The sequence below is a fragment of the Pinus tabuliformis genome, chromosome 1_2 (assembly GCF_031772625.1).
Source record: "Pinus tabuliformis cultivar Carrire ecotype Pingquan chromosome 1_2, CPIR1, whole genome shotgun sequence".
Classification (NCBI taxonomy): domain Eukaryota; kingdom Viridiplantae; phylum Streptophyta; class Pinopsida; order Pinales; family Pinaceae; genus Pinus; species Pinus tabuliformis.
Genome location: NC_142298.1, coordinates 1180431995 through 1180576173, shown reverse-complemented (window position 1 = coordinate 1180576173; position 144179 = coordinate 1180431995). Strand labels below are relative to the sequence as shown.

General features: G+C 38.1%; 2 protein-coding genes and 2 pseudogenes across 2 annotated transcripts; 2 read left to right on the top strand and 2 right to left on the bottom strand.

Annotated features, from left to right (window-relative positions):
* The first annotated feature begins 34803 nt into the window (after positions 1 to 34803).
* LOC149210433 (uncharacterized) lies at positions 34804 to 138979 on the top strand. Its single transcript, XM_089398962.1, has 6 exons — positions 34804 to 34913; positions 34965 to 35856; positions 137164 to 137277; positions 137598 to 137911; positions 138107 to 138285; positions 138393 to 138979. Exons 1-6 carry the CDS (start codon positions 34903 to 34905, stop codon positions 138977 to 138979), a joined length of 2097 nt encoding a protein of 698 aa, XP_089255088.1. The 5' UTR covers positions 34804 to 34902.
* Positions 41582 to 46354, bottom strand: LOC149210435 (uncharacterized; annotated as a pseudogene).
* Positions 135350 to 136127, bottom strand: LOC149210434 (uncharacterized; annotated as a pseudogene).
* On the top strand, positions 138975 to 143856 carry LOC149210432 (uncharacterized). Its single transcript, XM_089396722.1, has 6 exons — positions 138975 to 139423; positions 139528 to 139800; positions 139924 to 141081; positions 141228 to 141848; positions 141960 to 142523; positions 142687 to 143856. The coding sequence occupies exons 1-6, from the start codon at positions 139253 to 139255 to the stop codon at positions 143533 to 143535; spliced, it is 3636 nt and encodes a 1211-aa protein (XP_089252848.1). The 5' UTR covers positions 138975 to 139252; the 3' UTR covers positions 143536 to 143856.
* The last annotated feature ends 323 nt before the right edge of the window (positions 143857 to 144179 follow it).

The window sequence follows — 144179 nt, the reverse complement described above, 5'->3', positions numbered from 1 at the left end:
AACGCTTACCTTTAAGTGTGATATCACCTAATATATAGAGATATTTGGGCAGCCGTATTGAAGAAATGGTCAACCACCTCGACGCATGGCATCACTTAGATGAGGGAATAATTTATGAATCGAGTAAGAATATCACTCGAAAGACTGGGTCATAAATGCTTAAAGATAAACAGGTGGGCCATGCTCATAGGCTCTCCACAGACGACGAAGGTCGGTGGCAGCCTTTCCCTTAAAATAAAATGACGCTTTCGGTGTAATAAAGAATTTCTTAGTGTAGTCAAATTTACGGTTTCATTAACAAAACAACATCACATACACGATGTGACATAAAGAATTTGGAAATAAAATTATAATTTATATTGTCATATAAAAAGAAGATAACTTTTTCTTGACATGAGTGAGTTTAATATGTTGTATTCAATGTAGGGTTGAAATTTCTAGGATTTTCTTTTAACACTTTTGACTTTAGTATTTAATGTGGGGTTAAGATTTTATATTTTTATGAAAGAAAATTGGTGATGTAATGTAAAGAATCTTATCAATGATGTAATATAAAAAAGTTTTAGTGTAGTTAAAATTTTAATTTAATTAATATAACAATTTTTCATGAATGATATAATATAAAGAATTTCTTAGTGTAGCAAATTTATGGTTTGATCAACAAAATAACATCACATAGACGATGTGACATAAAGAACCTTGCAATAAATTTTTAATTTAAATTGCCAGAAAAGAGATGTCATTGCATGAGTTTTTCAGCTTGGTTGAATATTAATGTGACATAAAGAACCTTGCACTAAATTTTTAATTTAAATTGCCAGAAAAGAGATGTCATTGCATGAGTTTTTCAGCTTGGTTGAATATTAATGTTAATAAAGGAAGATGTCCTTGCATACCTTTTCCTTGACATGAATGAGTTTAATACATTGTATTCAATGTGGGGTTGAAGTTTCCAGGATTTTCTTTAACAGTTTTGATTTTAGTATTTAGTATTTAATGTGGGTAAAGATTTTGATATTTTTTAGGAAAGAAAATTGGTGATGTAATGTAAAGAATTTCATCATTGATAAAAAAAAAAAAAATAATGTTAAATTTTAAATATAATAATTTCTCATGAATGATATAATATAAAGAATTTCTTAATGTAGTTAAATTTATAATTTGATTAACAAAACACCATCACATAGAATCTTGAAATAAAATTATAATTTAAATTGTATTCAATATCAAATTTTAACTAAAATGTAAATTATTGATGATGACCAAACTTTGGTCTATCGGACCTAAAGAAACAAATTATTTAGTTTGATTTAAGATTTTATTTCTATGCTCAAAAAGCTTGGAGAGAAGCCTCCCAAGCTCACTATAATTTTGACATAGTAAAAGGCTAGGAAGGTCAGTATTGCAACAAAGATTATGAAACTGAGATCTAATGTGGTTGTACGCGGGGCACTCTAAGAGGAAGTGGTTTTCATCCTCAATGTTCCTATTATCACAGAGATGGCAGATTCTTTCCATCCATGGTGTTTTAGGAACTGCCCAACGACCTGTTTCACTATGGAGCTCATGAGGGTTCATTCTAATCTTCGTTATATTAATTTTCTTCTTTGAGCTAGCTAAAACAGAGAGATACTTTTGATCTTCTAGGGTGGAGTTGATGACCTTCTTATAATAACTTAATTTTCTTTTAGCCACTAAATCTTTCTCACACCACATTTTTTCTTTGAACTTAGAAGTAACAATATTTTTAATGTTATTATATTGATTAAAAGTGCCTATATTTTAAATCCAATATATAAAAATTTTATATAATTGATTATATAATATTATTTCTGTAAAATTTATTATAATAATTATTTAATTAAAAAATAACTAAATTGAGTCACGTTAAAAAAAAAACAACAACAACAACAACAACAACAACTTAAATTTACTTCAGTTTGAACCAATACATAAATTATATTTATGTAATTTCTATAAAATTTACTTGAGTTTGAACCAATAAGTCATCAAAAACATGCATTATATTTGGGGTAAATCGATGTACTCTAATACGACAATGGATCTAATTTGAAAATCAACGTCACTTGTACATGTCTTCTCATGGTTTTAGTTGGTTTTCGTACTAATGGTCTGTGCATAATTTTAAGTATGTGAATTTTAATTATGATGATTAAAATAATAAACTTTTAAATCTATAAGGTTTTTGTATGTGAATTTATTAAGAGCTCATTCAATATCTCCCATTGTTAACTTAGGATTGTACAATGTTAACCCAATTATTATTGATGACAGTTGATTGAGGACATTTAGTGTGGAAGTCGGTTAGAGGATCACAGTTAACACTTCGCGAAAATGTGAATCAGGTGGCAACGCCATACTCCACACTAATCTCAAAAAAGTTTTCCTTTTGGAATCTAGAGTAATTAGTCTCATTGAACTACTACAATACCTATCCACCAAAAACATGTCTACATATGCAAAATCTATAGGAAAATTTCAATGGGAAAAAATTGTTACATAGCATGTCCACTTGCAAAATCTATAGGAAAAGTTCAAAGGAAAAAGAACCGTTACATAGCATGTCCACTTGACATAAATTTTATCAATATATTCTTCAAACCTACTGTTGTCACTCACTGCTAAATGTGTTTTCAGTTGCCCGAAGTGCAAAAGAAAAGTGAAGTATGAAGCCATATTCCAAGCCACAAAATATCTCAAAGATAAATCACACCCTCTCCATTGGATAGTGCTCGAAATAAGCTTTCCAACAGTATGTGGAGGCTCAAAAATGGACTTTTGGATCAGACGATATGGCCTATTGAAGTTCAGGGGTTTTGTTGCCTTTGAAATGAAGGAGAAGAGATATCAGAGGTCTGGGAGCATATCACAAATCACAATTAGAGTTTTCTAAAAGAAGCAGCATGGGAGGGCAGAGAAAACTAGTGATCAACGATCACTGATATCGGAGATCAGAGGTTCCAGCTATCCCACATATCGGTGATCACAAATGTCAGAGGTCCACCGTACAATGTATATCGGTGATCAGAGGTCCATGGCAATCACAAATCGCATATCGCAACATCAGGAAACATGGCATTCGACACTTCATGTAGCAGAGCTCTGATATCGACATATCAACAGTCGACGAGTCCAGGCCATATCGGCGATCGGAGGTCCATGGCACATAGTATATCGGTGATCGAAGGTCCAAGGTGAATCGACAATCGGCGATTGCAACAACGCAAGACATTTGCAAATCGACAATCAACGATCTTAAAGTAACCATTATAAAGGAATTGCAAGAAAAGAATGTCGGTGGTGTTAAAGCACTAGGAGGGATGAAAACAATTTAACAAAGGAAATGAGTCGCAAAACCAGAAGAGGGCGGGCCTTTTCTCTCTCCTCCAACTGGACACATGGCAGCACACTATTGGATTCGATAAAGACACGGGGTAGTTGACATCATCATGATGCAACAGTACGGAGGACACGTGGCATGCCGATCTAGCATTTTCAAGGTCCTATGGGGGCATATCGGGTGACACGTGTCACCACTCAGGAAGCGCCATGTGGCAGTGATGACGTCACATCGGTAATCGAAAATTAGAGGTTGAGGCTTATCGACACTTTGTAACGCAGTGCACACATGGGAAAGTGTGATAAAGGGGCTCTGATGTGGGGTCTGGCCTGCGGTCACAATGGCATAAGAAAACCAAAGGCGAAGCTGGAGGCCTAGCGCTAATTGGCTCTCGCAATCAGAGATCACAAACATGTTGCGACTCCAATATAAAATCTCGAACTGGAAACCTCTGATATAAAGGTTGAGCCCCAGGTCACAACCCTCACCCTATGATGAAGAAATACTGGAAGGGGCTAAACCAAAGGGGGCCGAAGGAGATCGGGAATCACTGTTTTGTAACGCCTTTTAGAGTAAAAGTCTCGATGTCGCGATGCCCCGATAGTATGGTGTAATGGTAAATCAGTATGGGGACTCAGGAAGACTTAATTCCTCAACGTGGAGCACCACTCAGTCATAAATGTAAAGGATTTCCTGGACAAACTCCGCTTCTGCTCTTTGACAAGCAAACAGATTCGATCGCTACCAACTCCAAAGAGTGGTGAAGCCAGATAGTTAAGGCAAAAGCAACAGGTGAATCGACTAAGCAGTAGAGAGGCACATCATGTCAGAGACGTGGGCTGATCAAGGGCCTTCATAGGAACAACAGAGGGATACTTCCTCCATCATCTTTCCATTTTCCTTTTTCTATTATTCTGTAATTTCTGTTTATTTTCAAGAACGGAATCAAATCCTTTGCAATCATTTTGGGCAGCAGAAATATCGCAAGCCAATACAGCTAGTCAATCAGACAGCTGGCCCTTAACTGAGATATTTTGGAAATGTTGATTCCAAGCTCTCCCTCTCCTTATAAATAAGGGGAAGAAACACTTAATAAAGGTTCCCAAATTATGCACCCAGAGTGGTTCAAATTCTATGGTTCCATTTTGGTTCTAATTGCTTTTTCATAAGGGACTTGATACAATGATGAATGTAATGGACTAGTAATTGGACTCATTTTGAAGGATGAATGAAACTCTTTGGTGATTCCAATCACAGCAATGTGCAGTATGTTTTCCCCTTTGTAAATCTCATTTCATATATGTTTTTCTTTCCACGAAATTGTGTAATGAAGTCATCGGTCTCATCCTCTCATGGTTATATGTATGCTGCTAAGTAGTAACAATACCTGTGTATAAGACAAATTTACTTGTGTTAGTCTATAACCTACAATACCTATGTATAAAACAGATTTACTTGTGTTATTCGAATAACCTGCAATACTTGTATGAGCAGATATTTACTTATGTTGTTTGGTGATAAATGTACCCATGAGGTATATGGCATGAAACCTTAATTTTCGCTCCACTCTTTCCTCTCTTTCATCTCCTCCCTCTTCCATACTTCTGCCATAATATTGTTGCTTAGGATTATGTCTTGTTTACAGCCTTATGCATCTATTTCCCTCCTTTCTCTCCTCCTCTTCATTTTACTACAACGTCAATATTAAAACTGCATGTTGTTGTGTGTCGGCCACCAAAACCAGACATTTCTCTTTGAGATTAGCCTGATTTACCCCCTTAGTATTTAGATCCATGTATTTTCTTGAGTCTACCTTGATGAAGGGCTATTGAACCAAGCCCCTTTTATTCTCTTTTTCAAATTTCGTGACAATTGGAGTGCAACAGAAAGCCCCCATTGATAATCTTCCATACACTCCTTTATTTAAGATGTCTTGGCAACTGGTCTACAATCAACCCAGAGACTATCTCTAAGAAACTTTCTATATCTCTAGAAGCACTTGTGCTACAGGTGCTAGAAAAAACAACAACACCTACCATATAAATTTTTATGGTGATTTTGATTGATATTTCAAAAAAAAAATCTTCTCCTCATTTATATAATTACATATCCATAAACAAATTTCTTCTACTCATTATTCATTTATAGAGTCCAATATACTTAAAATCAATTAAAAAAATAAAACAAATTTAAAAACGAAGATTTAAAAAACTTATATATAATTTACTAAATTTTCAAAACAATATTGAAAAAAATTATATCAATTAATGTAGGAAAAAATATAACTTTTACTTTTATGAATCATACAGAATATTCTGTATCAAAATAAATACAATAAATAAAATATTGTATTGAATAATAAGAAATTAATAAACCAAAATTGTTATAATAAAAAATTTAAAATTCTAATATATATATATATATATATAAAGTTGGAATATATTAAACATCATTTTTATCTTATTCCATCATTCTTGTTTTTTATATATATCATTTTTATGTTATTCCATATTTTTGTTAGTTTTATATATATAAATTTTTTTAATTAATAGTTTTTTATATTACAATTTTTTTATTTTTTTAATGGTTATAATAACTCTGAAAATTACTATTAATAAAAAAGATGAACAACAATATTTTATATATATAATTAGTATCAAAATAATAATAACTTAGTATTATAAACTATATAAATAAATTTAGTATTTTTTTATATTAATTAATTTATAAGTTGTTTAACGTTTATATTGATTATTTATAAATTGTAATGTTCATATTAAATATTTTATTATTTTTTTTAACGTTTAATTTTTTAAGAGCTTTGTATTTTTACAGTGTATAATTATATAGTTGGATTAATATATTCATCCAAGTCCCAATGATGAACCACACTTAGTGGTTCGAAACGGGTTGACCAGGAAAATTAAAATGTGATTTAGCCAAAAGATTCAGTAACATTATGAATCACAGGAATTTGCATTCTGACATCTTAAAAGACTTATAAAACAATTAATATTCTAAAATCATGAATTAATTGAATATGCTTCATTAATTCATATATATATATAGATGAAGATTTACTACTTAAATATTTATTTATTAATTTATAATATCAATATTGTATAATTATATATATATATATATATATATATATATTATGCATAATAAACAAAAAAAACTACATGATGATGATGTGCAAAAAAGTAACAATAGTGATATTACTACCATATGGCTCTTGTTATAATATTATTTAATTATTTTTTAAACAAAATTAAATCTAATTAAGAATCGACCCCAATTTTAAATAAAAACAATTTTCAATTAAAAAATTATATTCAATCTATTCAAAATTCAATTTGAACATGCAACCATAATTGACCCCGTATCTATTTATAAACATGACCTACATTTTCCTAACTTTTCATGGACTACATTTCGGCAACCTAAATGAAACAAACGTAACTTTGTTAGTCTTACATTTACAACCACCTAAATTAAACTTAAACTTACTTTGTGTGGCACATCAAATTCAACAAATGTACAACGCTCCCAACAAGCGTGCTCATAGACTCATTAAAGTTCATACACTCAAGGCATAATGTATTATTGATAATGAAGCTTACAAAGAGTTGGAATGATTTCCTTAGATGCCCAAACAAATTTAACAACTTGTAATAACAAAGGTTTTAAGAGCATCAAAGAAAAGGATAAAAAAGACTCTTGTGTTTTATTTTTTTTATATACATTGAAGCTCATAGACTTAAGGCACAAGCCACAACATATTATTGATAATGAAGTTGACAAAAAATAAGTCCTAATTTTAAAGAACACAACTAAAGCTAAAGTTAAAACCATTAGGGAAAACAAAGCAAAATCAAAACAAGAATCTAATCACAAAATAAGAGCTTCTATAAAAGCAGCATGAGTAGACCCCAAGAAAAAGAGCTCCACAATAACCTAAGTAAAGATACAAAATAATAGAAAAATAAAATAAAATAACAAGAGCCAAGGTATAGTGAGATTATTTCTTGAGCTTGGTTGAATATTAGGGGAGGGAGGCCAGTAGTTGTGTGGCCTCCCTACGTGGCCCAATTTAGACACCTTGCAGATCTAATTGGTTGTACGACACGCGTCACCCACCTGTCTCCACATGTTACCTTCCCGGACATGGATCCGAACTTCCGTTTTGGCATGAACTAGGGTTTTGTTGTTAGCGAATAGGGTGACCGTGTTTCATTCTCATTCATTTTTGTCCAGGCCTGAAAGTTGCTCGTTCTGCTCCACTAGTATTTGTCTATGAGCGACACCTGTAGTTGTGTGTGAGATGTTGGTTAATGGTGAGGTGAGGGAGGGTTTATCGGTTGTTATAGCGTCTTGTTCGGCTGTTGCGTTGTGTTGTTCAACTGGTACGGTGTGTTGTTCGGCTGTAGAGGTGGGGTGTGGGCGCAGTAAAGGGTTTTGACCCTTGGGTGGCATTGCGTTGTTGCAGGTTGTACATCGCCAAATGTGGTTGGGTTTTAGACGGACATTTGTTCATAGTCTCTCGTTCACTCGACCCTATTTGACCCGACATTGGACAACATAGTTGGCTCGCTGCAGCAAACGTTTGGAGCTTGGCGTCGTCATTCCCTGGCAGGATTCTTCATCTTGCCAACCATACCTGCAACCGTGTTTGTCAACACGTCTATTTTCTCGGTATTCACACCATTCATCTTCTTTGTGTTAATCTTTGGCTTTCTGTGCCTTCTATGGAGTATTTGTGGCTTAATTTGGAATTTATGTGGCTTAGTTTGAAAACCAAATTGGGGTTTATGCATTGGTTAGGTTTTTTGGTGGCTTGTGTTGCCTTCTGTGAATGTATGGAGTATGTGTGGCTTCTATTCATGGTTTCTATGACTTAATTGGTGGCTTTTGTGGCTTAGGTTAAAAAAAAAATTGGGGTTTTTGCATTGATTGGGTTTTTTGGTGGCTTGTTTCCCTTCTGTGATTGTTTGGAGTATATGTGGCTTCAGTTTGTGGCTTTTGTGGCTTAATTGGTGACTTTTGTGGCTTAGGTTGAAAAACAATTAGGTTTTTTGCAATGGTTGGGTTTTTCTGTGGCTTGCTTGCCTTCTATGAATGTACAAAGTATTTTTGGCTTCAATTCGTGGCTTCTGTGGCTTAGGTTGAAAAAAATGGGGTTTATGCACTGGTTGGCTTTTTTGGTTGCTTGTTTGCCTTCTGTGAATGTATGGAGTATCTGTGGCTTCAATTCATGTCTTTTGTGGCTTAGGTTGAAAAAACAATTGGGTTTTTGCACTAGTTGGGTTTTTCGGTGGCTTGTTTTCCTTCTGTGAATGTATGGAGTATATATGGCTTCAATTCGTGGCTTCTATGGTTTAGGTTGGAAAACAAATTGGGGCTTTTGCACTGGTTGGTTTTTTCGGTGGCTTGTTTTCCTTCTATGAATGTATGGAGTATCTATGGCTTAGGTTAATTTTTTTTGGGGGGTTTATACAATGGTTGGGTTTTTCGGTGGCTTGTTTGTCTTCTATGAATGTATGGAGTATTTGTGGCTTAATTGGTGGCTTATTTGGCTTAGGTTGAAAAGGAAAATGGGGTTTTTGCACTAGTTGGGTTTTTCAGTGGCTTGTTTTCCTTCTATGAATGTATGGAGTATTTGTGGCTTTAATTCATGGCTTTTGTGGTTTGGGTTAAGAAATAAGTTTGGGGTTTCTAACATGGGCAATCCAACTTCATTGTTGCTACTCCCTTAATGCATATCGACTCTCCTTAGATATCACACTTTTGAAATATACGCAATATGACCTTCAAATTACACTGCACGTTAATTAATCCAATCTAGCCTTCCTCCTTCAACGTTGTCGTATCATTCAAAACTGCTAAATTTATACAAATTCATTCAAAACTATTAATGTAGTCATAGATTCACCACGCCTTGACAATGTATGACATTATCTTTATAATAATATATGATCAGTATAAAAAATCACCTTGTTTAGTTTGAAAGTTTACCAATCATTTCAGCATGAATTCACATTGCTATAATGGCTACCTTCATCTCTCTTTAGACCTTGAGTATTTCTTATTCAGTCAGAACACGAGGGCATTATGTGGATACTTGATTTGCAACATTGTATTCTACAACTACAACTCTCATAATTGTAGTTTCTTTTGGGGTTATTGTAGCTTCTAGAGTTCTAATTTCGTTGTCTCATGGTGGAGTTGTAGCAATTGTGGCTTCTCCAAATGGGGTTGTAACACATTCTAGTTTATACAACTCCATCAACCATGGTATTTTTGTGTGGTGGATAATTCCAATCATAATGTTTCTGAGTGGTGGATAACGTTTGTTATCACTATATTGCCCCTAGGATCATTGAGATTAAAATTCGAGTGACAAAAGAGATGTCGGAATTGACTTGGAGTATTTAAAGCTATCTCAAGTTCTAAAAAAGAATTGGATATGAAGTCCTTTGTTAAACCACATTGAATTTTTACAGTTTATTCAATATATTCATGTTGAGTTAGATATTGCCCCTAAGATCATTTCATTGGCCCCTAGGATCATTAAGATTATAATTATAGTGACAAATGAGATATCAGAATTTTCTTGGAGTACTTAAAGCCATCTCAAGTTCTGAGAAAGGATTGGATATGATGTCCTTTGTTAAACCACATTGAATTTTTACAGTTTATTCAATATATTCATGTTGAGTCAGATATTTCCCCTAGGATCGTTGAGATTAGAATTCAAGTGACAAAATAGATCTTGGAATTGATTTGGAGTACTTAAAGCCATCTCAAGTTCTGAGAAAGTATTGGATATGAAGTCCTTTGTTAAATCACATTGAATTTTTATAGTTTATTCAATATATTCATGTTAAGTTGGATATTTCAGAGGTTTGTTTAACATCACATTTTATCTATGATATGATACATTGACATAAGTGGTGAGCTCCAGTATTGCAGCAATGATGCTACAACTCCTGGGACTCCCTACTTTACTTTTATCAACCCGGTAGTTCGTAACAAACTTGGAAGCGACAGTGCTATATGCACAAGTGCCAGCTCTTACTACAGGTTGTCACTTGATCAGCTCGCACAAGTTCGCTAGGAGCGTAAACCAACTTCTATGAGTTCTTAGAAGAATATTTTAACTGCGGTGGATGAAAGCTAACTCAAAAGAGGCTAGTCTACTTGCAGAAAGAAAATGAAAGTTGAAAGGAAATGCAAACCCTAGTTTTACCGACTAACCCTACTTGTGCAAGAAAAGAGATGTACAATTACTGAAATGGATGCCATGGACTATTGCAGAGGTAAAATACATGTGTTTAAGCTACTTCTGAAGGAAAATATGGAAAAATCATCTTTTTGTATTTTTGAGCAATTTTATACAGAAATATTATGCATGTGTTTTAACTATTTTTTACTGTGCAGAGGTTTATTGGTGAAAGGAAATGGAGTGGGGGTTTGCAGGAGGTTAGCAAGGTGTGGAGATGACCTAAGAGGTCCCTAGCACCCATCTGGAGATTCACACCATGCTGAGATCTCGAAAAATCGCTCACGTTATCTTCTACAGGAGGCTGTAGGGGATCTACAGGAAATTCTATAGGAAGTTCTACAGGAACAGACCGTAAAGTGGTTTTTAGAGGATTGATGGTAGGAAAACAGTGGGGGAGTGGAAATGAAGGATGGATAAGGATGTTAAGAGGTGTAGGACCTGGTAAATTAAGCTAAGGAGGGATGAAGATGGTTGGATTAGTTCAAGGAGGAAGAAAGCAATGTTGCACAAAAATGTAGAAATTAGGGCAAGTTGGGAAAATGTGGTGAATGAAGGGAAGAAATCTTGAGTGAGGGACTGGAGCAGGTTATATGATGGAGGAAGGGTAGGTAGGAATGTATTACAGGTTTTCTGCACACTACCTTCCAAAACTGATCCAAACAAAGACTAAAAAAACAGAGATCTATCTATTTTGACCTAATCTGCCCTCAAAAACCAGAAATATGATGAATAGAAGTTTATAGACAGAAAATCATGCAAGAGATCTATGGAAACTAAGAAAGAACAAATCTAAACATGGAAACACAATTGATATCAACTTTTCCAACTCAAAATCTAACACTAGCAATTGCATTGGAAGGTAAAAACCATGTTTTTGTGGCAACAAGTGTACCTTGGTCTCAATTCATGATCCCAAGGAGGGATAAATGAGATCAAGGACTGCTTGGTAGTATTTTTGTGGATATTTTCTGTTACCAAACTGTCAAATCAACCTGAAGCATGAACAACTATCTTAATCATCAAAAACAACCTAAGTGATAAAGCAAGATTTTAACCTAAATAATAGAAATTATTTTATGAATGAAAGAAAAACACATAAAAGTACACAAAGTAGGGACTAGCACTTGGGTTGGGCCCAACCCCAAGAGCTACAGCCTCCTAAGAAATATCAGAGTTGGTGCAAAGCTGGATTCATCTTCATTGATCAAAAAATAATAGTTACATCCCAAAAACTGTCTACAAGAAGAAGCTCAAAAATGTGCTGATATAGGGCTGCACTAAAGTGCGAAAATAGACTAACAAAATGACTAAACTACCAAGGCTTGAAGCCTTCCTACTTATGCAAACGAGGACCCCCAACAATCCTCCTTAACTTTAGGAGCTTGGCTGCCCAAAACTACAGTTAATCAGCCACTTCACTAGACTTGCTCGGCTACCCCTTGAAATCATCTTTGGTGGGCTGTAGAACTCCGAGCTGATGGTGGAGAACTTGAGGAAGGGGTCATTTAGTGCAATAGACACCCCTCCTACAAATCCTCAGCCTTGTTTCCTCATATTTGGCTGCCAATCTACTCATAAATGCCTGATCTTGGTCCAAAAATGTCCAAAAATATGCAATAAGCACGTATTAGACCTTGTGGTAAAGTGACTATTCCCATTCACACAATTAACATAAATATATTCAAAAGCATGCATAAAACTATGGAGAATGGTGGATTAAATGAGAATAATAGGAAAAATGAGCCCATATAGTTACCCATTTCCGGGGCTCATCATCACCCCCTGCTGAATGTGTTGCTCATCCTCTGAGCAACTAATCCAGTTCATCATCTTTGATTGCTTTGACTGCCTCTCTGACATCCCAGGCCTCTGAGGTGATGTCCTCTTCCCTATCATGAAATCCTGCCTTTCTGTCTACCTCCTCCCATTGTCTTTGCTCCTCTTCTTCCTTGACCCCTTCTAACAGCCCTAGCAGTAGTGGAGGGCTGAACTTAAGGCCAATCCAATTGGCTTTCAAGTTTTGCATTGATTGTTTGTATAGGGGTACTCTTCTCATAGCCTCCCTCATTCTAGTTGGGGAGTGGTATTCTCTTATTTTCAGACTATGGGACAAGGTGTTCCATCTCCTTGTGCAAGCATGAATGCAATTACCACCAAATAGTGTTTCCATGTCCTCAAAGTGAGCAATGGCTAAGCCTACCTTTCAACATAGTCATGTATGATGTGAGCGTTGTTTGAAAGGTACCGATGGGAATATATAAGGGTTGAGGGATCTTCTGGTTCTGCCCTGATCATAAGTGGCTCATTTAGTTCCCTGGCCATAATCTTCTGAATCTCTACTCCCCTCTTTTCCCCATGGCTTAACCAATAAGCCATGGCCATAAGTTGCAGATATCCTAATACAGTGTTTGGGTCCCATAGATTCATGTTAGGAAGCGCCAAGTTATGTTAATAGAATTCTGCTAACTTGGCCTTATCTTCAACTGAGCTACTATCACACAATTGCAGAAATTGATTGTAATTCTGAAATTGAGTGGTGCCCCTTTGGGCTAATGTGTTAATTTGAAATTGCAACCATTGTTCTTTAAGATATAATGCATAAGATTTAGCAGGTTGCCTACATTGTAAGGCTTCTATTGCCCAACTGGCCATGCAGGCCAATTGGGCTTCTTTTTCTTGCAACTGCTGTTTTAAAACTTGTATTTCTTTTGCTGCCTGAGATTCCTGTTCTTGCAGCAGTTTTGTTAGCATCTCCACATTGGCTTGTAGCTCTCCCTCTTTCTGTTGTTTCTCAATTGTTTCCTTGTCTGCTGGAGGTCCTTCTTGCTGTTGTTGCCCTCCCAAAATGGACAACCTATCTTCCTTGTGGACTTCCTGTAGCTGCAACTGCTTTTTCAGCAGCTCATTCTCCTCCTATAGCTGGGCTCTTTTGCAGCTTTCTACGTGCCTCACCATGGCCAATTCTCCCCTTAATTCTTTTAACTTATCCTCCATGTGGCCTATGTCCTCAACTCCCTTAGATTTGGCAATTTGCATCCATGTATGTGTTCTGATCCTCTCTTTCTCTAATTCGAAAAATAATGGTACAACAAATTTCTGTGGGATGATTTTCCCACCCTCTAACAGATTGTAATATGAGCCCAAATCATGTTGAGGGGTAGGCTCAGGTATTTCTTCAGCCTTGCTCTTTCCTTGTGACTGTTTAGCTGCCTTCTCCTCCAATTTCTCAGTCTCTTTTAACTTGGCTAGAGTTTCCTGTAGAGATGTTTCAGCGTCTTGTAGAACTGCCTTTGAGTCTATTAACTTAATTCTCTCTTTCCATGTGGAGGTTTTTGGGCTTCCTCTTTCATAGGTGATAGATATCCTAGAAGGAGACTCTTCCTTCTTTTTAGTGGGTGTGTCCTCAATGATAATTGGTTCCTTGGATGGTGGTTGAGGTTTGCCCACTTTGATCCTTGTGCTTTTTCTGGCTTTAAAGTACATGGAGGTCTGCCTTTTTCTTTTTCCTTTTTGTTTTGTAGGTGTGCTTAATGCAGCAAGCACAGCTACTGCCTCCCTTGCCAACATTTCAAGGGATTTCTCTTTCTGCTGTTCTTTTTCTTCACTTCTTGTAGAAATCTCTATGCCCCCTGTTTCTGCTTGTGTCCCTAATATCTCAGGGTGTGTCTCTTCTTTCTCTTGCTGGGTGCCTGCCTTGGCTGTGGCAGCCTTCTTTTGGGCTTTCTTGGCCTTTTTCTTTCCAATTTTTGTCCTTTTTCCCTTCTCTGTTTTTGTTGTTTTCTCCTTTTCTGTCTTAGTTTCAGCAGGCTTGCCAAATTCCTCTTTTTCCTTCTGTTCTTCCTTTGTTTTTCCCTCTGCTTAGGTGTCCTGTACTCCCTCATCAATGTTCTTCTCAATTTCTTCAGTTTGGTCCCCCTCATCACTGCTGGATGGGCTGTTGTTTTCAGCTAAAGTTCTGATGTTATCATCCCAAGACATATTTCTAAAGATTTCCCAAGCTATGGGGATAGTATAGGTGTGTAAAGCATCTTCCACCAATAGTTTGATGAGTCCATGGTGGGCTAACTAATCTGGGACTCCTGCATTTAGCTTGGTACCACATTTAATTAAAGACTGAAGGAGGAAATATGGAATGTTCAGTTTCTTAGCTAGTGGGAAGTCCATCCCATACCTCAATTCATGTAGTAGCCATAAATGATGCTAAACCTCCCTTCACATGTGATATACTTCATTATTTGATAACTGACTTCACTCCAGAGAGGAGGCAAGCTTGTCCTCCTGACCCCGTTTTTGTCTTCTACAAGATGCTCCTCAGGCAGAAAAAATGTTTTCTTAGCCACTTGTCCCAATGACTTCTCCTCTTTGCTCCAAGGGAGCCCCAATGGTAAACTGGTAATTCTACTGATGAAATCAGGGGTAAGTTCTAGGGTCAAACCCCTAAAACTAACTGTGTTATGTGTCTTCAAATGTGGTCTCAGGGATATCAAAAACTCTTCAGTCACCTCCTCATCATAACCCTGAATTCTGTCAAAGAAGGATATCCAATTTGCCCTGGTGAAAAGGTCCACCACCTTAGGGTGCTCATATAATTTGCTAGAGTTTAAGGGTTCTTTCCTCATGAATCCTCCTGGCATGGTGTTGAGTTTGTGTTTTAACCGGCAAAGAAAATGCTCAGGTGGGAAAAAATCAATCACTGAAACAGAGGATAGCTGAATTCGGTTTTTTTCTAATCCCAAGAAGGAATTTCTCGTGCTCCTTACAATATCAAATGGAAATAATTCCCCTGTTTTAAAACTGCTGTCACCCAGAATTTGACTATCTGTTTATGAAGAGATTTTTTTTTTACAGAACAGAGCATGAGGACACAGATTCTTTTCTCAGCACATAGATAGATATGTAAATTCAGTTTTTTCACACACACACAGGTTGGCCTCTACTACTGCATGTATCTTCCTTATAGGAGAAAAAATGATGAGGAGATCTCGGATGTAGAGGAAAAAACTGGGTAAACTCAGTGAAATATGCAGGCAGACTTTCACTTTTTTCTCAATGCACAGGTAGACTTTTACTCTTGTTTTTCAATCTCATGCCATGTTCAATTCACCACCTTACACAAACAAATCATGCACAGAGAAGTTTTCCCGAGCCTACCTCGTTTGGAGCTTGAAATTCGATGAAAGTTTCGAGTTTTCTTTCTGTAGAGCTGTTCTCTGCTTTTCCTATAGAACCCTTCCTGTAGAAGTCACCCGGCTCCTGTAGAATGACACTGTGCCTCCAGTAGAATCCGATAGGCGGGAAATTTTCAAAAAACAGGCAGAAATCTGGCAGAGGATGACTGGTTAGCTGCTCTGGGAGTGGTAGATGCGTACTCCAGTCAAAAATGTTGTGAGTGCAGAATGAACAAAGGGTGGTGAATTTCTTAACTGAGCTGTTTTTTATCTGCGGGCGTGATTTGTGGTGAGGTGATGAGGTGGCCAGACCAGACCGTTCATCCTACGTCACGGGCATAATGTATCTGCATGCCGTCTGACCACCATCACCTCCCTTACTCCCGTTATCCACCGCCACCACTACCAGTCCCGAATATTTCATCTTAAATGGACATTCCACATGTGCTGGCTACGTATCTTATTAGTAGTTTTGAATTTAACGGGGCTCGTTTGGATTCCACGAGGACGTGTAACTGACCGAGGGTGGCCAGTTAACCGGCCACTGATTCCATTCAAACCGAACCATTCCCATAGTCACGCAGCCTTGAAATATGATTCATGTAATTGCATAATAGGTTTAGGCACTTACCTGTGCAATCGCGGCTGTGTTATGCACATTTCGGATTCTGGAAGCCATTTCTTCATTGCTTTGGTTGCTTTCATTCTGCATGCTCGACCTCGGATTTTTGTTGATGTTTACACGTTCCAACATAGCTCATGCATGTTTCATAGGCTATACTTTGCTATCCCTGGCTCTGTAGTATGTTTTTCAGGGGGATCAGCTGCTACAGGAATCCTGTAGGATTTCCTGTAGTTGCTTCTCCTTTTGATATTCAAGCTAAAATGAGTAGGGCTACAACTGCTGATGAGGGTCTCGGCTAACAAGTAATCTCAGCTAGAGGGTATCAGGTATGGTGACTAAAAAATTGTTGTTCTGATTTGTCATTAAAATTTTGTTTGCAGCATGAAAAACAGGATTTTTGTGTGTGACTGTGCAGGGACATGAAAACGAGTGGAATGGAGGTGTACAGAGATGGAAAAAGGTGACATATGGTGAGGGATGAAGGCAGGGAGGTTCATAGGCATCATAGACAGATCTCAAACCCTCGGGTCCTCTTCTGAGATCGATTTTGGCTTGTCTGTAGTTTCTACAGGATCCTCCTGTAGAAGATATAGAGCTTCCTATAGGATATGGAATTTCGGACCAAATGAGACCAGATCTTGGGAAAGGGTAACGATGATGGAGAAATGTGTTGTGGGGGATGTATGCATCTTGGTCATGTCCTCAGTCTTTGTCTTGCGCGATCTTCCCAAAACCTGCAATGACCTTCCTGCAACCTGTAATTTATTCAACATAAACTAGGTTTATTTTTCTTTTTCTTTTTTTTCTTTTTTCTTTTTTCTCTTTTTTTTTGTCTGAGACAACTGGGGCCCCTCTAGGAGGTTTTCACCCTCACTGCCTACTCTGGGTTCTTCCAAGAGGTTTTCACCCAAGGATCTTTCATTCTTTATTCTTTTTTTTCTGTGTTTTTTTCGTTTTTTCCTTTTTCTTTTTTTTTTCTTTTTTTTTTCTTCTTCATGATATAGGTAGAGTGGAGACAGGGACCTGCTCCATTACCAATACTAATTTAATAAGAGTCTCAATGAACTCCTGCTTGGAAAGGGGCTTCTTGTAGATTTTTAATCTATGCCCATTGACGAGCATGGGGATGGCTTCTTCATCAATGGTCTGAATAAGAACTGAACCATTATCATTACATGTTTCCACTATATATGGTCCCAGCCATCTTGTCCTCAGCTTTCCCTTGAAATCCTTGTACCTTGAATCATATAATAGCGCCCAATCCCCTGGCTGAAATTGCTTTTCTTTGAGGTGTCGGTCATGCCATATCTTTCTCTGAAGTTGGATTACCTCTGAGTGGAGAAGGGCCTGCATTCTCTGTTCATCTAATCCATTCAGCTGAAGCAATCTTTCCTGTTGTGCATGGCTGAGATCTAGGTCCAGCTGGGCTGCCAACCTCAATGTGTTATATTCAAATTCTATGGACAGCAAAGCTTTCTTCCCATAGACCAACTTATAAGGTGTGAAACCTGTTGTAGTTTTCCAAGTAGTTTTATAGGCCCGGGTGGCCTCAACCAAGCGATCTGCCCAATTTTTTCTGATCCTGCTCACTACCTTAGTCAAAATCCCTTCCAAATCTCTGTTAGTAACTTCCACCTGTCCATTTGCTTGCGAAAGATAAGGGGTGGAAGTTATGTGCTTAATATTATGATAAATGAGCAGGTCTTCAATCAAGTTAGAGGTGAACTGACTTCCTTGATCTGTGACTAATTCACTTGGGTAGCCAAAATTGTAGAAGATATTTTCCCTCAAAAACTCAGCTACCTTTTCTTCTATTGCTGCTTTGATTTCCTTTTTTTCTACCCACTTTGTCAGGTAATCTGTGCACACAATGATGTAGGACCTCTGTTTTGAAGGAGGGTTGATAGGACCCACAAAGTCTATGCCCCACTTCTCAAATGGCTTGAAAGTCATCTGAGGCTGCAAGGGCATCTCATCCTTTGGAGTAGGTTTCCCCATCCTTTGACATTTGTCACATTGGCTGATGTATCTCCTGACATCTTGATGAAGAGTGGGCCAATAGTATCCTGCCTGTAGAATTTTGAAGGTGGTTCTCTTTGCTGCAAAGTGGCCTCCACAGGGCCCATCATGACAGGTTAGGAGGATGTCAAAAAATTTCTCCTCCTTGACACACCACCTCAAAATCTGATCTAGGCCAAGCTTAAAAAGATTGCCCCCAATCCAAGTGAATGGGGCACTTTTCCTCACGATCTTACTCTTCTCTTTTGAGGATAGGTATGGCGAAAACTGTGCTGAAACCAAATAATTTGCTATATCAGCAAACCATGGAGAGAGTAATGAAATAGCAAACAGGAGTCCATCTAGAATTTGATCATCCACCATCCCTCCTTCACCTACAGGCAAATCTAATCTAGACAGAAAATCAACAACAACATTTTCCTTACCTAGCTTATCAACAATGGTCAAATCAAATTGCTACAATAAAAGTAACCATCTAATGATTTGAGCATTTACATCAGGTTTGTTCATCAAATACCTAACTGCAGCATGATCATTATGCACAAATGTTTGATAGCCAGTGATGTAGTGTCTGAAATTGTTTAGGGAATGGACTACAGCCAGGAGCTTTTTCTCGGTTATAGTATAGTTTAACTCTGCCTTGGACAGGTTTTTACTAATAAAATATATGGCATACAGTAGCTTCTCCTCAACTTGTCCTAAGGCTGCTCCTATGGCTTTGTTTGAGGCATCTGTGTGAAAGTGGAAAGGTAGGGCCCAGTTTGGACCTCTCAAGATTGGGGTAGTTATCAGCTTACCTTTCAAAGCATCCAGAGCCTCTTGACAGTTGTCAGTCCATATGAGCTCAACATCTTTTCCAAAAAGGCCAAACAATGGAGAGGCTAGCTTACTGAAATATTTAATGAATCTTATATAATATCCTGCTAAGCCTAGAAAACTCTGAACATCTCTTACCTTTTGAGGAGGTGGGACCCTTTGGATGATAGCAATCTTGTTGGGATCCACCTGTAAATCTTGCTGAGAAATTGTATGACCTAGCATGGTCCCTTCAGTCATTAGGAATTCACATTTATCAGGATTGAGGGACAGGTTCATCTCAATACACTTGGCTAAAACTTTCCTCAGGTTAGTTAGAGCTTCTTGAAAGTTAGAACCATAAGGGGTAAATTCATCCATATAGATTTCCACTGAATCATGAACCAGCTCAGCGAATATACTCAGTACTTCTCTCTGGAAAGTGGCAGGAGCGTTGCATAACCCAAAGGGAAGGACCCAGTAGGCAAAGGTACCCCATGGACAAGTGAAAGTGGTCTTATCTTGGTCTTCCGGGCTGATTTGGATCTGATTGTACCTGCTAAACCCATCTAGGAAGGAAAATAACTTCTTCCCTGCCAGGCCATCTAACACTTGATCTATGAAAGGCAAAGGGTAATGGTCCTTCTTGGTGGCTTTGTTAAGTTCTTGATAATCTACACAGATTCTCCACTTCCCTTTTTTCTTGGGCACAAGCACCAAAGGAGAAACACACTCGTTGTCAGAGATAGGGTAGATGAATCCTGCATCCAGCAGCTTTTGCAGTTCTTCTTTGACAATGTCCTTGAGGGCTGGATTCATCCTCCTTTGAGGTTTCCTGACTGGTTTACAATCCTCTTTAATGTAGATGTGATGGGTACAGACTGAAGGATGGACTCCTTTCATCTCCTTATAGCTCCAAGCAAAAGCATCCAAATGGTTGTTCAACAAGCTACACAACTCTTTCTCCTGAGAGGTGGATAGGGATGAGTTGACCTTCAAGGTTCTTTCAGGGCCAAATTCCACATTCTTAACTCGGAGAGAGGTCGAATCAGCGACACAAAGATCAAATAAAGCACTGGCTTGGGTTTCTTCCACCAACTCTTCTAATGGCAGCACACTGGGGGTGGATTTTGAATCAAATACTCAATAAGATCATCCTCGGTTTGGGACCTCCCCTAGTGGCTTCCACTGTGCACAATGGGTCAGAGTAAACATCACCCTCATCTTCCTCCTCCAACCAGAGAGGTAAGTCATGTTTGAGTAGAGTTTGGGCAGGAGGATATAGGACTAGTTGTTTGGACATATGCCCATTCTTGATGGTCATGCTCCCAACTCGACAACTAATGTAAGCATCTGCAGTAGCTAACCAAGGCCTTCCCAAGATGAGGGGATACCCAGTGAGTTTTGCCTTTGGCTGAAGGACCAAGAAGTCAGCAGGGTACTCCCAGGAATTAATAGAGACCATGACATCTTCCACAATCCCCTCAGGAGTCATAGTGGAGTGGTCTGCCAACTGCAGTACTGTTGAGGTCTTTCCTAGGGAATTCTGAAGGTTGAGTTTGAGCATAGTGTCCCTGGTCATTACGTTAATGGTAGCCCCTAGATCAATCAAAGTGTGGGGGATTATGGTGCCATTTATGTGGACATCGACTACAAGACTCCCAGGGTCCAGATATTTTGGACAGATTATCTGTCCCAACATCAATTCAGACAGTGTCCTATGACATTGATAGTTGGGGCATCTCTCTTGCGCCTGCCTGGGTGCTTGAAACACTTCTCTTTGATCAACTTATTGTAGATTGGTACATCTTTTATGGCCTAGAGAAGTGGTATTTTCACACATAACTGTTTAAGTTCTCCCAGAAGTTCAGTTTCTTCTGGGTTTGGTTACATGGTTCCAATTAGTCTCTCAGGGAAGGGTGGAATGGCTTTGGGTTCACTTTCTTGTTTCTCTTCCTCGTCCTACTTAGGAGGAGGTTGGCTATCTAGGAGGACCTTCCCAGATCGTAGGTTGATCTCCTGAATCTCCACATCATAGGTAGGGCATGTGGCTTCTCCAGTATATACCTGCTAGGCCTGTCTGTTATTGGGGTTCAGGTTCGGTTGAGTAGGTATCTGGGGTTGTCTTGGAGGAGCAGAGGGTAATGGTTATGGTTGAGCAGGTGGTGGAGGCAAAAAAGGGGGAGGAGAATTGTATTGGGGCCTCCACCCCTGATGAGGTGCATTCCACTGAGGTTGTGGCTGAGTGTGAGAATGAAACGAGTGAGCAGCTGGTTGATTATGGTATTGAGGAGGATATGACCAAGGAGGGGGTGTGGACTAGGAAGGATGAGCAGGGGGACCCCAAGAAGGCATGGAAGTGGCTTGATTGGGGTTGTAATAAGTCTAGGATGTGCCTTGCATTCCCTGCTACTAAGGTCTGGGTCCATGTGGCCTCCTTTGGTTCATGAAGTAGAGTGGTTTAGTGGCTCCTTCAGCCCCTTGGTACATAGCTTTAAATCCAGGCAAGGAAGGGCACTGATTTGTAGGATGATCTTCTTCACAGACAAAACACACTTCTACAGAGTGTAATGGAAATTCGTTCCTAGGATGCTTTCTGGTGCACCTGGGACAAAAGATGGCCAAAGCCCTCCCGGCTTCCTCTTGCTTCTTTTGGACTCGCAAGGTATCCATTTGCATGGCAATGGCCCATCTCATCTCGCTCTTGAAATTTTCCATCTGATTTTCAAACTCGTTTTTAAGGAATGAACTAGATAAGGGGGTACTGGCTAAGAGTTGACTTCCCCTACCTCTCTTTCTGGTTGCCCTAGAATGGTTTCTAAATACAGTCTTTATGTCATCATAAGGTAGCTGGTAGATGTCTCCCCCGACCAGCAAATGGAGGGTATCTAGAAGGTCTTCAGGGACTCCTCTGAGTAGAACCAACTTCAGAGATTCGGGGTCAAGTGTGCACCTGACCCTTTTATAACTGAGTTGAAACCTCTCTTCATAGTCTTCTAAAGATTCATCACTTCCCATGGTCATTCGAAAGATTTCTTCTTTTGTATCCTTTGACCTACAGTAGTCCCGGTATTTGTTGTTAAAGGCTTGCTGCATTTGAGCCCAAGTTGTGATACTGTTTCCAGGTAGCCCCATGAACCAGCGAAGTGCTGCATCCTTGAGGGTAGAAGGAAAGAGTTTCAACTTTTGCTCATCTTCCACATAGTCATAAGTTCGACAAAGGACAACAAACTCAAACAAGAAGGTATCAGGGTCTTCAGTAGTCAATCCATGGAAGTGAGGTAAGACTGAGGCACTGATGTTTTTCACTTTTGTGTCCCCACTGGTCTCTCAGATGGGGAAGGTACCTTCTCCTCTCTCCCCATTTCCTCTACCGTTTTTGTTTTCAACCATGGTCTCAGGAGGAATGGTTTCTTGCTCTTCTTCTGTTATAGGTTCTTTGTATATCTCTGGGGGTTCACCTATAGGTTCTTCGGGATCAATGCCACCAAAGAAGAGAGAAGGGTGACTCAGTGATGTGGTGGGGGTGTTGGATAGGAATTTTCCTGAATTGTCTCTGTTCCTACGAGGTATGAAATGAAATCTCTTTTTTGGGTGATTTTTGCTTGTACCTACAAAAACTTAAATAGATTGAACTGCAACTAACTAAAATCTATCTTGCTGACATGAAAATGCAGAACTGAAATGAAAGAAGGAAAGGACTAATATATTTTGCTGAAATGAAGTTGCAGAACTAAAATGAAAGCAGGAAATGCTAATCTACGCTTGCTGAAATGAAATTGCGGAATTGAAATGAAAGCAGGAAAAGTCTAATCTACGCTTGCTGAAATGAACTTGTGGAATGGAAATGAAAGCAGGAAATGTCTAATCTACGCTTGCTGAATTGAAAGGAAACAACTACTCTACTCTTGCTGAAATAAACTACTTAGCAGAATGTTGGCAGTAGAAAACAGAAGAAAAACAATGATCACAAAATACTCTGACGCTTCCCCGGCAACAGTGCCAAAAAGATGGTGAGCTCCAATATTGCAACAATTATGCTGCAACTCCTGAGACTCCCTACTTTACTTTTATCAACCCGGTAGTTCGTAACAAACTTGGAAGCGACGGTGCTATATGCACAAGTACTAGCTCTTACTGTAGGCTGTCATGTGATCAGTTGGCACAAGTTCACTAGGAGCTTAAGCCAACTTCTATGAGTTCTTAGAAAAAGCTTTTAACTATGATGGATGAAATCTAACTCAAAAGAGGCTAGTCTACTTGCAGAAAGAAAATGAAAGCTGAAAGGAAATGCAAATCCTAGCAAACCCTAGTTTTACCGACTAACCCTACTTGTGCAAGAAAAGAGATGTACAACTACTGAAATGGATGCCATGGACTATTGCAGAGGTAAAATACATGTGTTTAAGCTACTTCTGAAGGAAAATATGGAAAAATCATCTTTTTGTATTTTTGATCAATTTTATACAGAATTATTATGCATGTGTTTTAACTATTTTTTACTGTGCAGAGGTTTATTGGCGAAAGGAAATGGAGTGGGGGTTTGCAGGAGGTTGGGAAGGTGTGGAGAGGACCTAAGGGGTCCATAGCACCCTTCTGGAGATTTCCACCATGCTCAGATCTCGAAAATCACTCACGTTATCTTCTACAGGAGGTTGCAGGGGATCTACAGGAAATTCTACAGGAAGTTCTACAGGAACAGGCCGAAAGTGGTTTTAGAGGATTGATGGTAGGAAAAAGGTGGGGAAGTGGAAATGAAGGATAGATAAGTATGTTAAGAGGTGTAGGAACTGGTAAATGAAGCTAAGGAGTGATGAAGATGGTTGGATTTGTTCAAGGAGGAAGAAAGCAATGTTGCACAAAAATGTAGAAATTAGGGCAAGTTGGGAAAATGTGGCGAATGAAGGGAAGAAATCTTGAGTGAGGGAATGGAGCAGGTTGTATGATGGAGGAAGGGTAGGTAGGAATGTATTACAGGTGTTCTGCACACTACTTTCCAAAACTGATCCAAACAAAGACTAAAAAAAATAGAGATCTATCTATTTTGACCTAATCTGCCCTTAAAAACCAGAAATATGATGAATAGAAGTTTATAGACAGAAAATCATGCAAGAGAGCTATGGAAACTAAGCAAGAACATATCTAAACATGGAAACACAATTGATATCAACTTTTCCAACTCAAAATCTAACACTAGCAATTGCATTGGAAAGCAAAAACAGTGTTTTTGTGGCAACAAGTGTACCTTGGTCTCAATTCATGATCCCAAGGAGGGAGAAATGAGATCAAGGACTGCTTGGTAGCCTTATTTGTGGATCGTTTCTGTTACCAAACTGTCAAATCACTCTAAAGCATGAACAACTATCTTAATCATAAAAAACAACTTAAGTGATAAAGCAAGATTTTAACCTAAATAACAGAAATTATTCTATGAATGCAAGAAAAACACATAAAAGTACACAAAGGAGGGATTGGCACTTAGGTTGGGCCCAAACCTAAGAGCTACAACCTCCTAAGAAAGATCAGAGCTGGTGCAAAGCTGGATTCATCTTCATTGATCAAAAAATAATAGTTACATCCCAAAAACTGTCTACAAGGAGAAGCTCGAAAATGTGCTGATACAGGGCTGCACTAAAGTGCGAAAATAGACTAACAAAATGACTAAACTACCAAGGCTTGAAGCCTTCCTACTTATGCAAATGAGGACCCCCAACAATGCTCCTTAACCTTAGGAGCTTGGCTACCCAAAACTGCAGTTAATCAGCCACTTCACTAGACCTGCTTGGCTGCCCCTTGAAATCATCTTTGGTGGGCCGTCGAACTCCAAGCTGATGGTGGAGAACTCGAGGAAGGGGTCATTTAGTGTAGTAGACACCCCTCCTACAAATCCTCAACCTTGTTTCCTCGTATTTGGCTGCCAATCTACTCATAAAAGCCTGATCTTGGTCCAAAAATGTCCAAAAATCTGCAATAAGCACGTATTAGACCTTGTGGTAAAGTGATTATTCCCATTCACATAATTAACATAAATATATTCAAAAGCATGCATAAAACTATGGAGAATGCTGGATTAAATGAGAATAATAGGCAAAATGAGCCCATATAGTTACCCATTTCCAGGGCTCATCAATAAGGATCACAGTATTTTGGGCATTATGTGTTACCTTCGATTAGTCTTAGTTTTATATGGAAGTTATTTTGGAGACTAAGACTAGAGGAATGATTTCATGTACCTTTGTCCACTTGTAAGACATTCATAACTATACTGAAAGCTGCAACATATGGTTATCTGAATCTCTTGAACAATTTTTTTAGCTTTTGCATGTTTTTGGTTTTTGTGAATGGTTATGCTTCATATAAGATCGATGTTTTATGCTTGAATGTTTATTTTCCATGTTTCCTTTGGGATCATGGAGATTAGAATTTGATCGATAAAAGAGATCTCTGAATTGATTTGGGTACATTAGGCAATCTCAATGTTAGTAGAAAAGATTGTATTTTGGCTCTTTTATTAAGCCATTTTGAATATTTACAATTTTTTCTACATTTTCATGTTAAGTTGATGTTTCAAAAATTTGATATCATATCACATTTAATGTTTGATATTATATATTGGCACAAAGATCATGGTATCTTAGGACTCATATGCTTCTTCTAATTAGTCTTAATTCATAAGAAGAATGACTTTGTGCACTTTATTCACTCTTAAGACATTCTCAAAGATACCAAAAATCTGATATGGTGATTTCTAATCTCTTGAACAAAGTTTTGATTTCTTCTTATTTTGGGTTTTAGTGAATTTCATAGTTATCCAAATACATGTTGGAACTTACATTGCAGCAGACCAAAAATGGATGGTAACTTCATCCACATTGAAATTTGGTTACAAACAAAAAATTCATGCCACCCCTATGCTTGATGGCCTCCATTTTCTGAATTTCCCAAACTTGTTGAAGTGCCCGCCTGAGCCACGTTTCTACCATATGTTGGAGTCTAGTTTACTCCTTGTAACCATGGAGGGATTGAATAGTCGTATTGTCCACTTGTGCTACTAACCCAAACACTAATTGGAGGTGGCCTATAATACATAGGATTTACCCCTGCACTGGTAGGTGTATAGGGGGTGGGTATAACCCCTGACTGATATGGGGGACTTGGATGTTAATTAGGTCTTGGTATGATGGTGTATGATCTGCAATGTGGTCCAAAGTGTTGGAAATCATCATGTTTGCCTCCAACTGATTTGCACCATACTCTTCCTTGTCTGTCACCCTTTCTTTTTCCAACACTTGTTGAGCCTTTCTTGCCTCCCTCTCTTGCCTTGCCAACTATTTTTTATGTTCCTTCTCTTCCCTTGTCTTTTATCTTTCAAGCCTTTCCTTTGCCTGAGTTACTGTTGCTGCAATCCTTGAATCTCTCTTTTCCTTGGCCAACTCCTTTCTCTATTTAGATTCTTGAATTTCAATTTTTCTATGCTCAGACTTGAACATTAGGTTCATATATTCTTCATAGTTGAGTAACTGTGAACTCCTCTCTAACCAAAGATAGTTTGTTGTTGAATGCGTTCATGAGTCCTTCACTCTCTCTACTGGTAGCTTTAGGAACCTACCAAGTGTTGTTTGGTTCATTGTCACATTCTCCTGATGGCTTGACACTTGCCTTTCAACCTCAGGGGAACCTGATTGAAATCCATTGTTGTCCTCATTTGGTACTTCATTCTGAATAGACTCTTCTTCCAGTGATCTATTGTCCACAAAGTAATGAGCAAGTTCAGTTCTCAACTCTGTTGGTTGAGAATGCTTTTCCATGCTTTCATCATTGGTGGATGGCACATTATGTTTGTTGTTATTCATCATGGCCTCTGCCAACCATGATGGTGGGGTTACTTGGGTTAGCATGCTCAATTTGTCATTTTTTATTCTTATTACATTCTCATTTTAAACCACATTTGCATTGTCATTTTCATGACCAACTGCCTCATTTGGAATATCACATGCATAATTAGTAGGTGTTTCAGTGGGTGTGGTAGCCTCCATGTTATTGAAAATTGTTTCATTACTGAATTGTGTCTCACATACATGTTCATCATCATAGAAGTTCCCTTAAGAAAGGGATATCATACCTTCAGCAGTAGCATCTTCTTGCCAATCCACATCTTCTTGAGCATCAACCTGGTCATGTAATTCCTCTTCTTCTTGACCTTCCACAACAAATGCATGGTTGCAACTAGTATCATTAATAAGAGAATCAACATGCAGTGGCCAAATTCCAATCCTCTTAAATCCAACCTTGATATTATAAGGAGTTAGAGCCCTTTTAAATGTTTTACTTGCAAGCTCAGCTAACTCAAATATTTTTACCTCGACCCCTGGATTCTTTGCCATCCATGAAGCTCGCTATGCCCTGAAATAGTTCTTGAAAGGCCTAAACACGTTGACATCAAGAGGTTGCAATCTGGGAGTGGTATGAGTTGGCAGTGTTAATAGGTCAATGCCCAAATGGTTGACCTCCTCGATTGTCGGCACAACCATGTGGCTTCCATGGCCATCTAAAATTAGTAGGTGTCTCTTTTAAGGTGAGACACCAACTATCATATATGTAGCAAAGTGAAAAAGCCAATTTAGGAAGAGTTCATTTGTCATCCATGCATGGGGATGTGCAACCATGCATGCACCTGGTTGACAACTATGTATATAGTTTTTAAGTTGTTTTTTTTCCTTTGAATAAATAAAACCCTGGGATTGAAGAACCATTCAAATTGAAACAAAAAAGTATAGTGATTGACTCCCTTATCATAGGCATAATTTTTGGCACATTTATGCTCCATCTCTTGGAAATTACCCGCATTCCACAATTCCTTCCAATCTGTAAGCCTCTTTTGTCACAGTTCCATATATGGTTTGGGGTGTTAGCTCTGCTATAATCCAACAATTCGAGGATCAAATACAGGCTTGATCGGGTCGTTTACGCTCAAAAGGGATGTGCATCAGCTGTTCTTCTCCTACTCCTTCACTCCGTTCGCATTTTCATAAACCCTGCTACCTCCATTTTTGCTCTATAACTCTGTGAAAATCCATGATCTTTCAGCCCCTAGGCGCTAAGTATCAAACCCATATAACCGCGATAACATGACCGCGTGCCTTCTCCAACTGTTTCTCACCGAATAACCCTCCGCCGTAATCGCAGCCGTCGATCGCATATTGCCCGATCCAACGGTCCCCTCCGCGAGTAGCCTGCACAGCTGCTTCCGCATCATCCGATCCACTCCGCCGTGATTGGACGGCGTTCACACCTCTAGATCCCGCGAGCTACCCACTCGTTAACCCGTGGGGAAAGTGGTTTTGGCCCCGTCGCATCCGCCACGTGTCGCGCAATGATTGTGATCGCGTAGCCGTGTATGTTTACCGCTTCCCTCCCATAAGTGGTGCCGGGAATACCGCCCACCGCTCAAACCATTTTCCCCAGCCGTTAAACCCCCGCGCAGCTTCCGCCCCCGATCACTGTTGGATCTTCCCTTGTTTAATCCAACGGCCCTCGTCCATCTCAATCCCATATCTCCCCGTACCTTCTACAAAACGATCCCTACCATCGATCACTGCGACCCAACAGTTGATGTTCGTCCTCCGCCCACTCGTACATCCTCCATGAAGTCAACACACCCTGGTCATGTCGTGCACCTGAAGGACGACAGTGATCATCTACCAAGTACCTGGTGCATTTCCTCTCCAACAACCGCATTCAAGAAACAGAGTGGTCGAAGAACGAGAAGGACCAGCCTCGAGCAGTTAAATGCATTCAATGGTTATGGAGTTTCATCCATATTTCACACTACCTGCTCAGAGAAGGACCACTGAGTAGCAGAAAGGGTCAATTGGTTCATTAAAACACGCAGATCATAGCAGAGGCCCATTTTAGATAGTTAATGTGGTTGGTGGTCCATTATGACCCCTCCACGCATAGAATAGCAAAGCATTTTTGTAATCAACCTCTATATATATCCAGAAAACAGATGTAGTCAGGGTTGATGGTTGTAGTTTTGATGTAAGGTTCAACTTCTAGAGACTGTAACTACTGTGATACTTGCAGCGTTTGGTCTTCATTTTCAGCTAATACAAGCTTCTTTTGTTGTTAATTGCTCACTTTCCATTTCTGCTCTATTCTAGGCTGTGCCTGTTATGCATTTGTTCATGTGCTCTTGATTCTTAGCATTAGAGGGGCTGTCATCCCACCTCTGTGTTGAAGTCTAGTGTGTATCATTGAATGTGTTATGCAGGTTTCTGTTTACTTAGTGCCAGAGAGTTGTCATCCTGTTTGTGCATTAAGAAATAGATTTGCAGACCTCTTTACTGGTTGCAGCTGGCCATCACATGGTCTTGTGCATTTGTTGGTGTGGTCAGTATTCTCCATGTTCACTTAATCCTCAAACTGTGAGTAATTGGTGGTCTAAAGCCTTGTAGTCTGGGGGTGTTCACCCCTGTTTGGAGTTAAGCATAGTAGAAGTGGTTATCTGGCTTGAACAAGCATCATTAATTCCATTCATCCATTTCCAACATTTTGTTGAGTTTGTAATGTTCCCGAGAATCTCTGAGATACAACCTAGGAGAGTTTCTTGGGGTAATAACATGGGGCATAAGAGTGTTTCTCATATGCACGGGAAAGGGTGTTGTAGAACTTAGACACAATTGCAGGGCATAAATTTAAAACCATGTCTCTGTCAAGAACCTTGGTTGTTCGTAAGACAAGGTATGGATGCCTTTTTTTAAACCCACTCCTCCAAGATTTTCCAGGAAACCCATCTTTGAAGGGGTTTGGCCTCTCTTGACATATTTGAGCTACTGCAGATTTGAGTTGTATCAACTCTAACCCATGTCCCATTTGGTCCATCTCCTTACACCACACAACCACCTTGGCCTCCTCCTCTTCAGTCATAACAGTAACAAACCCTCTATGCTTTGTATTAGTGAGCCCATTAATCCAATAATGTATGCTTGAGGCTGCAATTCCATGTTTTTTTGCAGATGCACATACTAAATATCCCTTGAACTCTATATCATCAATTTCACCTAGCTTGTCTCCCTTTGTCCACCCTCTTATGGAACTAATCTTCTTAGTTGATCTTGCACCTTGTATTATGGTTGAGGGTGGATCTATGGTATATGGCTAGACAGTAGGATCTACCACCACATGGGCATTCTCAACATCATTGCATGGAGCATTGGCAACATTGACATCATCAACTGTTTCCTCTTCCGATGAAGTGCATCAAAATTGGGCACCCTTGGTCCCTCGCCTCCTGATGTTCCTTATACAATATGAAATTGAAACTCGTGGCATGGATGCAACAACATGCATATTGTTAAAATTTATTTTTGTTAGTGGAAGTTGTTTCATCAATAGAAACTCAGTCTTATTTGAATAAGAAATTTAAATATGAAAAGGGTAATCAATAATTGCAACCTACATAATGAAACTCAGTCTTATTTATTTCCTAAAATTTAAATATGAACAGGTTAATCAATACTTGCAACCTGCATATATTTGAATAAGAAATTTATGTGTTTGCATTGACTTGAATCTCCATCCACAGATATCAGGACTTAATTTGATAGAAATATCAGGCCTATGTGTTTGATAGAAATATCATGACTATGTGTTTGATAGAAATATCAGGACTAAATTTAGCTTGAACATAATCATGTATCCTGAGCACGGCATCAAATCCATAACATCCCGATCAACCTCACAAAAAAAAGAAAAAAAAAAGGGAAGGATTTTGAAATTTGTCTCCTTACAAATGCCAGGAATAGGTGTTGGTTAATTGAAATAAGTTTTAAATTCATTTGTTGTTAAGGTAACTAAAAGTTGCAGTGTTTGACTGTATCTTAAAACACTCCAATTCTCTACATTGTCAGCTACAATTGCTTCCAATTATGTCATTCTTAGAGGCATGACAATTATTGCATACAAGTTGCCAAATTGTTGTGATTAAGGAATGATCAGGCCTATGTGTTTTGACTCAATTGTTATGATTAAGGAATGATAAGGCCTATGTGTTTTGACTTAGATGCTCTGGTATTTTTGTCTTTGTTGTCTTTGTTTCGCATGATTTTATTTTTTTGTCTCTGTTGACTCAAATGCTATGGTTTTTTCTCTGCAATTTCACACATAGAAGCCGAATTTCACACACAAAAGCCTAATGTTTGTCAAAACTACTTGAAAAATCTCTGCAACAAAAGAGAGACCGCACACTTGTGACTATGATACATTATCGTATTCTACTGACATTTTATTTTATTCTTTTATTAGGTTGGTTTACACAAGGCATTATAAAATTGGAGATAAGGATTTGTTTAAATTTGTGCTTCACAAGAATCTTGTTAGGTCTTTTTTAGTATCTATAGGCCTATATTATATTCATTGTCCTATTGATAAGAAAAAAGGGAATAGATAACATGTGTGAGGAGGTTGTGATTTCCTTTCTTAAAAGTTAAACATGGAGATTTAACTTGGCCATTTCCATTGTGTCTACCAATAATGTTTGTCAATTTAAGTATCATTGTAATCATCGAGTGAGATGTGAGAGAGTACTTATAGAAGTTGAGACTTGGTATATTTCTTCCATTGTGTTGTTTTAGGTTTTGAATAACTATTGATTGTGATATCGATGTTAAAAACTTCTTTGCATAATGCATCAAATTTCTAGTCCATCACATTCTGCTTTTACATTATGGATTAATGTTGACTACCTTTTTTCTCCACCACTTGAGCAACAAAGGTCTTGTTCAACCGATATAACTCAATAAGTTTAAAACTCTTGGTGTATTTGGCCCATTCATTAAACTAGTGTCTAGGGCCCATTCATTGAACTTTACCTTTAGATATTCCTTGGAGAGTTACTATGTTTTTCACTTGAAAACCTACTCGATGCTAGCCACCTCGTCTTTTCTTTCCATATAGAATCTATAGTGGAAATTGACAAATATTCTCATGACATTTGTCTAGTGATGTGTTGTGGCGCTTGTAGGGAAGGGTATAATTTGATAGAGGATGAAGTGCTTATGTTCAACCCACATTTTTTGCATAAAGAGAACGAACCTACATCTTTAGTGATAGTGTAGGTTTTAAAGAGAATGAACCCTGAATTTCCCATAATGGCACATGATCTCATCATCCTACTCAAATCATTTCTTAAACTATCACTTGGATGACCTAGCTTTGCATTGAAATCTCTTGTTCCCCTTCCTAATTAACATCGTTTAATTATGCTAACATGCACAAGATTATAGATTTGTCTCCTATAGGCATGCCAAGGATGTCCTAGTCTTGATGTCCTCCATTGTAACTACCTCGTTTTCATTTTACATTTGTGTCTCAACTAGCTGAAAACTAACATACTACAGTTTCCTTTTAAAATAGACCATAAACTTCCAAGTGATTTTGAAACTAATTTATTCATTTTTTCTTAGAGGCATGACAGTTATTGCATACAATTTGCCAAATTGTGGTGATTAAGGAATGATTAGGCCTATGTGTTTTGACTTAGTTGCTTGATTAAGGAATGATCAGGCCTATGTGTTTTGACTCAGATGCTCTGGTATTTTTGTCCATGTTTTGTTTGTTTGGCATGATTAATTTTTTGTCTTTGTTGACTCATAAGCTATGATTTTTCTATGCAATTTCACACACATAAGCCGAATTTCACACACATAAGCTAAATTGCACACACAATTTTTTCATATGGTAAATTAATTGAAGGTTTGGAAGATTAAAAATAACAGAAAGAAATAAAAAAAAATGAAGTTTATACTGTAAATTAATGGAATATTAAAAAAAACAGAAATAAAATACTTGAATTATTTAAACCTGATTACAATCTGCATAGTATCTGATAGAGTGAATTCAACTGTAGATGAGTAGAATGAAAGTTTATGAAGCAATTGTGAGGTGGTTTTATAAAAAAAAAATTGTTGAATTTGATTGGAAGGGAGGATTGACATGGATTTATTTTTTCCAAATTCAAATGTGTGTTGTGGATTGATTTGGATGTCATCCAATGGTTGAGAAACTCTTATGGTTGATCCTTGTGCTTTCTTGTGTTTAATTCATGAATCTTGTGTGTTGGTGTCATTTATTGCTTTGAGCACGTTGCATTGATGAACATATATGCAGTTATGGCTGACACATACAGTCTCTATTCTTGTGTAGGTAGAAATGAACTTTGGTCATAGATGCTCCAGTTTGTATATATTGGGGTCGGTCTAATGTGATATGTGTCATGTTGGATAGTATGAGATTGAAGTTTTTCTTGTTAATTTTGTCTTATTTTCTAAATCAGATCCGGAGGCACTTGAGACACGATGTCTTGTCAAATTGTGATAGTAAAGGCTAGTGTTGGTCATTGTAAGCCCAATCAATATATGGGCCCATTTTGGACCTATTTGAATAACTTATATAACTTAATATTATCTATTTATGTTTTAATTATGAATGAATTTTTGTCATGTTTTAGTGGTTGTGTGGGACCATGACTATAACAATTATTGGTCCATGTAGAACAATAGAAGTCTCTCCCCTAGTGGAATCATGTTGCAAGATATATTTTTACATAAAGGAAGACAAATGAGTTTAATATATTGTATTCGGTGTGGAATTAAATTTTTTTAACACTTTTGAGTTTAGTATTTAATGTAGAGTAAGATTTCAATAGCTTTATGAAAGAAAACGGTAATGTAATGTAAAGAATCTCATTAATAATGTAATATAAAAAAACTTTGAATAGTTATAATTTTAGATTAATTAACTTAATAATTTTACACGAATGACAAAACATAAAGAAATTGTTAGAATAGTTAAAACAATATAACATATAAAATTCTTTGAAAAAAATTATAACTTAATTGGTATTTAATATCATATTTTAACTCACATGTAAATTATGTCCATATACTATAACTCAGAGAGGTTATATTTTATATTTTTTAAGCATAATAATATTATTTATATTTAAAATTATTAAAATAAATATTTAATTAAAAGTTTAATTAAATTAAATGGAGTTAGATCAATTTTAATATTAAATTTTAAAACTTTTTAATTAAAAAAATTAGATATATTTAATATGAGTTTGCACTAATATGTAAATTAAACTAATACATCAAGAATTTATGTAATCTAAGGGAGGGTGTCTCTGTTTTAAATGAGTATATACAAATTATCATTTGTAAAAAATATAATAATATTATTTAATTAATTTTCTTTTCTAAACGAAACTGTTTTTAATGGGTAACCAACCGAATATTAAATAAAAACAGCCTTTTAATTAAAAAAATTACATCTGATTTGAAGATACAACCATAGTTGACCACTATAAACATAACCTACTTTTCCTAACTTTTCATATCCTACATTTATGGCAACCTAAATGAAACGTAAAGCCTTACATTTACGACCATTTACGACCACATACTTCCTGTGGGGCATCAAAAGGCAGGCAACGTACACTTTTCTGTCAATCGGATTAAGCTTATCTACAGCTGATAATATTCTTAGGTTCAAAATCTTACATTCTTGACGAATTGGAGCCAGTGACTGGAGTCATTTCTCATCCCTTATTTTTTCAGAGCTGCGCATCGTTGCATCTTTATCAAACATGTCTGCAAACAAATGTTGCTGCTGCGGTTTACTCTCATGCTTTCCATGCTTTTCTGATAAGAAATCCACCCTTTCTGCACAACCTGATTCATCTGAAATTGCCCCACCTCCTCTCACTGTGATTACCAACCCTTCTCCTGCAGCAACTCTTTCCTCTGCTCCTTCTCATCAATTATCTTCCTCTGCTCCTCCATCAGCGGCGGCTCCCTCTCAAGTCAATGCTTCTGCAGTAATGCAGAATGCCTCTCAACCTATTGCTCCATCAGATGCGGTGCCCTCCTCCTCTCGAGGTATTGTAACACCATCTGCCTTGATCCCCACGACTTCTCAAACCACTGCTTCTCCACCTACCCAGCCAGCATCCTCTTCGACCCCCTCCTCCTTGATCCCCGCGACTTCTCAAACCACTGCTTCTCCACCTACCCAGCCAGCATCCTCTTCGACCCCCTCCTCCTTGATCCCCGCGACTTCTCAAACCACTGCTTCTCCACCTACCCAGCCAGCATCCTCTTCGACCCCCTCCTCCTTGATCCCCGCGACTTCTCAAACCACTGCTTCTCCACCTACCCAGCCAGCATCCTCTTCGACCCCCTCCTCCTTGATCCCCCCGGCTTCCCAAACCACTGCTTCTCCACCTACCCAGCCAGCATCCTCTTCGACCCCCTCCTCCTTGATCCCCACGGCTTCCCAAACCACTGCTTCTCCACTTACCCAGCCAGCATCCTCTTCGACCCCCTCCTCCTCTGCCTTGATCCCCATGGCTTCCCAAACCACTGCTTCTCCACCTACCCAGCCACCATCCTCTTCGACCCCCTCCTCCTCCAGAGTTCCAAAGGAGTCGGATTATGCTGAGACTATAAAGGAAGCCGCTAAGGAACTTGATAAAGAAAATGTTGATGGCGATTTCAGTGCCCTTATCAACTACATATCGCAGCTTCTCGATTTCATCGAGGTTCATCTCTATCTTGATTCTCTTTGTTTTCTATTTGAAACAGATGAAACTGAGAAGATTTTCATTAAGGTAAATCTTTGTGTGTATATATTAATGAAAAAAATAAAGAAAATTCTCAGTTTACGCACTCCTCTTGGTTATCCACTAAATTTCAAAAGCTATTAAGCACAGGCTTAATGAATCATAGCAAACACCAAAAGAAGAGTCCTTCGACACTCGCCTAACAAGAGAAGAAATAGAATTCTATAGATTGATTGACTTTACTTTTTGAAATTCTTTCTGAATCTGGTCCTTAAATTTCAATTTTTATACCAAGAAACCATATACCCTCTGTGATTCATAGATCTCTGTGATCTGGAAATCCCCTAGACATGATTCTTGTTCGGAAGAAGCAAGTCATATTATGTAGATGGTTGGGTGACCATTCGAGGACACCCAGCTGATTTGCCTTTGGGCCTTCCCACCATTTGGAATCTCTCCAAATAGGGGGCTGCTATATCCGTAGGTAGAGAATTATAACCTAAAAGCCATACGGGAAGAAAGTGGGTACAGGAGAATCACAGGCATAATGAATCATGGCAAGAACAAACAATAGTCTTTAGACACTCGATTAAGAAGAAAGTGGGTACAGGAGAATCACAGGCATAATGAATCATGGCAAGAACAAACAATAGTCTTTAGACACTCGATTAAGAAGAGAGGAAATAGAATTTTATAGATCCACTGACAAAGTATTTAGGAAGTAGAGAGTCCGATCTTACGAGAGAGGAAATAGAATTTTATAGATTTATGACCGTGTTTAGGAGGTAGAGGGTCCTGAAATTGAAATTTTAATTTTCTAAATTCTATGTCACTCTGGTGATATTGTTATTGGAATTGTGGGTTTGAATTTTTTTTACAGTAGATATTTAATTATTCAATATAGATTTATTAAAGTTGGGATTTATTAAGTGTTTAGAGAGATTTTCCCAGACTTAATTTTTTTAGGTAAAATTTGAATAAAAATTTACATTTTATAAATATAATTTTTTTAAATAATTAATAAATAAAACATTAAGAAAAAACTATGTTGATTTTTAATTATTTATTCAGATTTATATAAATTTCACATTTTTATATATAAAAATATTTCTTATTTTTAATTATATATATATATTTATTTATTTTAATTACATATTTATTGATTAAATTTATTAATTGTTTTTTATATATTTATTAATTATATTTTGTTATAAATAATTAACTATTATTATTTAGATTTATTTTATTATACACCATTACACCACCACCTTCCCAAAAGGATAAAGAACCTCTCAAAACAATTATGCTATAACTATATTATTTTCTTTGCAACATTTTCTGACACTGCATGGAATTTTCCAACTTCGCATTTTTTAACATCTGCCTGTCAACAAACTATGATCTCAACAGTTTGACTGCATGCAAGTGCAAGTTTTAGTGATAAATAACAGCGAGTGGATGGCCATTTGAAACATCTGCCATGTGTTCACACAAACGCTCGTGCGTGAATCCCAAATATAATATTCGTTGAAGGATAGACCATTGAATTCTGTTTCAGCGATTTAGCGAGGAGAGGGTGAGGGTAAATTTGGCCCTTGTGATATGATATTATGTAATTGATACAACTGCGCTACAGTAGAAAAAAATAGAAAGAATCTTGGGTATGCTAAAACTCTGGTAACCAAGAATCACCTAGTCCTTCGCGGGTTGAGGTTACTCTAGGCATTGACCACTATTTCCTTCGCGGGTTGAGGTTATTCTAGGCATTGACCACTATTTTTTTATTTAACCAGGGTTGCTTACACAAAAGGCATGTATTTAAGTTATTTTGGGGTTGATCAAGTTTGTTTTGGGTCAATTTTAATTAATTTTTGTTAAATATGATTAATTATAAGTAACGAATCTGGTTATTAACACAACAACATTTATTATTATTGAGATATTTTCTATTTCTTATACACTAATAGATTTATAAAAATTATATAAATATATTTATATCAACCACACATTAGTAAATATGATTATTTTAATATTATATAATTAATACAACTACTAGAAAAAGAAAAAGAAAAAACCTTAAAAGATGGCATACTCTGGTAACCCTGAATCACCTAATCTTGAATATGCTACAACTCTGGTAACCCTGAATCACCTAGTCCGTAACGCGTTACTGAAATGACCTATACTCAAGGTTACCTTGGGGTTGATCAAACTTTCTTTGGACCAATCTAGTTCGCGGGTATTACTTCAACTCGTTAAGTGCTCTACATCTCCTGAGACGTTTGTTGGTTGTTTTTATATTTTTCATTCCGGAAAATGGAGAGTTGGGTCTCGAAGACCTTGAAAGAAGATTATTATTCTTATTTTGATTAACTTGGCTTGTCATGGAGCCCAGTGCTCTAATATATATTTTTTCCAGTAGGAAAAAAGGCATAATATATATTAAATTCAGTCAGTTTCATTATCTTCGTTAACAAGCAAATATGTTCATTATCTTCGTTTACAAGCAAATGTTAAACTCTGTGTTTTCTAATTGATTTGATCAGATGTCTTTAAATTCTTACTTGTTGCTGAAATATGATGCAACAAAGAAGAAAACACAGAGGGCATAATGATTAGCGTCTCCTTATAACAATACTGAAGAACAGACTTAATGAAGGCGCAATAGACAAATATAACTACTGTTTGGTAGAGGGCACATGGATATTAAAGTTATGCATGTGCCACTTTCAAGATGATCCAACGTATTTTCTTGTTTGATTAAAATGTTTTTAAGATGAGCATAAATTCACACATGGTAAAGGCTAACAATTGGACCTTTTGGTGCAAGAGAGGCTTATAAGGTTATTAAATTGAAAAAAAATTACTTTGATTTTGAATAATAATAATCCTATTAAATTTAGTATTTTAGTATTATTTTCTTGTTTGCTTAAAATGTTTTTAAGCTGAGCATAAATTCACACATGGTAAAGACTAACAATTACACCTTTTGGTGCCAGAGAGGCTTATAAAGTTATTCAATTGGAAAAAAATACTTTGGTTTTGAATAATAATAATTTTATTAAATTTAATATTTTAGTATTATTTGATAATTATATGCAGGGTGGATTATACAATATAGCTAAAAAAATAATTTGAAAATTTATATTTTATTTTATTTAAAAATAAAAAAATATTTTAATTTTTATATATATATATATGTTTTAATTTAATAAAAAAATAATTTTATTAAAAATTTTAATTTTGTTAATTCTATTTGGTTCATATTAAAATACTTTATAAATTATTAAAATAAAAATTTATTAAAAAATGAATGGTTTATTTATTTAGATCAATTATGTTTCCATGAAAAACCAGCAATGGAAACTTAGATATTTCAAGTCATTCTCCCTCAAAACAGTGCTCCGAAGTCAAATTTCTGGTAACTAGGTCTTGGACTATTATTTCAGTGACCGAAGTTCAAACCTCCATGGGAATAGAGTTGTCGGACAAGTTTTATCAAGATGTTAGGAAGCATGAAAATCAAATTAATTAATTAATTAAACTTAAGTAATAATTTGTTATTTTGTTTCTTGTCTCATCATGAGGTCCGTCACAGGTGAAATGACTCATTATGCCATATATATATATATATATATATATATATATATATACTAAAATGGTTAAGTTTAGGGAGAGGGTTATTTATGGTTCTGTAGAAAAAAGAATGATTTGTTGTGTAAAGTTAGGTTTAGCTTGGATTTTTGGAATTTTTAGATTTTTAAAATAATTTAATTCCCTAAAAGTGATTCTCATCTTCAACCTCTCTCATGAAATTTGAACATCTAACTTAATAAGACTAATCCCCACAAAAACCAATTAATCATAAATTCAAACTCTCCTATGAAATTTGAACATCTAACCTAATAAGACTAATCCCCACAGACACCCATTGATCATAAGTTTAAAATATAAAAATATAAAGATTTGTTAGTTTATTTACCAGGATACTGTATTACATAACAGTTTGTGTTACATGTGCACGTTGACAAAAGTTTTTAATTATATTCAAATGTTGAAGTCAGTGTTTCCTTAGTGAGATGATTCTATGAATTATATATATATATATATATATATATATATATATATATATATATATATATATATATTCTCTTCGAAAATGGGAGCTGAAAAAATGAAAACGAACTGTTATGCAACGCTAGGTGGAGCTGGGACCCCTTAAAATGGTTTAATTCTCGAAAAGTAGCTCCCATTCCGAATCCCTCCCATGAAATTTCAACCTCTGAGGTGATGAGACTGAACTCCAGAGAAACAACAAAGAGAAATGACAAATTAAGCATGGATTCAAAAAATATAAATCTTAAAAATATGTAAGGAATGTAACGATTTGTTGATGTATCTACCAAGATACGGTATTAAATAGCGGTTTGTGTTACATGTTCACCTTGACAAAAGTTTTTAATTATATTCAAATGCTGAAGTCAGTGTTTCATCAGTCAGATAATTCTATATGACGAGAAAATACAACTTCAGGGAGGAAATCTTATGTTTCTTTGATTACAGAAATTAACTCGTCAAAATTGAACAGCCATAGAACCTGAGCTGAGAACAAGATTTAAGTACAAATGCAAGGGTGTGTAGAAAATTCTTGTTTTTCATATAACTGGCAAGGTCCAAGCCTTTAGTATCTGTATAGCCCGCCAAAATAACCAAGAAAATGCAGTCCAACAAAAGCCAGTGCTGATAACAGTGACCCTATGAATCTCACAGGTACAAATTAATCTCGCAAATCATTCCGGAAGACAAAATCAACGAGTAAAACTCTGGCAAGCCAGTGAGATGAATGTGAATAATGCAACTTAAAGAGGGGAAGATAATATGAAGCACATAGGAAATATATCTGTCGATCTGGAAGCTTATATATGAACAGTGTCCAAATTGCAGATAGAAATTGGTTGGATCAATAGGGAACAAAAATGGCAGAAACAATGGTTGAAAGGCAGATGGAATTGTTGGAAAATAATAATGAAAATAATAATGAACACCTGCAACATTGGTTTGATCAATAGGGAACAAAAATGGCAGATGGAATTGTTGGAAAATAATAATGAAATTAATAATAAACACACTGCAACATGATCACCAGGAGCAGTATGTGATCCCCCAACTTTTTGCTTCAATGATGATGCAAGGAAACAAGATCTGTGATCTCCTTGGACCTGGAGATGGGTGTTGCCATTCAAGTAGTCTTTCTCTTTTTTGAGCATTTTTGAGCCGCAAATAAATCTCCCGTTATTTTCAGCTACCAAAAGATGTATAAGTGGTCAAATATGAAACGCCAAACAGAACAGAGTGACCCTCTAAGATACCTTATAATAATAGAAAAATATGCATATCAGAAAGATTGGAAATTGGACTTCAGCATACCAAAGTCATTTGTGCCTAAGTTTTTCATGATCCTAAGTCATTTGACTGTATGAAGAAACATTCTGCAAGTCATCTTTGCTCAGAGTCACAGTCTCCAATCACTGTTATCCAAAGGGGTGGCCATTAATCCACTTAGTCCACTTCTGTGTGCCCCAAGTTGAGGGCAGACTCTACCCATTCCTGAGCAGTTTATTGCTAGATAAAAGTTGGACAAGCACTAGAAATTACTAGATAAATTTACAAGATTAATACCGAAATTGTTTCCCAAAAAATAGAAAGGAGTATGACCTTACTTTATGATAGAAGAGTCATCAAGAGTTGTTGAGTGATCTATCAAATTGTGATCAAAGGTAGATGGTTGGCATGCTTCATCATAGCTCGAGTTGCAAAGGTCATCCATTCTAGAATGGTTTGTTGAGAATGACTCAAACTGTTTGGATGTAATCCAAGAAAAAGCTAAATGCTTAGCTTCATTCGAGTTACTCACAGGAGTTTCCTGCTAATTTTCTTTTAGTGTTCCCAAAGCACTGCACTGAATTGGTCCTAGCTGGGCTACAATTACTTCTTGGTAGATCTCTTCAAACCGTTCCACTGCATCCACCATATTCCTAGAATCAGAGTACATGTTTTGGTCTTCTCTGCTTAGAGTTGGGGTTTGAAAATCTCTTCTTGTCAACATTCTTGCCTGCTCCATTCCTCCTGCTAAAATAGTTGATTGCACTCTTAAGTTTGGGGGATTAGGTTGGGGGATTGCATGTTTGCTCTCAACATGATTGATCCACAACGTTAAATCCAGACCCAAGTTGAGATCGATGCCTCCATGACTTCCATTTTTATCAAATCATTCGCAAGATGATATCTCAGTAAACCTAACATAATCCTCATTTTCATTGATATACTGGCTAATCTTGGGTTGTGAAGTGGAGGAGTTTCTGGCATATGTGCAGCTCAACTCCGATCCTAGAGACATATCCATGCAAGATTGGTTCTGGCTTAGACTGTTACTGTTACAGGGATATAAACTCAGTGGACCCTGGTTACATAGAATGGTAATGCCTGCAAAGTAGATAGAGTTAAATATTAATACTTTTAATATCTAGAATCAAGATTTATTTAACATAAAATTTGTCAATGCAATGGTAGCCTCGAGAGTAACGACAAAAATAATTCAATATCTACCTACAAAAATAATTCGCTATGAAAGTTCTTGAAAAAATCGACAGAATTATGACGAGGCCCTCAGGTCAAAATCATCACCTCAATGTATCTAATAAATATGTCCAGAAAGAAATGCCCTTCATACTACATACATCAACGAACAACAAAATGAACACATAAGAACTAAAATTACAATGATGGAAGATGGTACGGAATTGGCCAGACCAGTTTGTTGGAAAGGTGGAGGAGACAAAACACAAATTCACACATAAATACATGACCTGTGACTCTTCTATTGATCATACAAAACTATGGAAATTCCCACTATAGATTAAACTGATTATGCAATGTACTAAAGCAAAATACTTAATCTACTTCTACAATCAAATTTGTGGAAGCTTAATCAATTTTGAGCAAGATCAAACCGAACACATATAACATAGAAGAATATTCAATCACACATGAACACAGAAGAATATTATGTGGAAAGCCTTAGCTAAAATCCCCGCTATTTGTATTAGCATATAAGTGGAAATATCTCTGGATTACACAAAGCTTTAGCTTACAAGCTATCCAGCTCTCAGTACAATCCCTCAATGCTGCTTATAGACATCCAAAGGCTTCTCACAAACCTTCTCCCCTGCCTTCCAAGCCTCCTATTTCCTTGCACAGTTTCTCTTGGGTCCTCAAGTTGCCACCTGTGTGTAATTACCTCACACATTGCTCACTAACCTTTGAAATAACTGCGCAATCTTGAAGGAGATGAATTCTTTCTGCATGCAAGAGATATCCTCAAGGGAATATTCCTGCAACTGATAGTACACTATCCCATCCTCTGATCTCAACTGGGTCTCTGATTGAACTAACATGCATGAGTTATTTATGAGACAATATTCAGTTATCTGAATTACACTAGTTACATGCATGCATGCATTAACTAACTGAACTCACAATCAGTTCCATAAACTGTTTGAACTAATATATCTGAACTTAACTAAGTCAACTGAGCTAACTAATTACAACTAAAAGTACAACTTATCCTGATCTCCTTAATTAAGGGATAACTTCCTCAATCAAAGGGATAATTGTTGCATGTCTTCACAAAGACTTCATGTTTGATTTTCTCCAACTAATTAACTCAAGATGAATTAATTAATTATTTTTCAAACAACTGCTAAGACTAAATTCGGATTTTATTTCTCAATTTTGATTCAAGGACAAATCAAAATTGGAATATATCCTAAAATGCTATTTATAGCAATGTTATTTTTAGCGTTTCTATTTTATCATTCCTTGTTGCTATTTTCCACACTGGTACTTGAAATGCTATCTGTAGCAATGCTATTTATAGCATTTCTATTTTTAGCATTTATTGTTGCTATTTTCAACAAAAACTTGATACTATGATGAACCCGGTGAAGGGTGTTTAACCTTTTCCAACTAGCAACTTGCCAAAAACATCTTGACATGCAACCACATGCAACTACATACTAAAATTCGTCTATCACTTGACTTGACTCAACACTCCAACACTCAACCCTCAACAGTTAGTTAACTGACACTCTAAGTTTAGCCAACTCCTCATGCGAGAGTAATTAGCTTATTTTAACACTCCCCCTTAATTACGACTGCTAAACTAAAACTTGACTCATGACAACTCAAACATGCATGCTGGTCTATGTCTCAGCTAGGCTTACAACACCCAAGTTTCTTCTATGAAACTCAAACACATATTTTTCTAATGACTTAGTAAATATATCAACCAATTGATCACTAGATTTACAAGGCTTCAAGTGAACTTCTCCATTGCTCACAAGTTCTCTAATAAAGTGATATCTAATATCAATATGCTTGCTCTTTTGATGAAACACACTATTCTTGGATAGTGCAATTGTTGAGGTGTTGTCACAATATATTGTTGTTGATCCTTGTTGTTTTTGCTTGAGTCCATAAAATACTCTTCTTAACCACACTGCTTGACATGATGCTGATGTTGCTGCTACATATTCTGCTTCTACTGACGAAAGTGTCACAATGGGTTGTTTCTTAGATGCCCACAAAATCACACCTGAACCAAGATGGAACACATAACCAAAAGTGCTCTTCTTATCATCCAAACTGCTTGCAAAATCACTATGTATCCAATCAAATCCTTCTTTTATGTGCTTGCATACATTATGCCACAATATCTAGTTCATGTTATGCATCTCATAATTCTTTTTCTTGCACTCCAATGTGTGTCTTTTGGAGTCTCCATAAATCTGGAAATCAAACTCACTCCTTGCATGATATCTGGTTTTGTAGCTGTGAGATACATGAGGCTGCCAACCAATCTTTTGAATAGAGTTGGATTGACATATGATCCTTCATCATCCTTGCTTAACTTTGTACCTGTTGTAACTAGTGTAGGGACAGGTTTGCAATTTTCCATCTTGAATCTTTTCAACAAATCTTTGGCATATTTATTTTGACAAATAAAAATTCCTTTTTCAGATTGCTCAACTTCTATGCCAAGAAAATATTTCATGAGACCAAGATCTATCATCTAAAATTATTTCATCATGGCTGCTTTAGATTCATCTATCTCAAAATCACCTGTAAAAATCATGTCATCAACATATAAGAAAACAATCAAAATTTGTCCATGCTCATTTACCTTTGTGTATAAGGTAGGCTCAATGTTGCTTCTGTAAAATCCATTTTTAATCATGTAGTTTTCGATTCTACTATACCAAGCTCTAGGTGCTTGCTTCAGTCCATAGAGCGCTTTCTTCAACCTGTAAACTTTCTCTTCGTTACCTTCAACTTTCTTCTAGAATTCCATTAAAGAAGGTTGATTTCACATCCATCTGATATACTTTCCACTTGTTTTGCGTTGTTGTGGCTAGAACTGCTCTTACAATATCCAATCTAGCTACCAGAGCAAATGTTTCTCCAAAGTTTATTCCTAGTTGCTGCAAGAATCCTTTTGCTACAAATCTAGCTTTAAAATTGTCAATTTCACCTTTCTCATTCAACTTTGTCTTGTACACCCACTTTACACCAATGAGATTTTTGTCCTTTGGTAAATTAATCAAATCCCATGTATCATTATATTCAATAGCTTAAATTTCTTCATCCATGGCTTCCACCCAATTTTCATTTCTGATTGCTTCTTCAAACAAAGAATGTTAGAATGACAACAATGCAAAATTTTAACTAACATCCAAACCATCATAAATATCTTTCAGAATTCTCATCTTTCTCTTACCATTTCTTGATTCATCACCTGATTGATTTCTGGCTGAATCTTGATCTGTTGATTTTCTTGAAGGTCCATGTTGCTTTGAAAATCTTGGAGTCCTTGTTGGTGTGTTTCTGTTTGGTGTCTTCACCTGTGATTCTAGCTGCTCCTTTTATGGTACATTATCTTCTTCCATCAATGGCACTTGTGCATCAACTGTTTTGTCTATAGTTCCATTCCATGCCTCTTATTCTTTGAACACAACATCTCTACTAATTATGGTTTTCTTTGTGATAGGGTTATACAATTTGTAATCTTTTGATTGCTCACTATAACCAATAAATATGCATTTTTCACTTTTATCAACCAATTTGCCTCTTCACTCTTTAGGCACACGTGCATAAGATACACATCCAAATACTCTGAGATGAGATACGTTGCAAGACATACCTGACCATGCTTGTCTCGGTACTCTGTTTATCACACTCTTTGTAGGATATCTGTTGATCACATAAATAACACATGCAACTACTTCTGCCCAATACTCATTAGACAAGTTTCTTCTTTGCAACATGCTTCTTACCATGTTCATAATTGTCCTGTTCTTTCTCTCTGCTACACCATTATGTTGCGGTGTGTACCTGGTTGTAAACAGTCTTTTGCTTCCATATTGTTTGCAGTAATCATGGAATGCCTTTGAGTCATATTTTCCACCATGATCTGACCTCAATACCTTGATCTGTCGATCACTTTGGTTCTCTGCTAAGGCTTTAAATTCTTTGAACTTTGTAAAAGTTTCAGACTTCTGCTTCAAAAAGTAAACCCAAGTCTTTCTGCTATAATAATCAATGAAAGTGAGGAAGTAACAACTTCCACCAATCGACTGTGTCCTCATAGGTCCACACAAGTCTATATGCACTAGCTCAAGGGGTTTCTTTGCTCTGTATGCAACTCCCTTTGGAAAAATTTCACGGTGTTGCTTTCCAAAGATGCAACACTCACAAGTACTTGCAGGTTCTTTGATGGGAGGTAATCCTCTGACCATCTATTTTTGCTGCAACAATCTTAAACCAGAAAAGTGCAAGTGTCCAAACCGAAAGTGCCATAACTAATAATCATCAGAACATGCAAATGTAAAAGAATTGGCCTGATCACTGTAATTCATTATGAGAGGAAAGAGTTTGTTCCTCGTCATCTGCACCTTCGCTATCAGCTGCCTGCTTGGGGGCTTGTCATATATAACACATTCTTGACCTTGAAAGATAACTATGTATAATTTCTGTGTCAATTGACCAACACTTGTCAAATTATGTTTGAGACTAAGAACATAATATACCTCTGAGATTGTCTTCGCCCCCTTGCTTGGTCAGAATGTTGACCACTCCTTTTCCATCTACTTCCACAGTCTTATCAGTCCCCAACTTTACCTTTGTTTTCACAGATTGATCGAAATTTGCAACCAAATTCTTGTTGCATGTCATGTGGTCACTGCAACCACTATCTAATAGCCACACACTAGCAGAAGGTTCATGCATGGTATGGCAAGCTAGGAACATGAAGTTAGTACTCTCTATAGTGACATTAGCTCTTTGGTTCCCTTGATCAACTATCTTCTTCCTGCAATCACGAGCATAGTGACCAAATTTATTGCAATAATAACATCTCACATTTGATTTGTCAACTCTTTGGTTATTTTTGAAGCTTCTGTAGTTGCTTCCACTTTCATGTTCATGCTCTTCTAGGCCATGTCTTTGACCACCATATCTTCTGCTTCATTCTGTGCCTCTCGATCTACTTCTACCTCGACCTCTATCTCTTGAAATAGAAACCTAACTTTTGAAGGCGGTCTCTAAAGTGGAATCCTTATTTCTCTCTATCTTTGCCTCATGCAATAGAAGTGATCCCATCAGCTCATCAATTGTTAATGATGCCAAATCCTTGGCTTCTTCTATGGCTGCTACCACAACATCAAATTTGGTAGACAAATATATTAGGACCTTCTCAACCACTATTTGATTTTTAATTTTTTCACCATAAATCTTTAACTGATTTACGACAATTATGACCTGATTCATGAAAGAATCGATGTCCTCTGTCTCCTTCATTTGCAGACTTTCAAAATTTCTCTTAGTATTCTGCAACTTAACAATATTGACTTTGGTCATACCTTTATAGTTTGTCGCCAAAGTATCCCATGCTTCCTTTGCTGAAGACATGATCATAATTTTCTGAAACACTGCTCGATCCACTCCTTGCTGGATAAGTTGCAACGCTTGTGCATTATTCTTCTTGTTTTTCTTCCATTGTTCCCTCTCTGCTTTATTGAGATCTGTTTTTGATGTTTCATCTTTAGGTTTTGAAAACCCAAACTGGATATAATCACAAACATCATGTGCCTGCAACGTGGTCCCCATCTTAATTTCCCACACATCATAATCATTCCCTGTAAACAGTGGGAACTAAGGCTGAAAATTTGAGAAAACCATATTTCTCCAAAAAATTTCTCTTTTAAAAAACCCTAAAATTCTCCTTTTATAAGCTTTGCAAAGCCCCTTTTAATAAAACCCTAACTTTTTATTTTATATATAAAAAAAAAAACCTTAAAAAAAACTTTTTCAAAAGCCCTTTTGAAAAAACTTTAATACATTAAAAAAAATTATACTTCACCATAAAATCAAAAGGCCCACTTAACATATAACACAACGTATTTCACTCTTGTTTATGTGGTTGACTTTTAAGTCTTACGCGCTAATGCTCCTCTTGTGATGAGGGCATGCGACTAACGTGTTTCACGATGACTAACTCCAGCGTTAGTCTGCTAAAGCCACGGAAATAAACTTGACCCTCGTGCTTCTAAAACCGCTTAATTTAAGGATTGTTAACGCGGCTCTCCACTGAGCCCTGGTGCGTTATAACGCCCTGTACATAACCTACAAGGTGTGTTGTAAAACTTACTATGACAAAAATTGCGTTATAAAACTTACTACGAGAAAAATTATAAATTGCTCTCCTCTCACACAGACTATTGCTCATCCATTCTCTTTGGTTTTTTTCACTGTGCTTTGATATCAATTTGTTGGAAAGCAAAATTTCACACACAAATACACGAGGTGTGGCTCTTCTATTGATCATACAAATCTTGATACTTACAGTGAACCCGGTGAAGGGTATTTAACCTTTTCCAACTAGAGACTTGCCTAAAATATCTTGACATGCAACCACACAGTAAAATTCATCTATCACTTAACTCAACTTGACTCAACAATCCAACACTCAACCCTCAACAGTTAGTTAACTGTCTCTCTAAGTTTAGCCAACCCCTCATGCGGGAGTAATTAGCTTATTTTAACACAGTTTGCATGACATTGTTGAGACAAAGGAGCTTATAGTCTCCTTTGTTTGCATTTATACACATCGTTTCTTTTGGGTTCTTCACTGATCATTAGAACTCTCTACTGACAACATAAATCATTTGGAATTTCCTGGGTTTTCCCTAGCAAAGTCTTCTAATATACTGTGATTCCGAGATACATGCTTAGAGAGGAAGGAGAAATAGGAGGGAAAGCAAAGAAGGTTCAAAGTCTGAATATATAAGTGTTATAGGTGTTTTCTAAACTATATCTTTCATGTGAATGACTTGCAATTTTTACTTAACATTTACAATTCAGATTGGACTGATTTCTCGCCCTACCCTCTAAGTCATGTATTTTTCATTGTGGACTCTCCTTACAGTATTTAGTTATCTAAAATCATAGGTAGATTGTCAAGCCAGAGAAGCACTTCAAAATGCAGTGCCAAATTTCTGTAGATTTTTCGTTATACTTTTAAGCCCTATAGATACTTTCAATATATAATTCTCTTAGGCACGATCTAATGTAAGTTAGCAATGTACTCAAGTGAAAATTTCAGTAAAGTTTTATAAACCCACAATGTTGGCTTCAAGAAAAGTAATGAACATAAGCAATATTCAAATATTAAAAAAGAAAACCTTTTGCTGAAGCTAATCCCAAGTTGACAACTAAAAATTTGTGGAAGTTTTTCCATGAAAATCCTTATCATTGAGGGACAATATAATGATAAAACAAGTGTAATATGTAGCATTTATGCTTAGTACTTGCCTTTTATGTAAAAAGTAATTGATAACTACGTTAGATTAATTTAAATGGTTATAGAATTAAAAACCTCCAAAACCATCTACATATAAGTATGGTACATAGCAAACATAAACCCCAATTTAAGGTAGTCTTGGATTTAAAACTTTTCTTATAGTTAAATTGTTATACATTAATTGTACAAAATATGTTAGAGGGTACTCCTAAATCTTAGTTTAAAGTATCTACATATAAAGTATGTTACATAGTAATCATAAACCCTAGTTTAAGGTAAACTTGGAATTTATAACTTTCCTAATTAATATTGAATAAAATAAGAATGTGAAGTTTTTGATTCACTGACCAAGACTTAGACTAATTTAAATTGTTATAGAGTTAAATACCTCCAAAAGCATGTACAAGTGGAAGCCTATTCACATTACCCTTGTATATATTATGAAATGTTTAGGTTAAATAATGTGAGGTTTGGACTAGCTAAAATACTATAAAGGTGAGTCAAGTATGCACTTTGCAAGGATTTCATTTCATTGATACAACTTCCAAGCTAGAGTTAGACTTACATTGTTGAGACAAGTATGCACTTCCTAAAGATTTCATTGGTATAATTTCTAATTAAGTATGAAGGGCGTGTATATATATATATATATATATATATATATATATATATATATATATATATATATATATATATATATGCTATTTAATTTATGCATGTAATTGATAATAGTTTTATTCAATTTGAATTTGAATTGTTAAAGATTTTTAAACCATTTGATAAGAGTGAAAATTTACTCCAATTTGATTAACAAAAAACATTATTATTAAATACTAAATAATAAATGTATTTTAAGTAATTGAAATAGATTTACAAATAAATATGTGTGATTTAAATATCCATTAAATTAACATTTAGCTATTTGTTAACAAATGTCCCTCTCTTAAGTAAGTAATTTTGATAGAATCCACAAATATCATAATTTTGATGATATGATTTTGTCATTTTGCAAACTCTAATACTTTAAATGAATTCCAGTATTTTCTTTATAAAACAACCTTTAGAGTAATTTCAATAATCAAAATTTATAACAATCCATCAAAAAATTCCTACTAAATTTATAAATAAAGCTAAAAAAAAATTAATATTCTAAAAACACTTTCTACAAATAGTGATGAGACCAAAAATTCGTTATTGCTATTTATAAGATAAAGCTTGGAAAAATTACTGTAAAAAACAACTATTTAATTTTGACTTTTCTAGATCTCAAGTCAACTATAAAATTTTACATCCAATATGTATTACAACATATTTATAATTATATAATATGCAATATGACATAACTTTATCTTTTAAGATATACATTAAATTTTTATTAAATATTTTTAATATAAATTTATAAAAACACAAAATTAAATATAATAAATATGATGTATGATGATGATGATGATGATGGTTAACGTCTGCTGAGACCAAATAATGATCTATCGGACCTAAAAAGACAAATTATTTATTTTGATTTAAGATTTTATTCCTATGCTCAAAAAGCTTGGAGAGAAGCCCCCTGAGTTCACTATAATTTTGGCATTGTAAAAGGCTAGGAAGGTCAGTATTGTAACAAAGGTTGTGAAATTGAGATCTAATGTGGTTGTATGCAAGGCACTCTAAGAGGAAGTGGTTTTCATCCTCGATGCTCCTATTCTCACAAATATGGCAGATCCTTTCCTTCCATGGCGTTTTAGGAACTACCCAGCGGCCAGTTTCACTATGGAGCTCATGAGAATTCGTTCTAATCTTTGCTATATTAGTTTTCTTTTTTGAGCTAGTTAGAATAGAGATATACTTTTGATCTTCAAGGGTGGGGTTGATGACCTTCTTATAATAACTTAACTTTCTTTTAGACGCTAAATCTTTCTCACACCACAATTTTTCTTTCAACTTAGAAGTAACAATATCTTTAATGTTATTTATGTTTTGCAAAGCATCATTCTCATTGATCTCCCAATAGTTTAACCAGGCCCTTGTGTCCTTATGCCATCCTCGGCTAAGCCTTAGGTGATTCTGGCTGGAATTTAAAGCTAGCTTAGGAAGTCTATGATTGTCTATGTTATTGAGCTTGTGCTTGTACATCAGAAACCTGAGCATAGCTAGGCTCTCAATAGAAGAAAGGCCTGCTTCTATAAGGAGAATAGGATAGGGTGTATTACTTTTAATTTTCAGGTTATAAGTTATAAAACGCTTCTGGATTTGCTCAATCTTCCTCCATGATTCTCTGGAGATGCTGCAGCCCCAAACTTCACACCCATATAAGATAACTGGAGTGACTAAAGTTTCAAAGATGAACTTCTTTTTATCCCACATTACGAGGTTTGCTGTTTTACAATTATTTTCAAGACCAAAATAAGCTTTCCATCCCCCATTGATCCTTTTCTCAATGCTATGGTTCCAGTTGAGCTTGTGATGGATATCAATTCCTAGGTACTTGTAAGAATACACTTCCTCCAAGTTATTATTGTCATACGTAAAATTAGCGCAAGTGTCCTTCTTAGATTTGATAATCATAACTTTTGTTTTGTCTGTGTTAACAGTCATACCCATGGTAGAGAAAAAATCCTTAAGAAGCTTGAGTTGCTTATCAAGATCAGAAGGGAACCTTGCCAGAAGAACAACATCGTCAGCATAGAGAAGAAGGGTAATGACTATCCCAGCTAAGATTGTGCCACCACATCCTGCTTCTTCTAAATAACCTTCGAGCTTATCGATGTAAATGCCAAATAGAGTAGGGGAGAGGGGGCAACCTTGTTTAACTCCGATGTTACACTTAATATCTTTTGACCACCCCTCATTGTTCTTTAGCTTGGCAATTACATTCTCGTATAGCCTTATAGCAGCAGCTCTTAACTCAAGAGGAACCTTTAGCTCTTCTAACCTATTCCAAAGGTTGTATCTAGGAACCGTATCGAAAGCCTTTCTAAAGTCTACAAAGCAGCAGAATAAATTGGATTTATCATTACGACATTCCTCTACAATGATCCTTAGCGTAACAAGGTGGTCTGTTGTTGAGTGATGCCTTCTGAAACCTGCTTGGCCTTTAGCCCGCTTACCTTCACTTTCAAGCCATATGCTTAACTTTTTTTCCAGAATACTACCATATAATTTGGCTAAGAGAGGGCTGATCATAATTGTTCGATAATTAGAGGGGTTATTTGTATCTCCACTTTTAAAAATAGGGATAATGAGGCTCTCAGTCCAAGGTTTAGGGAACCCTTGCTTAACAGCTTGATTTATGCCTGGTAACCTTCAATGTCCTTAGCTTTCCCATTCGCGAGGCGATTAACCCCAAACTTAATGTCTTCTAAAGAGAAGACTTCTTTCGTTGTGAGCAGGGTTTCCAAATTATCCGTGACATTAGGAGATTCATAAATCTTTTTAAGATAAGAATTCCAATCGTGAAGAGCAATTTTATTACTATCCTTAGTCTTTCTAGTCAGAATCTGCCTCCAAAATTTCTTAGGAGCTACCTTAGAGAGGTGTAAGAGATTCTCCTGTCTTTGACGAATGAACTGCCTTTTTTTCCTTTTAATTAGGGCTTTGTATATTATATATTTAATAAAAATAATACATAATAAATATGGTAAATATTATATATTTTGCATATAGAATTATACCACAATTGAATTTATTCTGAACAAAATAAATAAATAAATAATATAGTATCATTAAAGGTGGAGCGATGAGGGTTTCGGGAGCAGGAGCGGATTCGACCATGGGTTGATGGTAGGGTTTCAGAAACGCTGGAAAGAAGCGGAGAAAGAGCAAACCAAGGCGGAGTAAGGAAAGCAGGCGACCGCAGAGGTTTCGGCCGGGTAAATTCGAAGCTTTAAGAAAAGTTTGAAGAAGAATAGAGGGTGGGGAAGGACTGAGAGAAGTAATGGGAGAAAGGCAGGGGAGGGGAGAGATCCCCTCCTACAGAAATGCAATGGTAGGAAATACGGGGAATGAATATGGGCAAGGGGAGGTGCGGGAAATAAGCAGGGATACACCAGTCCTGGGGAATAAATGGCAAGCAAGGATGATAAACAGGTGCCTTCCTAGGGCACAGAAAAAGCCACGGTATGTGATTCCAAATAATAAATTGGAGAATTACCACTGCTATATGAGAGATCACGCTTTAATTTGCAAGTTTATAGGATACTGGCCATCTGAAAAGGACCTCACGAGATGGATTCAGTAGAGATGGAGACCAAGAGGGCATATAGATCTCAAACTAGGGGCCAAGGGATTCTTTATAGTTATCTTCGAAAACTTAGAGGAAAAGGAAAGGGTTTTCGAGGAGGGACCACACTTCATGAACAATGCGGGTTTGTTCATACGATATTGGGAAGATAGATACAACCCTGATGAGGAGAAAATAATGGCAGCCCCGATATGGGTCAGATTATTTGGGCTACCCGATGAATTTTGGGATCCTGAAATATTGGAAGGAATTGGAAATTCGATTGGTACTTTTGTAAAGGTGGCAGAATCGACGAGAAGAGGAAAATATACTTCTTATGCTAGGATCTGTGTATACATGAACATCGCAGACCCTTTACGGGAATCCATTGAGCTTGAATATCAGGATGAAATATGGCAGCAACCCATAGATTACGAACATATACCGTTCAGGTGTAGGAGATGTCACGTGTATGGACATCTCGCAAGGGAATGTCCACAAAGTCGAACAGTGGAGGCAGAGAAGGACAACAGGGAGGAAATAAGGAAAGGAGAAGGATCTGGAGGGGAAGAAAATGAATTTAGGGAGGTACAGAGAAGAAGGAAGCCAAATCCGGGAACATCAAAACCTCAAGTCAAGGAAACAAACTCATCAATAGAAAGTCAAAACAAATTCAAAATCCTCCAAGAGGAAGAAGAGGAGTGCAAAGGAAAAAAACAAGAAAAAGAGGTTAATGAGACAACTCCAATGGAAATCATAAAGGATGGAAAAAGAAAAAGCATGAGCCCAAGCAGAGAAATTGAAGGGGAAGCAGGAGGAAGACAAGAGAATATCGCAGAACAATCAATGACAGGTATGGAGAACATCAAAGAAATGGGTACAGAGGAAGAGAAGATAATGAAGAAATTACTCAATGAATGGAAAAAATTGGACGAAAGATTCATCTCGGAAAAAGAGAAACAGTTGTATAAAGAAACCTTTCAAAGATATAAGGAGAAAAAGGGAGGATTTACAGAAAACAGATCAGATCAAGCCAGTAACCAGGAACCCCAAAGCCTAGAAGGGGACAGCCATGGTAAGGGGGGGAGGAAAAAAGGGAGAAGAACGATAAATGAATCAATCCAAGCAGTGGGAGAGACTCTAGTAAATTCAGGTAGGGTGATACCTCTGTCAGAGGTATTTCAACAAACTTCAAAAAAGTTTTAAATGATTGTTACAAGCTGGAATATTAGGGGACTAAATAGTAAAGGGAAACAGAGATATTTGAAAGAAAGAGTGAAGAAAGATAAACCAAGCATTATGGTAATTCAGGAAACGAAAATGGAATGCCAGCAGCTGGCAGAAATTGTAAAGAAATTGAAATTAGGATACGAGGTTATGGCCCTGGATACAGTAGCAACAACAGGGGGTTTGGCTATCTTGTGGAACCCGGAGGAGGTAATTTTTGAAAATTGGTTTAGTCTGCCTAGAATCCTTTCAGGCCTTTTTAGATTAGTGGGGATGGGGGAAAGAATCCTTATCACAGGAGTATATGGGCCCCATAATTATAGAGAACGGAAATATTTCTTGATGAATATCCACACCATGAGAAGCTTAATCCCGAATATTCCTTGGATAATTGGAGGGGACTTCAACATGATACGAGATTTAGGAGAAAAGAGAGGGGGAATAAGGAGGGAGGACCAAAACATGGAGGAGTTCAACGACATGATTAGGGACCTGAGATTAGTAGATATCCATACAACTAATGGGGTCCATACCTGGAACAATCGAAGAGGAGGACAAAATCAAATCGCTTCTAAACTGGATAGATTCCTGCTTTTAGAACAAATTTTGAATCGTGATGTGTTTATTGAAGCTACAATCCTTCCTAGTCTTGGTTCTGATCACTGGCCCATAAGATTAGATATCGATATCAAGAAGGTTGAGGGAAAGAAGCCCTTCAGGTTCGAATCTTTTTGGCTTAGAGATCCCCAATTCATAAAGATATTGGAGGAGTGGTGGAATCAGAGCACTATCAGGGGTAAGGGGAAAATGCATACTATAGTATTGAAGCTCAAGGAAATTAAAAAGAGAATAAAAGAATGGAATAGGAAAGAATTTGGGAACATTATGGAAGCAAAGCAGAAATTAGAAAGAGAAATGGAGGAAATCCATCAAAAAATAATCCTGGAAGGAAGAGACGAAGAGACGAGTATGGAGGAAGGAAGAATAATAAGCCAGTTGGAAGAGAGAATGAAGCAGGAGGAGATTCTGTGGAGACAAAAATCAAGGATAAAATGGTTAAGGAAGGAGAAAGGAATACAAAATTCTTCCATCAAGCTATGATCCAAAATAGACAGAGAAATAGAATCTTCTCTATTAAAAATGCTGAAGGAGAAAGAGTAATAGAACAGAAGGCTATGGAGAAGACTCTAGTTGATTACTATAAAGGGATCCTGACAGAAAATCAAAGGGATAGAGGAGTAGCAATAAATAATATTTGCAGGGAAATACCAAGACTAGTAACAGAGGAACAAAACAAAGCATTAATGCGGGAAGTAACCATGGAAGAATTAAAAGAAGTAGTGATGAATATGAGAAGGAACAAGGCTCCAGGTCTGGATGGGTACACAGTGGAATTCTTCCAGGCCAGTTGGCATTTTATGGGAAAGGAGATACTGGAGGCCGTGGAAGAATCACGAATGTGACAACGAATATGTCCTGGAATAAACTTGACTTTTCTGACCCTGATTCCTAAAAGTAATATCTCGGAGGAGCCACAGGGCTTTAGACCCATAGCCCTGTGTAATGTCATCTACAAGATTATATCCACTCTGATTGCGAAAAGGTTGAAACCTCTCCTACCCAACTTGATTGCGCCTGAGCAGACTGGCTTTGTGGAGGGTCGGCAAATCTTGGATGGTATAGTGGTATCTCAGGAGGTGATACACTCCCTAAAGGTGAAGAAACAGAAAGGGATGCTAATGAAGTTGGATTTATCCAAGGCCTATAATCGATTGAACTGGGACTATCTCAGAGCGGTTTTGGGAGCTTTTGGTTTTGAAAGCAGGTGGATTGAATGGATAGTCAACATGATCACTACTCCGAATTTCTCAATTTTGGTCAATGGTATTCCTACAGATACGTTTAATTCCACCAGGGGAATCAGGCAGGGGGACCCAATTTCCCCGTTCCTATTCATCTTAGCTATGGAAGGATTAAGTAGAAAACTCAAAAAGGAAGTAAGCGAAAGGAGGATCAGAGGAATCAGGTTGTGGGGGAATAATCTGATCATCACACATCAACAGTTTGTTGATGATTTGATGCTATTTGGAGAAGCGTCGCTTAAGGAGGTGAGAAATTTCAAGAAGGTCTTAGAAGCATTCATGAGCGCATCAGGTATGGAGATTAACAAAGATAAATCTTGTACTTTTATATTTAATTCGCCTGAGTCTATCAAAGTCCATTTAACCAGGATTCTAGGTTTTAGACAGGGAGAGTTACCCACTAAGTACTTGGGTATCCAACTGGATATTAACCCTAACCAGATAAAGAATTGGCAGAGCTTGTTGGAAAAAATCAGGAAAAGATTAGCTAGTTGTTCGTTCCGAGTGCTGAACATTGCAAGTAGAATTGTCCTATTAAAATCGGTCTTATTATCTATTCCCATATACCCCCTGTCTATTATGGCCGCTCCCAAAGGAGTTTTTTCCAAAATGAGAGAGATAATAAAAAAATTTCTATGGGGGGGTCCCAAACAACAGAAGAAGTGGACTCTGGTTTCATGGAAGAATGTAATCAAGAGGAAAGAGGAAGGAGGCCTGGGAGTAAGAGACCCAGAAATTGTGAATAAGGTTCTAGGGGCGAAGCTATGGTGGAGATGGGTCCAGGGGGGGACTGATGTGTGGAAAAAAATTTGGAATCAAAAATATGAAATGCCTGGTACAACCGAAGGGCGTTTAAGAGTAGAGGAAACTCCAAGAGGATCGCAAATTTGGGAATTAACAAGTAGAAATAAGGACTTAGTCAAGAACCTTGCTTTCTGGGAAATTCGAGATGGAAGCTCAGCAAGATTTTGGGAGGAAGGATGGCAACAGCGTGACAAATTGGATACGATCCAAATTCTCCATGAAGTCCAAGAGAAAGCGAAAAGAGCAGGAATGGAATATGTTAAGGAATACTGGAAAAGAGAAGAACTAAACGACATGTGGAGAGTCTGGAGAAGACCGGGGGAATGGGATGAGAATATAAATCATGAGGAAGAGCAAGCGTTTATTAAAGAAATGGAATCGAGGAAGATCAAAATCAGAGCTGGGAAAGATATCCTTAGATGGGGTAAAACGATGAAGGGCAGTTTCACAGTAAAGGAAGCATATTATTGGGCAACGAAAGAGGAAAGAGAAGAGGGACTAATGGAATGGAAAAAGATTTGGGAAGGAAAATGGTGGCCAAAAATAACATTTTTTTCATGGCTGGTGAGTAGAGGAAGGATCCTGACATGGGATAATATTCAGAAAAGAGGAATGAATGGACCCTCAAGATGCAGCCTCTGCTACAAGGAAATAGAAACTCAGGAGCATTTATTGAATAAATGTGTATATGCTCAGAGCTTGTGGGACGAAATTAGGGTGCTCTTTGGTATGACAAGAAGGGATCCAGACAACATCAGGAATTCTCTGATTCAATGGGGAAAGGGGAATTACCAAAGCAAAGTTGTAAGAAGAATATGGAGCTTAGCGGTAGGATTTGTAATATGGTCGATTTGGAAAGAGAGAAATCGAAGAGTCTTCAGGGATAAAAGCTGTCAAGAATCGAGAATTTGGGATGAAATATGTAGGTCTATTAAAGAAACTGTTTTGTCTGAAAGATGGGAGGAAGAAAATTGGAAGTTGAATCCCGAGGAGCAGAGAATAGTTTCAAAACTGAACATGGAATTTCAAATGATCTACCCCAATTCAGAGAGGAGGATCATATCTGGCATACAGAGCCCCAATTGTTTCAGACTTCCAGGAGATCAACGGATCAAATTAAATTTCGACGGGGCTTCAAAGGGTAACCCGGGACAAGCAGGTATGGGAGGCATCTTCAGGGATAGCAGAGGTAATACAAGGTGGGTCTTTGCTGAATGGGGAGGGGAAATGACGAACAACGAAGCAGAGTTGTGGGCAGTTCATCAAGGTCTTTGGATTGCAGTTAGAAACGGTTATATGAACCTTGAAATCGAAGGTGACTCCAAAATTACGATAGGGATGTTAAGGAAATTAAGGGATGGTAGGAGGTGGGATCAGGTAACGAATAGCTGGAGGACAGCAGGGATAACCCAGGATATTGAGGGACTGCTGAGTAGGATTGACTACACAATAATCAACCATGTATTTAGAACGGGAAACCGCGCAGCTGATTTATTGGCCAATTGGGGAAGTGGAGGTTCGAACAGGATAGTGGATGGTAGCTGGACCTCATTAAAGGATGATCCGAGCTGGATCGAGTTGAATAATATTCTAAATCAGGACTATAATGAAGCAATCGCACAGGACATAAGCAATTAGTTGTATCATGGTTATGGAAAGGAGGAGAAAGGACAGAGCAATCAATGCTTGGACAGAGCGTATGTAGGATCAAGCATTCGAAGATCATGTCATGACGGTCGGGTTCAATCAAACCAACGGAAAGGTGAGCATCTCAAGGAGAGAGGTGGGAAAGGTACCGAGAAAGGGAGGTGGAGTTGTCAGTGAGATCGAGGAAGCTAACCCTCATGAGAGAGCGAAGAGGACAGATGGAAGAACGCAGGTAAATGGTAATAATGAGGAGGACAGGAAGCAACGACACTTCAAGAAGAAAAGGTGGCAAACCAGGGATAATATGGGAATAGCATGCAATAGAACGATGCATTCAGGGAAACCAGGAGCGAAACAAAGCCAAACGAGAGGGAGAAGTAGTAAACTTCAGCAGACGAAGGAAAGTCGGGGAAAGCGCAAGAGGGTAAGGAAAATGGCAGGGAATCAAGAGAGGGGAACAGGAAGGTATACGAGAAGCAAAGCGGCAGCTCCAGAAGAGAAAGGAAAGAGCATAGCAGAGGAAGCGATGCAGAAGATCTTTTTAACAATTCCGGACGAGTCGCAGGAAGAATTTGACATTCGAAATTATATTATAGAAGAGGGGTTAGGACGGGAAAATGCTGGAAAGGAGAGTAAGTTGGAGGGGAACCAGACTGAGAGAAATTGCAAAGACGAGGACGATGACCAGGAAGAAGATGAAGATGAGGAGAGTGGTAGAAGAGTGAGGGGCAGAGGAACGCGTGGTCGGGGAAACCAAAGAGGAAGACGAGGGGCTGGAGGTCGAGGCAGACGAGGGATTAAATATGGAGGAAGGGGAGTAGACGAGGGAGAAGCCAGCGAGGCGAGAGGCAGAAAAGAAGGAAAGAGGGATATGAGAAAGAAGCTACAGGAAGCAGAGGAGGCCTACTACCATGATACCAACCCGAATATCAGAAAGATAATTGACCACTTAGACGAAGAAGCCATGCAGGAGGCTTCAGATCTAGAAATGGAAGATTGGGAGCAGTTGATCCCAGACCCGGGGCATACGAGGGGGAGAATGACCCTGTATAAACAGTCGCTACATGTTTACTGGGGAATGAAACGGTTATTGGCCAAAGCATTGGAACAGGTGGCCATGGAAATGGCTGAACTATCCCAAGGTATCCCCACCATGAAAAAGGAACTGAACAATATTCAGATTACTTTAATCATGCAGGATAGGAAATTGGATGAGATTCAGAATATGATGCGAATGGGAGGAATGGGAGTCAAGAGCAAGAAGGAGTCAGAGCCTGGCACAACGAACCAGTAGAAGAGAAGTGGCTGCATGGAGGTTCTTTTTTCCATTTTGAATTTTGTAATATCATATGTTACTGATGATGAGAAAGACCAGTTTGACTAGAGGTAGAATAGAGGTGTATTTAGCATGGATAGATAGACTGATAATATACTTTTTCTGGCTTTCTTTTAAAAACTTTAGATGGTCAAGAAACTCGGTTTCCCTTAAGGGCGGGTTGAGACCTGCTTATATATGTACTGCTTTTAATTTTTAGTAATGAAAATTCAGAGTAATGCCTCAGCTTACAAAAAAATAATAATAATATAGTATCATTGTCTGCACTTAAGGATGCACCAACATATATTTTTTGTAGTTTGAAAAACTCTCTTGATATCTAACCACTCAACCCTATTTTCAATGGAATAGTTGAAAATCGATTTACCTTTACTTGAAAAAAATGCAAATGTTTTTAGTTGAAAATTGGTGAACCTTTATTTTGTGTGGTTGATGATGTAGCCGCTGCATTCATACCCTACAAATCGTCTTTCCTATTTAGACTATTCATTTTCATAAATATTTAGTGTACTATATATTAAATGTTATGAGACTTCATTCTTATAAATATTATGTATTAAATATGATGACACTTAATTTTTATAAAAATTATTCAGGGCAGAAGATTTTTATTTTTTATTTTTTATTTTTTAATATATATAATATTAAATTTCTTAAAATTAGTCATGTAATGACAAATTAAAAAATAAAAATTAATTTTTAATTTAAAAAATTAAGAAATTAACTCTACAATACAATTTACTGAATAGATGTGCACAAATACATGCAATGAATAAGTAAAAAAAAAAAAACTTATGAACCCATAAAAAGCTCTACAACTTGTCTCCCAAGAATTGATTCATTTCAATCTCACAATGGGCCTCAAAAATCTGAACTCTGAAATTGTTTGAAAGCCAATACAAGTAGAAACAAACATTGTTGTAATGACTGGCAAATTCAGCCTCTCGTTGTTTCTGCGATTGATGATTTCTCTCTCCTAGTGACTTGCCAAGATGCTTTTATGAAACAAGCCAGTGTTGCTCAGATGTCTTCCCAGATTTCAAGGTGAATCTGCTTGAGTATATAATCCTATGAATGTAGTTGGCATGATTTAAACAGTGTATGTTTGTTGAATGGCATTGATGTCTAATCCCTTTAACTGAACAACTGATTCCATGTGTCCCTTCAATGTATGCAGTTCTCTCAACCTGCACAAGGTTAAACTGATTCCATGTGTCCCTTCAATGTATGCAGTTCTCTCAACCTGCACAAGTACTATTAGCATCAACATGTTTTTCCATCCCCGACAAAATGGTCAAGTGAAGCAGAATTCAGATATTCTAGATGAATAACTTGAGTATACTTTCTTGCATGAAGCAAATGGAAGGGATCACTCGTGTGCAGTGTTTTAAAACAATGGTTCTTTCCCAACGTTGTTTCCAAAATACAAATTTTTTTCTCCTATAATTGAATAGGCATGAGGATTGAATTTTTTGTTTTACTGATCATCAAACAATTGCAAATATTAAAAACAAGTTTTTCTTACTTTAGATCATTGGTGAAATGGGATTGAATGCAAGCCATGTAGATTTTCCTAAATAATAAAACTAGTGCAAAAACACACAGAACACGCTTTTTGCTCAGGGCGTGGTATTTATAACCTTCAAATCATTTTCAAAATGCAAAGACTCAAATCAATTTGGTTTTTCTCATGAAATAGGATTAGGGCGATAACAGAAAGTCTGAAAGCATTATGCATTTCCATGATTTGTTACCTTGCAATTTCTGCACGTCTTCTGGCTTGCTTTGCAATCATGGATGAACGCCCAATAGAAGTCTAGGCATTAGGAGCAATCAGACCATGTAAAGTTCTCTGAGCAAGTGCCAATTTGGCTTCTCTGTCCTCTCTCCTGTAATCTTTCTTTGTTTTGAAAACCATTTGCATGATGTCATTGTTACCAAAATGAGTATTTGCAAGAGAAGAATATATGCTACAGGGAAACTTTTCCGACACAACAAAATAGAAAACCTATGAAGAGTGGAGAACGCCTAAAACAGACCTTTCTCTCAAAGAGAAATTCCCAAGCTTGTCCACTAAGAGTGTAACGCACTGCAAACTTGATTATATCTAAATGAACATAGAATACCACACTGTAAAGCCAGATCACTCCAACCCATCCCCAGCCGATGCCTTTTATGGAAGCAAATCCCCAGTGTGCATATACTGCTATCAACGTTCCAATCTGAAATGAAGATATTTAAACACGACGAAATTTGCAGAGAGAGATAATACTGGGCTTGAAAGAAGGAACAGTGAAAGGGTAGTTACTGATATAATATTTGATCTGCATCCTCAATGTTTAATGGATTTTTTTAAATGGACACTCATATTGTATCGATTTTTGGAGCTTTCATGACAGGAGTGGCCTTGAGAATGGCGTGGGGGCCAACCGTCTTGTATTCAAAAGAGCAGTCATGCATATCAGTGTACTTGTGTTGAGCACAGAAAAGGTCACCACAGTGACACTTAAAGCCCGTCAGCCCCACCTGCCTATTGCACGTAAAACACCTCTGCTTGCTCTTCCTCGGTTGTTCCTCCTCGTCCTGTTCATGTTTCTCCACCTTATGTTCTATTGAGCTGGATGGGGCTGTGCCAATGGCCATCTCCACCATTGCGACTACTTCCACCATCGGGGCGTCACTACTTGAGGGCACCGACGATGCATCGGTTGTTGGGGTTTCAGCTGCCCAAGCATCAGTTGGTGGGGTTTCAAGTGAGAAGAAAAAGAAGGTTGTTTGGCGTTAAGCTCTCTGTAGCACTTGGAGCACAAGTTCATGGTGGTCGCGCTCTCGAAGAAGCCGTCGTTGTTCAACCAGTGAATGGGCCCTTCCAGCACTTGTCTCCCACTCCCTTCCTCTTGCATTTTTGAGCTCTCCTGTGACGCATTTTCCGGATGCTTCCACTGTAAGCCAGAGTCCGAAGGCACAGAAAAGCAAAAGAAAAACCCTGAGATAACTCTTGCCAAACCGAGCCCTGCCTCCTCCTGCGCAGACGATTTCACCAGAGAAACCCGGAGTAGAAGAAAAAGAATCACAGAGAAAAGCTTAGCAGTTTTTTTTTTCAAACTCTTCGCCCATAACCGAAATGCCCACCATTCCGCCGACCGTAACTGAAGACCATGACGAATAGTCGATTTGTCTCATCGCACCGCCGCGCCACTGTCGGTTTGTCCTATTGCACTGCCATTCAAGAGAAAGTTGTCAAATTAGGAGTCGTCTAATGAGGTGGAGGAATTGCCTCTGTAAAGGTAGTGTTTGAATCATGTTTTTGATGCTAGAAATGAATTCAGCACCATCAAAAACGTCTAGGACACTTACAATTTTGAAGTTTAACAACTATAACTTGGATTTACAAAAATCCTTCCCAGAATTTCTTTAAATATAACCAGAATTTCCATAACTTTCCGGGCAACTCCTCTGCCTCGTTACACTACGCGATCAAATTATAGTGAAAGAGGTAAACGAAATTTGGAAGTTAACTGATTCAAAAGGAAAGCACACCGGCTTAAATATGACGTACGAGGGTTGTAAAATGTCCATGAACATATCCAAATGCACACAATGTAAAAAATGACACGCATGAGGGTGAGGGTCGAGACTTGAGCCCCGGGCCTTTGAAAATTCAAAATTTTGAGGCTTATTAGTAAAGAAGGTTTTTGGTTTTTTTTAAAGTCTAATTTGTGACTTTTTAATGGGAAAGTGTTTTAGTGAAAGGACTTCCACCAATTGAACTAATCATTATAGCTAGCAACAAAAACCTAACCAATTAAGCTAAAGAACCCAACCAATTTAACTAGTTCTCAAGACTATTTAAATATTAAGTTATCTTACTTTAAATTTTAATTAGTCATAAATTTTAATGAGTAGTTTCCAATTTAACTAATTCTCAAGACTATATAAGTATTAAGTTATTTTACTTTAAATTTTAATTAGTCATAAATTTTAATGAGTAATTTAGATAGAGGCTAAGTTAGACAATTTGATTAGTTATAACTCCTCCTCTTTATCACCATGAGTTAGACATTGTTTGTCAAAATAAATTTCTTAAACGATTTTTGGGTGTCATAGAGCTAGACTACACTGGCGAGATATTGTGTTTCTTCTCCCTAGGATAACTACCTTCAAACCTAACCCCAAATGTTATAAAAAATATACATACGACACTAAATAATTTGACGTTCACAAATATACGTAAAATAGAAAGCGAATAAAAACAAATAACAGTCATCAAATTTCCTCTTTACAAGCAAGATAAATTTGAAATTCCAAACATACTCGAGCATATAGGTGGTGAGTGGAGGTTCATGAAGATGTGTGTCATTGCAGGTGGTTGGTGGAGGGTGACGCAGGAAAAACCGCCTAAAGGCAATTTCCCTGTTTTTCATAATAACCTTACGTGACCTTGTGGGTTATGGCCCACCTATACAAATTGGAGGCGTTTACGTTGGTGGGTTTTAAACAAAAGCCCAACCAATCACCAACATCGGAATACAATGAACCCCGCCAACGAACACCGGTCCCACTTGAATGCACAAGACCAGACCTCAAATAGATTTAAACCCGCATCCATAAACTTCTCGTTTTCGCCATTCCCACAAATATTATCGGAAAAATTCTTTGCCGTTTATCTTCTACTGAATCCGACAGTTGATGGTTCACTCGATCAGTGAAACTAATTGTTGATCCTCCACTGTTTGATCAAGGCATAATTGATCCAACGGTCAGTAGCGATATCACATGGACCACTTGCATGACGCTTAACTGCTCTTACAGAGCCGATAAGGATTATAAATCCTTAATCTATAAATGTTCGGGTCCGTTTTGAGATTAACATCCGATCACTTTATGACCCGATATCTATGGGATATACGAGGTCATGAGATCTACGGCCCGCGGGTCTTCAACTAACACATGGATTACCAAGCAACTTAGCACCGCAGTGCACTGTGACGTAAGTGTTTGAAAATGAGATCGACAGCCAGGATCTAGTAGGGGCTTCAACCACGATCAAGACATCCACACACTCCTATTCCTTGCATTTTATTTCTCTGTCATTTTTCTTCCGCCATTAATATCCGTCGGTCTAAACAATCCAATGGCTCCCTTTGCGCTTGTTCACTGAAGATGGAATTCGCATTTCCACCCATTAATTCTGCCATACTCTATTCACATTCATACAACAGTTAACTTGTTAACATTGGATCGCCATCGATCCTTACCATGATCGATCGTCGATCAATGAACCAATAACACGGGTATTAACTCAATAACACATAAAAACACAGACATACGAATTCCACATAACACACAATTTATATTATACACAAAAAAATTCCAGTCTAAGGCATTTCAACCTTATTCACAAATTCTCCTCTCAACTACATTGAATCCACACTCTGTTTACACAAATGTTTCTTGCCCCTCTATCACTCTCTATTTTTTTGTCACACAACACAGACTCTTTATAGAGAAAATTACAAAGTCGTGGATCATCTCAGATCCACGATTTCCTCTCACAAATCACCTAAATCTCTCAACACACATACATGGTAGATAATTACATTAAATTAAGTCTTCTGGAGACTTATCAATTCCTTCAAATTAGCTCATTTTTAACAGAAAATTGCTCCCGGTTTACATGATTGTCCACATCTACCCCTCCATAGCTTTGAATTTGAATTTTGATTAAGGGTGGTCAGATGCTCCTGCATCAGACTCCCGAGGCACAAAAGTTTATGACCTCCTGGTCATATGCTTCTCCCTAATCCCATAGCAATTCTACCCACTTCCTCAGTGGAACTGCCTTCATGATCTTTCTGTGAGCTGCAACAAAACCTCTGCAGTAACAGTCTTCTCTGCTACATGATACCTCACCAAGCTTCTCTCCTCGAGCTTAGTCTTTTGGCATCTCTCTGGTTCTCTCTTCTGTGGAACCATATGAGCATTTCATGCTCTAGGTTGCTGCAAGTTTTCTCACCTTCTGCTGCTACTATCGAAAGTACCAAGATCATAAACGCTCTAGTCTTCACCATAACTGTACTTCCTCCTTTTTCACGCAAAATCTTCTTTTTTTACAGGAAACCTTTCCCCGCTCTGATACCACTTTTATGCAGGAAAAACTGCCTAAAGGCAATTTCCCTGATTTTCATAATAACCTTACGTGACCTTGTGGGTTATGGCCCACCTATACAAATTGGAAGCGTTTATGTTGGTGGGTTTTAAACAGAATCCCACCCAATCATCAAACAACGGAATACAATGAACCCCACCAACGAACACCGGTCCCACTTGAATGCACAAGACAGGACCTCAAATAGATTTAAACCCACGTCCATAAAATGCTAGGTTCCGCCTTTCCCACAAATCTTATCGGATAAATTCTCCGTCGTTGATCTTCTACCCAATCTAACGGTTTATGGTTCACCCGATCAACGAAAATAATCACTAATCCTCCACCATTTGATCAAGGCACGCTCGATCTAACAGTCAGCAACGATATCGCACGGACCACTTGCACAACATTTAACCGCCCTTACGGAGCCGGTAAGGATTATAAATCCTTAATCTACAAATGTTTGGATCCATTTCGAGATTAACGTTCGATCACTTTATGACCCAATATCCATTGGATACATGAGGTCATTAGATCTACAGCTTGCGGGTTTTCAACTAACACACGGATTACCAAATAGCTTAGCCCCGCAGTTCACTATGACATAAGCGTTTGAAAATGAGATCGATGGCCAGGATTTAGTACGGGGCTTCAACCACGATCAAGACATCCGTACACTTCTATTCCCCATAGTTTATCCCTCTGCCATTTTTCCTCCGCCATTAATATTTGTCAGTCTAAATGATCCAACGGATCCCTCTACACTTGTTCACTGATGATGGAATTCGCATTTCCACCCATTAACTCTGCCATACTCTATTCACATTCATACAAAAGTTAACTTGTTAACATTGGATCGCCATCGATCCTTAGAGTGATCGATGGTCGATCAATGAACAAAAAACACGGGAATTAACTCAATAACACATAAACACACAGAGATACGAATTCCGCATAACACAATTTATATTATACACAATATAATTCCAGTCTAAGGAATTTCAACCTTAGTCACAAATTCTCCTCTCGACTACTTTGAATCGACACTCTGTTTACACAAATGTTTCCTGCCCCTCTATCACTCTCTGTTTTTCTGTCGCACAACAGACTCTTTATAGAGAAAATTACAAAGTCGTGGATGATCTCAAATCCACGATTTCCTCTCACAAATCGCCTAAATCTCTCAACACACATACATGGAAGATAATTAAATTAAATTAAGTCTTCTTGAGACTTATCAATTCCTTCAAATTAGTTCGTTTTTAACAGAAAATTGCTCCCGATTTACATGATTGTCCACGTCTGCCCCTCCATAGCTTTGACTTTGACTTTTGATTAAGGGTGGTTGGATGCTCCTACATCAGGCTCTGAGGCACAAAAGTTTATGACCTCCTAGTCATATGCTTCTCCCTAATCCCGTAGCAATTCTACTCACTTCCTCAGTGGAATTGCCTTCATGATCTTTCTGTGAGCTGCAACAAAACCTCTGCAGTAACAGTCTTCTCTGCTACATGATACCTCACCAAGCTTCTCTCCTCGAGCTTAGTCTTTCGGCATCTCTCTGGTTCTCTCTTCTATGGAACCATATGAGAATTTCATGCTCTAGGTTGCTGCAAGTTTTCTCACCTTCTGCTGCCACTATCGACAGTACCAAGATCATAAACTCTCTAGTCTTCAACATAACTGTACCTCCTCCTTTTGCACACAAAATCTTCTTTTTCGCAGGAAACCTTTCCCTGCTCTGATACCACTTTGATGCAGGAAAAAACGCCTAAAGGCAATCTCCCTGATTTTCATAATAACCTTACGTGACCCTGTGGGTTATGGCCCACCTATACAAATTGGAAGCATTTACGTTGGTGGGTTTTAAACAAAAACCCAACCAATCACCAAACAACGGAATACAATGAAACCCGCCAACGAACACCGGTCCCATATGAATACATAAGACCAGACCTCAAATAGATTTAAACCCGCCTCAATGAACTTCTCACTTCCACCTTTCCCACAAATCTTATCGGATAAATTCTCCGTCGTTGATCTTCTACCTAATCTGACGGCTGATGGTTCACCTGATCAATGAAACTAATCGCTAATCCTCCACTGTTTGATCAAGTCACGCTTGATCCAATGGTGAGTAGCGATATCGCATGAACCACTTGCATGATGTTTAACGCCCTTATGGAGCCGATAAGGATTATAAATCCTTAATCTATAAATGTTGGGGTCCATTCTGAGATTAACGTCTGATCACTTTATGACCCGATATCCGTTGGATATACAAGGTCATTAGATCTACGACCTGCGCGTCTTCAACTAACACATGGATTACCAAACAGCTTAGCCCCATAGTTGACTGTGACGTAAGTGTTTGAAAATGAGATCGACGACCAGGATTTAGTACGAGGCTTCAATCATGATCAAGACATCCATACACTCCTATTCCCCACAGTTTATCCCTCCACCATTTTTCATCCGCCATTAATATCCGTCGGTCTAAATGATTCGACGGCTCCCTTTGCGCTTGTTCATTGAAGATGGAATTCGCATTTCCACCCATTAACTCTGCCATACTCTATTCACATTCATACAACAATTATTTTGTTAACATTGGATCACCATCGATCCTTATAGTGATCGATGGTCGATCAATGAACCAATAACACGGGAATTAACTCAATAACACATAAACACACAAACATACGAAATCCACATAACCCAATTCATATTATACACAATATAATTCCAGTCTAAGGCATTTCAATTTTAGTCACAAATTCTCCTCTCGACTGCATTGAATCCACACTCTGTTTACACAAATGTTTCCTGCCCCTCTATCACTCTTTGTTTTTCTGTCGCACAACATAAACTCTTTATAGAGAAAATTACAAAGTCGTGGATCATCTCATATCCACGATTTCCTCTCAAAAATCGCTTAAATCTCTCAACACACATACATGGCAAATAGTTACCTTAAATTAAGTCATCTCGAGACTTATCAATTCCTTCAAATTCGCTTGTTTTTAACAGAAAATTGCTCCTAGTTTACATGATTGTCCACGTCTGCCCCTCCATAGCTTTGACTTTGAATTTTGATTAAGGGTGGTCAGATGCCCCTGAATTAGAATCTTTAGGCACAAAAGTTTATGACCTCCTCGTCATCTGCTTCTCCCTAATCCCATAGCAATTCTACCCACTTCCTCAGTGGAACTGTCTTCATGATCTTTGTGTGAGCTGCAACAAAACATCTGTAGTAACAGTCTTCTCTCCTACATGATATTTCACCAAGCTTCTCTCCTCGAGCTTAGTCTTTTGGCATGTCTCTAGTTCTCTCTTCTGTGGAACCATATGAGCATTTCATGCTCTAGGTTGCTGCACGTTTTCTCACCTTTTGCTGCCGCTATCGACAATACCAAGATCATAAACTCTCCAGTCTTCAACATAACCATACCTCCTCCTTTTGGACACGAAATCTTCTTTTTCGCAGGAAACCTTTCCCTGCTCTGATACCACTTTGATGCAGGAAAAATCGCCTAAAGGAAATTTCCCTGATTTTCATTATAACCTTACGTGACCCTGTGGGTTATGGCCCACCTATAAAAATTGGAAGCATTTACGTTAGCAGGTTTTAAACAAAAACCCAACCAATCACCAAACAACACAATACAATGAACCCCACCAATGAACACCGTTCCCACCTGAATGCACACTACCGGACCTCAAAAAGATTTAAACTCGTGTCCATAAACTTCTCGGTTCCGCCTTTTCCACAAATCTTATCAGATAAATTCTTCACCGTTGATCTTCAACCCAATCCGACAGTTTATGGTTCACCCGATCAATGAAACTAATCGCTAATCCTCCACCGTTTGATCAAGGCACGCTTGATCCAATGGTCAGCAACGATATCGCATGGACCACTTGCACAACGTTTAACTGCCCTTACGGAGTCGATAAGGATTATAAATCTTTAATATATAAATGTTCGGGTCCGTTATGAGATTAACGATCGATCACTTTATGACCCGATATTCATTGGATATACGAGGTCATCAGATCTATGACCTATGGGTCTTCAACTAACACACGGTTTACCAAACAGCTTAGCCCCGTGGTTGACTGTGATGTAAGCGTTTGAAAATGAGATCGATGACTAGGATTTAGTATGGGGCTTCAACCACAATCAAGACATCTGCACACTCCTATTCCCCGCAGTTTATCCCTCCGCCATTTTTCATCCGCCATTAATATCCGTCGGTCTAAACGATCCGACGGCTCCCTTTGCGCTTGTTCACTGAAGATGGAATTTGCATTTCCACCCATTAACTCTGCCAGACTCTATTCAAATTCATACAATATTTAACTCGTTAACATTGGATCGCCATCGACCCTTACAGTGATCGATGGTCGATCAATGAACAAATAACACGGGAATTAACTCAATAACACATAAACACACAAATATATGAATTCCACATAACACACAATTTATATTATACACAATATAATTCCAGTCTAAGGCATTTCAGCCTTAGTCACAAATTCTCCTCTCGACTACATTGAATCCACACTCTGTTTACACAAATGTTTCCTGCCCCTCTATCACTCTCTGTTTTTCTGTCACACAACACAGACTCTTTATAGAGCAAATTACAAAGTCGTGGATCATCTCAGATCCACGATTTCCTCTCACAAATCGCCTAAATCTCTCAACACACATACATGGCAGATAATTACATTAAATTAAGTCTTCTCGAGACTTATCAATTCCTTCAAATTAGCTCGTTTTTAACAGAAAATTGCTCCCAGTTTACATGATTGTCCATGTTTGCCCCTCCATAGCTTTGACTTTGACTTTTTATTAAGGGTGGTAGGATGATCCTGCATCAGACTCCTGAGGCACAAAATTTTATGACTTCCTGGTCATATGCTTCTCCCTAATCTCATAGCAATTCTACCCACCTCCTCAGTGGAACTGCCTTCATGATCTTTCTGTGAGCTACAACAAAACTTCTACAGTAACAATCTTCTCTGCTACATGATACCACACCAAGCTTCTCTCCTTGAGCTTAGTCCTTCGGCATCTCTCTGGTTCTCTGTTTTGTGGAACCATATTAGCATTTCATGCTCTAAGTTGCTGCATTTCTCGAGTTCTCATCTTCTGCTACCGCTATTGACAGTACCAAGATCATAAACTCTCCAGTATTCAACATAACTATACCTCCTCCTTTTGCATGCAAAATCTTCTTCCGCAGGAAACCTTTCCCTACTCTGATACCACTTTGATGTAGGAAAACTGCCTAAAGGCAATTTCCTTGATTTTCATAATAAACTTACATGACCCTATGGGTTATGGCCCACCTATACAAATTGGAAGCGTTTACGTTGGTGGGTTTTAAACAAAAACACAACCAATCACCAAACAACGGAATACAATGAACCCCGCCAACGAACACCGGTCCCACCTGAATGCACAAGACGGGACCTCAAATAGATTTAAACCCGCGTCCATAAACTTCTCGGTTCCGCCTTTCCCACAAATCTTATCGGATAAATTCTTTGTCGTTGATCTTCTACCCAATCCGACGGTTGATGGTTCACCCGATCAACGAAACTAATCGCTAATCCTCCACTGTTTGATCAAGGCACGCTTGATCCAGCGGTCAACAGTGATATCGCACGGACCACTTGCACGACGTTTAACCGCCCTTACGGAGCCGATAAGGATTATAAATCCTTAATCTATAAATGTTCAGGTCCATTCTGAGATTAACGTCCGATCACTTTATGACCCAATATCTGTTGGATATATGAGGTCATCAGATCTACGGCGTGCGGGTCTTCAACTAACACACGGATTACCAAACAGCTTAGCCCCGCAGTTGAATGTGACGTAAGAATTTGAAAATGAGATCGACGGCCAAGATTTAGTACGGGGCTTCAACCATGATCAAGACATCCATACACTCCTATTCCCCGTAGTTTATCCTTTCGCCATTAATATCCGTCGGTCTAAACGATCCGACGACTCCCTCTGCACTTGTTCACTGAAGATGGAATTCATATTTCCACCCATTAACTCTGTCATACTCTATTCACATTCATACAACAGTTAACTTGTTAACATTGGATCGCCATCGATCCTTACAGTGATTGATGGTCGATCAATGAACCAATAACACAGGAATTAACTCAATAACACATAAACACACAGACATACGAATTCCACATAACACACAATCTATATTATACACAATATAATTCCATTCTAAGGCATTTCAGCCTTAGTCACAAATTCTCCTCTTGACTACATTGAATCCACACTCTGTTTACAAAAATGTTTCCTGCCCCTCTATCACTCTCTGTTTTTCTGTCACACAACATAGACTCTTTATAGAGAAAATTACAAAGTCGTGGATCATCTTAGATCCATGATTTCCTCTCAAAAATTGCCTAAATTTCTCAACACACATACATGGAAAATAATTACAATAAATTAAGTCTTCTCGAGACTCATCAATTCCTTCAAATTATCTTATTTTTAACAGAAATTGCTCCGGTTTACATGATTATCCACGTCTTCCCCTTCATAGCTGTTAAACACACATGGACAGCAAAAGAGTGTGAAAGATAAATCAGTGAGTGCATATTTTTATTAACATCAGATATACATTTATAGTACAATGTGTGACTCTTGGGATTCAGATCCCAAGGTCTCTTGGACTGCTTTGTCCATTCGAATTCCACACTAACCCTTTAGGATTAGGTGTCCAACATTCCCCCTTTTAATTCGAAGGGTTATGTATGAGTCCAAGAAAAGAGCTGTAATACAAAATGTGAAAAAATGCATGGCAGCACTAGGCTGAATGTGCTCTATGAAATGTTGGTATAAAAAGGGCGGTGGTTTAAGGATGACCACCAACACTGAAACGCTTAGTGCAGTTCCCGGAACTCTTCCAAAACTGGCAAGAAACTGAAGTTTTCTGCTAGAGGAAGTGATCCTATTGTTTTAAAGAGGGAAACCTTCTACCATAAAAGGGAGGTCTCACCTCGTATAAAAGGTAAAACTTCAACCTGAAAAGGGAAGTCTCAACCTGTGATGGTTTAAGGATAACCAACAACTCTGGAATGCTTAATGCATTTCCTGGAACTCTTCCAACACTGGCAAGAAGCTGGAGTCTTCTGCTAGAGGAAGTGTTCTCAATCTGTGTTCACGGGCATCTTTGTCTCTGGCTACAACTATGAAACTGGTGTGGAAGGTTGTGGCTCAGGCTCGCTTGATGTGACTTTGAAGCTTGTAGATGACCATCATTTCCCCCCCTGTCAGATACAAGGTGAGAAGATGGAGAAAACTCAACTGCAAGACTGTTCAATACTCTGGAACAAGTTCTGATATGTGTTTGGAATATCTTCTTGGCTGTTGATGCCCATTGCCAAGAAGCGATCCATCCAAGATGAATCTTTGTTCTTGCAGGACGTTTGTTTCTGAAGCATCTGTGTGAAGAATGACTGGTTTTATGACAGTGCTTACATGGTCGAAGATCAAAACAGTGATCTTTCAAATGGCCAACTCGATCACAGTGTTGGCATTTCATGATCTGTTGTTGTTGTTGTTGTGGAAGAGGGGCAGAGTCTGGAACAGTTGAAGCTGAACTGTCATAAGGAGCAGGTGAACTGTCATTAATGAATCCAGCACTCTGAAACTGAATGGGCTTGGCATAGTCTGGAATATGAAAGGACAAGTCCTTGTCATATCCAAGACCGGTTCTGTGCTTGTTGTGGACAAGCTGTTCCCAAGGTCTGATGATGGGCTTGGGAAGTGCAGACTGAGTTTCTGCATCTGCATGTACAACTGCTGCTTTATCTGAATGAACTGTAACATTATTGACTTGCTGTTTATGGGAGTCTGCTTCATTTTTCTGAACAGAAACAGGTTCAGAATGATGACTCCACTGGTGTAATTCTTCCTGCTGTAGCTTTGTTTCAAGCTGCAAAAACTCAATATCTTCTTGTACATTATGCAAACAGGTTCTAATGTCAACAAGAGAAGCTTTGCTTATTCTTACTGTACCATGATCAGAGGAATGTATCAGAGTTTTTAAGAACTCCAATATTTCACCAATTTGAGTCATTTCTTGATATCTTTACTAAACAAAAAAAATATATCTTGATGCAAAAGTTCAGCAAATCTCTCTCAGAAAATTAGCCCAAGCAGAACAAAAGCTTCTTCCTTCCCTTCAAATTTACAAAATCAATAGGTTTTCTCTGTCAACAACAAAACTCTTCGCATGGCAGCCAAAGTTTAACCTAGACCACTCTACCGAACAATACACGAATGGGTCACTAGAGATAAAGATAAGATCGCGCAGCAATGAGTGGAGTGAAGATAGAGATGGATCTGAAAAGAAAATAATACAACAACAGGATTGAAGTTTTAAAAGTGTGGGCATTCATTCACTCAAACTGTTCTGAATCTCTATCTCAATTCGTTCACCATGCTTTTTGTATCAAACATTTCATTTTATGTTGTGCCAAACAACATGAATGAGCTTACTGCACATATCAATTGCCTTCTTAAAAGAATCCCAAACTCATCCCACACATTCAATGCCAATAGCAATGCAGAGAAACGCATTAAAAGATTGTGTAACAGAATACAAAGGGAAATGTAAAATTGTCCGGCCGTATGCCTGCACAATGCATTCGGCAATAGAGTCTGCAGAGTTTTCAGATCAATTCCCGCAGAGACCAACTCTGTGAAGTAACACGATGTTGCTTCTTCTCTTAGACAATATGAAAACATGAGAGCGGCGAAGGAAGCACATCGTTATATGTTGAGAGATGGATTTGGTCTATTAAAACAAGAGGTGAACCAACGAGCTATTCTACACGAATGCAATTCGTATACTTCTCTGTTGCAGGCATGCAAAAACATAAGAGCATTGAATGAAGTCCATGCTCACATGCTCAGACATGGATTCAGCCAGAATATTAATCTTGAAACCAAGCTTGTAAGTAGGTATGCCATTTGCAGCAGTATAAAGAACTCACGCCTATTGTTTGATAAAATGCATAAACCAGATTTGTTCTTATGGAATGTGATGACCAAGAATATATTACAGCCTGCACCAAATGAAGAGAAGCATGCCCTTCTCCTCTGACGGGAGGCATTGTCAAAACTCCAAACGATTGATAAGATACTTCTTAGGGGCGGTGAGCTTCAGAGTTCAACCCTCTCTTTAACTGTACAGATGCAGATCGAAATCAAACCCCTAAAGGAACAAGCTATGCACTTGCAAGTGCCAATACAGGCAATCGTTCCGCTGTGAACAGCTGTTCGGAAATTTCAACCTTCTCCCGAGAATTTGACTCCTCTGCACCCAGACCTTTTGCTTGTATGTTTGCTGGCTAAATTCTATAAAGCTGCATTAAGCATTTTTCTCACACATCTTCAGGGATTACTTAAGCAAAACGAGGAAGCTCTACGAGAGCAAGGCTCTAGACTGTCGTCCTTGTTGACTCAATTGGACCCTGCCAAGCACTCTCTTGGTTATCTATACGTCTTGGAAGCCTATTCATCTAGTTCAATTCCAAGAGAGCAGGGTGAGGGATTCATGCTGATACACAATCGATACACAAGCATGCGCTTCAATAGAATCTCATCGAAAATGCAGCGATACCACAGTTCAAAGAAAACGTAGCGTAACCACAGTTCTTACAAAAACGCAGTCGATACCATTAAAAAACGCAGTCTTCAGTCTTCAATACCCAAAAAACGCAGTCACCATTACAATAAAATGCTATAGGGGCAATTCGGCATTTCTGTTTCTGTCTCTATTTCACAGAGGTGCGCAAAAAGGAAAGGGAAATACATTATAGGATATGCAGCAGTCGCTGATATGATTTGGGAAAATTTCTAACAGATTTCTGACCAAGGTATCTTTGGATTATTGTACGCCAGAGCAGGTAGGATTCACTAAAGCACTAGAGAAGGATAAACCATGACAAGACCTGAGCTAAAACTGCAGACAATGGCTGATGTGTTCAAGCAGGCACTGATATCTTTTAGGGCAAATATACGAGTTCTTCTTGTTATAGCAGCATTATCCTCGATGTATAATAATGCAATTGAGAGCTCTATAGGTTTAGTTGGTTTACCTTTCAATGTATCACATGGAAACTTTTCACTCGACTTCGATCACCGTGGTAAACAAAATCACAGCCCTTTAGAAAGCGTTTCTGGTATATCTCAACGACAGAGACGTTTTGTAGATGGGAATGGCAATACGCATACTGAGTTTCAACGCATTGATAATTCAAACATTCATGCGCAGAGAGGGACAGAAACGCACAGCAATTACTTATGATCTGAGGGCGCAGTCTCCAGAGGCGCTCAGAACAGAGGGCGCAGTCGTGACAGAGGCGTTATAAGGCAGGGCTTGAAAGGAATATGGCAGAGGGCCAGGACTGCTCACGACAGAGGAATGGCAACACTGAAACAGGTGGCTCACAATGGAGCAGGGCAGGAGAGAACCTGGCTCTGATACCATGTTAAGCACACATGGACAGCAAAAGAGTGTGAAAGATAAATCAGTGAGTGCATATTTTTATTAACATCAGATATACATTTATAGTACAATGTGTGACTCTTGGGATTCAGATCCCAAGGTCTCTTGGACTGCTTTGTCCATTCGAATTCCACACTAACCCTTTAGGATTAGGTGTCCAACAATAGCTTTGACTTTGACTTTTGATTAAGGGTGCTCGGATGCTCTTCCATCAGACTCTCGAGGCACAAAAGTTTATGACCTCTTGGTCATATGCTTCTCCCTAATCCCATAACAATTCTACCCACTTCCTCATTGGAACTGCCTTCTTGATCTTTCTGCGAGTTGCAACCGAACCTCTGCAGTAACAGTCTTCTCTGCTACATGATACCTCGCCAAGCTTCTCTCCTCGAGCTTAGTCTTTCGGCATCTCTCTGGTTCTCTCTTCTGTGGAACCATATGAGCATTTCATGCTCTAGGTTGCTGCAAGTTTTCTCACCTTCTGCTGCTGCTATCGACAGTACCAAGATCATAAACTCTCCAGTCTTCAACATAACTATACCTCCTCCTTTTGCACGCAAAATCTTCTTTTTCGCAGGAAACCTTTCCCTGCTCTGATACCACTTTGATGCAGGAAAAACCGCCTAAAGGAAATTTCCCTGATTTTCATAATAACCTTACGTGACCCTGTGGGTTATGGCCCACCTATACAAATTGGAAGAGTTTACGTTGGTGGGTTTTAAACAAAAACCCAACCAATCACCAAACAACGGAATACAATGAACCCCACCAACGAACACCGGTCCCACCTGAATGCACAAGACCAGACCTCAAATAGATTTAAACCCACATCCATAAACTTCTCAATTCCACCTTTCCCACAAATCTTATCGAATAAATTCTTCACTGTTGATCTTCTACCCAATCCGACAGTTGGTGGTTCACTCGATCAATGAAACTAATCGCTAATCCTCCACTGTTTGACCAAGGCACGCTTGATCCAACAATCAGCAATGATATCGCACGGACCCCTTGCACGACGTTTAACCGCCCTTACGGAGCCGATAAGGATTATAAATCCTTAATCTATAAATGTTCAAGTTCATTTTGAGATTAATGTCTGATCACTTTATGACCCGATATCCGTTGGATATACGAGTTCATAAAATCTATGGCCTGTGGGTCTTCAACTAACACATGGATTACCAAACAGTTTAGCCCAGCAGTTGACTGTGACGTAAGCGTTTGAAAATGAGATCGATGGCCAGGATTTAGTACAGGGCTTCAACCACGATCAAGACATTTGTACAATCTTATTTCCTGTTGTTTATCCCTCCGCCATTTTTCTTCCTTTATTAATATCCGTCGGTCTAAACGATCCGACTGCTCCCTCTGCGCTTGTTCACTGAAGATGGAATTCGCATTTCCACCCATGAACTCTGCCATACTCTATTCACATTCATATAACAATTAACTTGTTAACATTGGATCGCCATTAATCTTTACAGTGATCGATGGTCGATAAATGAATCAATAACATGGGAATTAACTCAATAACACATAAACACACAGACATACGAATTCCACATAGCAGACAATTTATATTATACACAATATAATTCCAGTCGAAGGCATTTCAGCCTTAGTAACAAATTCTCCTCTCGATTACATTGAATCAACAATCTGTTTACACAAATGTTTCCTGCCCCTCTGTCACTCTCTATTTTTTTGTCACACAACATAAACTCTTTATAGAGAAAATTACAAAGTTGTGGATCATCTCAGATCTACGATTTCCCCTCACAGATCGCCTAAATTTCTCAACACACATACATGGCAGATAATTACATTAAATTAAGTCTTCCCGAGACTTATCAATTCCTTCAAATTAACTCGTTTTTAATAGAAAATTGCTCCCGGTTTACATGATTGTCCACGTTTGCCCCTCCATAACTTTGACTTTGACTTTTGATTAAGGGTGGTCGGATGCTCCTGCATCAGAGGGTAAGGATGAGTACCTTGAGGGATAACAATTTTTATTTAATCATAATTAAATATTAATTAATTAATTAATCTAGGTGGAAAATGTATTAATAATTTAAATTAATTAATTAATTATTAAAATCAATTTTATTTATTATATAAAAATTATATATAATTGTGGAGAGCACTCTACAACCTAGCATGGGGTGGATGTTTTAGTGTCCATAAAAACTTAATAATTTTAATTAATAAATATATACAATTTCAATAATTACCAAACAAATAAACAAAACAATTTTTTTTTTTTTATTAATAAATTTACAAACCATCTTTTTTTGAAAAAATTCATAATATACATACCACACTAATCTATTTTTAACTATTCTTATTTTAGAACATATAAAAACTTAATAATTTTAATTAATAAATATATAAAATTTCAATAATTACCAAAGAAACAAAACAAAAAACTTTTTTACTAAGTCATATATATATATATTGAATACTATGCACATCACATTAATTTTTTTATAAAATAATGTATTATGAGAATTTTAATATAAGTAAAAATAGGAATACTTTTATTAATAACTATGTGAAATTTGTATAAATATAAATAATATTATTCCTGGATGGGAGTGACCTTGGAGATAAATGGTGGGATTAGGGAATGAGCCCACGACCTTGCCACGGAAAGCACAATAAATGTCAGAGGTGTTGTGGCCATACACACATGCGACTAATTTTTAAGCTTGGAGTTATGGCATATGATGCTTTATGGATTTTGAGTATCCAGTTGCAACACTGAGAGAGGGGGTTGGGGAAGCTAGGCCCCTTGCTACAGGAGGCATGGTCAGAGGAAGGGTGGAGTAGAGTGCATCCTGTTAACATCTTGATGCTATCAATTCTAGGAATCTATGGTTTGTTTTATGAAGTCAATTCCAAAGGAAATGCCACCACCTTGGCTTTGTTCGTCGTCTGTTTTATTGATTTCTTTGAGTTGGAAGAAAAGAGTTATGGTCACCTAAAGGAAACTGGGAGAGAAGGGTACATTATAAAAGTGAGCCACAACTTCTCGGGTGAACTTCGAGCTTTCGACACTCTAGATTCATTTGCAACACTCCAACCTCTAAGTTTGAGTCCCTCTCGACCTACTGGTCCTGGGTAGCTCCTTACTCCATTTGAATCTCTATCAAATTTTATATTAGCTTACTATTCGGCCTTTGGTGTTGGTTTTGGGGAGGTCTTGTTCAATTTTGGGTCTTATACTGTATTTTCAGTTTCTTGAATGGTCAATTGTTTCTTCATTGTGGAGAGTCTCTTGGGTTGATAACCTTTGATTGCTCCATCTAGTGTCTTCTTTATATTTTTGGGTCAATCCACTTGGCCCTGTACTTACCGTTAGTTCATCTGATTTCTTTACCCCCTGTTCTCTCGCTAGCTCAGGCTTTTTGTGGTTTAATTAGTCTCAACTTTCTAACACAAGTATTCTTTGCATGGAGCACAAAACAAGGTTGATGGATGTCGAGATCCGAGCTTAGTTTATGCAACAAAACTCTTCGACACAATGAATGCAATCAACAACAAAATTTTTGATATTGTATCACCAAAAATAAAATGAGATATATATTAGTCACAAGGACCACAAAAGGAAAGGAAAGTAGTAAGTTATGAAGGCCATATCAAAATAAAGAGGGAAAATACATAATTTGAAGGTTGTCATTAAAAAAAGACCAATACTAACTTCAGTCACTGCGATACTGTAACCACTAGTCAAGACAATTAGGTACTATCTTATACACAAATCTCATTAGAAACATATATAATTCCTTACAACCTAAGATCTTACACGGCTATAATCTCATGATTTAAGCCACATTTTTATCCTCACTTGCCTAGAAAATTCACGGTCTAGACTCTACACCAACAACTAATCCCATGCTTAGAATCAAGAAAAAAAACCATTCCACATGGGTTTGCAAGACCACCCAACAAGCAACCTGACTTTAGTTTCCAGTGATCTTTGTTTGCATAGCTATGAGTTACGACTTGTTGAGTTTCAAGCCTATGACTTGACTTAATGTCGACTAGGGCGAGAAGCCTTCGTTCCATGGGTTGCGAACTCCTTAAAAACACACTAAAAAATAAATAAAATTAAAAATTAAAAAAACAAATTCATTTACCAAAAAATACATTTAAAAAAAAATTAAATTTAAAATTAAGAAAAAAATGAAGTCACCTGGGCGGGAAGGTCGATACTCGAAAATCAACCTCCCCACCCAGGTGGTTGTGTGGCCTGGCCTTGAAGCGGGCAGGGAGGTTGATTCCCAGAATCGGCCTCCCTCTCAAGAGGTTGAGGGGCCTGGCCCCTGGGCGGGCAGGGCGCTGCCTCCTGGGCATGGACACTGATTCTCGGAATCGGCGTCCCCGCCCAGGTGGCCATGGGGCCTAGCCTCTGGGGGGAGTTGCGCTCAATTCCCTACCTGCCTAGGGTCCAGGCCTTGCGGCCACCTCGATGGGGAGGACGATTCTGGAAATCGACCTCCCCTCCTAGTTGGTTGCTGGCCTAATTCATTTTTTATTTTTTTTATTTTTTTATTTTTTTTTAAATTTATCTGAATTCAGACTTCTGTGATCCATAATGAATTAAGAAAAGTCTTACGGAACCAACAAGTGTAGTTTTATTTTTTTTTTTGAACTATTTTAATCTGTGTTTTTTAATAGTTAATTTAAATTTTAATTATTTCGCCCAAGGGTTAGGCCACGTGGCCACTGGGAGGGGAGATCGATTCCGAAAATTGGCCTCCCCGCCTAGGTCTCTGCGGGTTGGGCCTAATTCATTTATTTATTTATTTTAAATTTTAAATTTTGATTTTATTTTTTATTTTTTATTTTTTAAATTTAAATTTTTTGAAATTTTAATTTTTTGGAATTTAATTTAAAAAAAAATAATTATTTTTTAATTATTTAAATTGGTTTTTTTAATCTATTTATTTATTTATTTGTAATTTAAATTTTAATTATTTTTAAATTTTTATTTTAACTGTTGTTGTTGTTATTATTATTATTAAATTTTAATTATTTCACCCAGGGGCTAGGCCCTAATTCATTTTTCTTTTTCTTTTTGTTGTTAAATTCAGGTTTCTGTGATCCATAATGCATTAAGAAAAGTATTTATCACATAAGAGAAATTTTTAGCCGACGTGTTTCGAACCAACAACTGTAGATTTAATTTTTAATTTTTAAAATTATTTTAGTTTGTTTTCTTTTAATATCTAATTTAAATTTTAATTATTTTGACCAGGGGCTAGGCCCCGTGGCAACTTCTGCGGGGAGGCCCTAGTTCATTTATTTATTTACACTTAATTCATTAGAAAAATTAAAGTGTAAAAAAAAGGGTTGATGCCGCATCAACACTTTTCAAAATCAAGATGAAAATCACTAATACTTGAAAAAAAAAATCATACTTGATACATAAAAAAATTTAAAGTGTAAAAAATAAGTCCTAAAAAAAATGTGTTGATGGTGCATTAACACTTTTCAAAATTAGCATGAAAATCCTAATATTTAAAAAAAATGTTCAAACTTGATACATAAGAAAATTTAAAGTGCCAAAAATATGCTCCAAAAAAAAGGTGTATTTTCAATCACAACTTTTCAAATCAGGTGATTTTTTGTTACCCCGATTTTTTTTTTTTTTGAATTATTTAATTTGTTTTTTTAATATCTAATTTAATTTTTAAGTATTTTGCCCAGGGCAATGCCCCGCGACAACCTGGGCGAGGAGGCCCTAATTCATTTATTTATTTACACTTAATACATTAGAAAATTTATAGTGTAAAAAAAAAGGGTTGATTCTGCATCAACACTTTTGAAAATGAAGATGAAAATCACTAATATTTAAAAAAAAATCATACTTGATGCATAAAAAAATTTGAAATGTAAAAAATAAGCCCTAAAAAAATGTGTTGATGCTGCATTAACACTTTTCAAAATTAGCGTGAATATCACTAACATCTAAAAAAAATTGTTCATACTTCTACATAAGAAAATTTAAAGTGCCAAAAATATGATCCAAAAAGATGGTGTATTCTGAATCACCACTTTTCCAATCGGTTGATTTTTTGCTACCTCGAAAAAATAGGTACTAGGCAATTTTCCCGTTTGATTGGTAACTATGTTGTAGGGTTCTTGTAACCCTGACTCAGTACCATAGAAATCAATAGAGGTTGTTTAGTGGAATTATTGTTCCATTATATTCATCAAAAGATAAAGTCATTCGAGAAATAATTGTTAAAAAGACAACAGTACAAGGAAGCGAGTTACAAAGGTGTTCTGGCGTGTTTGTGGTAGAGAAATACACACGAAAAAACCAAGTGACAAAATTTGTTGATTGGAGTAATGTGGCATTGCTTTTAGTGATCGGTCCGACGAGTTGATTTTTTTTTTTTTTAATGGTTATGGTAACCTACTAGACTTTCACAAACACCCAACAAAATAGTACTTAATTGTGTGTTTATGTTGTGGTGTTGTATTAAAAGTGATATAACATATTTATGAAGATAATCGTGAACATTGTGCTAACCATTATGTGAAGGGTTTGTAATGTTCACACTGATCAAGGTGCTAGGCATGGCAAGGTATTGTTAAGTAAATCTCATGTATACGTGGAGAGATTTGTGTGTTTGACATTCACAACCAATTTTTGGTTTGGAATAACTCCATTATGACGATTTTTTTTTTTGAGTTATCTGTTATGATTTCATTTGGTGGAGTTCTTGAAGGCACAAAATTTTTTTCAAGCTGATTATGATATGATTGTAAAAATTAAAATTGTGTGGGATATCAAAAACAAGAATGAATGTTTGAAAACGAACCAAACCAGTATGCCCCATGAGAAGATTAAAAGCGATGGAATAATAAATATTATTCATACAAATGCTTGGAATTATTTTGGAACAAACCCAATCAATCGACTCTTGAGCTAGTTTGCCTTCTCTTCCCTTCCCTGACAATTGAAACACCGACCACACTGATGATTTTGTAGGTTTTAACCCCGTACATAAATTACCTGCATACGAATTCTAAAACACGGAAAATAAACAATGCGAGAGCATAACACATAAAACGCATATACATAGAGATTTTCCCATGGATCCCAAAACCGGGACTACCAACTTGATTTTTCATTATGTTCTTTTCAATGTTACAATACGTATTTATATATGCCGAAGCATCCAATACCTTGGATCGAAAACCATCGCGTTCAAAACCATGTGCGAAAAATCATGCAAAAAACCATAAGTACGTCTACCCAACCTAATATAGGGTCCAAAAACAAAATTTTCTGGGGCACTGCCCCAGACCGCATAGAGTGGGGTTACCTGCACTCCTCAAACCCCTTGTGACACCCCCCCGCTACGGAATCGACGGAACGAAGGGGGGGCTCTGCCCCCCTTCTAACCCCCCGGTTAACTACGTGGGCTAGCCATAGAAAGAATATACTACAACCCAAAATTCTCCCACTTGTTGTTTTCTTTCCACAGGGGGGCCTCAAGAGAGCTTAGTCATTTATCCAGCCCTGCAATGCCCATTGTTTCTCTACACCAAGAGAACTTCTCAGAGCTCACAGATTTTGTCAATGCATCTACATTATTCTTTGAAGTTTGCACCTTTACCATCGACACCTTTTTGTCTTCTATCATGTCCCTCACAAAGTGATACTGAATATCAACGTGCTTTGTCTTTGAATGATATGCAGGGTTCTTTGCCAAGAAAATTGCACTTTCGCTATCACAGTCTATCTTTATAGCTTCCTGTACTAACCCCATACTTGAACACAATATCTACAACCAAACTGCTTCCTTGCTTGCATGAGTGGTTGCCATGTATTCTGCCTCTGTAGTTGATAATTCCACTACATATTGTTTCTTACTCGTCCAACTGACTACACCTCCAAATAGGTTAAACACATACCCACTTGTAGATTTTCTTTGATCCAGATCTCCAGCGCGGTCTGCATCAACAAAGCCACGAATATCTAACACTTTTTCCAATCCTGGTCTTCCTTGGTAGCACAAACCATAATCACTAGTGCCACACAACTCCCTGAAAACCCGCTTCACTGTTGTCTAGTGCTCCTTCCCTGGTTTCAACATAAACCTGCTCAATACTCCCACTGCATGTGCAATGTCTGGTCTAGTATAGACCATCGCATACATTAGGCTACCAACTTCACTTTCATATAGAACACGAGACATGTCCTCATCCTCTTCTTGCGTCTTGGGACACTGTTCAACAGATAACTTTACACCTACATGCCTACAGGAATACGAACCTTCATCGGTTTACTATCTTGCATATTAAACCTCTACAATATTGTCTCGACATACTTCCTCTGGTTTAATCAGAGCTTTCTCTTTGTCCGATCTCTTTTAATTTCCATGCCAAAAATATAGTTTGTAGCACCAAGATCTTTCATATCGAATTTGGAGGACAAATGGGTCTTCAAATCTTGGATAATTTCTTTGTCATTTCCAACCAGCAACATATCGTCGACATACAAGACCAGATAAATAACACAATCACCAATTAAATTAAAATACACACAGTGATGTGCTTTTCTTCTAGTGAAGCCAAGTCTTCGTATAAATGTATCAAATTTCTGATACCACATCCTTGGTGACTGTTTTAACCCATACAGAGACTTCTTTAACTTGCATACCAGTTCTTTCTTACCCTTCACAACAAAACCTTTAGGTTGCTTCATGTAGATCTCCACTTCCAGATCCCCATGAAGAAATGATGTCTTCACATCGATCTGTTCTACTTCAAAATCAAAAGGAGCAACAATAGATAAAAGTAATCTAATAGAAGTTACCTTGGCAATAAGAGAAAAAAAATCACCAAAATCAATTCCCGACACCTGGGAATAACCTTTTGCTACCAACTGAGCTTTTTATTTCTCCACCTTTCCTTCTGCATTTGTCTTCTTCTTGAACACCCATTTGCGTCCAATGGGTTTCCTTCCAGCTGGCAACTCCACCAGATCCCAAGCATCATTTTTGTAAAAAGATGCCATTTCATCAACCATGGCCTCTTTCCATAGTTTTCCATCTTCTGAATCTATTGCTTCCTTCACAGTCCTTCACAGTTATGGGATCATCATCAGTAATAGATAAAGAAAAATTTGAACAGAAAGTAGATGGACTATACCTTTATGGCTGCTTTTTTTATCGAACTAATCTTTTCACACTCGGAGTTTGTGGCTCTTCATCTTCTGATTCCTTCTCTGTTGTAGAGTCTGATTCTTCCTCCTTAAGCTCAAACTCTATCTTCTTGGGTTCCTTTGGTTGGACTTCATGTTTAATAACATCTTTCACCTCTCTGAACACCACATCTCGGTTGTACACAACTTTCATTGTTACTGGGTTCCAAAGCTTATAACCCTTTAAATCATCTTTATACACAATAAAGATGCACTTTTCAGATTTACTATCCAACTTGGTTCTTTTCTCTTTTGGAACATGTACATATGCATCACATCCAAATACCCTTAGATGTGAAAGAGAAGGCTTCTTACCAATCCATACCTCTTATGGAGTCTTATCTTCCAATGATAATGAAGGTGATCTGTTAACCAGGTAACATGCAGTGTTGACCACCTTTGCCCATAATTCTTGTCCTAACCCGACATCACTGAGCATATTTCTTGCCCTTTCCATCAACGTCTTGTTCATTCTTTCTGCAACTCCATTTTGCTGAGGTGTATATGGAGTAGTCTTCTGCCATGCTATACCACACTTCTTACAGAATTCTTCAAATTCCTTGCTACAAAACTCTCCATCGTTATCTATCCTCAGCACCTTTATCTTCTTCTTTGTTTGGTTTTCCACCAGAGCTTTAAATTCTTTAAACCTGTCAAAGACTTCAGATTTCTTCTTAAGTATATCCATGTATTCCTTGAGAAGTCATCTATAAATGATACATAGTATACAGACTTATCGAGTGATGGAACCTTCACAGGTCCAAACACATCACTATGGACAAGCTCTAATATTTGTTCCGCCCTCTTACCACCAGAGGGGAAACTCACCCAATTTTCCTTCCCGTATACACAATTTTCCTTGCTGCAAAACACTCCATCGTTATCTATCCTCAGCACCTTTATCTTCTTTTCTGTTTGGTTTTCCACCAGAGCCTTAAATTCTTTAAACCTGTCAAAGACTTCAGATTTCTTCTTAAGTATATCCATGTATTCCTTGAGAAGTCACCTATAAATAATACATAGTATACAGACTTATCGAGTGATGGAACCTTCACAGGTCCAAACACATCACTATGAACAAGCTCTAATATCTGTTCCGCCCTCTTACCACCAGAGAGGAAACTCACCCAATTCTCTTTCCTGTATACACAATTTTCACAGAAATCAAAATCCAGAGAGTTATTACTCATACCTTCTATTATACCTTTACCATGAAGCATTCGAAGACCTTTCTCTCCAATATGTCCAAGCCTTTGATGCCACGACATGGTCTTCTCTCTAGAGGCCATTAGATTTTCTGCTCCACTTTCAGGAACCACAGAATTGTTGCACCCATAAACAACAATGCTACCTTGTAGCTTGTACATATTTCCAATCCGAACTCCCCACATTAATACTAGTGCTCCCCGAACCATCTTGTAGGTATCTTTCTCAAACACTGTTTTTACACCTGCATCATCCAGCTTGCTTACAGAAATCAGATTTCTAGCTAATGCAGGAATATGCAGAACACCTCGAAGTGTTCTAACCCTTCCACCTTGCAACTTCAACTTTACTTTTCCGCGACCAACGATTCTAGCCTTCCTATTATCGCCCAAGAAGACATCACCACCATCATATTTCTCATACTTGCATAACCACTCTCTATGGGGAGTGAAGTGAAAGGATGCACATGTGTCAATCAACCATGCCTCATGATCTACATGTGTACTTGAAGAAGCCAAATACACATCCCCACCTTCATCTGAGGTGGTTTTTGCCTCTACAGAAGTAGCATCATCAGATCTCTTTACTTTATCAGGAGATTTACATTTACAGTCCCTTTTGTAGTGTCTTTCCTTTCTGCATTTCCAGCACACCACCTTTACAGGTTTTCCTAGAGATTTAGATCTCCCTCTAGATTTATATCTCCCACTCGATGACTTATTTTTGTTTCTGTCCTAGGACCGTCCTCGTACAGACAAAGCATCATCATTCTGGCTCTCCATATTTTATCGTCTCATCTCCTCCATGAGCAAGGATGAGACTATTTCATTAAACTGCAAAGCAGTTACATTGCTACCTATTGCAATAACCAGACCGAATCTGGTAGAGAACACAACAAACTGATGCACTTATCTTCATATGAGATTTTAATATCAATAGACAAAAACTAACTAACCATAATATTAAATGCATTTATATGCTTTGTCACCGAGTCTCCATCTTTCATCCTCAGGTTATACAGTTTTTTCCGCAGGAACAATTTATTTACCAGAGACTTAGATTGGTACAAAGTCCCTAACTTGTCCCACAAAGGTTTCGCCGTAGCTTCCCCTAATACATTCAAAAATACTGAATTTGAGAGACAATCGTATTGTGCAATTTGCCTTTCGATCCAACTTCTTCCATTCTTCATTGGACACTCCCGCTGGTTTAGTACTCGGATCTACCGCGATCCATTGATCTTTATCCACCAACAGATCCTCCATCTTGAGTTTCCACAACTCAAAACTTTGACCATTAAATTTCTCAATCTCTATCTTTTCATTGCTCGCCATCTTCTTTCACCACTAGAATCGATATCGCAGATCTCCCACGGAACATGGTCTACCACACGCCGAGTGAAACCCCTCAGTGACAAAGGCATCCCCTTGAAGCCAAAAACATCTCAATGTAGGTTTTAACCTCGTACAAAAATTACTTGCATACGAATTCTAAAACACAGAAAATAAACAATGCGAGAGCATAACACATAAAACACATATACACAGAGATTTCCCCTGGATCCCAAAACTGGGACTACCAGCTTGATTTTTCATTATGTTCCTTTAAATTTTATAATACATATTTATACATGCTGAAGCATCCAATACCATGGACCATAAACCATCGCATCCAAAACCATGTGCGAAAAATCATGCACAAAACCATAGGTAGGTCCGCCCAACCTAATATAGGGTCCAAAAACAAAATTTCCGGGGCGTTTCCCCAGATCACATAGAGTGGGGTTACTTGCACCCATAAAATCCCCTCTAATCCCCCCCGCTATGCAATTGGCGCAACCAAGGGGGGGCTCCACCCCCCGGTTAACTACGTGGGCTAGTCGTAGAAAGAATATAACACAACCCAACATATTTGAGGTACCATTGCCACTCCTATACTTCATTAAAGTTTTTTCTATTGCTTGTGTAAATCCTAGTGTCATTCCCTTATGTAAGAAATATCATGAACAAATAAATTTTGTTGGCGAAGTCAAGCCAGAATTGAGAGAACGAGAATGTGGTGTCCTCAGCCTAGTGTTATTAATTTCTCCTTCCAAGGTTTTATTGACATTTCACTCTTTTGAATCCCATATGAGAAAATTCTAGCATATAAGATGAGCTCTAGATATGATTTCCCTCGAAGTTGATGTAATAGTGTGATGGTGTGAGAACCTTTTATATCTATCTGTATACTCTAATAGTCTCCATTTTCCAAGAATTAGGGATCACTTCCACTAGCATAAGACTTCACCTTTTAGCCAGATTCGAAATTGTTCTAGGAATTGCATCAAGTGTTCCAGGTTGAGACCATAATGGTCTCCCTTTTTAGAACATTAGGGAGCACTTCCACTAGAAAAAGACTTCAGTTTCTAGCAAGATTTGGAATTGTTCTAGGAACTGCACCAGGTGTTCCATAGTTGGTGGTCAGAGTTAAACCACTGCCGATTGAGACCTCAAATTCTCCCACCTTAAACCATCATTTCCGAGAGCATAATTAGCCAATTGCTGCTATGCATTTTTTGTATTTCATCTCTCTTCCCGGACTCATATATATCCCTTCAGATTAAGGGGGAGAATGGTGGACATGTAATCCGCTAAGGGTTATTGTGTGGAATGTGAAAAGTTGGAAAAGTCCAAGAAACCACTTAGAATATGAAAACCAAGGGTCATAAAACAATGTATTTTATGTAAATCTTTGTAAATAGAAAACATCTTATGATTTAACATATATTGTCTATCATTTGCGAGTGTTTGACAAAAACAATGAGCAATGCATACATAATAGTTTTCACACCTCTCTCATCAAGTGCCCACTACAATGTGCCACCACAAAGTAATTCATTAAATACTAGTGTCTCCATATTTGGTCTTTTTTACTTTTTTTGTTTCCCATTACCAACTATTTTAACAGATGCAGATTGGATCTTCTTTTCAAATTGAATCTTCTTTTTAGATGTTTTTGTTTTTGGTTTTTTAATTCATTTTTAGATTTTTTAAAATTTTAAATTTTTACTATGTAATGTACAAATAAGTGTTCTAAGAATTTTAAGAATATTTATACATTTTAAACAATTAAAATTCACAATTTTTCTTATATATTAAAAATTATCTTTTAAATAACTAAAATTGACCATCTTACTTGAAAATTGTTTTATTAAATTTAAAAAATAAGATTATACCACTCCCCTTTTATCAAGCTTTTTTTCCCTTTTATGTGCTGCTTGTGTGATGTGTAGGGAACATAGTTAATATATATATATATATATATATATATATATATATATATATATATATATATTGATTGAATATTTCTAGCTTATGTTCCATAAACATTGTATATAATTCGAGTTTATGCTTGGTAAGCATTTAGATAATTCTAGTTTATGTTATCTTTCTCTTTCTTCTCTTTGCTTATGAAATATTTAATATGATCATAAAGAATCTCTATGGTGATTTTGTTTGGTCTCCCTTTGCTATATGGATGTTTAGACATATGAGGAGTACTTACAATTTTAACAAGTAGAACTAACAAGATTGTGTGAGAACCTTTTATATCTATATGCATACTCCAATAGTCTCCATTTTCCAAGAATTAGGGAGCACTTCCACTAGCATAAGACTTCACCTTCTAGCCAGATTCGAAATTGTTCTAGGAACTACATAAGTGTTCCAGGTTGAGACCACAATGGTCTCCCTTTTTAGAACATTAGCACTTCCACTAGAAAAAGACTTCAGTTCCTAGCAAGATTTGGAATTGTTCTAGGAACTGCACCAGGTGTTCCATAGTTGGTGGTCAGCTTTAAACTACCATTGATTGAGACCTCAAATTCTCCCACCTTAAACCATCATTTCAAAGAGCACAATTAGCCAATTGTTGCTACGCATTTTTATGCATTTTTTATATTTTATCTCTCTTCTTGGACTCATATATACCCCTTCGGAATAAGGGGGAGAATGCTAGACATGTAATCGGTTAAGGGTTATTGTTTGGAATGTGAAAAGTTGGAAAAGTCCAAAAAAACCACTTAGAATATGAAAACCAAGGGTCATAAGACAATGTATTATTATGTAAATCTTTGAGAATAGAAAGCATCTTATGACTTATCATATATTATCTATCATTTATGAGTGTTTGACAAAAACAATAAACATTGCATGCATAATAATTTTCACACCTCTCTCATCAAGTGCCTACTACAATGTGCCACCACAAAGTACTTCATTAAATACTCGTCTCCATATTTGGTCATTTTTACTTTTTTTTTTTTTTTTTTTCCCATTACCAACTATTTTAACAGACGCAGATTGGATCTTCTTTTTGTGTAATCTAATTTTTAGATGTTTTTGTTTTTTTAAGTTATTTTTAGATTTTTTAATTTTTACAATATAATGTACAAATAAGTGTTTTAAGAATTTTAAGAATATTTATACATTTAAAAATACCTTTTAAAAAATTACAATTTTTTTTTGTATATTAAAAGTTATCTTTTAAATGTCTAAAATTGACCATCTTACTTGAAAATTGTATTATTAAATTAAAAAACAAGATTGAAAGTATATAAGTATATATATATATATATATACTTCTAGCTTAGGTTCTATAATCATTGTATATAATTTGAATTTATTCTTATCGCTATAATCATTGTATATAATTTGAATTTATTCTCGATAAGTATTTAGATAATTTTAGTTTTTGTTATTTTTTTTGTTTTTTGTTTTTCTGATATTTATACAGTTTTTTTTAGGTAATTTTGTTTAGCCTCTCTTTGCTATATAGATGTTTAGAAATATGGATAGTATTTATAATTTAAAGAAAAAAAAAAAAAAAAAAACTTACTCAGGGCATATTTGTAAAAATAAAGTTACCCTAAGCCTGAGGATTAAATTCACCGAAAAGCTACAGAGATATCAAATTCATCCATGTCGCAGAGATGCTTTCAGTGCAAAGTTCAATCTTTACCTAGGACCGCAGAGATTATATTAGAGCCACAGATTATATCACTAAAAACGAGCCACGGAGATAATTAAAATACAGTCGCACAGATGAAATTTCTTTTGATACAGGCTGCAAAGATAATTAGAATACTAGCCGCATATATAAAATTTCTTTTGAATGCGAACCACAGAGATGGAGTTTCTTTTAAAATTTTAGTCAACATAATCTAGGTCAACGTTCGAACAACGAAAACAATCGAAACAGAGTAGTATACTTGGCCAAAAGCCAAGTATTCACAACCTTATTTGGACAAGGGTACGTATTGTCTCCAAATTCAATATGATTCCTTCCGCCCAGTAAAATCATCATGGCATGGCATTGTCTATGGAGGTGGTAAATTTTCTTGAAGGGTAAAACCGTTAAAAAATTGTTGGAATTTGTTTTTTTTTTGGTTTTTGTTAAATTTATTAGAATACAGTGTTTAAATTTTGTTTTTAATTTTGTTTTTAGTGGTGGAAATAGATTTAATACCATCAAAAATTTTAGGGTATCTAAAATATTGAAACTTTACAGCTGTAATCTGGATTTCCCAAAATTTCTGTAGGATTTTATCAAAATTTTGCCATAATTTCCATTATTTTCTGGGCAAATTTGAAACCTCCTTAAACATGTTACTATTTTAAAAATTGATCTGAACTTAAATAAGCTATATCAGCACACAAAGACAATATACTTAAAATTTAATAAAAACATATATTTTTTAATATGAAATGGTAAAGATGGAGATTAATTACGATAATATAATGCTATCTCTAACCTATATGTACTCATTTTTAAAAATCTATCTCTAACATATATGTACTCATTTTTAAAAATTTAGCCTATATCACTGCACAAACACAATGGACTTAAAATCCAACGAGTTCTACATGGTAGCGAGTCCCTACTGCTTTATTTAAATAATGCTAACACGGAAATAAAAAATATCGTTATTGTTAACAACGTGGAAGTAGAAAGTGGAAGAAAAATGTTCTTTGAACATACTTAATCCATTTATAGGTTTTGTTTCGGACTTGGGACTCGAACAACTAGTAACCACATACCTTGCATTGTAGCGAGATTGAGGTCCGGATACTTGAATTGTAAGTGGGCATTGTAGCGAGATGGAGGACATTTCAATCGTAAGTGGGTTTGAGTTTAGAGTTGTGAAGAAATTCAATTAGGTATAAGATTAAAATTGGAGGGATATTAATTTTAATGTAGTAGCTAGTCTTCGCTGCTTAGTTTAAATATGGCTAAATTAAAGTAAAATCACTGAATTTAAGTTAGCTCTAAATTGAGTGAAATTTCAACCTTTTTAAAAATTAAGTAAAATTACTGAATTCAATTTAGTGTTAAATTGAGTGAAAGTTCAACCCTTTTAAAAACTACCAGATAAGTGTTTTAGTTGGTCAAGTTTTTTCAAGATACACATGATGATGTAGTCACATATTAGGTTTTTCTATATTAATAGAAGATATAACAATAATATTTGATACTACAAATTCATTTTTATTTAAAAATAAATGAATAATTGAATAAATATTCAAATAAATGTTTTAACATATGATTAAATTCAAGTTAATTCTTGTTACTGATGACTATGTTCTATATTAATAGAGGATATAACAATAACAGTTGATACTATAAATTTATTTTTATTTAAACATAATTGAATAATTGAATAAATATTCAAATAAATGATTCAACATATGATTAAATTCAAGCTAATTCTTGTTAATGATAACTATGTTAAACATAATAGCTATTCACTTCTTAATAGGTTTTGCAAACATTTACAACCATGTTGAAAATTATTATAAAATACTTTGGTTTTTTAAAGATATTAAATTCATATTTCATATTAAGAAGGGGATTGAATAGGAACGTATTTAAACATTTAGTGCTCAATGCAAGTCACTATTGGCAGCAATGTTGGCATTGATGTCAACAATCAGTGAACCTGTGTTAACATTGGTGTAATAGTTGTGGATGTGTGTGCACAAGGTTTGATTTACGTGTTTCAATGCTAAAGGTGATTGGTAGAATGTCTGAAGGTGGTTTGAACTAGTGGTTGCAGATTTGGGCATATGACTTTTGATTTTTCCCCAAGTTTATGTATGGACACAGATTGAAAAGGAGCAATTGGTGTTTTCATTGTTGAAAACTCAAATCGCCAATGTAAAACCCATGGACATGTCTTGTAAGATGCAAAAAGAAATCTACAAGCTTTCCCAATGAAGTTTCCCGTGGTTTTGGAGTCATGTTGATTTGTTCTTAGTGTTATTGCGTTGGTATGCTCATGGTGTTTAATTAGTTTTTATTTGGTCTGCAAAACATCATGAACCATTTGATTTGGTCACCAAGGAAATGGAAAATGATTAAGAAGGTTGATTTAATGAATGGGGCAATAAGTTTAAATTGTCTTGGCTGTGGATCTAATTTTGTTGCTCATAGTGCATATTAGAGCCTAAAGTGTAACCCTCTGCATTGATGCAGTTAGAGTTGATGTATACTTCGTTGTATGTTAATGTGCGACAACCTTGGAATAGAGAAAATCAAGCTAATAGTTCTAAGTTTGGAAGCTGAGCAATTGGCAAGTCAATAATGAAGACACCTATAACAGAGTGTGATTGTATGTATGTGTAAACTTGAAGATTTTTAACAATTTTGCAAGTGAAAATTATATGTGTTTTGGGTAGAGGATCAATTTACTAAACACATAAAAGATGATTTTTATCTCAGTTTTGTAGAAAATAAAGAATACATTAGTACCATAACAACATACACAAGACAACAAATGATGAAGGAGTTCACCCCTCTTGGGCTACATCTCTTGGTCCAGCTTCCAATGTTGGGCCTCTTTCATTATGCTCAAAAATATGTGTTTACATCAAGTTACAATGCTTAAAATGCTAAAACAATGTCTCCAATGGCTCCATAACAGTAAAAAACCTCTATTTTGGTTCTTTCTACACCTCATTTGGCCAAAACCTAAGAAAGTTATGCTTGTTTCCTCTTTTCTCCAATTTTCTGACTAGTGATCCTACAATTCGCCCCAAACCTGGCTTGAGCACCCCAAATGTGGAAACAACGTGAAAACTTGGCCTACATTCCCGCTCTGTGGGCAAAATTATAGGATGGATAACTCTTCCATTAAGCCCCCAATTCCGAAAAATTAGGCCACATGGGGGCCACGTGCCCAGGGGTCGGGGCTAACTGCTCGCCCCCACCGGTTGGGCTCCCAACCACTTGACATGCAGTCATGTCGCGCTCCATAAAACCCGAGGCTTAATGCTTAAATTCTGTGTTGAGGACTATGCTCTCCATTTGTTGGCAATGAGGTCACGTGGTGGCCATATGGCCAGGCGCTGGCCCCTGCTGCAAGTTCCTAGCCGCTAGCTCCTCCTGCTCTTTCGTCGGTGGTCGTATAAACTTGCATATGGCCGAGGGCTGGCCCTCTTTTCATTTGTCGATGATTTTCAGCCATGGGTCCAACACATTGTATGGAGGGCGGTGACCATGGGGCTGGGGCTAAGCCCTAGCCCATGGTCCCGCTGCTTGGTTCTCTTGGCATGGTGACCAAGGCTGGGGCTTAGCCCCAACCCTACCCCCAAACATGCCAACGGTTAAAGTTTAATTACAATCGCGCTACTATATAGGTCAAGTATCATTGTAGCAGAGTTGCCAGAGGTCTTGCGTGGCCTATGCGAGGTCCGGTGTTCGGTTCCATGGGGGTTGTTCGACCTCCATACAAAATTTTGGTCAACCATGAGGAGGCCATGTGGAAGCCACTGGTTGGCCCACATGGCACTCCCTCATTGGGCCACCACAACAAACATTCAACCAATGAAAATTAACCACACCTCAACCAATCAGCTGATGCCAAATATCGACCAACCATTGGTTGTTGAAGGACCCAGTAATCCTGCCAAGTCATGGCCGGGTCATCGTATGGATTGCTGACTGGGCATCCCTGCAAATCATTTTTTAATTTTTAGTTGTTTCCCAAATTGATCAGAACAAGCTATCAAGAGCATTCGATGTCATATTTGAATGAAACAAGTTGCGTTAGATTCAAGTCGTTGAGATCTATCCAATTGTATAGGTTTCGAGCTTTGTCACACACTTTCAATTTTGAGCATTTTTTTGATCCCTTGGATCACTCCATATTGGAAGCTTTTGGAACTCCAAAAGCACATTTTTCAGTCAACAAATAGATGAGGGTACAATTCCCTCACCCTTCCCTTCTCAATCCACTTAGCTTTTCTTGGATTTGTGCCTTTGAGACCAACACGAAGGTACTCCACATTCCCTTGTTTTGAAGTTCTTGTCCTTCTGTCAATGATGGAATTATGTTGCTATTATTCAATAAATTCTGGTGAGAAATCTTCTTTTGAAGGAATCTGAACATGCTCTCTTTGATCATCAATCAAAGGAGGCTCATATAGTCTCGAATTATCAACATTAACAACTACATACATTTACATATAATCCAAATGGAATGCATTGTTACCAATATTTTCAACAATCTTGAAAGGACCATACCTTATTGGTTTCAGCTTTTTACCTTCTCCTTTAAGCCTCTTTTTGCTAATGTAAAGCCATACTTCATCTCCAACTTGGAAACTATGGTCAACACGATGCTTATCATGTCTTGTCTTGTACTTGGCTTGGCTCCTTTCCAACTGTTTTTGAACCATTTGATGCGTCAATTGAACTTTCTCAATGAACCACTTGGCCTTGTCAATGTCACTATGACCATCAATAGCAACATCCTTCCCAAAGATAAAATCTAAAGGAGATTTTGGTAAGTAACCAAAACATGCCTCAAATGGAGATGTTTGATTCGATGAATGCTTTACCCAGTTATAAACATGATGAATGTAGTGTAAGTGTTCATCCCAAAGCTTGGGATGTTTGCTGCAATAACCACGAAGAAGATGTACTACTATTCTATTCACCATTTCTATTTGACCACCTGTTTGTGGATGGAATGTTGTGATGTTTTTCAAATTGGTGACCATGAGTCCCCATAAACTTGACCAAAACTTCCCAACAAATCGAGAATCTCGAACTGAAATAATGGATTTGGGCAACCCAAAATGCACCCAAACATTTTGAAAGAACATTTGAGCAATCTGTTCCGTTGTAACCTGCTTCTTACAAGGGATCAAAATACACATCTTGCTGAAACGATCCACCACAACATAAAGATAATCATGATTTCCTTTAGACATAGGAACTCTTCCTACAAATTCCATAGAGACACTTCCCAAGGACGGGAAGGAACTGGAAGTGGAGTATACAATCCTAAATTTCTATTGCTAGGCTTACTTATAGCACAAGAACATCCTCTTACATATTGTGATACACTTTCATTCATTCTAGGCCAATAACAATACATTTTTAATTATGCCACTGTATTGCCTACACTGAAATGGCCAACAATAAGATAAGTACGTGTCTCCCTTATGATGTTGACTCTTTCACCCCATGGAATGCATAGCTTGCCAAGATGATACAAAAGTTTATCATGCACATGGTAATCCAATTCCTCTACTTGGTTTCCTTGACATAAAGTTGCATATACATCTTTAAAGTCTCCATCTAAAGCATACTGTTCAACATAGCTCTCATGCATGATAAAATTATGCTTAAGAATAACTGAAGCACTAACAATTGGTCTAGAAAGCATGTCAGAAACCTTGTTATAAATACCTTTCTTATACCTTATCACCAAGTGGAATTACTACAAGAAACCCATCCATCTGAAGTGCCTCGCTTGCTATAGATTTGTTTGTGATTACAAGTATTGCAATGGTTGATGATCAGTGTGAATGATAGTTTCCTTTCCCATCAAATAATGTCTCCTTTTTTTCACACTTTTCACCAATGCATACAGTTCCTTGTCACAAATAGGATAGTTAACTACCACACCATTAAAAGTTTCAGAATGAAAACATATGGGCTTACCATGTTGCCTCAAGATCACTCCCATGGCATAGTCACTTGCATCTGTTTGTATCTCAAATGCCTGTCTTAAATCAGGAAGTGAAAGAACTGGAGTTGTAATGATTCTATCCTTCAATGCATCAAAAGATTTTTGTTGCTTTCCTCCCCATTGAAAAACCTCAGTTACATTAGTGGGCTTAGGCCAATCAACAATGACGTTGACCTTTGATAGATCTATATTCAATTCACCCCCTCCAACAATATGTCCAAAATAAACTAATGAGGTCTTTCCAAACTCACATTTAGACATCTTTAAAAACAATTTATCTTTCTTCAAGACATCTAAAATTTGTTTCACATGCATGACATGCTCTTCACAAGACTTGTTGAATATCAAGATATCATTTGAGTAGACAATCACAAAATCATCAAGAAAAGGTCTTAAAACATCATTCATAACCTGCATGAATGTTGCAGGAGAATTACAAAGCCCGAATGGCATAACCAACCATTCAAACAAACCTTGTTTTGTTTTGAAAGTTGTCTTCCATGTGTCTCCTTCAACAATCCTAATATGATGATAACCACTCCTCAAGTCCAACTTAGTGAAATAAACAACATCGTTCAATTGATCAAGAAAATCATCAATTCGAGGAAAAGGGTAACGATTCTTTACCGTTATCTTGTTTAAGGCTCTGAAATATACACACATGCGCCATGTGCCATATTTTTTTGGTACTAACACAATTGGTGACCCACATGGCGATGTGCTTGGTTTGATGACCCCTTTGTCAAGCAATCTTGTATTTGTCTTTTAATCTCTGCATTCTCCATAACTGACATCCTATACATGCCAATATTTGGAAGAGGACAATCTTGCTACAATTGGATCTCATGTAGGATACTTCTTTTAGGAGGCAATCCTTTGGGCTCCTGAAACATCTCATCATATGTGTTAACAACCTCATACAAATCATATTTTAACTTTGCATCACATCCTTGGAAAGCTTCATTTTCAACATTCTCTTTGGGTTTGATAATCAAGAGTGCAAAGTTCTTACTAGCATTGACTAACCTCTTCATTTGTCTAGCATTTACAAGTGATAAATTGAACTTCTTGTTATGTGCTCTAACAATGTACTCAACTCCATTTTTAAACAAGTGATATTTTTTCTCATGGCGATGAAAGATGACTCTCCTATCATATAGATATGGGCTTCCCAAAACAATACCACAAATATCAAGTGGAATGACATCAAGTTCTACCTCATCTATAAAGTTTGCAGTGATGGAAAATATTAATCTACATCTTTTTGTCACATGCAATTTTGCATTGTCACATATCCAACCTAAAGGATATGGTTTAGGATGAGGAGTTGTTCCCAAATTCAATTTCTTGACAGTGTCTTGAGAAATGAGGTTTGCTTGTGAACCACAATTAAACATTGTATCTATCTTGGTATGTTTTGAAATGAATGTAATGTGGGAAAGCTCTATTCTTTCCTTTTCATGTTGAGTTTCATTAAGGCTACTACTTGAAGAACTAGTACTTGCAATAGAGTCCTTACCTTTGAATCCCATGGTTGTGATCTTTGTTTCATCCCCAGAGTCAGATCCGAAATCATGTTGGGTAGTTGCAGTAGTCTTTTATTTGCCTTTGTTGTTAAACTTTTTGGGTCTCATTTTAGGATGAAGTTTCCAACAGTGGTCTTCATCATGATCTTCTTTGGAACGATGTTTACATGTAATTTTTTCTCCCTCCTTTTTGATTGAAGCATTCTTCTTGCTTTTGCCTTTGAATTTCCCCTTTCCTTTGTCACCATTCTTAAATGGATTTTTGCTGCCCTATTGAGGAACATTCTTCCCTCTTTCTTCTAAATGAGTTGCATGTACACAAACTTCATCTAGTTTTGTAGGGTTAAACATGAGAATTGTGTGTCTCAAATAACTATGCAATCATCCAATGTACTTGAGAAAAGTATCTTGTGAGGACAAATATATACCCAAAATCAAAGCCCTTTTTCTAAATTCTTGAGAATAAGATTGCACATTTTGCCCCTTAGCTTGTCTAAAGTTTTGCCAATCCATAATAGCTTTCTGCATGTATGCTAATGGATAAAATTGCCTTCTTATTGCAACAACAAAATCATTTAAAGAGGATAAAACCTTACCATGTTTCTTGATGTCCTCTTGAGTTTTGGATTCCCACCAAATTAGTGTTCCACCTTCTAATCTAAGAGAAGCAAGCTAAATCTTGGTTTTATCATCCTTGATTCTTTGTATCTTACAATACACTTCAATCTGACGAATCCAATTATCCAATCTATTTGCATTTACCACTCCATCGTATGTAGGAAATTCAAACTTAATATCAAGCTTAAGCAGAGGAGTTTTATGTTATGAAACCAGCTCAAGAAAAGATAGAAAAGAAAGATCAACGCCTTAGAATTCAGCCTCTTCGAGGGGGCAACCTCCTTTACATTACATAAATGAACAATTCTTCGATGATACAAATGAAAATACCTCCTTTCTATATATAGGAGTCTAAGTGGTCCCAATACAATCAAAGCCTACATAACAATAATATTGTAGGGCACAACGATAACAATAGTGGGCTTCTATGTGGCACAATAGTAACAATATGGGCACTACATGGGTACATCAATATAATAAGTGGGTTATACTAATAACAATAAGGGGTTACACTAGTAGTATAGGGGCCTAACATGCCCCTCTCCTTCAAAAAGCGTTGTCCTCAACGCTTGAGTAGTTCTTGATGCTTCTATATAAAATTCTTGTCCTCCCATGTGGAATATTCAGTGGGTAAGTTCTTCCACTTGATGAGATACTCTGAAATTGATTGATTTCGTAGCTGTCGGGTTCTTGATTCTGTGACTGTTCCAGGTTCCAATATGATTTTTCCTTCCTCTTCAATTTCTGGCAATATTGCTTGAATTGGGATCTTTTGCAACTTTTGAATAAGTGGCCATACTTCTTCGTTCTTCTTCCATTCATCCGTTGCTTCGTTTATCCAGTTTGGTTGGATAATATAAATAGCACAAAACAATGCTTTCACATCCTCATCCTTGAAGCGTCTTCCCATTCGGTAAGGTCGCCATGTTTTAAGTGCATGTAGTATTGCCAACATTTCCTTCTCATAAATAGCTTGCTTGAGATGTAGCAGTAAAAATACCCAATCACTTACATCAAAACATTTTTCACTACGATGTTGATCTACCTGTTGTTTCATTTGATTTTGCACCAAAGTGGCGTTATCCTTTAAAAGTTGGAGAACTTGCTGTTGATGCTCGATATGATCTTTCTCTGCTTGAACCTTTTTCTTCTTGATATGTCCTTCTATCTTTTGAGGAGTGGTAATTTCTTCCAGTCCTTTACAAGATATGGTCGGATTCATTTCTTGATGCTCGATGTGATCTTTCACTTCTTGAACATTTTTCTTCTTGATGTGTCCTTCTATCTTGATAGTTTGAGGAGTGGTAATTTCATCCATTGAATTACAAGATATGGTTGGATTCATTTCTTCTTTCTCGATCTGATCTTTCACTTCTTGCACCTTTTTCTTCTTGATATGTCCTTCTATCTTGAGAGTTTGAGGAGTGGTAATTCTTGCCAATGCTTTACAAGATATGGTCTGATTCATTTCTTCTTTCTCTGGGGTGGTGTCCTGACGTATATCCTCTTCTTTTGATGTTTCTTGATCCTTTTCTCCCTCCTCTTCATATTCTATGTAAAAGAATTTCTTCTCAGCACACCTATGACCTTTAGTGCATTTGCTATCACAATTGTAACAAAGCCCTTTTTCTCTTTTTTCTTCCAATTGTTGTGGTGTAACCCTTGTAGGTTGTGGAAGGCTGGGAGAAACAACACTTCCATCTTTATAGTTGTGAGGGGTATGCTTCCTGGTTTCCATAATTTTGCTTTCCATTATGTCACAAATCCCTTTTACTCTTTCCAATTGTTGTGGTGTTGCTCTAAAGAAGGTGTTGCTCTTTGTATCCTCATAATGTGCTATCATTTCCTCCGTGAAAATTGACCACGTAACAAGTTTTTTACGAGAACAAAGCCCTTTGTACCATAAAAATTGATCTGGTTCTAAATATGAAGATGCAATACATACCTTTTGTAACAGTTGTACACCATGTATATCAAAATATTGCTCCATCTGAAGTATCCAATTTACCGGATCCTTGCCATCAAACTTCCTCATCTTGCTTTTTCTTGATTTTAGGAGCTCTACCTTCAAATGACTCTAACTCTGTACTTTCGGATCTTTAAGTTCTGAAATTGCTACCTGTAGTAGCCTTCTGCGTCCTCTTTCCAATGCCGCAAGTATGAGCCAAATTGGATTCTCCAAGGAAGAGTTATGTGAAATCTCCCACGGTGACTTGCTTTTAGACTAGTTCAGTAGAGCGAAGTTGTATGACGTGCCACGAGTCACTGTTTCGATCTTTGGATCTAAAAAACACCCACAAGAAACTACAGTCCGTCCTCTTTCTATACCTTCTTACAAAACTTCAATCCGATGCTCAGAAAGAACGTTATGACGATTTTCCCCAGGTCACCTGTTTTGAGTGTAATTCAGGAGTCATCAAAAAGACCAACTTCCTGAAATCATATCTCCGAAAATATCGCGCGAAAATCTCTGAAATTCGGACCCAAGGTTCAGCGCGATGTCTTCTCAAATGGGTTTTTTTTTGCGACTTCTGAAACGTCACAGAAAAAAAGTTATAGCGAAAATGCCACGATGACCTGTTTGGAGCAGCGAAACCCTAGAATCCAAAGCTCTGATACCAAATGTTATGAAACCAGCTCAAGAAAAGATAGAAAAGAAAGATCAACGCCTTAGAATTCAGCCTCTTCGAGGGGGCAACCTCCTTTACATTACATAAATGAACAATTCTTCGATGATACAAATGAAAATACCTCCTTTCTATATATAGGAGTCTAAGTGGTCCCAATACAATCAAAGCCTACATAACAATAATATTGTAGGGCACAACGATAACAATAGTGGGCTTCTATGTGGCACAATAGTAACAATATGGGCACTACATGGGTACATCAATATAATAAGTGGGTTATACTAATAACAATAAGGGGTTACACTAGTAGTATAGGGGCCTAACATTTTATCATGACACCTTGGGGAACTTGGAGGTGTTTTTGAAAGAGTAGTAGCAGTAGAAGAAGATGAGGATGAAGATGAAGGTGAGGATGGATGTGAAGGTGGTGGCTCCTCACCATTTCCTCCATTCCCTTTTGGAGGTTTGTCTCCTTTTCCTTCATGAGGTTTCGAGATTTTTCCTTGCAACATGGAATTCCTCTCCTCATACAAAACCTTCCATATCTCAGAAATTTCAAAGAAATCCTTTTTGAAATTTCTCTCATTGTCAGACATCCTTTCAGGTTCTTCGTCATGTGCCATGACTATTGAAGCTTGAGGTTTCTATGTTCTCGTTGACACAATATGAGAGCTTGGATCCACCAATTCTCCCTCTCCTATCTTGAGCTTCAACCTTGTAAGCATCAGAAAACACTTGGAAACAAATCAAATTTTCACAAAAACCTTGAGCTCTGATACCAAAATGATATGTATGTGTAAACTTGAAGATTTTTAACAAGTTTTCAAGTGAAAATTATGTGTTTTAGGTAGAGGATCAATTTACTAAACACATAAAAGATGATTTTTATCTCAGTTTTGTAGAAAATAAATAAGACATTAGTACCATAATAGCATACACAAGACATCAAACGATGAAGGAGTTCACCCATCCCGGGCTACATCTCCTGGTCCAACTTCCAATGTTGGGCCTCTTTCATTATGTTCCAAAATATGTGTTTACATCATGTTATAGTGCTCAAAATGATAAAAATATGTCTCCAATGGATCCAGAATAGTCAAAAACCCCCATTTTGGTTGTTTTTGCAACTCATTTGGCGAAAAACTGAGAAAGCTATGCTTGTTTCCTCTTTTCTCCAATTTTTTGACTAGTGATCCTACAATTTGCCTACATTCCCGCTTAGCAGGAAAAATTGTAGGACGGATAAATCTGCCATCAAGTCCCCAATTCCAAAAATTACAGCCACATCGGGCCATGAGACCATGGGTCAGGACCAATTTCCTATCGACTAGGCCCCCAATCGCTTGACATGCAGTCATATCGTGCTCCATAAAATCCGGGCCTTGGAGCTTAAATTTCGCGTTGAGGACTACGCTATCCATATGTTGGCGGTGAGGTCACGTGGTGGCTATATGGCTCGGGGCTGGCCCCCGCTGCAAGCGCCTAGCTGCTAGCTCCTCCTCCTCTTCCGTCGGTGGTCGTATAGACTTGCATATGGCCTGGGGCTGGCTCTTTTAGGTTGGCCCCCTTTTCATCCACCAACCATTTTCAACCATGGGTCGAGTGCGTTTTATGGAGGGAGGTTACCACGGGGCTGGGGCTAAGCCCTGAAACATGGTCCCACCCCTTGGTTCTCTTGGGCATGATGACTAGGGCTGGGGCTTAGCCCCGACCCTACCCCCAAACATGCCAATGGTTAAAGTTTAAATACAATCGTGCAACTATATAGGTCAAGTACCGTTGTAGCAAAGTTGGCGGAGGCCTTGCTTAGTCTATGTGAGGAGGCAGTGTGGCAGCCACTGGTTGGCCCACGTGGCACTCACTCATTGGGTGACCAAAAAAAAAACATTCAACCAATGAAAATTAACCACACCTAAACCAATTAGTTGATGCCAAATGTCAACCAACCATTAGACGATGAAGGACCCATTCATCCTGCCAAGTCATGGCCCAGTTAGTGTACAGACTGCTGACTAGGCATCCCTGCAAACCATTTTTCAAATTTTTTGTTGTTTCCCAAATCGATTAGAACACGATATTGGGAGCATCTGATGTCAGATTTGAGTGAAATGAGTTGCGTTGGATTCAGGTTGTCGAGTTCTATTAAGTTGTAAAGTTTTCGAGCTTTGTCAGACACTTTCAATTTTGAGCATTGTTTTTATCCCTTGGATTAGTGATGGCAATGTTGACTCAATTGTGTGTTTGAAAGATTGTTGGTGTGATTGATCGCTTGTGTATTGAGATCGGATGCATATGTATCATTTAGTGCAAATGGAAGTGTGATTATAGCTATTGAATATGTCTGAGCAAAGATCATTGTCAGCTTGAAGTAGTGTGATCCAATGAAACACTAATCTAATTGTTATGTGCAAGGGTGAAAGTGTTTGTATGGTTGAGTGAGTATGAGGACAAAGTGTTGCAGATGACACTATTGTCTTGAGAGTATATTGTTATTGTCATGTGTATGTATTACTACTATTTTTGATGTAGTGAGATGTAAGTTGCTGCTAGGGTTTGATGATATTGATGAGAAAAGAGTGTAATTGAGTGTTGTTGGGTATTGAGCAGAGTTATTGTTGTTGCTCAGGTTGATAGTCAGATGCATTGTTGAGTAGGGAGAGAGTGTCTTGGCATGTTGTTGATTGTATTTATGACTAGAGAGGTTTTGTATCTTTTTTTTGTTATTATTGAGCAGAGAATGGTTGTTCAAGAAGAAGACATGCAAAAGGGAAGGTGGAGAAATACAAAGATCGGTTGGTAGCAAAAGGTTATTCTCAGGTGCTGGGAATTGATTTTGGTGTTTTTTTCTCCTGTTACCAAGGTATATTTATTAGATTACTTTTATCTGCTGCTGTTGTTTTTGATTTTGAGGTAGAACATATGGATGTGAAGACAACATTTTTTCACGGGGATCTGGAAGAAGAGATCTACATGAAGCAACCTGAAGGCTTTGCGATGAAGGGTAAGACAAAACTGGTATGCAAGTTAAAGAAGTCTCTGTATGAGTTAAAACATTCACCAAGGATGTCATATCATAAATTTGATGCATTTATACGGGGACTTGGATTCACCAGAAGCAAAGCAGATCATTGTGTGTGTTTTAAATTAATTGGTGACCATGTTATTTACTTGGTCTTGTATGTGGATGATATGTTGCTGGTTGGAAATAACGAAAAAATTATCCAAGATTAGAAGACCCAATTGTCCTCCAAATTCAACATGAAAGATCTTGGTGCTGCAAACTATATTTTGGGCATGGAAATTAAAAGAGATCAGGCAAAGAGGAAGCTCTAGTTAAACCTGAGGAAGTATGTAGAGACAATACTGTAGAGGTTTAATATGCAGGATAGTAAATCAGTGAAGGTTCCTAATCCTGTAGGTGTAAATTTATCTGTTGAACAGTGTCCCAAGGCACAAGAAGAGGAAGAGGACATGTCCCCTGTTCCATATAAAAGTGCAGTTGGTAGCTTGATGTATGCGATGCTATGTACTAGATTAGACATTGCATATGCAGTGGTAGTATTGAGCAGGTTTATGCCAAAACTAGGGAAGGAGCATTGGACAGTAGTGAAGCGGGTCTTCAGGTATTTGTGTGGCAGTAATGATTATAATTTGTGCTATCAAGGAAGACCAGGATTGGATAGAGTTTTGGATATTTGTGGCTTTGTTGATGTAGCTTGGGCTGAAGATCTGGATCAGAGAAAATCTACAAGTGGGTATGTGTTTAACCTAGTTGGAGGTGCAGTCAGTTGGATGAGTAAGAAACAATTTGTAGTGGCACTATCAACTACAGAGGCGGAATACATGACAGCCACTCATGTAAGCAAGGAAGTAGTGTGGTTGCAGAGATTATGTTCAAGTATGGGGTTAGTACATGGAGCTATAAGAATAGACTGTGATATCCAAAGGGCAATTTTCTTGGCAAAGAATCTTACTTACCATTCAAAGACAACACATTGATGTTCAGTATCACTTTGTGAGGGATACGATAGAAGACAAAAAGGTGTTGCTGGTAAAGGTGGATACTTTGAAGAATACTTTAGATGCATTGATAAAACCTATGAGCTCTGAGAAGTTCTCTTAGTGTAGAGTGTTAACACCCAGGTTGTTCCCTTTGACTCTAAGGGAATACGGCCGGGGTAACCACTAACCAATCTTTGGATTACAACTTCTAGCCAGGCTGTAATCAGAGAGGGCTCTCTCTTTATGATTTGTCTCTGTTCTGATAGTATGTTAGGCTAGCTATGATGTTCAAGAGTTGTTTTTGTATTTGGTTGGAAAATGTTTCAGTCAAGGTGTGTATGCTATCACTAGAATGTCATATGTCATTGGGCAATGGAGTCAGTGGTCCTTTAGCTATTTTGAGGTGCTGAGTGATACTGTAGTGATGCTGCAGAGCCAGATTAGTGTCTGAGAAAAAACGTTTATAATAGTGATTGGGTGGGGTGTATCCAGTTTATGCAAGGCAATTAAGAATCTTACAGTAAACTGCTAAAGAAAGACAGTGGGAATATTGTCCTAGAAGCAATGAAGAATTTCTAGGTAATATTCATACGTATAGAACCAATATACACATGAGCAATTAAGAATTCATGTCCATAGTAATCCTGAAGACAAACATTTACAGCAGTAAAATTGAGTACAAGGTGTAGCAAAACAAATCCTGCGCTATTCTTTTTCTTTACTGCTAGCTTAGTATAACATGAGTATGATTTGACAAACATAAGAACACCAAGAACAGAGTTTGAAGAAAACTTGTTATTTCATCAGACAGCACAGGAATTCTGCATCAGCACATGTAGCATCATCCAGACATCAAATATTTCAGGAAATCACTGAGCTCATCCAGCCCTTTGTATTAGATAATTCTGAAAGTGTACAATACATTTGTCTCATAGAGAAAATTACCAACCCTTTATGCGTTACTTAGGGGAGTATATATACAAAATTTACATCAAAAAATATCAGAGAATGAGTTAGTGACTCATTTATGATATGCCAATCTCTGGAATGCAGTAGCTGAGGGAGTGAATGCCGCAATAATTCCTTAATGCCTCAGCTGTCCAAATAGTCAGAAGATATTTGGACGTTATGGCTATTAGAGTCAACTGGAGATGCGCTGTCTAAAACTTGGCTAGCTGTCATTGTCTATGTGATGAGTCACTTTTTAGCTTCTTTTAAATGCTAACCCTTTTCTGCTGTTTGTCTTCTAGTGACCTGGAGCTGGCAGTGGCCGAACAACTGAGGTTACCGTGGCAATATCTAAAGCATCGATTGCCACCAATCCTCCTTAGGCATTTGATGTCTGCACATATTTATCAAGGTTTCCTCGGCCTCTGTATGTCTATAAAGGTTGGGAGGGGTCTAAAAAAGATGATTCACCTCATTCTCAATGAAGAACATGCCTTCAAGTTTGTCATATAAGCTCTGTCCTGTGGGAGGCCCTGTTTGTTCAGATGAACTGCCAGATGCAATAATCTGATTTTCAACAGTGGTTGCCATTCTGTTGGCCATTTGATCTGGAGAGATCAGTTTTCCTGCACCACTTAATAGGCTGGGCAGGCCTTTCGCTTGCAGCACTGCCATTTTAACTTTATATTCCTCCACATCTGCTTGTATCTCATAGTACTTCCTCTCCACTGTTTGTATATAGTTCCTGAGAGTTAGTACCTTCTTGGCAGTGAGGACAGCCTCTGTTCTGTTGGGAATGCCTATAGCTGCCAATTCCTCCCTTTCTTGCCTGTTTAGGAAGTCTATCATTCTGTTTGCCTACTCGGCTCTGTTCCCCAGCACTGTTTTGGCCTTATGGATCTCTGCTTGTGCTTGGCCCATTAGATCCATCTGCTCATGCATTATTTTTATTGACCTCCATTGTTGCTTGATGGATTGGCCAATTTTGGCCCATAGAATTCTCTTTATGTCGGCCATAGCAGTCTCCAGATTCAGCTCTTTCTCTAAGGCCTTTATCTTTTCTTTTTGGGCCTTTATTTCTCTGCCCTGTTCTGCTACAGTATCTTTGGACTTGTCATACTTGGCATCCAGTTCTGCCAACTTCTCCTTGGCCTTCTTTATTTCATATGCCTGGAGCTCCATTGCCTTGACGGCCTTGGTCAATTCCTCTACACTTGGGCTGGCATCTGGAGCTGCTGTTGTTCCTGCTGCTTCTGTTGTGGGGGCCATTGTTGCCCCTGAAGTTGCTGCTGTTGTTGAAGTAGTTGGAGGAGCTTGGGAAGTGGATTCTACCTGTTTATCTTGTAATGCTCCTTCCAGCTCTCTCTCCAAATCCCTGATCCTCTGGTCTTGCTGCATTAGGAGGTATAATTGGTCATCGACCTGTTTTTGCTTTTGAAGCTCTGCGATTTGAGGGTGCTCTGTGGGTTGCAGCTTCAACCTTTTCCTTAATGCATTCAGGTCATCATCTTTCTTCTTCATAAGGGCCTTCACACCCTTTGGATCACTAGGATCATGTCCAAGATCAATGATGATGTCCTCAAGAGATTTTATTCTATTGTCTTTGGCCAAGGAGGACATTCTCTCAAAATCCAACTGTGTGTTGGTATTATTTAGGGATTCTTTTAGCTCATGGGCCATAGTTGCCCTTTCTACCAAGGTTGCATAAACCATTTCTCCAGCTTGCTTGTGGAGTTCTATTTGGTCCATGGGATGGATGTCTTTGGCCATGACCTCCACCCTTGTCTTCACAAAATCTGCAGCTGATTTAGGCTGCGGTTTTGTAGGCTTGAAGTGACTGAAGATTAACTTTTCCTCTTTTATGTCATACACAGACATTAGCCTTTCTTGCTGGGCTGGTGTTGCATCTATAAATTGCTTGTAGACCTTAGCCCTCAGCAGATCATTCTGAGCCTTTATTTGTTTGAAAGAAGCCTTAGTGCTCTTGGGCTTCTTGCTCTGTTGGGAAGAAGAGGACACCTCCAAACCAAGCTGTAAACCTTGCTCCTGCTGAAAGGAGCTTGTACCTGTGTGCTGACTGCCCTCCCTGTCTTTTCTTGCACTGTCCAAGACATCTTCAGTGATGTCTTCTACCTCTGGGGAGTCTGCCCTTTGCCTTTTGGCTTCTGGCTGCTGGGAGGATCCACTAAGAGGAGTGGACTCTTCTCTATCTCTTTTTGTACCCCTTTCCTCATGTGCTGGGGTCTGTAAAATTGGGGCAGTTACTGGCTCAGTTTGTGGGGGTGGAATTTGTATTGTTGGAGCTGCTGGTAGCTCAGTTTCTGGAAGGACAGTTTGCCCTTGCTGCTGCTCACCTGAAGGGGCATATTTTTCTTTCACTGTTTCTTCTTCTGCACGCATTATCCCTTTGTCTTTGTCTAGCACTGGTGCTGTTGTGGAAGATATCTGTACTACTGGTGCAGTCCTTAAGGCCGAGGTCCCTTCTCCTACTGAATAAGGCCGTTTGAAAGGTACTTGCTCCACATAGTCTAGGTCAATAGTTTTTTCAAGCTCCTTCACATTCTTTAGCATTGTCTCTCCCTCAGTTAGGTTTTCAATTAAAGTATCCTGCTGCCATTCTTGCAGGTTGGCATATCTTTCAATGTGTGGGTAATGGCAATGCTTAATGCCTAGAAGCCTATATTTGTTTCTCCTAGCAGTAATGAAGCCTTCAGGGTCATAATGGACCCACCGAAAACTGTAGGACAGCTTGTATTTATCTTTAAGGATTAGGTCGGCCTCTTCCCATCCTTCCTTCTTATTCATGATGAAGGGGCCCAGCTGGTGTTTGAACTTGAGGTGGGCCTTCTTTTTGGAGCTGTGGAAGTGGGTGAGGTCGGACTGAATCAACTGCCTGTAATACTCCAAGGCAAATAACCTCATAGGCACATATTTTGGGAGCCTGTATGGATAGAGCTCACAGCCATAGATTCTAATGACTATATGGTTCTCATATAGCTACCAATCACCTATTTTGTATTTTTTGGAAAGCTGCAGAGCTTTCTTTATCTCAATTGATATTCTGGGAGGAGGGGACCTCATCAACAGGCAAGAGACTGGGTACACAAATTGGTCAACAAATTCACAGTAGGAATATGGTGAATTTGAGACTTTGTGATAGACAGAGGTCCAGAAGATGACAGATCTTCTTTCCCCTCTATAATCCAGCTTTTTGATGTAGCATGGAAAAGCTTCAGAATGATAGTACATGAAAAGGTGGTAAATATAGGCCGAGTACTTGAAGACCCCCTGTCTGTCCACTCTGCTCAAGTGATCATGAATCTTGTTAGCTATGAACTTAGCAAAGTTATATTTGCGGGCAGGGGGTTGGCCTAGGCTGTAAGCAGATAGCAATACCAACATTGTTTTATCCACATGCTCACTGGTTTTGTATCCCAACACATAGGCAATCATGTCCAGCAAAAGCCTGCCTACATCAGTGAAAGAGACATCCAGGTAGGGAGGTGGCCCTGTAGGCTGGCACTCAGGTCTCATGAATGTCCTGGTGACCTTTTGAATCTCCTCACTGGTCATCTTGGCACCAGTGTCCAGCAAATAGTTCATGGAGAATGGGATTAGAAACTCTGTCTGATCAAAATGTAGCATTTTGTTGATGGACTCAGGATTAATGTAGAAGAGGATCCTCCCAGATAGAGTGCTAATAGCTCTGTGGTGCACATCATAGTTTTCAGCACATAGGTGAATGATTTCAGGGAAGACATTTACAGCTGGGAGGCAATAGTATGGCAGGTTTGACTCTCATATGCCATATGTATCATGACCATTCAGGTAGTCCTCTCTTAATTGACAGGAGGTCTGCAAGAAGTCCCTGTTACCCACAAAGTCTTCAATGAGATAGTCCTTGTCAGCAAAGGGCAAGGCCTCCATGTCTTTATTTGGTGGATTTAATTTAGCTACACTGAGGGCTGAGGATGCAGAGGCAGCCATTGTAAAACTTGATTTTGAATAAGGTGATGGCAATGGTTTGCAAAGTTATTTTAAGAGCTTAAGTAATAGGCCAAATGTAGACAAAGTCTGAAGTGTTTTTTGTAATGGGAAAGTAGGCTTGCTTCTGCAGTTTTTTGCAAATTCACAGGGGTGTGGATTGCTAAGGGTAAATTGCAGAGGGTATGAGGTTTTCTTTGGTAGAAACTGCAGCTGGTCTACACCCAGCAAAAGGGAACAATGTCGGGCACTTCGAAGATATTTTCACAGTTTTGGCCCGCGATTTGACTGTTTCAATGCTGAATTTATAGTTTTGGGGGTAAGCAGGTTAGCTTGGCTCACTTTTAGGTAGTAGGTGCAGAGATGAATTTAGGATTCTGACAAGTGTTCAATGGTGAATTTACAGAGAAATGGAATGCATGGGCGAAATGGGGAAATATGGTGAATACCTGGATAAACGCTTGAAAAAACCTGCGGGCCGAACTGTGAAGACTGAATTGATGAGTTGGAACGGTTGTAATTTTGACTTTGGAGGCCTGGAGGCGTTTTGTCAGTGAACCAGCTGCAACGGCTAAGTCTTCTTTTGCGCGAAAATGACATAAAAACGGCTCAAAACGAGATTTTAACGACAATTTCGTAAAAAATAAGTAATTGGCGCCTTTCCGCCGATGACGTCAGCATGACGTCATGGCGGGCCCAGGTACGGAGGTGACATGGCTGCTGAGGTGTAGGCCAGGGTGGCAGGGCACAGTGGCAGGTGAATATGGTGGCAGGACTACGTGGAGGGCCACACGGCGCGGGGGCGGGGAAGGATGCTACGTCATGATGACGTATGCACGACGTATGGGGGAGGTGGTAACAGGATGGTGGTAAGCGGGTTCCCCGCACCACCTTTGGGCAAAAGGCAGTATCGGGGAGGGGGCTCCGAACAGCCCCACCGCCTGCCACGTGTCCCTTGTACGGGGCGGAAAACCATTTTCCCCGGACGCTAAAGGTCGGCAGCTCCGGGCCTAAGAATACCCGCCCACCGTTGGATCGTCGGTGGCAGAAGATCGACGGCTGGCGGGCCCTCCGACGGATCGTGCAGGTTGGGGGGTCTCGCTTAGCCTATTAAAATATTCACTTTAATACTTTAGGCGGAAAACTTTAGGGTTAAGGGTTTTTGTGTGTTTTCGAGGCAAGGGTAAATCTGAAAGGGGAGAAAGAAGGGTTAGAGAGTGGGTTTAAGCAGAGGAAAAGGGGTTCTTGTGAAATTTACTGGGTAGAGGTGAGGTGATGGCTTAGGGGAAGGCTGTCACTCCAACCTGAGGTCAGAGCAATCCCATGACAGGGTTGACCATAGTCCCTGGTGGACTAATGTCTCCCTTGACAACTTATTTAGCTATAGTGCTAAAGGGAGGATATTTATATAATGCTGGGATTTATACACCATAGTGTTATTATAGTAGGGAAAAGGGGACATAGGGGATTTAGATAGTAAAGTTAAGGGTTAATATGGATAAGAGAGGTGAATGAGGAGTGAAATCATTAAGTTTATTTGAAAACCACTTAGCTTAAAGAGTAGATCAAAATGAAAAGATTTTTAAACAGGAAATGTGGCTTTTAAAGGTATAAGAACCAGTATAAAACCTCAAACTCTTTCATGAATCTTGGCTGATTTAAGGGATGTTAGTAAATGGATGTGAAGAAAGGGGAAAATGGGAAGTTAGACATGCTCCTTTGCTTTGCTGCACATGATGTAGAAGAGGAGCCTCTGCATCCACTGGTTTGCCTTTGTGAACAGGTTATCAAACACTCAATTGAAAGGAATACCACTTCTGCAACCCCACCTACCTACCCCTCTGCTTGCCTAGCATTTTTTGTTTCTTCTTTGAGGGTGCACTTAGGCTTGCAGACCCTTATGTGCCTTTTCTTTTCATTGGCTTTTCTTTTGATCATCTATCTAAGGCTGCCCTTATTTCTTCCAAGGCCCCAGGTTAAGCAGTTGGGAACCTTAATTCTCTACCTAGCTACTTTGTCTGCCAAGATTAAACTGTTTGGATAGACTTCTTTCTCTAATCTACAACAAAAATTGAAACATGGCCTGACGCAGCTTAAGCTATTGGATCACCCATTGAGAAGTATGACAGCATCAATAAAATGCACATGTGTGCCTTTTATCAGAATATGAGATCTTTGCCTTGCCAAAGTAGATCATATTGGCACTTCCCAAGCCAATCATGAAAAATGAAACCTATTGGTATAGGTAGCTAACAGTGGCTCCACTTGGGGATGTTTTTTCTTCTTGAAAGACCAAGAACAGCAGGTCAAAATGCCTTGGTCATTGATCTGTTTTTACCAAAACTTGTAAGTTCTCTTCTTGCAGTTTCAAATTTGGAGGCTACAACCTGTGTGGAATTTCTGAGACATTGAGCCCCTTTCTGCTTATTTACAGCAGCATTCTCAAACTAAACTATTTACATGCTGAAAAAGAAAAGATATATACAGCTGTTTATGTATAGAAGGAAAGACCATGTTATGTGGATGGAAAGTGATCAAAATAGTGCTTCAACATCCTGCCGTTTACAGGACCTTCCCCTAAGTCAGTGCCATCCAAATTTTCCAAAAAATAAGTATTATTTCCCTGTAATGCTTGAATGACAAAAGGCCCTCTCCAAAGGGAGTCAAATTTGCCATGCTTACCCTTGTCTTCTCTCCTTGAATCCCACTTCAGCACTTTGTTCCCAATGAAAAAATCTTCGGCTTTGGTTCTTGTATCAAAGGATTTCTTCAGCTTTTCTTGTAGGATTTGAACTCTGTTATACACTTGATCTCTAGTTTGTTGTAGACATATAATTTGATTCACCCTCCTTTGCATATTATTGGGCTCATCTTGACTCTCTTGCAATAGTTTCATGACAGGAACCCCTAGTGAGGAAGGAAATTTGGCTTCTAGTCCATAGACTAACTCATATGGGCTGACCCCAAGGGACCTCTTGGTTGTTAGCCTATCTGCCCATAAGGCATTCACTAGTTTCTTATGCCAATTCTTTTTATTTTCTTCCAACACTTTCTTTATGATGTTGACAAGGCTTTTATTTGATGATTCAACTAGGCCATTCCCTTGAGGGTAGTAAGCAGTGGAGTGGCCCAAAGTAATCTGAAATTTGTGGCAGAAGTTGACCATCTTCTTGGATCTAAAAGCAGCAGCATTGTCTGTTATTATCTTGTTGGGGTAGCCAAATCTAGACAATATGTTATTCTCCAAGAACTGAATAATTGTTGAATCATTTGCCTGTCTACATGGGATGGCCTCAACCCATTTGGTAAAGTAGTATGTAGCTGTGAGGATCCATCTATGTTGGCCTGAAGATGAGGGATGAATTTCTCCAATGAAATCCAAGCCCCATTGCTGAAAAGGTCTTTCTATTGCAATAGGTCTCAGAGGAAGTGGCAACAACTTTCTTTTTCCCTCAAATATTTGACACTTATGACACGAAGTAGTAAAAATTTTAACATCAGAGAACAAAGTGGGCCAATAGTAACCAGCCCTCAGTACTTTATCCACAGTGGACTTCCAATACAAGTGTCGACCACAGTCACCTGCATGAAATTCTTCCTTGATCTTGTTAGTCTCATTTTCAATCAAGCAGTTCAATAAGATACCCTCATGGTTTTTCCAAAGCAAATTGCCATTCATAACACAGAATCTTGAGGCTTTCATTTTCACAAACCTACATTTAGTTCTGGACAATCCTGGGGGAGCACACAGGTTTTGTAACACATAACAGATATCAGAATACCAGGGGGATTGTTCAAAGGCTACATTGATCTTTGGAGTCGCCAGCTCCGGTTCACTGTCCAGTTGGTTGATGTCCAAGGCTTCGAAATTTGTTTCAGACATTAATTTGGCCAAGCCCTGCCCTTTTATCAGTTTTGTAGGTTTTATTTCAATATCAAATTCTAAAATGTTGGCAATCCATTTTCCTCTTCTACCCTCTAGGTTTTCTTGAGTAAGTATATCTTTCACAATTGGGCTTGGTACATAGGCTACAACATGGGAGTATAGGATGTAAATCCTAAGGTCTTTAATAGCTTTGACCAAAGCATATGCTTGCTTTTCCATGATCTGGTATTTCAGGGGTGCATCTCTAAGAGCTTTACTAAAGAAAGCAATGGGTTTCTCATTTCCTTGGTCATCTTTCTGTAATAAAACAGCAGCAATTGTGTGTTGGGAGGCAAAGGAAAATATGATAAATTCCATATCAAATTGTGGATTTGTTAGAGCTGGAGTTTGGGTGAGGGCCACCTTTATTCCTTCAAATGCTTGACTTGCTTCTACTGACCATTTTACTTTTGAATCCTTTTTAAGCATGTTATTGAGCAGTCTGCTTAATTCGGCCAGATTTGGGATGAATCTTCTTAGGAAGTTGATTTTTCCCAAGAAGGCTTGTAATTCCTTCACATTTCTTAGATGTGGCATTTGTAGGATGGCTTGGATTCTATCTGGGTCAATCCTAATGCCATCTTTAGAAATAATGTGACCCAATAGTTTGCCTTCCTCCAATCCAAACAGGGATTTCTTGGGATTTAGGGAAATTCCATATTTTCTACAAGTTATGAATATTTGTCTTAGATGTTTCAAATGTTCTTGGTCAGATTTGGAAAAAGGTGTGAGGTCATCTAGATAAATGACAAGGAAGTCATGAATCTCTTTGGAAAAAGCAATATCCATTGCTCTTTGGAATGTGGCCCCTACGTTTTTCAACCCAAAAGGCATTTTAACATATTTGAAGGTTCCCCATGGGGTTGTAAATTCCGTTTTGTCCTGATCATCAGGATGAACTAAGATCTGGTTGAAACCTGAGAATCCATCAAGTAGAGAAATTCTTGAGGCCCCTACTACTCTCTGCAAAATGTGATCCATCTTGGGCAAGGGGTAATTATCTTTTAAGGACACTTGATTCAAGTTCCTTAGGTCAACACAAAGCCTTATTTCGACAGTTTTCTTTCTTGTAGGGACTAAGTTTGAAATCCAATCAGAGAATCTGATTGGTGCTATGATGCCAGCTTTAAACATCTTTTGTACCTCTTGTTCCATTGCTGGGAGGAGCATAGGATTGATTCTCCTAAGTTTTTGTTTAAAGGGTTTTTGGTTTGGCTTGAGAGGGATAGTGTGTTGAATTACAGAGGTGTCATAGGATTTTAAATCCTCATAACTCCAGGCAAAGACATCCTGAAACTCCTTGAAAAGGTCAATGTATTTAGGCTTTTGATCAGGGGGTAAAGCAGCAGACAACTTTATGATTTTGGGTTGTTCAACAGTCCCAATGTTGCACTCTTCTATGGCAGTGTTGAGGGGTTGCATTTTAGGTTTGCCGGGAACATCATTGGAATCAAAAATATCTTCCAATGGAGCTAAACCAGTGGGAAGAAAATTGTCCTTCAATTGTATAACTTCGGCTTCATCATCAGCTGTCTCCTCATAATTTATTTGTTGAATTTCTAGTATGTTGTCTTTGTTAAAAATTGTGGGATTTAGCATTTGGTTAGCTGTTTTAGGTGATATTGCTTTGTTATTCTGTTCATCCTGTATTTGTGATTGACTTGCTCTTTCAAGTATTTGTGATTGACTTGCTCTTTCAGCGTCAATATTTAGTCCTGAAAATTCTTGCTGCAAAGTCAAGAAATTGTTTATTTGCATGTCATCATCAAACACTTGCCAATCTTTAACATTGTTTGGGACAGATGGTCTGTGCTTTATCTCAGCTGTAAAGCAGTGGTGGGGCTCAAAAGGTAGCTTACAGGTACTTGCAAATGTGGCCAAGCTATGAGCATGAAGGTTCTGAGTCCTAGGAATTTTGGTAATCTGAAATTCAGTGAATGAATTTAATAGTTCAACAGCAGCAGACCTATAAGACCTCAGTCTTTTGTCATTGGTGACAAAATTACCCTTGACTTGTTGGATAACTAGGTCTGAATCTCCTAGGATTGAAACTTTTATAGCTTGTAGGGACTTTACTAACTTGAGACCTAGTAAGAGAGCCTCATATTCAGCCATGTTGTTAGTGCACCTGAAGTTCAGTCTGTAAGCTTTGCCCTCTGCATGGCTGTTTTGTTTATTATGTATCCAGACTCCAGCTCCTGCCCCTAACTTGTTGACTGACCCATCAAACTCCAGGAACCATAGGGTCTGCTGTTCTAGGGGAGATTTAATAACTTCTCTGTGGTCTGGGATTGTGAGTTGAAGTTCTGTTTTTTCACTTAGTTCATCTTTTAGAACAGTCTCATCACTTGTTTGGATCAGCTTTACTTCTAGGGCAGCAGCTTGTTCACTACAGCCCTGATCTTGTTTGAGTGTCTTGGTTTCATGATTATTTATAAGACCTGAATTATCATTGAAGCAAATGTATGAATCTATATCCGAATGGACAACATATATAGGAAAGTTTTGAGGCTTTTCTTCACTGCTGACCATGTATTTCATGAGTGACTCTCTATATAGTCTCTTGGGTTGACTGAAGACTGTGATTGTGGCATATGACATGTCTAATTGTAAGGAACCTTGGAGTTTAGCCCCCCATGACCTTGATAACAACATCCCATATTTGGGTGGGATATCAGCAACTACAACATCCATTAAGATTGTTTTATTTGGATATTGGACAAGGGATACACACAAGTCTTTTATCAAGCCTAAACACTTAACTTGGCTGGAGTCAAATGAGAATAGGTCCTTATATGGTCTTGTAATGTCTAGATTCAGCCTCTCCATCACTGATTTAGGCATAAGGTTATGAGAAGCACCTGAATCAAACATTGCATTGTGTAGTATCTTGTCATGCACATGTAGACTAACATAGAAAGGTAATATCCCTGTGACTGCTATTTTTCCATCAACCTCTGGACCGAACAACAATTCTGGGGTGTCATCCAACACATTGACATTATCTTTGGTATGAGTGAGTTGAAGGGATTTCTTAATCTATTGTTTGTAGATGTCATGCTTGGCTAATTCTGAGAGAGGGATGGCCACTTTCAGTTTTCCAATTTCAGCTTCCAAGTCAAAAGGTTTTTCAGTTTGACACTTAGTGTTGTGGGCAACAACCTTTTCTTTGTTCACTAAGTTTTCTTCTTGATCCTTGTCTTGATCTTGGGGCTTATGTTTTTCATTCATCTTTTGAGGATGATCAGCTGGTTTAGGCTGCAAAGAAGGTGCAGCCAGTGGCTGTTGTGTTGAGGACATTTGTTCAGTAACCTCTTCCACAATTGCCTCTGTTGCAGGTAAATCAGTTGTGTTGATTGGTTCAGTGACTATGGCTCTTTTAGGCTGCAGCCTGTCCTTTGGTTTCTCAGGCTGTGTTATATTTACAGTTCTGCTCCTTAATTTGTATTGTTTATGAACTTCATAAACAGCTGTGTCATAACCTTGTTTGAAGTTAAATGACTCACCTGATTTGGTTTGGAATTGTGCAATGTCATCATCCTTTTGATCCTATTGACTAAGGAAAACTTGATGCCCATCATTCAAACCCATCAAGTTGATGTGGGTATCATCTTCTTGGTCATTTGAAGTGGATGTTTCGGCATAGTTTTCTTGAAATGGAGGTCTGATTTCTGGATTAGAATTGGCCTTGCCAACATTTGGGTTTGGGTTTCTCCTAAAATTGGGATTCCTGATAGGGTTGTTTTGTGGTGCTTCCCATGATGCTTTTCTCTCAACTGATTCCACCCTATCACCCAACCTCTTCATACCATTGAGTATTGCATCAAGTTTTTGATCAAAGGCTGAAGGTTCTTCTTTGTATATGTTTCTTTTTTCTAGTCTTGCCCTGTTTCTTTTAGCAATCAGGTTTGCTTCTACTGTAACAACAACCTTTTGGGCCTCTTGGAGAGTTTCAGGTGTCCTTGCTTTCAACTGATATGCCATGTCAGGATCAAATCCATCAGGGAATTTGTACAGGGCCAAATCAGGGGGAGGTCTTAAGTTTTGTGGTATTGCATTGTATACATTGTTGAATCTAGCACAATACTCCAGAACGGTCTCTTGAGGACCCCTCTTGATTGTGTCATATTCACCAAGTATGTGCAAGGGATCTTTCTTCTTCTCCCATCTGTTAGTAAAAGCTTGATAAAGCTCATCAGGGGTTGTGATGGTATTTGCAGCAAGTGATCTGAACCAGGTTCTAACATCACCTGTCAGGCTTTGGACAAAAATTCTCATCCTCACACTATCATCATCGATCTCGTAGTTTTCAAAGTGATCTTGCATCCTCTTAGCATGTTGGATGGCAGAGTAGGGGCCAGTGGAGTCAAAGTATGTGATCTTGGTTTGGTAATCCTGAGGAAAAGCTGAAGGATTGGCAGGCAACTGTAAGGGTGCATATCTTGCCATATTTACAAGGTTTAGGGGATTAACAGGGGTAGCTGGGATAATAGGAACAGTGGATACCACAGGGGTAACAAGTAAGGGTGAACCTAGAGTGTGATTCAAGGGAATATGTGCAGTGGCTGAAGATGTGAGAGGAGGGCTTTGAGATGTGGACGGTGAACTAGGGGAGCTAGGGGTGGATCGAAAAAGTACCTTGATTGGGGTAGAAACGGGGTTGGGATGGTCTGTATCTGGGGTCAAATCAGCAGGCTTCTCCTGCCTTTGCTTCTTCCTAATGATTCTAGGGAGTATTTGGATTATCAACAATGATGGGTGGATTAGGGTCAGGATTTGACCTAGTATACCGTGAATTTTTCTTGGGAGCCAGTTTCTGACTGTTTTTTGAATTTTTTAGGAAATTTGTATATCTGCAAGGACTGGATAAAATTTTTGGAATGGCTATATATGTTTCAAAGCTAAGAAGATTGACTGAAGCATCTCTTCCCTAAAGCTGTTAATGTAACACAGAAACAGTTTTGAAGGCTTCCTGACTGATATACAGGCTTGATCTATAGCTTTGGGAGATAGATAGTAATTGGAAAATCCTAAATGGTCCCCAGTGGAGTCGCCATTTATGTTAACACCCAGGTTGTTCCCTTTGACTCTAAGGGAATACGGCCGGGGTAACCACTAACCAATCTTTGGATTACAACTTCTAGCCAGGCTGTAATCAGAGAGGGCTCTCTCTTTATGATTTGTCTTTGTTCTGATAGTATGTTAGGCTAGCTATGAAATTCAAGAGTTGTTTTTGTATTTGGTTGAAAAATGTTTCAGTCAAGGTGTGTATGCTATCACTAGAATGTCATATGTCATTGGGCAATGGAGTCAGTGGTCCTTTAGCTATTTTGAGGTGCTGAGTGATACTGTAGTGATGCTGCAGAGCCAGATTAGTGTCTGAAAAAAAACGTTTATAATAGTGATTGGGTGGGGTGTATTCAGTTTATGCAAGGCAATTAAGAATCTTACAGTAAACTGCTAAAGAAAGACAGTGGGAATATTGTCCTAGAAGCAATGAAGAATTTCTAGGTAATATTCATACGTATAGAACCAATATACACATGAGCAATTAAGAATTCATGTCCATAGTAATCCTGAAGACAAACATTTACAGCAGTAAAAATTGAGTACAAGGTGTAGCAAAACAAATCCTGCGCTATTCTTTTTCTTTACTGCTAGCTTAGTATAACATGAGTATGATTTGACAAACATAAGAAAACCAAGAACAGAGTTTGAAGAAAACTTGTTATTTCATCAGACAGCACAGGAATTCTGCATCAGCACATGTAGCATCATCCAGACATCAAATATTTCAGGAAATCACTGAGCTCATCCAGCCCTTTGTATTAGATAATTCTGAAAATCTACAATACATTTGTCTCATAGAGAAAATTACCAACCCCTTATGCGTTACTTAGGGGAGTATATGTACAAAATTTACATCAAAAAATATCAGAGAATGAGTTAGTGTCTCATTTATGATATGCCAATCTCTGGAATGCAGTAGCTGAGGGAGTGAATGCCGCAATAATTCCTTAATGCCTCAGCTGTCCAAATAGTCAGAAGATATTTGGACTTTATGGCTATTAGAGTCGGCTGGAGATGCGCTGTCTAAAACTTGGCTAGCTGTCATTGTCTATGTGATGAGTCACTTTTTAGCTGCTTTTAAATGCTAACCCTTTTCTACTGTTTGTCTTCTAGTGACCTGGAGCTGGCAGTGGCCGAACAACTGAGGTTACCGTGGCAATATCTGAAGCATCGATTGCCACCAATCCTCCTTAGGCATTTGATGTCTGCGCATCTTTATCAAGGTTTCCTCGGCCTCTGTATGTCTATAAAGGTTGGGAGGGGTCTCAAAAAGATGGTTCACCTCATTCTCAATGAAGAACAGGCCTTCAAGTTTGTCATATAAGCTCTGTCCTGTGGGAGGCCCTGTTTGTTCAGATGAACTGCCAGATGCAATAATCTGATTTTCAATAGTGGTTGCCATTCTGTTGGCCATTTGATCTAGAGAGATCAGTTTTCCTGCACCACTTAATAGGCTGGGCAGGCCTTTCGCTTGCAGCACTGCCATTTTAACTTTATATTCCTCCACATCTGCTTGTATCTCATAGTACTTCCTCTCCACTGTTTGTATATAGTTCCTGAGAGTTAGTACCTTCTTGGCAGTGAGGACAGCCTCTGTTCTATTGGGAATGCCTATAGCTGCCAATTCCTCCCTTTCTTGCCTGTTTAGGAAGTCTATCATTCTGTTTGCCTGCTCGGCTCTGTTCCCTAGCACTGTTTTGGCCTTATGGATCTCTGCTTGTGCTTGGCCCATTAGATCCATCTGCTCATGCATTATTTTTATTGACCTCCATTGTTGCTTGATGGATTGGCCAATTTTGGCCCATAGAATTCTCTTTATGTCGGCCATAGCAGTCTCCAGATTCAGCTCTTTCTCTAAGGCCTTTATCTTTTCTTTTTGGGCCTTTATTTCTCTGCCCTGTTCTGCTACAGTCACTTTGGACTTGTCATACTTGGCATCCAGTTCTGCCAACTTCTCCTTGGCCTTCTTTATTTCATCTGCCTGGAGCTCCATTTCCTTGACGGCCTTGGTCAATTCCTCTACACTTGGGCTGGCATCTGGAGCTGCTGCTGTTCCTACTGCTTCTGTTGTGGGGGCCACTGCTGCCCCTGAAGTTGCTGCTGTTGTTGAAGTAGTTGGAGGAGCTTAGGAAGTGGATTCTGCCTGTTTATCTTGTAATGCTCCTTCCAGCTCTCTCTCCAAATCCCTGATCCTCTGGTCTTGCTGCATTAGGAGGTCTAATTGGTCATCGACCTGTTTTTGCTTTTGAAGCTCTGCGGTTTGAGGGTGCTCTGTGGGCTGCAGCTTCAACCTTTTCCTTAATGCATTCAGGTCATCATCTTTCTTCTTCATAAGGGCCTTCACACCCTTTGGATCACTAGGATCATGTCCAAGATCAATGATGATGTCCTCAAGAGATTTTATTCTATTGTCTTTGGCCAAGGAGGACATTCTCTCAAAATCCAACTGTGTGTTGGTATTCTTTAGGGATTCTTTTAGCTCATGGGCCATAGTTGCCCTCTCTACCAAGGTTGCATAAACCATTTCTCCAGCTTGCTTGTGGAGTTCTATTTGGTCCATGGGATGGATGTCTTTGGCCAAGACCTCCACCCTTGTCTTCACAAAATCTGCAGCTGATGTAGGCTGCGGTTTTGTAGGCTTGAAGTGACTGAAGATTATCTTTTCCTCTTTTATGTCATACACAGACATTAGCCTTTCTTGCTGGGCTGGTGTTGCATCTATAAATTGCTTGTAGACCTCAGCCCTCAGCAGATCATTCTGAGCCTTTATTTGTTTGAAAGAAGCCTTAGCGCTCTTGGGCTTCTTGCTCTGTTGGGAAGAAGAGGACACCTCCAAACCAAGCTGTAAACCTTGCTCCTGCTGAAAGGAGCTTGTACCTGTGTGCTGACTTCCCTCCCTGTCTTTTCTTCCACTGTCCAAGACATCTTCAGTGATGTCTTCTACCTCTTGGGAGTCTGCCCTTTGCCTTTCGGCTTCTGGTTGCTGGGAGGATCCATTAAGAGGAGTGGACTCTTCTCTATCTCTTTTTGTACCCCTTTCCTCATGTGCTGGGGTCTGTAAGATTGGGGCAGTTACTGGCTCAGTTTGTGGGGGTGGAATTTGTATTGTTGGAGCTGCTGGTAGCTCAGTTTGTGGAAGGACAGTTTGCCCTTGCTGCTGCTCACCTGAAGGGGCAGATTTTTCTTTCACTGTTTCTTCTTCTGCACCCATTATCCCTTTGCCTTTGTCTAGCACTGGTGCTGCTGTGGAAGATGTCTGTACTACTGGTGCAGTCCTTGAGGCCGAGGTCCCTTCTCCTACTGAATAAGGCCGTTTGAAAGGTACCTGTTGCACATAGTCTAGGTCAATAGTTTTTTCAAGCTCCTTCACATTCTTTAGCATTGTCTTTTCCTCAGTTAGGTTTTCAATTAAAGTATCCTGCTGCCATTCTTGCAGGTTGGCATATCTTTCAATGTGTGGGTAATGGCAATGCTTAATGCCTAGAAGCCTATATTTGTTTCTCCTAGCAGTAATTAAGCCTTTAGGGTCATAATGGACCCACCGAAAACTGTAGGACAGCTTGTATTTATCTTTAAGGATTAGGTCGGCCTCTTCCCATCCTTCCTTCTTATTCATGATGAAGGGGCCCAGCTGGTGTTTGAACTTGAGGTGGGCCTTCTTTTTGGAGCTGTGGAAGTGGGTGAGGTCGGACTGAATCAACTGCCTGTAATACTCCAAGGAAAATAACCTCATAGGCACATATTTTGGGAGCCTGTATGGACAGAGCTCACAACCATAGATTCTAATGACCGTATGGTTCTCATATAGGTACCAATCACCTATTTTGTATTTTTTGGAAAGCTGCAGAGCTTTCTTTATCTAAATTGATATTCTGGGAGGAGGGGACCTCATCAACAGGAAAGAGACTGGGTACACAAACTGGTCAACAAATTCACAGTAGGAATATGGTGAATTTGAGACTTTGTGATAGACAGAGGTCCAGAAGATGACAGATCTTCTTTCCCCTCTATAATCCAGATTTTTGATGTAGCATGGAAAAGCTTCAGAATGATAGTACATGAAAAGGTGGTAAATATAGGCCGAGTACTTGAAGACCCCCTGTCTGTCCACTCTGCTCAACTGATCATGAATCTTGTTAGCTATGAACTTAGCAAATTTATATTTACGGGGAGGGGGTTGGCCTGGGCTGTAAGCAGATAGCAATACCAGCATTGTTTTATCCACATGCTCACTGGTTTTGTATCCCAACACATAGGCAATCATGTCCAGCAAAAGCCTGCCTACATCAGTGAAAGAGACATCCAGGTAGGGAGGTGGCCCTGTAGGCTGGCACTCAGGTCTCATGAATGTCCTGGTGACCTTTTGAATCTCCTCACTGGTCATATTGGCACCAGTGTCCAACAAATAGTTCATGGAGAATGGGATTAGCAACTCTGTCTGATCAAAATGTAGCATTTTGTTGATGGACTCAGGATTAATGTAGAAGAGGATCCTCCCAGATGGAGTGCTAATAGCTCTGTGGTGCACATCATAGTTTTCAGCACATAGGTGAATGATTTCAGGGAAGACATTTACAGCTGGGAGGCAATAGTATGGCAGGTTTGACTCCCATATGCCATATGTATCATGATCATTCAGGTAGTCCTCTCTTAATTGACAGAGGGTCTGCAAGAAGTCCCTGTTACCCACAAAGTCTTCAATGAGATAGTCCTTGTCAGCAAAGGGCAAGGCCTCCAGGTCTTTATTTGGTGGATTTAATGGAGCTACACTGAGGGCTGAGGATGCAGAGGCAGCCATTGTAAAACTTGATTTTGAATAAGGTGATGGCAATGGTTTGAAAAGTTCTTTTAAGAGCTTAAGTAATAGGCCAAATGTAGACAAAGTCTGAAGTGTTTTTTGTAATGGGAAAGCAGGCTTGCTTCTGCAGTTTTTTGCAAATTCACAGGGGTGTGAATTGCTAAGGGTAAATTGCAGAGGGTATGAGGTTTTCTTTGGTAGAAACTGTAGCTGGTCTACACCCAGCAAAAGGGAACAATGCCGGGCACTTCGAAGATATTTTCACAGTTTTGGCCCGCGATTTGACTGTTTCAATGCTGAATTTATAGTTCTGGGGGTAAGCAGGTTAGCTTGGCTCACTTTTAGGTAGTAGGTGCAGAGCTGAATTTAGGATTCTGACAAGTGTTCAATGGTGAATTTACAGAGAAATGGAATGCATGGGCGAAATGGGGAAATATGGTGAATACCTGGATAAACGCTTGAAAAAACCTGCGGGCCGAACTGTGAAGACTGAATCGATGAGTTGGAACGGTTGTAATTTTGAATTTGGAGGCCTGGAGGCATTTTTTCAGTGAACCAGCTGCAACGGCTAAGTCTTCTTTTGCGCGAAAATGACATAAAAACGGCTCAAAACGATATTTTAACGACAATTTCAGAAAAAATAAGTAATTGGCGCCTTTCCGCCGATGACGTCATCATGACGTCATGACGGGCCCAGGTACGGAGGTGACGTGGGTGCTGAGGTGTAGGCCAGGGTGGCAGGGCACAGTGGTGGGTGAATATGGTGGCAGGACTACGTGGAGGGCCACACGGCGCGGGGGCGGGGAAGGATGCTACGTCATGATGACGTATGCACGACGTATGGGGGAGGTAGTAACGGGATGGTGGTAAGCGGGTTCCCCACACCACCTTTGGGCAAAAGGTGGTATCGGGGAGGGGGCTCCGAAAAGCCCCACCGCCTGCCACGCGTCCCTTGTACGGGGCGGAAAACCATTTTCCCCGGACGCTAAAGGTCCGCAGCTCCGGGCCTAAGAATACCCGCCCACCGTTGGATCGTGGGTGGAAGAAGATCGATGGCTGGCGGGCCCTCCGACGGATCGTGCAGGTTGGGGGGTCCCGCTTAGCCTATTAAAATATTCACTTTAATACTTTAGGCAGAAAACTTTAGGGTTAAGGGTTTTTGTGTGTTTTCAGGGCAAGGGTAAATCTGAAAGGGGAGAAAGAAGGGTTAGAGAGTGGGTTTAAGCAGAGGAAAAGGGGTTCTTGTGAAATTTACTGGGTAGAGGTGAGGTGATGGCTTAGGGGAAGGCTGTCACTCCAACCTGAGGTCAGAGCAATCCCATGACAGGGTTGACCATAGTCCCTGGTGGACTAATGTCTCCCTTGACAACTTATTTAGCTATAGTGCTAAAGGGAGGATATTTATATAATGCTGGGATTTATACACCATAGTGTTATTATAGTAGGGAAAAGGGGACATAGGGGATTTAGATAGTAAAGTTAAGGGTTAATATGGATAAGAGAGGTGAATGAGGAGTGAAATCATTAAGTTTATTTGAAAACCACTTAGCTTAAAGAGTAGATCAAAATGAAAAGATTTTTACACAGGAAATGTGGCTTTTAAAGGCATAAGAACCAGTATAAAACCTCAAACTCTTTCATGAATCTTGGCTGATTTAAGGGATGTTAGTAAATGGATGTGAAGAAAGGGGAAAATGGGAAGTTAGACATGCTCCTTTGCTTTGCTGCACATGATGTAGAAGAGGAGCCTCTGCATCCACTGGTTTGCCTTTGTGAACAGGTTATCAAACACTCAATTGAAAGGAATACCACTTCTGCAACCCCACCTACCTACCCGTCTGCTTGCCTAGCATTTTTTGTTTCTTCTTGGAGGGTGCACTTAGACTTGAAGACCCTTATGTGCCTTTTCTTTTGATCATCTATCTAAGGCCACCCTTATTTCTTCCAAGGCCCCAGGTTAAGCAGTTGGGAACCTTAATTCTCTACCTAGCTACTTTGTCTGCCAAGATTAAATTGTTTGGACAGACTTCTTTCTCTAATCTACAACAAAAATTGAAACATGGCCTGACCCAGCTTAACCTGTTGGATCACCCATTGAGAAGTATGACAGCATCAATAAAATGCACATGTGTGCCTTTTATCAGAATATGAGATCTTTTCCTTGCCAAAGTAGATCATATTGGCACTTCCCAAGCCAATCATTAAAAATGAAACCTATTGGTATAGGTAGCTATCATAGAGAACCAATGGTTGTTGTAGGGATAGATAAATGACTAAGCTCTCTTGTGGCACTCTATGGAAAGAAAACAACAAGTGGGAGAATGTTGGGTTGTGTTATATTATTTCCATGACTAGCTGCGCTAGCTAACTGAGGGGTTAGAGGGGGGGCGGAGCCCCCCCTTCGTTGTGCCGATTGCACAGTGGGGGGGTCACAAGGGGTTTGATGGGGGAGGTTAGCTCCCTCTACAGGGTTCAGGGCAACGCGCCGAGGAAATTTTTTTTAACCCTATATTAGGTGGGGCGATTTTTTGGGGCGATTTTTTGTAACCCTATCGTTTTGTGCATGGTTTTGGACGCGATGTTTTTTGGTCAATGGTATTGGATGCTTCGACATATATATATATATATATATATATATATATATATATATTGTAACATTGAAAGTAACATAATGAAAAATCAATCTGGTAGTCCCGGTTTTGGGATCTAGGGGAAAATTTCTGTGTATATTTGTTTTATGTGTTATGCTCTCGCTATTGTTTATTTTCTGTGTTTTAGAATTTGTATGTAGGTAATTTATGTATGGGGTTAAAAACCTACATTTGGTATCAGAGCTGTTTTGGCTTCAAGGGAACGCTTTTGTTGCTGAGGGGTTTCGCTCGGGCCTATGGTAGACCCTGTTTAGTGGAAGATATGCGAGATCGATTCTGGTGTTGAAAGAAGATGGCAAGCAATGGAAAGATAGAGATCGAGGAATTTAATGGTCAAAGTTTTGAGTTGTGGAAACTCAAGATGGAGGATTTGTTGGTGGACAAAGATCAGTGGATCGCAGTAGATTCGGGTACTAAACCAACAGGAGTGTCCGATGAAGAATGGAAGAAGTTGGATCGGAAGGCAAAGAGTACAATACGATTGTGTGTCTCAGATTCAGTATTATTGAATGTACCAGGGGATGCTACGACGAAGGTTTTATGGGACAAATTAGGGACTTTGTATCAATATAAGTCTCTGGTGAATAAACTATTCCTACAGAAAAAGCTATATAACCTGAGGATGAAAGATGGAGACTCGGTGACAGAGCATCTAAACACATTTAATACTGTGGTAAGTCAGTTATTATCTGTTGATATTAAAATTTCAGATGAAGATAAGTGCATCAGTTTGTTGTGTTCTCTATCTGATTTGTGGGATAATCTGGTTATTGCAATAGGCAGCAATGCAACTGCCTTGCAGTTTGATGAAATAGTCTCATCCTCACTGACGGAGGAGATGAGATGGAAAAATATGGAGAGCCAAAATGGTGATGCCTTGTTTGTACGAGGAAGGTCCCAGAGCATAAACAAAAATAAGTCATTGAGTGGGAGATCTAAATCTCAAGGAAAACCTGCAAAGTTGTGTTGGAAATGCGGAAATGAAGGGAACTACAAAGGAGAGTGTAAATCTAAAGCTCCTGACAAAGGAAAGGGATTTGATGATGATCCTTTTGTAGAGGAAAAAACCACCTCAGATGAAGGTGGAGATGTGTACTTTGCTTCTTCAAGTACACATGTAGATCATGAGGCATGGTTGATTGACTTAGGTGCATCCTTCACTTCACTCCCCATAGAGAGTGGTTCTGTGAGTATGAGAAATATGATGGTGGTGATGTCTTCTTGGGGAATGAAAGGAAGGCTAAAATCGTTGGTCGTGGAAAAGTTAAGTTGAATTTGCAAGGTGGAAGGATTAGAACACTTCCTGTTGTTCTGCATATACCTGCATTGGCTAGAAACTTTATTTCTGTAAGCAAGCTGGATGATGCAGGTGTAAAAACAGTGTTTGAGAAGGATACCTGCAAGATGGTTCGGGGAGCACTAGTATTGATGCGGGGAGTTCAGGTTGGAGCTCTGTACAAGATGCAAGGTAAAATTGTTGTTGATGGGTGCAGCAGTTTCGTGGTTCCTGAAAGTGGAGCAAAAAATCTAGTGGTTTTTGGAGAAAAGACCATGCTATGGCATCAAAGGCTTGGAAATATTGGAGAGAAGGGCCTTTGAATACTTCATGGTAAAGGCATGGTAGAATGTATGACTAATAGATCTCTGGGTTTTGATTTCTATGAAAATTGTGTATATGGGAAGCAGAATCGGGTGAGTTTCCCCCATAGTGGTAAGTGGACGAAACAGATATTAGAGCTTGTGCATAGTGATGTGTTTGGACTTGTGAAGGTTCCATCACTGGGTAAGTTTTGTACTATGTGTCATTTATAGATGACTTCTCGAAGAATACATGGATATATTTTTTTAAGAAGAAATTTGAAGTCTTTGACAAGTTTAAAGAATTTAAGGCTCTGGTGGAAAACTAGATATAAAAGAAGATAAAGGTGCTGAGGACAAATAATGTTCGAGATTTTTTTAAGAAGGAATTTGAATAATTTTGTAAGAAGTGTGGTATAGCATGGCAGAAGAATACTCCATACATACCTGAGAAAAATGGAGTTGCAGAAAGAATGAACAAGACGTTGATGGAAAAGGCAAGAACCATGTTCAATGGGTGCCGGGTTAGGACATGATTTCTGGACAGAGGTAGTGGAGACATCATGTTGCCTGGTCAATAGATCACCTTCATTAGAATTGGAGGATAAGACTCCACAAGAGGTATGGACTGATAAGAAACTCACTCTTTCAAATCTGAGGGTATTTGGATGTGATGCATATGTATATATTTTAAAGGAGAAAAGAACAAAATTGGATAGTAAATATGAAAAGTGCATTTTTATTAGGTATAGGGATGTTTTAAAGGGTTATAAGCTTTTGGAACCCAGTAATAAGGAAGGTTGTATATAACCGAGATGTGGTGTTCATAGAGGTGAAATATTGTTATTAAACATGAATTCCAACCAAAGGAACCTGAAAAGATAGAGTTTGAGCTTAAGGAGGATGAATCAGACTCTACAGCAGAAGAGGAATCAGAAGATGAAGAGCCACAAACTCTAGTTGTGAGAAGATCAATTTGAGAAAGAAGGCAACTAGAAAGGTATAGTCCATCTGCTTTCTGTTCGAATTTTTCTTTATCTATTATTGATGATGATCCCAGAACTGTGAAGGAAGCACTAGATTCAGAGGATGGAAAACTCTGGAAAGAGGCCATGGTTGATGAAAAAACATCTTTGCACAAAAATGAGGTTTGGGATTTGGTGGAGTTGTCGGCTGGAAGGAAATCCATTGGCAGCAAATGGGTGTTCAAGAAAAAGACAAATGTAGAAGGAAAGGTGGAGAAATACAAAGCTCGGTTGGTAGAAAAAAGGTTATTCCCACGTGCTGGGAATCGATTTTGGTGATATTTTTTATGTGTTGCCAAGGTAGCTTCTATCAGATTACTTTTATCTGTTGTGGCTGCTTTTGATTTTGAGGTAGAACAGATGGATGTGAAGACAACATTTCTTCACGGGGGTCTGGAAGAAGAGATCTACATGAAGCAACCTGAAGGATTTTGGTGAAGGGTAAGAAAGAACTGGTATGCAAGTTAAATAAGTCTCTGTATGGGTTAAAACCATCACCAATGATGTGGTATCAGAAATTTGATACATTTATACGGGGACTTGGCTTCACCAGAAGAAAAGCAGATCATTGTGTGTATTTTAATTTAATTGGTGACCATGTTATTTATCTGGTCTTGTATGTGGATGATATGTTGCTGGTTGGAAATGACAAAGAAATTATCCAGGATTTGAAGACCCAATTGTCTTCCAAATTCGACATGAAAGATCTTGGTGCTGCAAACTATATTTTGGGCATGGAAACTAAAAGATATCGGGCAAAGAGGAAGCTTTGGTTAAGCCAGAGGAAGTATGTCGAGAAAATACTGCAGAGGTTTAATATGCAGGATAGTAAACCGGTGACGGTTCCTATTCCTGTAGGTGTAAAGTTATCTGTTGAACAGTGTCCCAAGAAACAAGAAGAGGAAGAGGACATGTCCCGTGTTCTATATAAAAGTGCAGTTAGTAGCCTGATGTATGCGATGGTCCATACTAGACCAGACATTGCACATGCAGTGGGAGTATTGAGAAGGTTTATGTCAAAACTAGGGAAGGAGCATTGGGCAACAGTGAAGCGAGTCTTCAGGTATTTGCATGGCACTAGTGATTATGGTTTGTGCTACAAAGGAAGACCATGATTGGACAGAGTTTTGGATATTTGTAGCTTTGTTGATGTAGACTGGGCTGGAGATCTGGATCAGAGAAGATCTACAAGTGGGTATATGTTTAACCTATTTGGAGGTGCAGTGAGTTGGATGAGTAAGAAACGATTTGTCTTGGCACTATCAACTATAGAAGCAGAATACATGGCAGCCACTCATGCAAGAAAGGAAGAAGTTTTGGTGCAGAGATTGTGTTCAAGTATGGAGTTAGTACAGCGAGCTATAAAAATAGACTGTGATAGCCAAAGTGCAATTTTCTTGGGAAAGAATCATGTTTACCATTCAAAGACAAAGCACATTGATGTTCAATATCACTTTGTGAGGGATATGATAGAAGACAAAATGGCGTTACTAGTAAAGGTGGACACTTTGAAGAATACTGCAAATGCATTGACAAAATCTATGAGCTCTAAGAAGTTCTCTTGGTGTAGAGAAACAATGGGTGTTGCAGGGTTAGATAAATGACTAAGCTCTCTTGTGGCCCCCTATGGAAAGAAAACAACAAGTGAGAGAATGTTGGGTTGTGTTATATTATTTCCATGATTGGTTGGCCTAGTTAACTTGGGGGTTAGAAGGGTGGCGGAGCTCCCACTTCGTTGCGCCAATTGCACAGCGAGGGATCATAGGGGGTTTGATGGGGGAGGTTAGCCCCCCTCTACGGGGTTCGGGGCAGCGCCTCGGGGAAATTTTTTTGTACCCTATGTTAGGTGGGACGAACCTACCTATGGTTTTATACATGTTTTTCGCACATGGTTTTGGGCGCGATGGTTTTCGGTCCATGCTATTGGATGCTTCGGCATGTATATGTATGTATTGTAACATTGAAAGTAATATAATGAAAAATCAATATGGTAGTCTCAGTTTTGGGATCCAGAGGAAAATATTTGTGTATATTTGTTTTATGTGTTATGCTCTTGCTATTGTTTATTTTCTGTGTTTTAGAATTCGTATGCAGGTAATTTATGTACGGGGTTAAAACCTACAGACCTAGGGATGCCATTTGTAATCTTGCTCTCGTAATATATGTAATGTTTTTCTTGTTTACAAAATAACATAGAGGTATAGAAGAATAGACATGTGTGAAAATAAATCAAATCCAGTTTCAAATTTAAATAAAAATGTAGGGCTATCTACTGTGATATTGCAAGTCTTTTGAGATAGAGAAGCCCCACAACAATTGCAGGAGATGGATATGGGCAAGCCACATGGTCATGCTTGAATAGGAGAGATGAACTAAACTATCTGACGCAACATAGATTCTTCTGACTTATGTTCAACTTTCAGGACAAAAGACTGCGGGCACTCAAGCTTTACTGGGGCATGTGAGGGATGAATGAGAAGGTCGTTGAAAGTTGCAGAATCATTTCTTAGATAGGTGTTGAGAAAAGCAACCATAATTCGACAACAAAACCTACGCACGAGTTTCTTTAAGATGCACCCGAGATGTCTTGTATATGTAGTAAAATCGGAGGAGACCAGAATTGACAATCGCTGCCATCAACATAGTCTTCCTCATGTAGTCGTGCACCATAAAACTCATGTTCAGTGCCATAAACTCCATGAAGAATTCAAACAGACTCTCTTGGAACTTCAGCATAAAAGACTCTGACGTAAATATGGTGCGCACTACAAGTGGAGAGAAGAAGGGTGCGTAAAAATCTATGCACAGATGTCAGACAGACACAAGAAGTGTAGACGAAAATCAGAGGTCGATTGATTCAAAAGAAAAGCCTATAGGCCTAAATATATTTGAAAATTATATATATATATATATATATATATATATATATATATATAATTTTATTTATTTTTAATAATTCATATTATGATATAACACTAATTTATTTTCCAATTTCACTTTCTTCATAAAATAAGAGGTTTGCATATTAAGAGATTTAATTTCTCTAGACTTTTGGTAAATCCATAGTTAAATAAATCTAAGTTCATTTAATTATTAATTATAATTAATTATTAATATAATTATTAATTTAATGATTATTATTATTATTATATTTATTTTTAGTTTTATGTAATTTGACCCAATCAAAATGTTTTATTGATAATTATAACTATAATTATTAATTATTTTATTTTATTTTGACAAGTTAAAATGTTTGTAGGATATTACATTACATTAAAACATCTCTACCATACTAGACTTGAAAGCCCTTCTGAGCCCAAAAATATTTAATGAGTTAAATAGAATCACCTTAAAAAACTATTATGTAATGAGCTAAATGAGATTACCTTATCATTGCTTTGCCTCTTCCGTGGAAATGAAAAGGTTTTCCGTTCAAATCTTCCCTGATTTAGCATGGAGCATGAAAAAACCAACCAAGAATAAATAAATAGTATGAAACATAATTAAAAATGAATGTATTGAAGCAATATAGCAGGGTTTTCTTCCCCCGATTTAAAACCTGTCAGAGTTTTAGAAGTTTACAATTGACCAAAAAGTGGTTGTGCAGGGGTGGGCCCTATGTACAACTTTCAACACTATATGTTAGGGTATGGATCTGTAAATTTCCGTATTGTCTACTGTATATTATTTATTTGGGAGGCGATAACCATAGGTTGTCTAGTTTTGTGGGAATTAAACGACCATTTTTCTTGCCCATCTTCGATCTATGGGAATTCTTTCGAGGTATTTTCATGGATTCGTTTGAGCCTGCTGAGAATATTGACATTCGACTTGTTTGATTATTATATGACGATTTTACTGTGAGTTCCCAGCTACGGGAGCCCTTGAGCTTTTTCACCGGCTTGGCGAGGTCTTCCACACATTTCACATCTGCTAGACACATGAATGATTACGACTTGCTGCTGAAAATTTTTGGACAAACCCCTCCTGCAAATTACTCAAACAAACAACTAAAATCAGCAAAATATTGCAACATCCCCTGTTCGAAATGCAAACGAAGCAATTTTCTTAATCAATAAATTGTCGCCTGTCGACTTACTTGCGAGAGGGAAGGCTATCTTTGATAGATTTCATGTGGAAGAGAGGGCCGCCATGGGGTATCAGTGGAGGCAAGAAACCCCATGAAGAATTGACGTTGTCTGTCATGTTGTCCAAGGAAGCCGAGGAGGTCGTCGAATAGGCTGAAGAAACAGAAAAAGAAGTAGAAGATGAAGATAAATCTCATAATTTTGATATGAAGCGCTCTTGCACCATGAGTGCTCATAAAGAAAATAAGGTTTCTAGATCTTGAATTTTTGTCACAATTTTCTTGTTTCTTTCCTTTTGCACAACTGAAATTTCCCTCCTGCTAGTGATCGTGCTGGCCATTTTGTAGCAGGGAACCGATAAGGACGTCTCGGCATATGTTCATAGAAATCACGCCATGTGGAACTATCTGGAGAGAGATTTACTTGGGGCGGGCCATACTCACTGTTAAAGAAGAAGATAAGCTTCTGTTACGCGATTTTCTGCTCGTAGCTAGTGGTTTTAGTGTTCCCAGTTGGCGGTCTTCAGCTCTTGTCCTCGAAAATTCGAACAACTTGTGTTCTATTGGCGTAGAAATCTGTGGATACAACGATCATGCAATATGGAGGATGCTTCACAGCCGAAGATAGGGACATATGTATTTCTCACACTACGGGACATACATCATCAAAAGATGAAAAAGGTAGACAAAAATCAGAGATCGACTGATTAAAAAAAGGTCTATCTGCCTAATTATTTGAAAACTTAAAAAAACAATACAACAGACTTTGTAAATTATTAGTATTAATGTTGAGATTATAATAACATCCATCCATATTAATGTTGGGATTATAATGTCAATGATCCATATTTGAATTTAAGTTTGGTTTGGTTTGAATTTCTATTTATTTTTTAAATTTAAAGTGAAAATAAAACTTATATCAATTATATATAAAATTTGAATCGAAATCACCATTAAATAATTTAAAACAAATTTTATTTTTCTTCAAAATCCTTTGTTATTTTGATTTTCATATGTTATTATAATCTCAAGATATAAATGTAAAGTAATATCAATATTTTAAATAAATTTTAATCATTTAAAATGATTTAAGTTTTCCATTTTGATTTCTTGTGTCTTTTTAATATAAAGAGGATAAATTTTTTTTAATTAATAATAATTTTATTATAAATTATATTTCTATTTATTATTATTATTTTGTTATTTTTATTATCTTGTTACATGTAAGAGGATTAGTTTTCATTTCTTCTATTTTTGGTACAGGAGAAAAAGAAGGGAGAGAACCAGTCAATGCCAAAGGCGGTTGTGGGTTCCTGTCTCGCTTCAAAAAACTTTTTGAGATTGAAAGACGTGGTCTCTGAAGGAGTCAATGCGGTGGTACGTATTAAAGATTAATTTATTTTTTTAAGTGGAAAGGCTTAAGAGGCAATGAATGAAGTAATGCTCCGGATCAATCCTTGTGCGAAGAGTAACTAGTGGGATAGATTGGAGAAATAGAGAAAGGGATAGATAGATAAGTAATGGAAAAATTGTGAGATAAAAGGGATAGATTCGAATTCGAATTTGAGTTTTGTTGCTATGAAACAGAGAAATGGTGAAATAAAAGGGATAGATAAAGAATTTGATGTTTGCCAATATTCACCCTTCTTTATATTCAATCATCAGAAGTGCTCTTGCTTTTCTCTGTTGGTATTCAGAAAGATATTGTAACAGTGGACGGCAAGACATTCCTTATGGGCTTTCTCAAGGGCATGGGAATGGCACACATGGTTACCACAGGCTTTCTTGTAGCGGCATCTATTTTGGAGCGACACGAAGCAGTCTCTGCGAATAAAGAAGCCTGTCTGTACCTATTGAAGCAGATGAAAATATTGGCCGACCATGTTCAACAACTCCAAAAACGGCTTATGTTGAAGAAGGGGATGGAGGCCTCAATCAGAGAAGCAACAACGTTGATAGTTGAAGCCTCTATCGATTGTTGCACTCAAGTTGGTGCTTCAAAATTATCCAGGTGACTACTCACTCAACACACTTTAGTATTCTTAACACTGGGTAAATGGATTCTGAATTCCAGTGTCGTCTAGATCGTGGGAACCAGCTCCTCGTCCAATTCAAATAAATTTACATACTTCTTTAGTCTGTGATTTATGTGGGACATAGAGCCCTTTTATGAGATACGCTTTGTAAAGAAATTTTGTTAATGCAGGTTTATCTCCACTACTGTGAACGAAGAAGCGCTGGCTAATTTTCAGAAAAGGTTAGCGGATACGCACACCCATATGCAGGCTGAAATGGGTTTATGTGAATTCGATGTAACTAACCAGATCGATATGCGTCTACGAAAACGCCAAGAGCTAAAATATCCAGAATATCCTAAAGGCGCAGGTAAATTGTGATAATTTGTGCAAAAATATTATTTTAAATATTTTTATTGTAGTGGAGTATATCGAAGTTTGTGATCTTTTTTTTGCCTTCAAAAATTGTTACAACAGTTGGCATCGAAGATCCATTGAGAAAAGTTATTGAACGGCTAGAAATGGGAAGTGACAAAAATGCTGTAGCAGTAATCGTGCATGGCTTTGGTGGCATGGGAAAGACTACCCTTGCCGATGCTGTGTTTGCACGGCTGTTTGATGCAAACAGAGAAGGATATAAATATTCTTATGTTAGATTGTTTGATACTATAGCATCAACTCCAAATATAGTAGAGTTACAAAAATTCATAATAAAAGCTTTGAAGATGGGAGAAGAGCCAAAAGAGTTCCAGAGGTACGAGGAAGGACAACAACAAATTGAGAGCATTTTAGAGAACGAGATAGTTTTTATTTATATAGACAATGTTTTGCTTCCAGAAAACGGCCGACATGCACTTGAACAGCTTCTCCCTAACAGTATGGGGAAGGCGAGAAAATTGAGGTTGCTTCTCACTGCAAGGGAGAAAGATGCAGTGAGAATAAGTGGAGTAAAACCAGAATTCTACTCTATTGAAAGCCTTCCGGAAGAAAAGGCATTGGATCTTTTCAAGAAAACAATGGATGATGATAGTGAGAAGCAGCTACCTCCTAATGAGTTGAAGTAGATAGTCAAGATATGTGGAGGAGTCCCGAAGCTTCTGAAGGTGGTAGTAGGATTCATCAGTTCTGAAGAAAATGCACAACAAGCTTATAGTGCAGTGTTGGAAGAGAGCAAAGACAACTAGAAAGGTGAAATAGGGAATGATATAGATTACTACGTCTTTGCCTATGACAAACTTGACAAGAAGTTGAAAGATCCATTTCTGGATATTTGTTTATTGTTTCGAGACTGGCACTGGGAAGAACTTTCAGATATTGTGGGAGAGTCGCAACTGAAAATGCTAGAAAAAAGAGCGCTGGTCACCCGAGACGGGACAGGCATGACTGCAAAGGTACAACTACACGATGTCATCTTGACAATTGGTCTCCAGAAGGCAGAGGCAGAGGCAGAAAGATTCAGATTGACCAGTGCAACTCAAATAAAAGAGTTGTTAGACAAAGAAGATGAGGTACGTAATCTTTCAACTAAAAAGTATATCATACATGCTTTTGTTTCAAAATATGTCTATCTTGATTCTTATGATCGACTCAATAATATCGAAAAATAATGTAGGACCTTCGAAAGATCAAATGCATATGGTCGAGCGACAACAAAGATGCAGTGACAATACCCGCAAAAAAGCTGGACTTAATGTCTGGATCTTTAAGAGTTCTAACACTCGGACCCTTCACATTTGTGGAGGGCAAATGTACAAGAGTATTTGAAAAGCTGGTTCTTTTCAGCGCGAACGTTTCCCGACTTCCTTTTGATTTATCAAAGTTAAAGGGGTTCAAGGAATTGAGACATTTATGTTACAAACCAGAAGATTTACCAGATCTAAGTCAGGCAAGTTCACTTCAAAGTTCCCAATTTTCTTCGAATATCTTAGAACGGTATCATCCGCAGTTTTTATTACCTTTAATGATTTGAGTTATTATTTTCATATATGAATCATTGCATAAATTGCAGATGCCCTCCAGTCTTAGACACATCGATTTCGAATTAAACTCGCCTGCCTTTAAAATCACTTCCAATTGTCTTCAGCAAGTCAGGAATTTGCGAGTACTGGGGCTGGAGAATGCAAAGTTTAAAAAATTGCGACAAGAGTTGGGACATGTGGTAAACGGTTTGCAGGAATTACCGGTATCTATTTCAACGCTTGGATCTTTAAGAGAGTTGTACATTGGATCCTGTCCTGGTTTGAAGAGCCTGCCAGAAGATTTTGGTTCATTGAATTCTCTACAAATGCTCATGTTGGCTCACTGTACAAGTCTAGAAGCACTTCCTGGCAGTTTTGGAAATCTTACTTCATTGCAAACACTCTGTTTGTTCTGCTGTGAAAGTCTAAAAGCGCTTCCCGGCAGTCTTGGGAAGCTGACATCATTGCAAGAACTTTATTTGTACGAGTGTGATAGTCTAGAAACTCTTCCTCAGAGTCTTGAGAAACTTTCATCTTTGAAAGATTTGGCCATAGTCAGTCGAAGCATACAAGTTCTCCCATCTGGCATCGGAAACTTAACATCCCTTGTTAGCCTTTGTCTATGTTGTTCGAAACTAAATAGTATTCCTGAAAGCATTGGGCAGTCCAAGTTGCTGAACAGAATCAGCTTATCTGCCAGGGTAAAAGAACTACCCGACGGGTTTTGCAACCTCTCCTCTTTAACAGACTGTGATATGGGTGATTGCCCGCATCTAGAGAAACTTCCAGATCGATTTGGACAACTTACAAATTTAAGAAGCCTAATGCTAGACCGCTGTGAAAGTCTAAAGAAGCTCCCAGAAAGTTTCAGCCAACTCAAATGCTTGGAGCGCTTGAGTTTAAAAGATTGCGCGATTCTTGAAGAATTATGTACAGACTTCAAAGATCTCTCATCACTGCGAGTTCTAAGACTGAATGACTGCAAGATGCTAAAGAAGCTCCCTGAAGATATTCATTGCCTCGTCAAATTGGAAGTTCTAGATGTACGTAATTGCCGTGTGTTGGAAGGGAAATGGATGGACAGCATGGTAAAGATGAAAACATTACACATTGTGAAGATTGGAGGAAGCCCGTTGTCGGAGGAGAGATGGGGTGAAATTGAAAAACAATGGGATCCATCATGGACTTTTGCAGTTCATACAGGGCAGGTGATTAACATTTTCAAATATGTTTTCTTTGCGCACGTCATGGTTCACTCTCTGAATGTTTATTAGATCCTAAAACATATCATGCGGGAAAAAATTGCTAATCATACTTTATTTTTCCTTTCTACTCACTTTAGCTTTTTCTTCAGGGTTTATCAAATAAGGAGAATATTGCTAAACAGTTGCAGCCAAATTTTGATAGCATTCTCACTGATAGACGAGGACGGCCATTCCATATATCTGATCTTCCTTTGAACACCCCGCTACTTGTTATGTTTGATGCTGCCAAAGTGGATTTCCGGAAGCGTTTTCTTTTCTCTTTCATTAAGGAGAATATAGATGATATCCAAATAAATTTCGAAATAGTTTATTTTGGCAACCATTTTAATGAATTGCCTGAGAAATTGTTGTATAGAGTTCTTGGCCATGCTCCTGCTGACAGTACTGCCGAAGCATTGTTTCAAAAGGTGCTCTCATTAGATCTAGAGGAGACGTCGGACATTAGCTGGCGGCGCTCTGACATGGGTTTCCTGACATTGAGCGCGAAGATTGTCCATGACGAAAAAGGTGATAAATACCTTTCTTGTTGGGAACGTTTAGAAGAAGAGTCGATGGAGGAATTTATAATGAAAAAATGCGGAAGGTACCTTAAATTGAAGCAATTGGTAGAAAGACCTCGAGAGAGTCCTATAGAGTTGCTAAGAGAGCTATTCAAAAGTGGAGAAAATGAAAGTTCTCTTGGCTTTTTCAAGAAGGGTGCGCCAACGCAGGTATTCAAGTACTCTATATTTTGTTGATAATTTTTCATTAAAAACAAAATATTCAAATTCCCTTTATTGGCTATTGATTTTATTATGTTTTTGTTGATATAAAAATTGTAGGTCGGAGTCGACGAAGTGAAAGGGAAAACCATTTTATTAGACATCCGGCCCGCCAACCTCTCTTATGATGTTCCTCTTCAGTCATTAGTGGAGATGTATGCTGAGGTGAAGGAGAAAGGGATATTTGATTTTGAAATTATAACAATTCCAATAATACAGGACAATACAAATTGGTGGGATACATCTGAGAAGTTTTCAAGCGAAGTTCCGTGGTTGGTCCTTCAAAATCCGTGGCAGCTGACAAATGCAACTAAGTTTTTCCTCGTTGAAGGGTGCTGGGAAGAACGGCCAAGGGGTTGGAAACCATGGCCAAGGGGTTGGGAACAATGGCCAATAGGGTTGGACAGATGGTACCCGAATATAATGAGGATATTGCAAAGCAACGGGACATTTGCAGGGCGAAACCCAATAGGAGTATTGCTTATGGTGAACACATGGGGGATTGAAGCTTTTCCTTTTACGGAAGAAAAAAGTAAAGAATTAATAGAAAAAGAAGTCGAAGAAATTAAGAATATGCCTCCTTTAATGTTTCTTCTGAAGCATTTGGATAGGGTGTCGGAGCAGGTCAGTAATTATCTGTTTTTGGTCAGAAGGAAAATAATTCTGTTAGTGATTTCAAGTTTTAACTTCGTTATTCATTCTCGTGCGATATAAATTAGGAGGAAAATGGCTGTTATTGGTTTTTAGTCTTAACTATTCTTTTTCTTTACTGTTGATCATGAAAAAGGTGAAAAGGGCACTGCATCAGCAAAAAATTATTTGTTTATGTACTTTCGATCCAGAGGACTTTACAGATTCCATAAAGATTATGTTGACTGAGTTGAAGGATAACATTGAAATCATTTATATTCCAAAATTTGGTGGAGAAGGTTCAGTCTTCAATGTTTTAGAGCCTGTAGAATTCACAAATGGCATGGTTCAATTGTATGTGCCTTTGGAACAACCAAAGACGTTACAAGTGGAAATGCAGAAGATGTTTTTGTTAGATTTATCTGAGCACGAGGCTATGAGATTTTGGGCACGTTTCTACATTTTACAACAAGGAATGAAAGAAATAAATGATAAGTATGAACAATTGAATGAAATGAAAATGCTTTTAGATTCTACCACTTTAAGGCATATAAGGCTCCCTGGCTATTTATGGATGGTCATTATGGATGAAGATGGGAATTTGATAACAACCAGGGGAGAAAAATTTGTAAAATTATTTCAAACGCTTCAAAATGACAAAGCAAAGAATTTGATCCAACAATTGGTCAAAGGTGGTAAGGAAAGTCGGAAAGAAACATTGGTTGAATTGGAACAATTGTTAAATATTGATGATGTAGATAGTGGAAGCGACCTCCATGAGGAAGGCACACCCCTTAATCCGGCAGGACCCAAATCAATTAATGATGATTCTGCAGAACCTAGCTCAACTAATGATGATTCAGCACAACCCAGCTCAGCCAATGATGATTCAGCAGAACCCAGCTCAACCAATAATGATTCAGCAATGCCTAGCTCGACCAATGATGATTCAACAGAACCGAACTCAGCCAATGATGATTCAGCAAGAACCCAACTCAGCCAATGATGATTCAATAGTGGCCAGTGCTAAGAGTAACATACCTAATTTTGAAACATCAACCAATGATGATTCAGCAGAATCCAGTGCAACCAATGATGATTCAGCAAGAACGCAACTCAGCTCAGCCAGTGATGACTCAGCAGAGTCCAATGCAACCAATGATGATTCAACAGCTCAGCTCAGGTAAGCCAATGATGATTCAATACTGACCAGTATTGAAGAGTAACGTTCCTCATTTTAAGTTGTTTTAGCGTGTAGAATGTTTCTTGGCCTGCATCTTGATTTTGTGTGCATCTTGATCGTGTGTGGAACAATATATTTTTATATATAAAGACATTTCGCCATTTTTAATTGAAATCATTCATTTCTTTTTAATGTATCTTATTTTTATTTAAATTTAAAATATAAGTTTAATTTTTTTTTTTTATTTAAAGGTTTTGGATTTTTTTTATTAAAAAATTCTAATTTACATAATGCATTGAAACATTACATAATGTTTTTTTTCCTTGTTATAATAAATTGAATAAATTTGATGAATGTTTGAAAAATTTCTTCAGCTAAAATTTTTGGTCTTTATTTATTTGTTTACTTATAAATATAAACAAATAAAATATATATTTATAATTGTACCATATTTAATTTACACTTTT

Coding starts and splice junctions, on each gene's coding strand:
- LOC149210433 (XM_089398962.1), top strand. Junction 35,857..137,163: donor AGCTTCTCGATTTCATCGAG/GTTCATCTCTAT, acceptor TTTTTGGTACAG/GAGAAAAAGAAGGGAGAGAA. Junction 137,912..138,106: donor GGTGCTTCAAAATTATCCAG/GTGACTACTCAC, acceptor TTGTTAATGCAG/GTTTATCTCCACTACTGTGA.
- LOC149210432 (XM_089396722.1), top strand. CDS start 139,253: ATGCTAGAAAAAAGAGCGCTGGTCACCCGAGACGGGACAGGCATGACT. Junction 141,082..141,227: donor TTGCAGTTCATACAGGGCAG/GTGATTAACATT, acceptor CTTTTTCTTCAG/GGTTTATCAAATAAGGAGAA. Junction 142,524..142,686: donor TGGATAGGGTGTCGGAGCAG/GTCAGTAATTAT, acceptor ATCATGAAAAAG/GTGAAAAGGGCACTGCATCA.